Source organism: Phacochoerus africanus, chromosome 2 (assembly GCF_016906955.1).
Source record: "Phacochoerus africanus isolate WHEZ1 chromosome 2, ROS_Pafr_v1, whole genome shotgun sequence".
In the NCBI taxonomy this organism is placed as follows: domain Eukaryota; kingdom Metazoa; phylum Chordata; class Mammalia; order Artiodactyla; family Suidae; genus Phacochoerus; species Phacochoerus africanus.
The window spans coordinates 30,877,003-31,002,584 of record NC_062545.1 but is presented as its reverse complement, the minus strand read 5'-3'; the positions used below and the strand labels follow the sequence as shown (position 1 = coordinate 31,002,584).

General features: G+C 40.8%; 5 protein-coding genes and 1 pseudogene across 6 annotated transcripts; 1 reads left to right on the top strand and 5 right to left on the bottom strand.

The window, feature by feature from the left end:
• Positions 1-8,512: 8,512 nt before the first annotated feature.
• On the bottom strand, positions 8,513-15,426 carry LOC125120999 (trace amine-associated receptor 2). Its single transcript, XM_047769330.1, has 2 exons — positions 15,388-15,426; positions 8,513-9,508 (listed from the first exon to the last, which is right to left on the bottom strand). The coding sequence occupies exon 2, from the start codon at positions 9,431-9,433 to the stop codon at positions 8,513-8,515; it is 921 nt and encodes a 306-aa protein (XP_047625286.1). The 5' UTR covers positions 9,434-9,508; positions 15,388-15,426.
• A 12,669-nt stretch (positions 15,427-28,095) lies between these two features.
• LOC125120997 (cytochrome c-like) lies at positions 28,096-28,413 on the top strand (annotated as a pseudogene).
• Positions 28,414-32,252: 3,839 nt separating this feature from the next.
• TAAR1 (trace amine associated receptor 1) lies at positions 32,253-34,491 on the bottom strand. The gene is made up of 2 exons (XM_047769329.1): positions 34,274-34,491; positions 32,253-33,814 (listed from the first exon to the last, which is right to left on the bottom strand). Exon 2 carries the CDS (start codon positions 33,705-33,707, stop codon positions 32,688-32,690), a length of 1,020 nt encoding a protein of 339 aa, XP_047625285.1. The 5' UTR covers positions 33,708-33,814; positions 34,274-34,491; the 3' UTR covers positions 32,253-32,687.
• A 21,361-nt stretch (positions 34,492-55,852) lies between these two features.
• Positions 55,853-79,411, bottom strand: LOC125114878 (pantetheinase). Of its 2 annotated transcripts, none has more exons than XM_047758495.1 (8): positions 79,158-79,411; positions 75,364-75,594; positions 73,484-73,614; positions 65,032-65,224; positions 64,058-64,349; positions 62,570-62,928; positions 59,068-59,238; positions 55,853-57,209 (listed from the first exon to the last, which is right to left on the bottom strand). In XM_047758495.1, the coding sequence occupies exons 2-8, from the start codon at positions 75,574-75,576 to the stop codon at positions 57,027-57,029; spliced, it is 1,542 nt and encodes a 513-aa protein (XP_047614451.1). In that variant the 5' UTR covers positions 75,577-75,594; positions 79,158-79,411; the 3' UTR covers positions 55,853-57,026. The 2 variants fall into 2 exon arrangements, with proteins under 2 accessions (XP_047614451.1, XP_047614457.1); XM_047758501.1 differs by lacking the exon at positions 79,158-79,411 and adding an exon at positions 78,549-78,620.
• A 7,224-nt stretch (positions 79,412-86,635) lies between these two features.
• On the bottom strand, positions 86,636-98,055 carry LOC125120995 (vascular non-inflammatory molecule 3-like). The gene is made up of 7 exons (XM_047769328.1): positions 97,776-98,055; positions 97,547-97,677; positions 92,429-92,621; positions 91,407-91,698; positions 89,714-90,087; positions 88,505-88,678; positions 86,636-87,316 (listed from the first exon to the last, which is right to left on the bottom strand). Exons 1-7 carry the CDS (start codon positions 97,986-97,988, stop codon positions 87,188-87,190), a joined length of 1,506 nt encoding a protein of 501 aa, XP_047625284.1. The 5' UTR covers positions 97,989-98,055; the 3' UTR covers positions 86,636-87,187.
• Positions 98,056-108,849: 10,794 nt separating this feature from the next.
• Positions 108,850-119,085, bottom strand: VNN2 (vanin 2). Its single transcript, XM_047758481.1, has 8 exons — positions 118,915-119,085; positions 118,077-118,307; positions 117,826-117,956; positions 115,583-115,775; positions 113,902-114,190; positions 112,336-112,709; positions 110,655-110,825; positions 108,850-109,445 (listed from the first exon to the last, which is right to left on the bottom strand). The coding sequence occupies exons 2-8, from the start codon at positions 118,287-118,289 to the stop codon at positions 109,251-109,253; spliced, it is 1,566 nt and encodes a 521-aa protein (XP_047614437.1). The 5' UTR covers positions 118,290-118,307; positions 118,915-119,085; the 3' UTR covers positions 108,850-109,250.
• Positions 119,086-125,582: the final 6,497 nt, after the last annotated feature.

The following is a 125,582-nucleotide window of genomic DNA, read 5'->3' as shown; positions in this document are numbered from 1 at the left end:
GTGTTAATGTGGTGGATCGACAGGTCACTGATTCTTCCATTATGCACACTTACTGTTTGTAAAAAGGGAAATTCCTATACTTTGAGAACTGAGAGTTCCGTCTTGGCTCAGCAGTTAACCCACCGACTAGTACCCATGAGGACATGGGTTCCATCCCTGACCTCGCTCAGTGGGTTAAGGATCTGGTATTGCCGTGAACTGTGGTGTGTCGCAGACATGGCTGGGATCTGGCATTGCTGTGGCTGTGGTGTAGGCGGGCAGCTGCAGCTCCAATTTGACCCCTAGCCTAGGAACTTCCATATGCTGTGGGTATGGCCCTAAAAAGACAAAAAAAAAAAAAAAAAAAAAGAAGAAGAAGAAGAAGAAGAAGAAGAAGTGAAGTCCTCCAATAAAAAGTTTACAAAGATGAATTATGTGACGCAGTTTCCAGCCCTCTTGCTCCCTTAACGTGCCACAATGTGAGTGTGAAATCAGCCAGACCTGTATCCGATTATTGGTTGCACCACTTATTACCATGTTATTTTGGACAAGTTTCTCAGTGTCCTGAACCTCAGTTTCCTCCTTTCTAGAACAAGGATACGGCGCCTGGCTTTACCCTTTTGACTGAAACATCATGGAAACATCTATCTGGGAAGCACTCAGCGAAGTCCATGTTAACCAGCTTCAACAATAATCCTTTGGAAAACCATATTCTGACTTCCTAATGAGTTATTTTCAAGTAAACTTTTGTTTCAGAACTTGCTTATATGTTTAAAAGTTGTCTATGAAGATATTTAAGGCCACTAACATTATTCCTACCATCCTCCCTGCTTTTCCTCATAAGAATTATGGCATTTCCTTCAATTTTGTACTTTTTTTTTTTTTGCCTTTTTAGGGCCACGCCCACAACATATGGAAGTTCCCAGGCTAGGGGTTGAATCGGAACTGCAGCTGCCGGCCTACACTAGAGCCACAAAAATGCAGGATCCAAGCCTTGTCTGTGACCTACACCACAGCTCATGGCAATGTGGGATCCTTAACCCATTAAGTGGGGCCAGGAATTGAACCTGCATCCTCATGGACACTAGTCAGGTTTGTTACCACTGAGCCATAATGGGAACTCCCAATTTTATACTTTTTTTAAGTCTTCCAGGGAGCCGCACAACCTCTATGAAATTGCCATTTTTATATGTTAAAAATGTTCAAGTATGAATAATTTCCCGTAGGGACCTTTGCCTTCCCCCCGGCCCAGACACACTTAAGGTTCAAGCACTGATAGATAATGGGGCTGGCATATCTCCAGTCATGTACATTTACAAGGAATCAGATTTTCAATCTAGATCATGCCATGGATCTGAAGCTTATGGAAGAGAATCTTCAGTGGTCTAGACACAGCCATTTCGGTAGGACTAAAAGTTAAGTTCATAATTTTCATAGCCTTGAATGTTGTAGAAGACAGTAGAAAAAGGAAGCCTCTAATGCATGGTTCCAACAGAAAGAGGAAAGTATTAGCACATGCTATCTACAAGGTACCAGGTAACACAAGTGTCACCCTTGCTGTAAAACATGTTCCCCTCTTTTAGAAGTTAACTTTTCAGGTAAGTAATTTAAAATTGCCGTTACCATGTATGCACGTGTGTATACATGTACATATATACAGACATATGAACTTACCCCAACAGTGATTTTTCGCATTCTTCTTTGTTGAAAAAAAATACCAGAAGGATTAGTAAAGGAAAACACGAATTAGTGTTGCTATTCTTGAATACACTGACTCAAATTAAAGGTAATAAGAAAAAATTTTACATTTTTTTATTTGAACTAAATTTAGATAATAGTGGGAAATAATGTACTTTCTTTTTCTCCTATAAATTTTGATGGCCCCATGATTCCTGGAACTTAAGGCTGAAGTCTAAAGTATTTTGGCTATTCGATAATATTCAAGAGAGCCACATAAAATTTCAAACTACGTCTCATATCCCAGGCTCTTCTGAACATGTGCTCACGGTGGGTGTGCCAGTTAGGATAAAAAGACTCATCAAAACCAGCACAAATTTAAAGACCTGGAACTAACACCAACAATGACGTGTTTCATCATTTCTTTTGCCACAGGTCAGAAAATAATGTCAGTTTTTACATAATCCATTAAAAAATTGATCTTAAACTTCGAGGTCTCAAATATAAATTCTATTTTATATTTCTCCAAAATTATTCTTAACCTAAAAGCAAATACCATCCAAAGATATTTGTGTGATATTTTCTTTCCTTTATTTTTTAAAAATCCTTTTAGGGCCTCAACTGCAGCATATGGAAGTTCCCAGACTAGGAGTCTAATCGAAGCTGTGGCTGCCAGCCTACACCACAGCCACAGCAATACCAGATCCTAACCATGTCTGCAATCTACACCACAGCTCACAGCAACACTGGATCCTTAACCCAATGAGCGAGGCCAGGGATCAAACCCACATCCTCATGGATACTAGTTGGGTTCATAACCCACTAGGCCATAATGGGAACTCCCTAAATTTTCAATTTAGCTTGTTAATGATAACAGAACAATTTCATGAGTAGTTTCAAAATTTGATCTAGTATCATATTACTAGAGTATAAATGGTGTACGTAGTATAATAAGAAAGATAAGGAAATGCATGAAATTTATAAAAATTTAGATGTTAGATCTCTGGTTGATTGTCTGCTGTTTAATGTAGGCCACAGTGAATATTTAAAGACTGCAATGAAAAGCATACTTGGAAACCATTCCACAAAGGACGATAAAGAGACAGTATTCAAATGTGGCACTGAAAACTAAGAAAAACAGAAGAAAAAGATTTTTTCTATTTGAGGAGTTCCCATTGCAGCTCCATGTTTAAAGAACCTGACTAATATCCATGAGGATGTGGGTTTGATCCATGGACTTGCTCAGTGGGTTAAGGATCCAGCATTGCCATGAGCTGTGGTGTAGGTCACAGACTGGGCTTGGATCTGGCATGGCTGTGGCTGTGGCATAGGCTGGCAACCACAGCTCCCATTATCCTGGGAACTTCCATATGCCGTAGGTGCCATCCTAAAAAGCAAAAAAAAAAAAAAAATTTTTCCTATAAATCTGCTTTCCTTTTTTGTTAATTTGTTTGTTTTGTTTCTTTTTAATTTAGGGCCATACCCATAGTATATGGATGTTCCCAGGATAGGGGTCAAATTGGAACTGCAGCTGCTGGCCTAAGCCACAGCCACAGCAATGCCAGATTGAGCCTCGTCTGTGACCTATGCCACAGCTCACTGCCCAGCTGGATCCTTGACCCACTGAGTGAGGCCAGGTATCAAACCTGTGTTCTCACAGATACAAGTCAGATTTGTTTCTGCTGAGCCACAACAGGAACTCTTCTATGAATCTACAATTATCTACAGTAGTTTACATATCATGACATCTAAAAGTGAAAATAGTATCTGGCATGTAAATGACTAATTTATTACAAATAAATGGAATCACGGTTCACAAGTAAACTTCATAAAATCACATGGCAGCTGACAATGGGCAGAGACAGCATCTTGAAAACACTGTCTTCTTAAAAACAGCTGGGAGCAGGAAAAACATTTTAAGTGACAGTCAATACACACCCAGAACAGGCCGAGAAACTTCCATTTCAGAGAGCAAGAGCAGAAAGGAGAGCGAAAAAAAACATACCAAAGTACCTGTGTTATAATTAGCTATAAACTATAGCTTTCTCTGAAAACAAATGGAAGAGAAAAATCTTTATTAAAACTATCAGAGAAATAGAAGGCCCTAAAGGAATTGATCTAAAGAAATCTTGTATCAAGACTACATAGACTTTCGGCAGTTCCCCGTCGTGGCTCAGTGGTTAACAAATCGTGAGGTTTCGGGTTTGATCCCTGGCCTTGCTCAGTGGGTTAAGGATCCGGCATTGCTGTGAGCTGCGGTGTAGGTCGCAGATGCGGCTCAGATCTGGCATTGCAGTGGTTCTGGTGTATGCCGACAGCTACAGCTCCAATTAGACCCCTAGCCTGGGAACCTCCATATCCCTCAGCAGCGGCCCTAGAAAAGGCAAAAAGACAAAAAAAAAAAAAGACCGCATAGACTTTGTGTGTGTGTGTGTGTGTGTGTGTGTGTGTGTGTGTGTGTGGATACAAGGGAAAGGGTTTAGAAAAACATGTCTTGGCTAGAACATGGGAGCCCGGCTGGCCTCTGATAAATGTGTCTTTTCAGCATTTGTTGTCATGGAAACCCTGGTTGCAATCTTTCTTCCCTTCAGTCTATAATACTCCAGCCACCTTTGGCCAGGACACTTCCTATGTTAGCCTTCAAATGCCACTCTGTGGTTTGGCCAACTCCCTTTCCTCTACCTGACTGCCAGTCCCTTCATCTCTGACAACTTGAAGGCTCAGCTCAAATAGTGTTTCCCTTCAGAAACCTTTTTTTTTGTTTCTCCCAGTTGGAATTAATCTCATAAAATTATAGACTCTTGGGGTGGCCAGAGACCTTAGAGATAGGTTGTTTCACTTCCTCACTTTATAGCTGACTTTGATTTCAAATGCTTTTGATTCTTTTAAAAAATAACTTATCTTCTTTTACAGTTCTATTTCTTGAGAAATTTACAGTTAACGAGATAAAATGTCATTAGCCATCTAACCTTTGCAACACTTAATACAGATCTGTGTACTTGGCAGGTAAGCAGTAATGACTTATTGAATTAAATGGAAAGAAATTAATTCCACTACATCATGAAATGTATTTAATAGGCATCTTGCCTTATGGTAGTAAAGACATTTGGTTTGGAAAAGATGAAAATATTAGAGAAACAGTAAATCCTGTTTAGAAGGTAGTCAATTAACTCTTTCCCAAAACATACAATATTCCAAAAGAAAACGCAGTCAACAAAAATTCTGGGTGTTTTCAAGTTTCTAAATCACTTGAAAGGCACATTTCCATTGCATCTTCCCAACTCCTCCATGTGTATAAAATAACTAGTCTTGAGAGAGACTGCTCTAAATGCTCTCACTGACATTACGACATAGATCTTTTAGTTCCTGTTACAATAAACGTCCTGTCATCTCTTAGCATCTAATAACTGGCAATAATGATAATGATAATAATAATAATGGCAACAATTTATTTGTAATCTATTTAGGCACATGAAAATCTATGGCTTCACTTGTTCACAGTTTCTCTCATAAAATCCTTGCTAATTAAAGTAGGATCCATAGACCAGCCATATCATCAACTCCTGAGAACTTTTTCAGATCCGAAAAATGTCAGAGCCATCCCCAAATGCACATCTTAGCAAGATATCTGTGTTCTTTGCATGATCATTGAATTCCAGGAGAACAGTTCTAGACAACAGAGAAATTGCATTTTTAGTCTGGATATTCTTTGCATCTGAGATGAGTGAATAATTTTGAGAAACAAAGAGCAACAGAATATATTCAGTAAATGCTGCTTGCAAGAGATAAAATATCAAAAATGAAATATGTAGGCTCTGGCAGTGAATTAAGCAGTATGTAACAAAATTTGTATTTGGATATACTATCAAAAAGACAGTGCATTTTAGCATTATTAAAATACATAAGTACATTTATTAAGTTATGTCTTGCATGGTCCTTGTACTTTGCAAAAACATTTAAAAAATGCCACTGCATAAGGATTTACAAAGAACTTTTGATGGAAACCTAAGACACTTTTCCCACAGTAATTATTTTCCAGTTAGAAAAAGATCCTACCTTCTCTTTTGCATCCTATTTGTAACAATTTCTGGTTCTTTAAACAGTTTCATTACACTATTGAGTTATTTTGGAGAAGAGACTAGATCAGAATTTAAAAAAAAAAAAAGATAATATATTCCTGATTCTTTTTATTGACTTGGTACCTTCCCTCTCCTGAAAAGTTAATTGGGAATCATTCAGTCTTTCCTGGTGGCTCTGCAGGCATGAAGGCAGGATTATAGAAAGTGGAGAGTTAAGGATGGAGATATCTGACTCATATAAGTTTGCCTCTGGCTCTCAAGAGAACGGAGCAAAGAACTCGGATCCAGGAACATTAAGAGAGAAACTGCCTGCCCAGCCCCAGAGGAATTGCTCTCTTAACTCTCTTTCCTGGGGGATATTGAACTATTCTGTCTATTTTTGATATCCTGGTGAGACTTCAGTTCTTTTTTTCCCCCTAATGAAGGATGACAATTCCTTATCAATTTCATGGTCATTTGGTCTTCATTCTGGTAAGATAAGGTGGTGAAACTTCTGTATATTAAAATATAGAGAGACATGTATAGGCTAAATTAAATGTTGGCTGATGTCTAAAGGAAGAACAAGTGTCTGAATCATAAAATGTTTTGGTTTGCTCTGTGATTCTCAGATGTAATGAGAAGAAATTGGGGTGGGAGAAAAGTATTTACTTTTATTTCAGTGATTTATGCCAGTTTGACTAAAAGCCTTGGTTAAAAAAGAAGAAATTCCCATTAAAGTGTCACAAATCTTGATTAAGAACTAGTGCCGTAAACAAAACACTGAATAAGAAGTCCAGAAAGCTGGATTCTAACAATGCTCCTACAGTAAATGGTATAATCCAGGCCAAATCATTCAATTGCTCTGGGTTCAGTTTTCTCATTGGTTACTGTCTATAAAATGTGGAGTGGTGGTTCCTGCTGTGGCACAGGGAGTTAAGAATTGAACTGCAGCATCTTGGGTCACTGTGGAGACTTGGGTTCAATCCCTGGCCCAGCAAAGTGGGTTAAAAGGCTCCAGAGTTGTCAAAGCTGGGATGTAGGTCATAGCTACAGCTTGGTTTCAGTCCTTGGCCTGGGAACGTCCATATGCTGTGAGGGTGCCATAAAATAAAAAATAAATAAAAATAAAACTGTGTGTGAGGGGAGATGTTACTAACTGTGGAGTGAACATAGAGTGAGTGGTGGAAGGCAGAAAGTACAGGAGACTTGGTCCGTCTCTCTCTTTCTCTAGCACACAAGCCAGAATGACCACATTCTGAAACTAAAGAGTGCCATGAAAAGTACAACTATTAGAGAAAGGCACATCAAAACTACAGTCTTTCCTGGATTCGTTATGGTGGAAACAAATCTGACTAGTAACCATGAGGTTGTGGGTTTGATCCCTGGCCTCACTTAGTGCGTTAAGGATCCAGCGGTGTTGCTGTGAGCTGTGGTGTAGTCACAGACGCAGCTTGGATCTGGCGTTGCTGTGGCGGTGGCGTAGGCCAATTTGACCCCTAGCCTGGGAATCTCCATATGCTGTGGGTGTGGCCCTAAAAAGCCAAAAAAAAAAAAAAGTTTCTTGTAAACAGAGGCATCCCTATAAATATCACTTTTCTTCTTTGCTTCTTCCTGCCAGTACCCCATTATTTTAAAGTGTATATTTTTAAAAGTATATGGAGGAGTTCCCGTCGTGGCGCAGTGGTTAACGAATCCGACTAGGAACCATGAGGTTGCGGGTTCGGTCCCTGCCCTTGCTCAGTGGGTTAACGATCTGGCGTTGCCGTGAGCTCTGGTGTGGGTTGCAGACGCGGCTCGGATCCCGCGTTGCTGTGGCTCTGGCGTAGGCCGGTGGCTACAGCTCCGATTCAACCCCTAGCCTGGGAACCTCCATATGCCGCGGGAGCGGCCCAAGAAATAGCAACAACAACAACAACAAAAAAGACAAAAGACAAAAAAAAAAAAAAGGTATATGGAGACTTATTAAATTAAAAGGAGTGATTGATTCAAAATACATTTTTGGTATATACTTCACATTTATTAAAAATCCAGAACACCAATGAGCAAATTAAAGTGTGAAAAGAATTCTCCTGCTAGTAAAATAGAAAATTGTCAACTGTGGTATTTAAGATGATACAAGGATGAAAACATGAATGGAATCTATCTGCAAACTCAGTTACACAGTTTCCATTGCTTCTTTAATCTGAAAAATATTTCATCTCACACCAATAAAATCTAGCAAAGGCTTAACTTTCAGCTCACAAATGACTGACTCCTGAGAGAATATGCCTTTTTGAAATTGTTTTTTAATATTTACTTGTCTCTAATTTTTAGCGATTGATGTTTCAAAAGACATCTGATAAGACGCTGAGGAAGAAAAGTAAATGGAAATACCACACAAAGTGTGTGTGTGGCAGTGAAGGGGGGTGGGGACCAAGCCTCAAACTCAGCTTCTGTTTTGATTCCTTCCAAAGAGCATAGAGGTTTTCGTGTGTCTTCATCCCATTCCTGGCTGTTCTTACCTTCCTGTGCCCTTCTCATTTCCTTCTTTCTTTTCTACCTAGAAGTAGAGGATAGAAGAAGCGGGGAGGAAGTATTCTGAAAAGGAGGAGATTCTGATTCAAAGAAAAGGTTCCTTTTTTCCCTTAAGCCTTAGAAACTTAAAAGCTTTCCATGGTAGACAAAATCCCACATGTGAGTGTGTGTGTGATTGTACACACACACACACACACACACACACACACACACTCGCAAATTTTAAGCAACTTCATTCTTCTAAGTTCCAGGCTTTTGCTTCCATCCACTCACACAGAATAAGTCTATTCAGTTTCTTTTTCAATAAACAAATTAGTAGTGTGGAAATGTGAGCTGAAAACTTTACCGAGCAAAATGTACTTCAGCGCTCTGCGAAACCAGGGATAGAAGAAACCATATATTAAGGGATTACATGTGGAGTTAAAATAGCCAAACCATGTCAAAGCATCAAACAAAACTACGGGAGTAGAGAAATTCAAAAAGGGATCCAATAAAATTGTGACAAAACAGGGAAACCAACATACTAAAAAAATACCCATCACGATTCCTAATGTTTTGGCTGCTTTCTTGTCTTTCCTCATCTGATTATTTTGACTTTCTGGCAAGTTATTGATTGCACGAGCATGTTTTCTGGATACTGCAAAAATTTTGCCATAAATCCCAACCATCACAGCCCCAGGAGTGAAGAAACCTGCCATGAACAAGGTGGTGCCCCATAGCTTGTTGAACATCACCGGGCAAGAACTGGAGCAGGCCACCAAGATATCATAGCCTTCTATTCCATCAGCATAGGCCTCCGAGAAGACCACTCCAAATGCAAATGCTCCAGGGACCAACCAGCAGAGAACTAGCAACTGTCTAATGACTGGAATTGTCATCTTGGTGGAATACTGTAAGGGGTAACAGATAGCATAAAATCTGTCAATGGCCACCGAACAGAGATGGAAAATGGACGTTATGCTAAGCATCAGGTCAAAACTGTAATGAATCTTGCAAAATGTAAGCCCAAAATACCAGCAATTCTCTACCGATCTGATCATACTATATGGCATGATGGTGAATCCCAAGAGGAAATCAGTGACCGCCATGGAGAGGATGAGGAAGTTGGTTGGTGTGTGAAGCTGCTGGAAGTAGGAAATGGAAATTATCATGGCAAGATTGCCAAAGACCGTGATGAAGATGGCTCCAGCCATCAGTGAATACATGGCAGCTCGGACACTCAGTGGCCTTTCACTGTCTGGGCAAGATTCACTTCCATGTTCAGAGCAATTCAGTATTTTCTTTAGGAAAAGCAAGAACACATGGAATGTTGTCAGTTAACAGATAAAATATTCTGTGTTTCATATATACTTTCGTGGAAAATTCAAGAAAGTCACAGAAGACTTGAAGATAATTTGCTCTAAAATATTACTCATGGTCTTTCTGATTTATTTATCTTAACCGGTATTTGCAATTTCATAGACTTCTAACCTAATAAGTTTCAGTGATCATTATTTACTTTATTCTTGTCTTCATTCAAATGACACCACCAATACTTCATAAGCACTTAATTTATCTTATGCCAGAGCCTAAAATTAGAAGGAGGTGGGGGTGGGGAGAAGCAAGGGGAGAGGAAGGAAAGAGGAAGGGGATGAAGGAAAAGAAGAGGCATGTTAATCATTGAACTGAATATAATGGATCCTCCCCATGTACAGAGGAAGAATGGATCTGTATTAGACAATACATTCATTTCTTCCTCAAATAAGCTGGTAACATATAATCAGATTTTGTTTGATTGGGGTCTATCGCATTTGGGATCCAGGGGTTATTATCTGAAAATAGTTTCATTCATAAATTCTACTATTTTTTTTTTTACTGTACTTCTATTTTTTTTCATGATAAGGTTGTTGGAAAGAAGAAGCATCATTTCAGGATGTCTAATTATCTGAGAGAATCATCCTCTTCAGCCAGTCATGGAAGTTCGATAAGCATCTTACCAGCCAGAACAGCTAAATCAGAAGTGGCCAGCGGCCAACACTGGACCACCCTCACTTCTTTGTGAAGAGCAAGGCACTTCTCCAGGGACTCTCCTCAAGCCCCATGACAGACAATAATAACATCGTGGCAGGTTTCAGAGTGTGGATCCCATAGAGAGCTAGGAGCAGGGGGTTAGTGAGCTTTAGACAACCAAGTCACCTCCACGAAGCCCTCCTTGTGTTGGGCCAGGGAAAAGGCACCATCTAAATACCAAGCAGAACCATTAATATTGCAGAAAGCCTTGGCCATCAATGACTTCATACATACCAGACCTGACCTAACCAGTTACTAATAGATAAACCAATAATCCTCAGCCTCTGGGAGCCCTGTCACACTCTGAGCTACAACTGTTTATTGAATGCCTACGATACAGGAGACACAGGGAAAGGGACAAGAAAGCACAAATTGGTCCCTGGCTGCTGAGAGTCTACAAAACACCGGAGGAGACAAAACACATCAACACTTGAAACCCGAATGATTCTGCCCCACAGAATGACAACTGTGGCAATGAATTGACCAAAGCAAGGTATAGGCAAAATGTACATTCAAAGCTCAAAAATGGACTAGAGAATGCAGGCTGGGGTTGACCAGAAGCCCCAGTGAGGATGTGCCTTTTGACCTGGCTCTCAGTGGGTAAGACGTGAACAGAAAAGAAAAAAAACCTACTCTAAGAAGGGAGGGTGAAGAAAAGACAGGAGGATGTCTGGAGACCTTTGAAAGTCATTTTCAAGGCCTCTGAAACACAGCAGAAAACATGGAGGGTTGAGGAGAAGACAGAGTGGGAAAAGGCAGGGTTTCTATTTCCGTAATCCGCCCCCCCCCACCCCATCCCCCCAGCCAGTGTCCTTAGCCAGTATATAGTCAAAGGAGCTTTCCCACTTTTTTTTCTCAAATTTAAGCAGTGACATTTTTAAAAGAAAAAAATTAGGAGTTCCTGTAGTGGCTCAGTGGTTAACGAACCCGACTATTAACCATCAGGTTGCAGGTTCAATCTCTGGCCTCACTCAGTGGGTTAGGGATCCAGCATTACTGTGAGCTGTGGCGTAGGTCACAGATGTGGCTCAGATCCCATGTTGCTGTGGCTGTGGTGTAGGCCGGCAGCAACAGCTCCGATTGGACCCCTAGCCTGGGAACCTCCATATGCCGAGGATGCGGCCCTAAAAAGACAAAAAAAGAAAAAAGAAAAAAATTAAAGTAATAAATAAGCTATAGGAAACTGAGTGCAGATTTTAAATTAGCAGCTTTCTCCAACAGATTCTAAGTATTGAGGCCAGGGCAATTTTATGCTCCTTACACATTCTGCTCTGGGGCCCCTGTCCCATGTGTGAAAAAGTAAAGGCTTATCCTGTATCATGAGTCACGTTGTAACAATGGATTGGAGGATGAGGGGGGGGATGTGGCTGATCATAGCCACACAACAGGAAAACCAGGAAAGTGAATTGAGGGGCTATTTACAGAAATGACAGGCTTATTCCTGAAAGGTAGTTTTGCCAAAATATTTTTATACAAAAATTTCTAAGATATGTACAACTGATTCCCAAACTACATTTATTTGTTTTCAGCAGCTACCTTAGGGTCTCTCTCTCTCTCTCTCTCTCTATATATATATATATATCTATATATATATATATATAAAGCATTCACCTTCTATTCCTCCTAACTTCCTCACAGGAAAAAGGTAGGAGAAAAAAAAGAGAGGTAAGGAATTTTTCTCCCTGTGGGTACCAAAATTTTCAACTAATTACCATTCCTCGTTAGCCTCCTGCTGGCCAGTTAAGCACATCTGCACAGTTAAGAAAGTACTGGAGGGAGTTCCCGTCGTGGTGCAGTGGAAACAAATCTGACTAGGAACCATGAGATTTAGGGTTCGATCCCTGGCCTTGCTCAGTGGGTTAAGGATCTGGTGTTGCCGTGAGCTGTGGTGTAGGTCACAGACTCAGCTAGGATCTGGCATTGCTATGGCGGGAACCCCCATATGCCTCAGCTATGGCCCTAAAAAGCAAAAAAAAAAAAAAAAGTACTGGAAAAAAAATGCAATAGTAGGAAATGGAAAGGAAGGTTAATCACTTTCAGCATGAACATGAAAAAGCCTAGGAGAGTCAAATAAAATTTTTTGGTTTTTTTTGTCTGTTTGTTTCTTTGGCCACACCTGAGGCATGTAGAAGTTCCCAGGCAAGGGATCAAATCCTCGATAGAGCAGCGAGCCAAGCAGCTTCAGTGACAATCTGGATCCTTAACCGGTAGCACCACCTCTTGGTTTATCTTTAGTCACTTTCTTCTTCTTTTTTTTTTTTTTTGTTGTTGTTGTCTTTTTGTCATTTCTAGGGCCGCTCCCAAGCTAGGGGTCTAATTGGAGCTGGAGCCGCCAGCCTATACCAGAGCCACAGCAACACTGGATCCGAGCCACTTCTTCGACCTACATCACAGCTCACGGCAATGCCAGATCCATAACCCACTGAGAAAGGCCAGGGATTGAACCCACAACCTCATGGCTCCTAGTTGGATTTGTTAACCACTGAGCCATGACCGGAACTCCAGTATTACACTTCTTCTTAAAAAGGAAAGCTAAGAGAAATAATTTCATTGTAATGAAAATTATGTGCACATAGGTGCACGCACGCACACACACATAGACACACGCACACAATTCTTGTGCTAAAGACAACTCCATGACAACACATTTTAAGATTGAATTGCAAAATTCTTGGTGTTTGGGGTTTAGGTGACTTTGATATTATTAATCATCCTACTGTCCCACTTTTGGAAAAGCCATGCTCCAATCCTTCTAAGCTTCAAGTCATAGGGTGTGGAGTCTGACTCACTTCCCTTTTAGTATTCAGGAACTTTCATCTGCTAATCAACTCTAAGAACTGTAATAAAGTTCTTTGAAACACAGACTAGGATGCCTGAGTTTGATTTTGTGTTTCTGGTACACCTGCCACAGAGCATTAGATGACATTTGGTGAGCTTATCAAATAGCCCTTTTAAATACACTTAAGCATCATTGTTGCCCATAGTGTATTGGCATGTTTCTTGCATGGAACAACCATCATCAGTTGAAACCTTTCAATAGCCGCATTTTTCAGATCAACTATCTGTGGAAAGCTAGGTGCAAAAACTGATATTTTCAAGGTTATAGTCTTCAAGTGTCATTTTTCCTATTCCTTTAAACCTATCAATGTAAGCACAGATAGATATAAAGACTGCAACAGAATTAAAGAGGAAGCCTGGCTCTGTCTCCATGACTGTTATGTTTCCCCATGCTTGTTCCTCAGGCACAAAACTCAGAGATTTGTAGCACAATGAATTTCTTGCCCAGTTAGCTCATGTCTGAACTGTCTTTTACCAAACTGTTAAATAAAATTGATTTATACATTCTCCAAGAAAGTGATTAAACTGTAGGAGCAGACCATAATAATAAAGAATTTTCTGATTTTCTAATATGATTTCATTTATTTTTACTCTGTCAAATTCATTTAGGGCTTCCATATTAAATATTCCACTTTTAGCACTCATTTTTAAGGCTTCTTCCTGATAATCATTCTTTTTTTCCCCATTGAATTATTTTGCCCTTGCCCAAGTAACTGACTTCTTTCAGTACAACTTTTACCAAAAATTCAACATTAATGAATCTTAACATATTAAATAATACATGTAAACAGCCATAGCACATGCCTGATGTATAAAGATCACTATCAAAGGTGATTTTCCTCTTGTCAATCTGCCCTTCCTCCCTCCCTTCCTTCCTTTCTTCCTTCCTTCATGGTTGGAATGAATATCATATTGAACATTCAAGAATGCGTTTGACCAGAAAGCATTCCCCCTAAGAAAGTCAAGGAATGGGATTGTTTGTAAAAACCCAGGTAATTGCCTTAACCCTTTGCTTCACATAGGTGAACACTTGTGTTAAATAATTTACTCAGCTGCTTATGAAGAAATAACACTTTCCACGATTCTAAATCTTCTTCCCAAGAGACACGTTGCATGTTAAAAGGCCGCATGTTATCTGTTCACATACTTTATCACAAATGTGCCTTTTTCCTGTTATATAGCAAAGAGAACTATATCTAGTCCCTTTTGATGGAACATTATGGAGGATAACGTAAGAAAAAGAATGTGTGTGTGTGTGTGTGTGTGTGTGTGTGTGTGTGTGTGACTGGGCCACTTTGCTGTACAGTAGAAATTGATAGAACACTGTAAACCAACTATAATGGAAAGAGTAAAAATCATTTAAAAAAATAACGATGATTCCAGTAGAATTTTTTTAAGTGCCTTTTGTCACAAATTCATAAGTCCTGCACCTGCACTCTTCTGCCTTCCTACACGTCTCTTTGTACATGACTGACATGCAAGAAAAAGGATCAATCCACCAGCAATGCTACTGCATCATTCAGGTCACAATTTGTTTCTTAAGAAAAGCTTAAGGAAGAGAAAGCCCAGAGCTGTCCTTAACCTCCGCTCCACATACCTGTTGCACGCTAGAAGATGGCATTGTTAATTAAACTCCTTGCCGATGGAAATTTCTGTTTCTTTTCTAACTAGTGTGAATGCTTTTATGGACCTAGAAGACCTGAACTACATGCCTTGTGCTATTCTGTAACTTAACAATTAGTCTCAGGGGAATTGGGTCTGAAAAAAAAATTTTTTTTAAGAGAAAACAAAACCTTGCCTTTCTAAATTTAAGAGCTAAATAAGCCTAAACTACTCTTCCATCCTTTCAGGCATCTCTGCTTGCCTGTTTTCATCACCTACAGCACTAAAAGCTCTAAGTCCACAACTATGTAATGACTGTAAAAGCAAATCTAAACTGTTGAGTTACGGGTGATCCTAAGGAATCTGATCCAGTTACAATGGGTGAGGCCAGCAGTTCAAGCAGAAGAATGGGCGTGTGTCCCCACCTCCTGGAAAATCTGACTGTCACAGTCCATACATCACCTCCCACACCAGTCACTGAGAAGAGGCCTTATCACCCATCATTTTTTGGTTTTGCCTTTATTTAAATGTGACTAAAAGAGCGCATCTCATCAACCCTCTTAGAGCTGGAGGAATGGAGCATAATTATTACCTCTTTAAGGAGCTCACATAATGATGCCAAAATCTTCCCAGATGCTACTGGCTTAAGTCTACTCATATGCTGAAGGACCTACTTTTTTGTTTGTGTTCTTTTAAAATGTGAAAGTTTGTTTTGCACTGATGGGGCAGCTTTGGGAGGCAACCTACACCAGTATAGCGGATATAATACTGGCCACTAAGAACCACTGAGTTCTGCTTGAATTAAAACTGAAGCTACTCTGCGATTTTAGTCAGTGTGGCTTAGGGCTTAGGGCTGTCACTTGGGTCTGCGATTTGGGCAGTCACATAGAGCTACATGGGGCCCTGAGTGTCGAAGGACCCAGGCTTAGTTCAGCGGCTCTGCTGTTGCCCTCTTAAAGTGCTTGGTACTTTTGGGGAGTTCCCATTGTGACTCACTGGGTCAAGGACTTGATGTAGCGTCCTTGAGGATGCAGATTCCATCCCTGTCCTCACTCAGAGGGTTAAGGATCCAGGATTGCAGCAAGCCGTGGTGTAGGTCACAGGTGCAGCTCAGATACTGCATTGCTGTGGCTATGGTACAGGCTGGCAGCTGCAGCTCTGATTCTCCCTCTAGTCTGGGAACTTCCACATGCTGCAGCTATGGCCCTAAAAAGACCAAAAAAAAAAAATGCTTAATACTTTTAAAAGAAAGAATTCCGCATTTTCATTTTGCGGTGGGCCCCACAAATTTACACAGCTGGTCCTGCTCCATTCTGCAGAGTACTTCTTGAAAAGAGAATGAACGAAAAAATGTCTTTTAATTTCAGAGCATATTCATGTTTATATTATAATATGATGAGAAAATGTATACAAAAGTTTTTTTGGTCTTCTCCAGGGCTGCTCCTGTGGCATATGGAGGTTCCCAGGCCAGGGGTCAAATTGGAACTATAGCCACCAGCCTATGCCAGAGTCACAGCAATAAGGGATCCAAGCCGTGTCTGCAACCTACACCACAGCTCACGGCAACGCCGGATCCTTAACCCACTGAGCAAGGCCAGGGATCCAACCCGAAACCTCATGGTTCCTAGTCGGATTCGTTAACCACTGAGCCACGACGGGAACTCCTATGAAAGCATTTTTAAAGATAACTTTACAACTTTTTGCTGGGAAGGCAGAACTTAAATGTTTAAGAGCAGAAGGCATTACTACTCCAAGGTTTATAGTAACTTCTGTCTTCTTGGGTGACGGTAAGTCATTTCGTATAAACTTCCTTGTTTCTGTAAAGCATTATTTAAGCATTCTCTTTTAATTTTGTACATGGGAGACAAGTAGCAGAGAAAAGTTAGACCATCAATTATCTTTTGGTTTTGTTTTGTTATTTTCTTTTTAAAGCCATACCTGCAGCATGTGGATGTTCCTGGGCTAGGGGCTGCATTGGAGCTGCAGCTGCTGGCCTATACCACAGGCTTTGCAATGCCTGATCCCTGTCACATCTGCCACCTATGCCGTTTTCGGCCACACTGGATCCTCAACCCACTGAGTGAAGCCAAAGATGGAACCCGCATCCTCATGGACACTATGCCAGGTTCTTAACCCTCTGAGCTACAATGGAATCTCCTCCAAAAGGAGTTATTTTTAAAGAGCTAAGGAGCCTGTGTGGAACAAAAGGAATGAGACTTGTTCTCTTCCCTTCTGAGGTTCACTGAGATTAGAATATATTTAATGACTGTAGGGAGTTCCCGGCATGGTGCAGTGGAAACAAATCCAACGAGGAACCATGAGGTTGTGAGTTCGATCCCTGGCCTTGCTCAGTGGGTTAAGGATCCAGATTTGCCCTGAACTGTGGTGTAGGTCGCAGATGCGGCTAGGATCTGGCATTGCTGTGGCTGTGGTGTAGGCTGGCAGCTGTAGTTCCAATTAGACCCCTAGCCTGGGAACCTCTGTATGCCATGGGTGCAGCCCTAAAAAAAAAAAAAATACAATTAGTGACTGTAATATGCCATCTTAATATATGCCAGGTTAATAAACTAGCTTAATATACCAGCTAGCAAAAAAGGACATTAGGGCCTTCTCAGCAGGACTGACCATGAAAGAAGACAGGTGGGAACTGACCCTTGAAAACCTATTCTGAACCAGCCTCCTTAATCCCAAGGGAAAGATTTGAAACTAAGGACTCTTTGGTGAATGTAAGTGTAATGAGTCCCAGCTCACTTCTCTTCCTTCTAAGCCCTTGGAAACTGTAGCCTCCTTTGCTAGCTGCATTTTGCCTCATCATCCCAGATGGAATGGTGTCCTCGAACTGGGTTGGCACCTATTTTCAACAGTGACACCTTGTGGCAATTTGGGAGAACTGAATCTTCAGAGTCAGTCTCCAGAGTATATCAAAAGCTCTGAAGGGAAATGGGAAAGATGGCTGATTAATTTAAATAAAACAAAGTGATATGATCTTGTTTTGTACCTCAAGCTGGATAAAACAGATATATCACTAACATAACTGCTCACATTTTTTAATGAAATGCAGGCGAACAGAATTTGAATTAATCACAATTAATCATGCCGCACGTCTTATTTGCCTTATTTATTTGTTTGTAACTTAATGAATATCCACGACTGTTAACTAGCTTGACAATAGTTTACATACTCCTATATTTTTCTTTCTACCTATCACCTAACCTAGCTACTACACTGAATTTTGTGTTTATCAGTTTTTGTATTCTTTTATTAGCTTTATTGTGTATGTATAATTAAATCAAAATATTGTTGGCTTTAATTGTTTTTCAGATTGTTTATAAAAATGGATATCATGCAATTTATTGTATTTTAGAATATGTTTTGCTCTTATTTTTTATACTATATAGCTTTAGTTCATTCATTTTCACTGCTATAAAATAATTTTTCTCCTACTATCAATAGATATTTCTAGGTCTTCTGCTGTTATAAACAGTGCTTTTTGATTATTCTTGTCCAAGTGTCCTGATCCTTGTATTCAAGAGGTTTTTGGAGTTACCATCTTGGCGCAGCAGAAGCAAATCTGATTAGGAACCATGAGGTTGCAGATTCAATCCCTAGCCTTGCTCAGTGGGTTAAGAATCTGGCGTTGTCATGAGCTGTGGTGTAGGTTGCAGATGTGGCTCAGATCTGGCATTGCTCTGTTGTAGGCTGGCAGCAACAGCTCTGATTCGACCCCTAGCCTGGGACCGTCCATATGCTGTGGGTGCGGGCCTAAAAAGACAGAAGACCAAAAAAAAAAAGAGAGATTTTCTTATGCATATACATGAGAAAATGATTGAGGAATATGAATCCCTTAAAAGCAAGACAATTTTAAAAAAAGAATATGAGTATTCACATAACATAAAACAAATTTTATTTCAAAACAGCTGTACTAATTTGCATTCACACAATCAATATGTAGAAATTTTTTTGACGACATAAAACACATGGCATTAACAGGGTCAAACAATTTAATGAGTGAAAAGTAGTATTTTATTCTTGTCTTGATTTGTATTTTCCTGATTGCTAATGAGGCAGAACACTTAATCATGTATTTATTATTCTTCCTTGTTTTTCTTCTGTGAAGTCCTGTCATTTTTTTCCTTTTTGATTTGCATTTTCCTTTTCCTGTGGATTTAAAAGTTATTTTTATATCCTTAATAATAACCTTTTATTAGTTATTATATATGTAGCAAATATATTGTCCCAGGGGATAGCTTGCTTTTTCTTTCCCTATTAGGTCATTTTTTGATAAACACAACTTCTTTCATATAGCTAAACTTATCAATCCTTTATGTTTTACAACTTTATTTTAAAATTCTTCCCTACTTCAAAGTCAGAAAAGTTGCCATCTATATTTTCTACTAAAAATTTTGATTTTGATTTTAATATTTAATATTTCACTTCATCTGTAATTATATATGATGTAAGAATATCATTTCATTTTTTCATATAGACTATCTTTTTCCAGCTCCATTTATTGAGTAGAGCTTCCTTTCCCTAGGCAGATTCATACATCAAAGTCCACACGTATCTCTGAGCTGTGCGTGTAATCCATCCACTAACTCGTTTAATGCTGCACAAATACCTTATTGGCTTAGTTACCGTAGCTTCGTATGACACTTGATATTTAATAGAACAAGACTTTTCCCCCTCCTCTTCCCTCTCCTCCTCTTCCTTCTTCTTTTCTTGAGATGTTAATTATCTTTCCAAGTTCCATAAAAATTGTGTTGGATTTTGAGTGGATAGAGTTAATAACTCTTCAATATTAAGTCTAATTCATGAGCATGGGTCAGCTCCACATTTATATTGTCATTAGTGCTTTTCTACAAATTTTCTGTTTTGTTCCTTCTTTTTTTTTTATTGAGGTACAGTTTATTTACAAGTTAGTTTCAAGTGTACAGCAAAGTGATTCTGTTATACATATTCATATATTCTTTTTTTAGATTCTTTTCTATTATAGGTTAACTACAAAATATTGAGTATAGTTCCCTGTGGTTTAGAGCAAGTCCTTGTTGGTTATCTATTTCATATATAGCAGTGTGTATATGTTAATCTCATTCTCCTAATTTCTCTCCCCTTGCCCCCGCTATTCTCCTTTGGTAGCCATAAATGTGTTTTCTACGTTTGTGAGTCTGCTTTCTTTTTTGTAAATAAGTTCATTTTTACCTTATTTCTAGTTTTTACATATAAGTTGATATAATATGATATTTTTTTGTTTGACTTATTTCACTCAATATGATAATCTCTAGGTCCATCTTTCATCTATGTTGCTGCAAATGGATTATTCATTCTTTTTTTACTTTTTGGGGGGCCACACCTGTGGCATGTGGAAGTTCCCAGGCTAGGAGCTGAATCAGAGCTGCAGCTGCCAGCCTATGCCATAGCCGCAGCAACTCCAGACCCGAGCTGCATCTGTGACCTGTGATGCAACTTGAGGCAAATCTGGATCCTTAACCCACTGAGCAAGGGCAGGAATCAAATCTGCATCTTCATGAATAGTAGTCAGGTTCTTAACCCATTAAGTCACAATGGGAACTCTTCTTTTTTTAATGACAGCACCCAAGGCATGTGGAAGTTTCTGGGCCAGGGACTGAATTTGAGCCACAGCTGCAGCAATCCCAGATCTTTTACTCACTTCTCCAGGCCAGGTATTGAACCCACACCTCTACAGTGACAAAAACCACTGCAGTAGGATTCTTAACCCACCGTGCCATGGCAGGAACTCCTATTTCATTATTTTTTATGACTGAGTAATATTCCATTTGTGTGTGTGGTGTGTGTGTGTGTGTGTGTGTGTGAGTGTGTGTGTGTGTGTTACACCTTATTTATCCATTCATCTGTCCATGGACATTTTGCTTGCTTTCATGGCTTGGCTGCTGTAAATAGTGCTGCTATGAACATTGGGGTGCAGGCATCTTTTCAAATTAGGGTTTTCTTTGGATGTACACCAGCAGTGGTATTGCAGGATTTCTAGAGTCCAGCTCCAGCAACCAGGTCCAGCAGCCAGGGAGTGCATGTCCTGAAAGGAGAGGGGTGGTGTTGGCATATGCAATGGAGACAGTCTCTTTGTCCCTTCTTTCAGGGCACTGAACTGCTCAAATTTTATTGGCATAAGTGGTTAATTATATAGACAGTTTCTAACTACAGATTACATCATTGGTTAACTTTGAGATTTTGTTTTTTAATCATATGGTACAGCAGCAATACATCATGTTCTAAAATCTTCAACTTAACTAAATCTAGTGAGTACAATTCAAGGACAAACAGGCACAACATATCATGTGGGAAAGAGGAGACCCAGCACAAACCATCTCATGGCCAGCCAATCTTTACAAACTGAAGAGGCCACAGACATAACAATTCTTGCCTTCAGACTAGTGTCTATCTTTAAAGTGTCCTTGGCAGAGAGACAGTATGAGAAAATACAAATCAACTTAGCCAGCTATCACTAAAAGCTTCTAAAGTCAAGGACAAAACTCACAGCTAGGTTTCTTTTGATCATGAATAATATATGTCTAACTTCTATAAGCTTTATTAAAATCCTAACTCTAAAGTTTACTGTATAACTAGTTAGTAGATAAACACTATGTTTTTAATTAAGTTGGATTTGAATAGGGGAAAGTCCTTTAGAATGAAATTTTTATGGTATTATTATTGTAATTTTGTTAAATCACAAATCACCACAGGAAAAGAAGAATGGGAAATAAGAATAATAAGCAAATAATCAGGAAAGACTGAGGAAAACCGAATAGCAAGTGAATAACAGAAAAGACTAAGTCATCCATGGAACAGTTCCCACTCAGCAATGCAAAATGGAAATTGTTTCCTGGAAAATTCAGTTCCCCACCAATCTCAGTGGGCGAGCCTTATTGTCTTCCGGGGCCTGCCCTCGGAATTGTGCCGTTCAGACAGGCCCCTTTTCCTGATTAGAAGCTTGCCCTCAAAACTGCTCCGTTCAGGCAAGCTCCCTTCCTCGGCTCCTTGTATCTTCTCGGCTCCCTGCACAAGATAATATTTTAGCTTAGTTTAAACTCTATTTTTAGTTTTTTAAGGACCCTCCAAACTGTTCTCCATAGCAGTTGCACCAATTTACATTCCCAACAGTGTAGAGGGTACCCTTTTCTCCACACTTTCTCCAGCATTTATTATTTGTGGACTTTTTAATGATGGCCATTTTGGCTGGTGTGAGGTGTTACCTCCTTGTAGTTATGATTTGCATGTCTCTAATAATTAGCAATATTGAGTATATTTTCGTATGCCTGTTGGTCATCTGTATGTCTTCTTTGGAGAAACGTCTATTTAGGTCTTCTGCTTATTTTTTTATTGGGTTTTGTTTTTTCCATATGAAGCTGTATAAGCCATTTGTATATTTTGGAAATTAATTCCTTGAAGATAGCATCATTTACAAATATTTTCTCCCAGAGTTCCCATCGTGGCTCAGCAAATTAAGAACCCAACTATTATCCATGAGGAAGCAGGTTTGATCCCTGGCTTGGCTCAGTGGGTTAAGTATCCAGTGTTGCCATGAGCTGTGGTATAGTTTGCAGTTGTGGCTTGGAACTAATATTGCTGTCGCTGTAATGCAGGCCAGTAGCTGCAGCTCTAATTAACCCATAGCTGGGAACTTCAATATGTGGCCCTAAAAAGAAGAAAAAAAAATTTTCTCCCAATCCATAAGTTGTCTTTCCACATTGGGTTTTTTTTTTTTTTTTTCTGTATTTTTGCCTTTTCTACGGCTGCTCTCACGGCATATGGAAGTTCCCAGGCTAGGGGTCTAATCAGAGCTGTAGCCACAGGCCTACACCACAGCCGCAGCAACGCGGGATTCGAGCCGAGTCTGTGACCTACACCACAGCTCACGGCAACGCCAGATCCTCAACCCACCAAGCAAGGCCAGGGATTGAACCCGCAACCTCATGGTTCCTAGTCGGATTTGTTAACCACTGCTCCACAACGGGAACTCCTACTTTCCACATTGTTTATGGTTTGCTGTGCTGTGCAAAAGCTTTTAAGTTTAGTAAGATCCCATTTGTTTATTTTTATTTTTATTTCCATTACTCTAGGAGACCAATCCAAAAAAATATTGCTGCAGTTTATGTCAGAGTGTTCTGCCTGTGTTTTTCTCTAGGAGTTTTATAGCATATGGTCTTACATTTAGATCTTTAATCCTTATTGAATTTATTTTTGTATATAGTGTTAGCGAATGTTCTTATTTCCTTCCTTTTCACATGTAGCCATCCAGTTTTCCCAGCACCGCTTATTGCAGAGACAGTCTTTTCTCCATTGTACATTCTTGTCTCTTTTGTCCTAGATTAATTGACCATAAGTGCATGGGTTTATTTACAGACTTTCAGTAAACTTTCTTAATACTCTGCAAATGACTTTTGCACAATTTTTGATAGTTTTAATCTTAAGTAACTCAATTTTATATTTGTGTCCTTTTAATATAACATTTTCTTTGTTGCTTATTACTAGTACAAACATTCAATTGAATTTTTTCTCAAGCAACTTGCTTGAATTCTCCTACTATTTAAAAATTTTCCTTGTAGATTCTTTTGAGTTTTCAATGTGGTTCATAGTACTATCTGCAAATAATTATGGTTTTATTTCCTCCTTTCCAATCCTCAAGGCCTTCAATTTCTTGTTTTAATATGCTGCACCAAGCCCTCTACATTGAGACAAAATTCTAAAATGATGGAAGCTGCATTTAAAACCAAATTTATACCTCTTGTGACACTTAAAAATCTTTTTTTTTTTTTTTTTGCTGGATCAATTTATGGTTGTAACTTTAAATTCTTTAAATATGGATATAACTCAAAAACTTTTGGAGCTCCTTTCTGCCAGTTTTTAGTTCAGACACAAAAAATAATTTTTTTTAATTTTTTTGCTTTTTAGGGTCATACCTATAGCATATGGAAGTTCCCAGGCTAGGGGTCTAGGGGTAAATTTGGAGCTATAGCTGCAGCAACACCAGATCCCCAGTCCACTGAGTGAGGCCAGGGATCAAACCCACATCTTCATGAATACTAGTCAGATTTGTTTTTGCTGTGCCACAATGGTAACTCCAAAAATTTTAATTTTTTTATTGTAGCTTATGTATATTTCTAGAAAACAAAGACTACATTTTATCACCTAGTCAAAACGCTGAAACTTTGCTTGAAATTTTTCTTACTGTTTCTGAAAATCCAGTTCACATTCACAATAGACATTTCTCCAAAGAAGACATATGGATGGCTGGCAAGCATATGAAATAATGCTCAATATCAGTAGTTATTAGAGAAATGCAAATCAAAACTACAATGAGGTACCACCTCACACTAGTCAGGATAGCCATCATTAACAAGGCAACAAATAACAAATGCTTGAGAGGGTATGGAGAAAAAGATACCCTACTCCACTGTTGGTGGGAATGTAAATTGGTACATCCATTATGGAAAACAGTATGGACATACCTCAAGAAACTAAATACAGAGCTAGCGTATGATCCAGGAATTCTGATGCTGGGCATATATCCAGACAAAACTTTCTTTGAAAAAGATATCTGCACTGCTATGTTCATAGCAACACTATTCACAATAGCCAAGACAAGGAAGCAACCTGGATATCCATTGACAGATGAATGGATTAAGAAGATGTGGTACATATATACAATGGAATATTACTCAGCCATAAAAAGACAAAAGAATGCGATTTCTAGAGACTCAAACTAAGTGAAATAAGCCAGAAAGAAAAAGACAAATATCTTATGCTATCACTTATTTGTGGAACTTAAAATAGGGAACAGATGATCCTATCTGAAAGCAAAACAAAACAAAAAAACCAGAAACAGATTGTGACCAAGGAGCACAGACTTGGGGATCCCAAGGGGAAATGGGGAGAGAGTAGGATGGATAGGCATTTTGGGGGCTTGGGGGGATGCAAATTGTTATATTGGGAATGGATGGGCAGTGGGGCCCTGCTGTAGAGCTCAGGGAAGTGTGTGTGATTTGCTGTACAACAGAACTTGCTGAAACACTGTAAATTAACTATGCTTTAACATAGTATTAACTATACTAGAAAGAGAAAGAAAGAAAAAGAAAAAAAAAGAAATGTTTAAATGTGTATCGGCCGTTTTGATTCACAAAATAAAAAGTAGAATTAGTTTTACCTGAGTCTGATAATGACTGTTTACTCCTCTGAGTCACTAAAGTGCTCTCTTTGGCAGCTGTCATTGCCACTTACATGCCTCACACTGAGATTTTCAGTTTACACTGCACTGCTGTACCCTGTTTCTACTTTATATTCACCCTTGTTTTTCTCTGCCCTAAATACACATGAATAAAGACAATTTTAAACAAATAATTTTTATACTATAAAAGAGAAGAAGAAGAGTTCCTGTCATGGCGCGGTGGTTAACGAATCCAACTAGGAACCATGAGGTTGCAGGTTCAATTCCTGGCCTCGCTCAATGGGTTAAGGATCCAGCGTTGTAGTGAGCTGTGGTGTAGGTCGCAGATGTGGCTCGAATCCTGTGTTGCTGTGGCTCTGGTGTAGGCCAGTGGCTACAGCTCCGTTTCGACCCCTAGCCTGGGAACCTCCATATGCTGTGGGAGCGGCCCTAGAAAAGACAAAAAGACAAAAAAAAAAAGTTAAGGGGGTGTTACATATAACATAAATATATATATTTGACTATGCCTGTGGCATGCAGAAGTTCCCCAGCCAGGGCCTGAACCCAAGCCACAGCAATGCCAATGCCAAATCCTTAACCACTAGACCACCAGGGAACTCTGATAGGGCTATGTTATTAAATTTTGCAACTTGGTTCTGCAATTATGAACCAAGTTGACAATGGCAAAGTTAATTGTAAATTATAATAATAACAATAACTAGAACTTACTGGCTTATACTGTACTAGGAACTAAGTATCATACATTATGTGAACAGCTGACAAATACTGATCTCATCTTATTTCCAAAAAAGTTCCATGAAAATTTCAGAGGGATTGGGGGCATGTTGATATTACTCAGATCTGTATCCTTGGCATTTAAGCTAACACAATGACTAGCATAATAGGCGTTCAATAAATACTTGATATGTGAATGAGTAAATGATTTAATGAATCAGTAAATCTTCACAGCTCTGAAAGTTATGCATAAGCCATTTATAAGTGAGAAGACTGAAATTTAAAGTGGATTAGTGAATTGCTTTCTTTTGCGGAACATGGATAAACAGCTAATAATAACCTGTGTTTGAATATAAACTCAACCAGTATGTTTCCAGGGTATGTCAGCAGCCATGATTCTGGGTTCTTTTTTTGTAGTCTTACTTTATTGTGGTAAGAGTGATGAAGAAGAGAATGTAGATGATTCAATTACCCAGGTCATGGCCACCATTTTTCATTTTACTAGAACTAATCTTGATCTAGCTGTACATATTCAAATTTAGCATTGCGGTCATTGTACCTCTTGACCAGTAAGTGTAAAACAGGTCTCAGTATGGTGTTTTGTTGTGTTTTCTGTTATCGTTCTTTGTAACACGAACTACAGAATTAAAACCCATGGATTATCTAGGTGTTTTTCCTTATTCTCCCAACTTTTAATCATTTTCTGTGCTTAGGAAAAAATACAGACAAAATGAAAACCTTAGGCCATTTAAAAATAAAGTTATCGACACATTTCAAGCCTATGATATCACTGTTTGCAAACTCTTCTGCTTGCAAAAAAGTAAAGTCTTGTGAGACTTGCTAATAACAGTAATTAAACGTGTTGATTGGATGTTTACTGATGTCCATTGCACTTCATTTACAGTTTGACACTTTGAAGCTTCAAGTCAAGCCCATAGTCCAAAGAGACAAGTATAATCAGCACTTCTCTCACTTCTCATTTGACAAACTTTTGAGTAAATAGAGACCAGAGGGCATCATTAACACATCGGCGGCTCCACCTTGATCATGATGAGAAATAATTTCACACTGTAAGTCTTTGGGGAAGGAGCTGTACTTCATAGAGACAGGAAAACCTTTATCACCAAACTTTATTTGAGGAAACGAATGTTTGGGGAATTCTCAGACTATTAAGCAAAGGCAAAGTGTAAGTCTGAGAAAGAAAACTTCAGCTGATGCAAGAGAGGCAAACAGTGACTTCTGTCTTAGTCTTTTCTTATTTGATGTAAATATGCTTACAGAGCTGGCATCATGAGTCAAAAAACAAAGAATCGCTTATCTGGAAGATTTCAGAGATCTCGGAAAAACCATTCAACTAACATCACAACTCAACCTTTGTTTGCTGATACAAGAAATCTCTTAATTATACACTCCTTTTGTTTGTTCCTTAATGAGTAATTTCGAATATTAGAATGAGAAGTAAATTGCATATGTTGAATAAATGAAGATTCTATATCAAAAGGGGCTACAATAGAGGGCAAAACTAATTTTTTTCTTAGTAGCAAGAAGTCTTTCGCTTGTGTTCGCTTGTGGTCTTTGTCGTCTATTTTCACTGAATTGACTTTAATTTCCTCAGTGATTGGAGCTGAACTGATGCCTCCCTGGTATGTTGCAGGCTCACTTTAAAACCTTATTGCCAAAACACCTTTCTTGCTACAGGGGTCACTAGCAGTGTAGAATAATGGATTTAGGGATTTCATCAAAGAAAAATTTTTTAAACATGGGGGCAAACAAGTTTGTCACATAAGGTCATTGTTAAAATCTTCTAAGAATTATTATATTTTCATAAAAGACAAGAACATCTACCCTGAAAATTTAGCAAGGACATAATATGTATATGTATTTTTATATAAATTATTTTTTAATAAAAACTCCCACAGTCTTTCCAATGTACTATGTGCCAAACACTGATACATCATAAACTAACATAGAGGAAATGTGTCACCAGGTTAACTTCTTTCTGCATAGTCCTTTGATAAATCTGCTATTCTTTTGCACAATCGTGATTATGGAATTTATTAGGAAAGACGATAATGTAATTCTGCACTAGCTTTAAGAAAAAATGTAGAGGAGTTCCCGTCATGGCTCAGTGGTAACGAACCCAACTAGTGTCCATGAGGATGCAGGTTCAATCCCTGGACTTGCTTAGTAGGTTAAGGATCTGGCGTTGCCATGAGCTGTGGTGTGGGTCACAGACATAGCTCAGAATCTACGTTGCTGTGGCTGTGGCTCAGAACCCACATTGTTGTGGCTGTGGCGTAGGTTGGCAGCTGTAGCTCCAGTTTGACCCTTGACCTGGGAACTTCCATATGTCTTGGGTGCGGCCCTAAAAACCAAAAAAAAAAAAAAAAATTGTAGACAGCAGGATATCCAGCTCGCCAGTGGCCACTTCTCTGTTATGTGTGGCAAAAGAATGATTTAAACATGGATGATGTTGAGAGAGGCAAGAAGATTTTTGTTCAGAAGTGTGCTCAGTGCCATGCTGTGGAAAAGCGAGGCAAGGACTAGACTGGCCCAAACCTCCATGGTCTGTTTGGGTGGAAGACAGGTCAGGCTGCTGGATTCACTTACACAGATGCCGACAAGAACAAAGGCATCACCAGGGGAGAGGAGACACTGATGGAGTACTTGGAGAATCCCAAGAAGTACACCCCTGGAACAAAAATGATCTTCCTTGGCATTAAGAAGAAGGAAGAAAGGGAAGACTTGGTAGCTTATCTCAAAAAAGCTACTAACGAGTAATAGTTGGCCACTGCCTTACTTATTACAAGACCAAAATGTCTCATGACTTTTTTATGTGTACCATATTTAAATTGATCTCATATACTATAATTCAGATCATACATGGTTGATGGAATGCTTCTTTTGGACAGTCCTGATTTAAATAAGAAATGTGGGACAGAAGGTCAGGACCTGTCAAAGACAAATTTACTTTCTCTGAATACTCAATGACTTTTGTTGAAACACTGTGGAAAATGAATACATACTTCATCTTTGAAAAAAAAAAGTCTATGTCTGATTCTTACATCAGCTAGATTATTGAGTGCAGCACTCAAAAATACCTCCCTGAATAATTTTTTGGTATATTTTATAGTCTGATACATTTAAATATATAAATCATTCTTCATACAGCTTTAAGTGTTTGTTAATGTTCAAGCTCTTGTTGACAATGTACAGTTAAACAAACTGATTCACCAGAATCCATAATTTATCACCTTACTGTTTTGGCAAATATTTATGACTCTTACAAAGATTGGATTATCAGTTTCAGGAACCAAGTTGAAAATCAGGATGGAAGTCCCATTTCATTGATTTCTTAAGATGGTGATATTATTATTGCCAATAAATCAGTTCCAACCTACTTTCTGGCTAATACATGGTAATATATTTATTTTTATCTCTTCTTGAGTGGAAATTTGTATCAATACTTCTCTTTGAGGGGAGAGTGGAATAAGAGACTATTTTAAATGGATGTTGTTTAGACTATGAAACGAATGTCTTGTCACGTCGTTGCAAAGTCTTTCTTAGTATTTACCATAACAAGGTATATCAAGTTAACGTTCTTTTCATGCATGCAGTCAAAAACTCTTCCTGCAGAGAATTCATTAGAAGATTATCTGGGACTCATTGAATCCATGAGAGAATAGATAACTCAATTCAGAAACGAATAGTTAGGCATCTCTGGAATCCGGAAAAGCAAAAATCCCAACACCAAGAGCAGTCAAGTTACAATCTTATTACGTGGGTGGGATGGAAACCCCCCCTTTTTTTTTTTTTTTTGTCTGTTTCCTACTAATTATTCCACTAGAAACCACTGCCTTTTCCCTTTCACTTAAGATTCAGTTTCTAAAGACAGAATTTCTAAATATTTGTGTGTAGGTTATCCATTTATCTGTTTAATTAAAGAGAAAGGCAGAAGGCCAGTCTCTTCATTACAACTCCAACAGAGGCTATCTAGTTGGGAAGGGATATTTCACAAAAGCTAAGTGGACTCCAGTTGGGATATGGATTCTGGACAACCAAAAACAAAAATACCTTCTGCGTGAGGGAATGGAATCTATTCTGAAGCTGGGAGTAGGGAAAGACAATGAGCTTCTCTTCTTGTTTTGCTGAGAGGATGGGCTACAGTTATCTTTTATTATGAGTATTAAAAGGAGAGGCTACAAAGAAAAACAGGCTATAGGAGATTTAATACTACATTAAAAAAAGGTATAGTTGTCTGAGTCATGAACTTGTCCCAAGAAAAATATGGGCTCATTATTAAAACCTGAATAGTAGTTTAAAATAGATAATTAGAGTTCCTGTGGTGGCACAGCAGAAACAAATCCGACTAGGAACCATGAGGTTGTGGGTTCAATCCTTGACCTTGCTCAGTGGGTTAAGGATGCATGTGGCCATGAGGCTGGTTGCAGATGTGGCTTGGATCTGGTGTTGCTGTGTCTGTGGCACAGGCCAGCAGCTGTAGCTCTGATTCGACTCCTAGGCTGGGAACCTCCATATGCTGTGGGTGTGGCGCTAAAAAGCAAAATAAATAGTTAATTAATTAAATTAAATTAAATAGATGTTAAGACAAAGATGACTCCTATCAACATTATCAATATTGCTCTAGAAATTCTAACTAATGAAGCACATAAAAGAATGTAAATAAGAATAATTATTGGAGGAGTTCCTGCTGTGGCTCAGTGGGTTAGGAAAATGACGAGTATTCATGAGGATTCGAATCTGATCCCTGGTCTTGAATCTGATTCGAATCTGATCTGTGGCACCCGACTAGTATCCATGAGGATGCAGTTCGATCCCAGGCCTCCATGGGAGGGTAAGGATCTGGTGTTGCCACAGGCTACCATGTAGGTCACAGGCTAAGGATCTGGTACTGCTGCAACCTGCGGTGTAGGTGCAGATGTGGCTTTGCTGTGGCTGTGGTATAGGCCAGCAGCTGCAGATCCTATTTGACCCAAGAATTTCCATATGTTGCAAGTACGGCCCTAAAAAAGAAAAAAAACAAAAGTATAACTATTGGAAAGGAGGTAAAACTCAGCATTGTTTAAAAGTAATATGATTATGTATAACAAAAACCCAAACAGGTCAACTGAAAAACTAAAATAAATTTTACTGTATACCCACAATAATAGTTACATAGAAAATATAATGGTTTTTTAAAAAAATACTCATAACAGGCAAAATACACAAACACACAAAAGTACAAAATATCTAGGAGTGTGCAGGAACAAATGAAGAAAACTGTAGGAACTTGCCGTAAGGTACAGAAAACTGTCTACACACTTTTGTTCCCTTTTTAAAATTTGAAAATATGGTCTCCCAGGTAGAAAAAGTCAAGGTAATTGTTGTAACTAGAAGTGATTAGGGACAGCTTGTCTTACCATATACTAAATGAAAAGGTTTTTTTTTTTTAATGTTTTTAAAATTTACTATAACAAAAATCTAGTCAGATCATTGAAACTAAATATATAGTTCTGAAACAGACTGTAATAGATGGATGTGTTTGTAAGCAGAAATTTATATACAAAATATGTATTTTATTTTCATTTAAAATTAGCTGCCTCAGAGTTCCCATTATGTCTTAGCAGATTAAGCACCCGACTAGTATCCATGAGGATGCAGTTCAATGCCAGGCCTTGATGGGAGGGTTAAGGATCTGGTGTTGCCACAAGCTGCAGTGTAGGTCACAGATGCAGCTTGGATCCTGTATTGCTGTGGCTGTGGTGTAGGCCAGAAACTGCAACTCGAATTCAACCCCTGGCCTGAGAACTTCCATATGCCACAAGTGTGGCCTTAAAGATAAATAAGTAAATAAATAAAATTAGCTGCCTTATCCTAACTTACCATGAGCACAAGTCACTATTATTAAATAAATACATCCCAATCCCTGGTGCTACTCAAGATAACAGGGACTACATGAAGTCTGGGTGAGAAATAACGGGATTACAAATTGATCCTTGTGAGTGAGAATGGTGGCCCACTTCTTTTAGGTGGAGACTACTATTTGGTCCTCATTTTTCTTTTGTGTATGTGTCTTAATAGACATGGTGTGTCAACTCTTCTCAGCCCTCATGTTTAGCTGATTTGATGGAGAACTGCTTCTCTTTGGTGTAGCCTGGAGCCCAATAGGCGAATTTGTTTTACTTCACACAGGTTATATTTTGAGACCTAGTGCACCACTCATGGCCTCGAAATATGATGAAATCCTTCCAGACATTTTCATGAGCTTCAGCAACAAGTAACAGGCATTTAATTTCCACTATTTGAAAAAAAAATCAAAATTAACTTAGTGGTCAACAAGAGAAAAATGCTTTAAAAAATTTTTTGTGCATCCATCAATGTAATATTATATAGTCACCAAAAAGTGATGTTTTTAAGAATTTTGAATAATATAGTTCTTTCATGTAGTGAGCTATGCGTGATCGTTTAGTTTTCACTTTGTTTCTATACATTATTTTCTCCTTTACTTTCTAAATTTCCTCCAAGTATGAAAATCAGGAAAAATATATTTTAAAAATATAGAAATTAAGAGATTTAATAATTAAAATATATTAAAAAGAATTAGTGATAAATAGCAAATTATGTACAGTTATTTAATAATAGCATTTAAAGTATGATTTAAAAAAAATAAAGTATGATTTTAGTCAATTTTACAATAAGGCATATATATTCAATCAAATGAATGACAAAGTCATTCTAATTTGCATCTCCAAATGTAGCCCCTTAGTTTCTACCACTGAGCAACTGAGTAAGATACTGCTGTCAATTTCATGGCAGTTCCTGTAAGGGCAGGAAAAATTCTTTAAACTGTAATCCTTAAATCTGGCTTGCAAAGCTTCAATAAGTATAGTAAGAATGGCAAATAGGAAGTAAGATAGAAGCATCATATGTCACTATACAATCGTTGGCTCAAATAATTGCTCAAAGTCCCTATAGTTGGTACATGTGGTTGATATTATATTGCATTCATAAACATGACCACCAACTGTTTTGCAAAATAGTAAAGGATAATAATTCTATGGATTTGATTCTAAAAATAATTTACACCTAGATGAACCTTTTTGGAAAATTTTACCAAACAGAATCATCTTCAGTGCTCTTCTGAACCAGGGATAGAAAAATGCATAAACCATTGGATTAAAAGTGGAATTCAAGTAGCCAAACCAAATCAATGCATCATTCAAGGTGGGTGGAATAGCATAGTCCAAGAAAGGGTTCATAACTGTGCAGACAAAGAAAGGACACCAGCATGTTAGGAAAACTCCCATCACAATCCCTAAAGTCTTTGCAGCTTTCCTTTCTTTGCTTTGAGAAATTCCATTTTTCTCTTCCAACCCAATCTGAAGCTTCTGATTTGTATCATTAATTGATCTTGCCTGCCCTTTCGCTATGAAATATATCCTACAATAGATGCACAACATGATAGAGCCAGGTATATAGAAAGAAGTCATAAAGGCCAGAACTCCAGATGTTTTGCTGAAGAAGACAGAACAACCACCTATGCAGTGAGCGTGTTTGTAATACATCTCTTCCGCTCCTTTGAAGTTGAGTTCCAGAAAGATCATTCCAAATGCAAAAAGAGCAGGAATACTCCAACTAATGAAGATCATCACAGAAATAACTAAGATATTGATCTTGGCTTTGTATCTCAATGGGTCACACACAGCGTAGTATCGGTCAATGGAAATGAAGGACAAGTGGAAAATGGATGCTGAGCTCAGCATAATATCAGTGCTGGTATGAATTTTACAGAAGACTTCTCCAAAATACCAGCAGCGCTCAACAGATCTCATCATGCTATAAGGCATGACCAAGCACCCCAGCAGAAAGTCTGCAGTAGCCATGGAATGAAGGAGCCAGTTGGTTGGGGTATGAAGTTGCTTGAAGTGTGATATGGAAATAATAACTATCAGATTGCCAACCACCGTGGTGAAAATTATGAGCACCATTAAACTGTACAGGGAAGCATGGACGTCATTCGACCAGCTACTTTTCACACAGGAAATATTAATGATATTGTGGCAAAAGGACGTCATTCCTGAGGGCTAGCTGCTATTTATCTTTTCCTTTTGCATTCCTTTCTTCAAAATCCATAATCAGGTTAGAGTTCCTTCTTTTATTTCCATGTACGTATCCCACAAACCTGGAATTTAAAAAAAAGAAAGAAAATCATCAGCAATTTGACTCTTCTCATTTTCAGTATTTACCTCTTACTTCTTGCTGAAAAAAATGATTATTTTGGAAGGAGCTTTTATTTCAAGTTCAGTGCAGTAGTTCTGTTCTACAATTTTTTTAAACATCTACTTCATGCTGGCCACTGTGCTGGAAATGCAACGCTGAATTATTAGTTTGAAATATATAATTCTGTAATTCTGCAATTCTCAGATAAATTCTGGAATTTGTAATACATTTTCTATATATAAAATTTATATAACAAATAGCAATGTTATATAATAAAATACTATACATATATAAAGAGAGCAAGAGAATGTTTGGAGGAAGAATGTAAATTTCTGGCATTCAATGAACAATCTGTCACTATATTGTGAAATGCTAGAAAATAGCAACAAGTCTTAGAAGGTCAGGAATTCTTTCATCTTACCTTATCCTCCTTTTCATCTCTTCTCATTCCCTCTGGGCTGACAGTCTAGATCAAGACTACATGGAAATCTAAATATATCCAAAACTAGAATTGAAGGAATAAGGTATTTATCAACTAAAACACATATTTTAATAAATTTGAAACATCTCTCCCTCTAATCCCATTCTGCTTTCTATTACCAGGAAGAAGGAAACATATTCACATCAAATGCTTCTATAAGCATTATTTTAAGAGACACCCATGCCCATTTCATGACAGAACAAACGACAGCCTAAATCCATTTATATTGTTTGAACTATGTAATATTTGAATTAAAATTAAAATTTCACTATAGGAATGATGGATTTTTTACTATGATATTTGTGTTCACTCAACTCTATCATTTAAAGTTAAAAATCTTCTACTTGGACCTTTTTTTTCTATTTCCCTCTTTTTCTTCTTTCACTTTTGCTGTTGACATATTAAAGGAACCAAGCAATGCTTTTTTTTTTTTTTTTTTTGCTTTTTAGGTCTCACCCATGGCATATGGAAGTTCCCAGGCTAGGGGTTGAATCGGTCCTATAGCCACCGGCCTACACCACAGCCATAGCAACTTGGGATCTGAGCCGCATCTGTGACTTACACCAGAGCTCTCAGCAATCCCAGATCCTTAACCCACTGAGCGAGGCCAGGGATGAAACCTGCATCCTCATGGATACTAGTTGGATTCGTTTCTGCTGAGCCACAATGGGAACTCCAAGCAACACTCTTGTACTTAGTGTCTAGAAGTGTTTGCTAGGTAATTACTACCTATCAAGAAAACCTTCCTACCTGATATCATACTGAGTAGTTTTAGTCAGTGGGAACTAGGGTCCAGAAAGAAGTAAGGGAAAGTGTGGGGGGGACTGATTGTTCAGTTTTAGAAGACTGTTCATAAATGATGAAAAAGTCACCTGACAACTTTGTACACCTTATTTTTCATGCATCTAAAATATCCCATTCCCAGATAAAAAGCATGTGACTCACAGGCTTCCTTCTTATAATTATACATCCTGGTTTCAGAGAAATAGAGCCTAAAGCATAGTATCTTGGAAATTATTGATAACATCAATGACATTTCAGGAGAATAATTTGCCTGGCCAAATTACACATAATTTTTGTGTATCTTTTTAAATGTTATAATTTGCTTTTAAATAGTTAAAATATTGTTTAAATAAATGCCTTATGATGATATTATCAGTTGAATGCTTATCTAAGAACATGATATAATAGTGTTTTTATTTCTTTGCTTCCAGCTCTCAGAATTTAGCTAGCTAGAAATGATTACTATCTGTATATACAAATTACCAAGTTGAACATACACTAGTAATAGGGAAAGTTAATAAATCTTTCTTTGATTATCTAGCTAAGCAAACAGTTCTGTGCAAATGATCTAATCACCTAATGTTTGAAAATGACATATGATTTAAAAATATATCTGTAGGTGTTATAGTTTAAAATAGATCTGTCTAGCAGGACAGGAACTTACTGGGAGAGTGCTCCCAACTTCCCAATAAAGGGCCATGGAGGTTAATTTCTCTTTGTCCCTGGTTCCTTTAACCACCCATCTCTAACTGTTCAGACTCTCAAGTCCATATTGCTCTGTACAGCTCCTACTGTGTACCCATCTCCCAACTTTCTCACCCATTACCCCCCAAACTCTTCCAAGTGTGCCCTCTGAAGCTATGGTCATCACCCTAATTCTTCAAGCTCTTTTTTAAATGCTCCCCTCTCTTTAACTAAACCTGCCTTTCCCCTGAGGATATCTCATGTCCTATAGCCTTGTTAAGGTAGCTGTTTCTCTCCTGCATCCTTAGCTACCCTTTATATTATAGGACTTGGACTAAAAGGGTCCTCTTGGAGTTCCCATCATGGCTCAGAGGTTAACGAATCCGACTGGGAACCATGAGGTTGCGGGTTCAATCCCTGGCCTTGCTCAGTGGGTTAAGGCTCTGGCGTTGCCATGAGCTGTGGTGTAGGTTACAGATGCGGCTTGGATCCTGAGTTGCTGTGGCTATGGCGTAGGCCAGCAACTACAGCTCCAATTAGACCTCTAGCCTGAGAACCTTCATATGCTGCAGGTGCAGCCCTAGAAAAGACCAAAAAAAAAAAGTGGGGGTGTCCTCTTGCCCTCATTGCCATTGCAGATTATTGTCCATCTCTTTCCTTCCTAACCTGCACCCTCACAAACTTTGAAACTGTGTTCAAACTATTACTTCTCTTTCTGCAGAATTCTACAGACTTCCAAGGCATTTCTCTCTTGAAGATATGAGCACCTGGCCTACTGTTGCTTTTTCCAAGGCTACTCCTGCCAAAATTCTTTGTAATTTTATTGTTCACATAAATGATCCAATAATGGGCTTTCTTGGAAGTATATGATACAAGGATTGATATGAGGGAGGGAATTTAAAAGTAATATGGGCCTAAATTTGTAACTAAACTTTGTTTTAATCCACATACACTGGGTTTTTTGGGGGGATTTTTTAAAAACAGTTGTATTGGAGTATAGTTGATGTGCAATGTTGTGTTAGTTTCAGGTATACAGCAAAGTTATACACATATCCATTATTTTCAGATTCTTTCCCATATAGGTTATTTCAGAATATCTGAGTAGAGCCTGTGCCATACCCTGTTTTGTGATTTTTTTATTGCTCCTAGATATATGAAAATCATAAAGTCCTCCGGAAATTATTGCACTGGAACTTTTGGTAAACCTTTGAAGTTTCAGATGGTTCTTGACCATTAGAGCATCATAAAGAAAGCACTGTCAGCCAGTGCAACTAGCTGAGTTTATGGAAGCCTGTGATGCTCAAAGGATTTAAAGTATACTAAGAAAAAGTCATATCCACTATGTGAAGCTAGGAAATAGTCCTCAGGTTTGTTCAGAGAGCCTAATTTCTTTGTTCTTATAGATGGGACTGGGAACTTGTTGACTCTGTCTTTGGTTCCAGAACCAAGAAAGTCTGACATTTTTAACCATGCTTATATGGAAAAATAATTGTTAGGATAAACTCTTCTGAAGGGATGGAGTTCCCATCATGGCTCAGCGGTTAATGAATCTGACTAGCATCCATGAGGATGCAGATTTGATCCCTGGCCCTGCTAAATGGGTTAAGGATCCGGTGTTGCTGTGAGCTGTGGTATAGGTTGCAGACGTGGGTTCAGATCCTGCGTTACCATGGCATAGGCCACAGCTCAGCTCTGATTCAACCCCTAGCCTGGGAACCTCTATATGCTGAGGGTGTGGCCCAATAAAGAAAAAAAGAAAAAAGATCTTCTGAAGGCATGTTTCAAGGTCTAACTAAAGGAGCAAAGGGCTTAGCAAGACTAAACTTACTGATCTAATGAGACTGTACCCTGCGTGAGGGTTGCCAGCTGCCATGTGTCCCCATTAGTATTTCTTGGGAAATAGAAACTGCTGAAATTTGCATGGCTATCTCACTTTCTTATCTAAATAAAGACACCTGCTATACACTTGCACTCACAGTTAATACAGTCTAGAATTTAACTTTACAGTAGATGTAATTTGGTTACTTCCTACAAATCCAAAACCTCAAAACAACTTACCTTCACATGAACCAAGAATAAAGCTGATCTCCAACTTATCAGGAATACTGAACCCCTTAATTCAAATAGAGGTTATATAGAGCTATGAGGAGAAAAATGTGAAGCCAGAGTCTTTTATATGCAAGAAATATGTCATGTGACTGTGAAAGATGGTCTACCATATTCAAGTGTTCATAAAATATACTACCCATGTGTCCTTTTTGAAAACAAAAAAAAATCTTCGCAGAGAAGCATGGCTGTTGCAAAAGTTATGAGAATTAGGATCTTAAGAATTGGGAAGGAGTTCCTGTCATGGCTCAGTGGTTAACGAATCCGACTAGGAACCATGAAGTTGTGGGTTCGATCCCTGGCCTCGCTCAGTGGGTTACGGATCTGGCGTTGCCATGAGCTGTGGTGTAGGTCAAAGATGTGGCTCGGATCCCATGTTGCTGTGGCCCTGGTGTAGGCCGGTGGCTACAGCTCCGATTAGACCCCTAGCCTGGGAATCTCCATATGCCGATAGAAAAGACAAACACACACACACACACACACACACACACACACACACACACACACACAAAAACATTGGGAAACTAAGCCACAATGTGGCTGTGTTTAATTCGCTTCATGAAAATCAAACACAGAGTTGAATTTAAAAGAATGCTGGCAAATTTTGTTTTAAAATTGAAATGCAATAAAGAGATACACTTTTAAAAATCAAGCTTAAAAAATAAAAATAAATAAAAAAACAAGCTTAAACAAAGTCATAACATTTAAGAACTGGAAGTAAGCATTGTAAACAGAACTGCTATCAAAGAAAAGCTACTGTCCAAGAGCCTCTGGCAGCCTGGTCTTCATGGATGCCAAGAATTTTCACACCCCTGACATGAACCATCAAAAACTGTATGCAAGCCATTCAGGGAAATAGAGTGGCAGCAAAGAGAGAGGCCATGTCAATTAGAAAAGACGGCTATTCCAGAAGCTGAAAAAGAACAACTTTAAACAAAATTTAGTAAAACCATCCTCAAAGATCAAATTAGAAGCACAGGGAGTTCCTGTTGTGGTTCAGTGGAAACGAATCCATGAAGACACAGGTTTGATTCCTGGCCTTTTTCAGTGGGTTAAGGATCCAACGTTGCCATGAGCTGTATTGTAGGTCACAGACAGACGAGGCTTGGATCTGGCTTTGCTGTGGCTATGGTGTAGGCCAGCAGCAATGGCTAGGATTGACCCCCTAGTCTGGGGACCTCCATATGCCGTGGGTGTAGCCCTAAAAAGACCAAAAAAAAAAAAAAAAAAAGCTCAGGAGGAAAAAGTTCTGAAGTGAAAAGAAATATCAGATATTTTTAAATTTCAGTGGGGACCAAAGGTGGTGGCTGAGAAGAGATGGTCACAGATAAGAAATTTGATAAATGAATAAAAAGTTAGATTGCAACAGCTGCAAAGGAGAAAAAAATAAAATGGGAAAGTGTATAGAATGTTTGAAGAGAGGACAGAAATTCAGCATAAGATAGCCACAGAAAAAGGTGATTTGAATTGAATGTCTGAAAAAAATGAGGAGCTAGCTACATAGATATCTGGGGGAAGAGCAATCTGGGTAGAGAGGTCAGCAAATGCAAAGGCCCTGAGGTGGGAACATGCCTGGTATGTTTGCAAAATAGCAGATGTCAGTGTGGTTGGAGCAGACTAAGCAAAGCAGAGAAAAACAGATGGGGAGACCAGAGAAGCTGCACAAAATGACACTGAACAGGGCCTTAGAGGTCACAGCATGAATTTCAGCTTTGCCTTTTAGTGAGAAAGGAAAATATTGGAGGGTTTCAAACCTAGCAAAGTAGTCTGACAGATTCTAACAAATTCAGTCCAGCTGCTGTGTTGAAAACAGGGCCAGAGGGCAAGGACAACGTGAGTAATATTAAGTAACACTTAACATTAACCTGGAATTTAAAATTTCAACTATTTCACTAACCCCTGGCTGTTATCAGAGTTGATGAGTAACTAGCAAGTCAAACATCCTGACTGGATCATAAGATGCATAACTAAGAATTTAATTGTGGAAAGTTTCTCCAGCTGTACTTTTAAAGTTTAAAATGCTGAATTGTTTGTCCCAGCAAACTTTCAGTGCAATAGTTTCCATAACAGCGGCAAAAGCAGAAAGCAAAATTGTCCAAACTTGTATCAGACACATAAACCTCAGTAGATATATGACAATCAGTAAGATGTTAAATTGGAGGAACTGGTTAGTTTTACATAGAAACATAGCAAGGTGTCAATGATATCTTCTCAAGCAAAGAAAAAAAAAATGCAGTGTTTTAAAACGCCACGCAGAGGGCCACACACATGGACACAAACATATACATATATGTTTGTATAAGCATGAAAAATGGGAATGGAATAATGTACTCCAGTTACTCAAAGATGGTAAGATAGAAACTCAATAATTAAATAAATAAATAACAACCAAAAGAAGGAAAATAAGACCAAATTTTACCACTAACTCTTTTCAGGTGGTGAAATAATGGCCGAGTTTTACTTTCTTCTCTATAATTTTTATATAGTCCAAGTCTCCTACTCTGAGACTGTTTGACTTTTATATCCAGGAAAATAATTATTTAGTAAAATTAAATAGATGGTTTATGAATTGTTTCGAATGAAACTTTCAATAAAACTTTTAAAAAGCCATTGGCGCATAATTATCAATAAATTACATTATCTGTGCTTCATGTGCTTGTGTAACTTTTTACATAATTAAAGGATTTTACCTTTATTATGGAAATCACTCCTTTGCTAAATTTCTGAACTGAATCTATATCCTGTTTTTGTTCTATTGTAAGAATTTAGAAACAAAATTTGAAATCGACTTGATAGTAATTCTATTCCAAAAATATGTTCGCAGCTCTGTAATTTATCTAGTATTCCCTATTAAAATACTAAATATAGTTTTGAAAAATATTTATTTTAAAAGAAGGAAAAAGACAAAAGAGCAGGGTCTCCAAATATTTAAGTCATGAGTCATGGGTTGTCCAGTTGGGACATCCTTGGAATCAAATTGTGTCCATTTGAAGAAATAGGAAACATGGAAAAACCCATTTGTTTGCTTAGACATCAGCATAGACCCACAGATAAGAGAGACTGCAATCTCTAGCAATATTGCGATAAGGTAAACAGACTATACCTGAGAGTGTTTCTGATATGTAGATACTCAAAAGATAATATGCATCAGATTTACGTCAAAACTCAGAGATCCTTAAGTTAATTAATGTAATACGTGGCATGGATACACACACACACATACACACACTAAAACATGAAGTCATTTAGAAATGTGCCAGGATTTTCCCCACCAAATAATAGTTATGAAAATAAGATTTTAGTTCTGTAATTTAATAGATAGTAACGATAAGATATAATACAATTTTAAAACCTGTAAAAATCTCTATGAAGATTCTTTTTATTATTTTGTTGTGACTATTATTTTACAACTATAAAAGTAATAAAATTCATTGAGTAATTTAAAAAATAATAAAGTTTCAAAAAAAAGATTCCTTTTTAATAGTTATATTAAAACTAGCCAACAAGGGAGTTCCCTTCGTGGAATAGTGGAAACGAATCTGACTAGGAACCATGAGGTTGCAAGTTCGATCCCTGGCCTTGCTCAGTGGGCTAAGCATCTGGCGTTGCCGTGAGTTGTGGTGTAGGCCGACAGCTACAGCTCTGATTAGACCCCTAGCCTGGGAACCTACATATACTGCCGGTGCAGCCCTAAAAAGACAAAACAAAGACAAAAAAAAAAAAAGACCCCCCCCCCAACTAGCCAACAAACACAACATGAAAAAAACACTAGCCAACAAACACAACATGAAATTTCTTTCATTTACAAGGAAAGGAGATTTTTAAGAAGTCGTGTTTCCACTTTTTAAAAAATTTTCTGGCTTTCCACAGGTGAATTTTAAAAAAAAGCGAAATGTTTTTAGAAGTGCCTGTAAAGCAAGCTATTTAAAAATAAATAACTATGTTTAGGCTCTCTTACTAAAATGACAAAAGCCTTGTGAATCTTCCCATTAAAAAATCCTAAAAATGTAATGTATAGATACCAAACTATTGATAATTCTTATTCCCTTCGGTATTCTCCCTGTGAAAGGTTACCTAGGCTCCGCAGCTAGTCTCCTGATTTGGTGAGGCTGTTCACCTTGTCCAAGACCTACCTTTTCAGGAAAGGGTCACATAGCCAGTGGATGAGCAGAAACACTGCCTTTGGGAGGAGACCATCTGCACGTATCTCTCTGTACACCTGCTACTGGCTAGAGCCGCTGCTGCGCTAAGACAGACTGGACCGCAGTTAATAAAGACAGGACGACACAGATATCCAAACCTGAAAAAAAATAAAGCTGATGATAAATCTTTCTGACACAAGGTAACAGTATACTATCGAGACAAGTAAATGGGAGGTGCTTTTATTCTAAACCAGCATCAGGAAGCTAGCCGTGAGCAAACTAAGTAGAGAAGGTAAATATTACCAGTGCTTTAAAAATAATCTCAAGCATGAGCCACCAGGAACGACAGTCATGGGTGTTAACAGCATATAAAAGAAAACACATGTCCACTAAAACTGCTTTAATGGTTGATTGATTTGAAAGAAAAATACTCTTGTATTAAACATCTATACAAAGGAGATAACCAACACACATCAAAAAAAAAAAAAACCTCACTTTCAAAACAGATGACTTGTATCTGCCAAATAAATATTTTTTAAAAAATTAGACTGTAGTTAAACTTAAAAATATATTACAGTTAGAAAATAACTTAAGACAGTGGCTTTCAATTTTTTTTAACCACGATAGGGAAAAATGCACTTTACATCATGACTCAATACACATGTAAGTATGCATTCATTAACAGAAGCAAAGGCTTTCATTAAAAATACGCTTACCCCAGTTCCCATTGTGGCTCAGCGGTAACAAACCCTATGAGTATCCATGAGGATGCTAGTTCAATCCCTGGCCTTGCTTAGTGGGTTAAGGATCCAACGTTGCCATGAGCTATGGTGAGGGTCCACAGACATGGCTTGGATCTGGCATTGCTGTGGCTGTGGTATAGGCTGGCAGCTGTAGCTCTGATTTGACCCCTAGCCTGGGAACATCCATATGCCACAGGTGCATCCCTAAAAAAGACCAAAAAAAAAAAACTTCAATTTTTTTCATTTGTTTAAATGGGTAGGATTTAAATCCCAATAATGTTACCAATCACAATTAGAAAAACACTAATTTAGAGGTTAATGATCACACATATTTAGCCCATTAGTTTTTAAATTCCTACAGATAAAACTTCCAATGACCCTCTTTTTTTATATGAGGAGCCAGGGTCATCAATATACCAAAATGAATAGCTGAACAAGTGTGTTTTCTCATCTATTTCGATCTCCTTGTTATTCTGCCACAGGAAATCATAGGGTCATTATGACAGATTGATTATTGTTCCAATTCTCACTCTCCTAGCATCTACACCTTTGTCTTTGCTTCACTGGGAGTGGAAGGTACCTCCTTGTCCTTGAACTTGAGCTTTGCCATTTGGCTTATTTTGACTGAAAGAATATAGCCAGAAACCAAAGTGCGCCACTTCCAAGCCTTGTCATCAGGAGGACTCATGTGTTCATGAATGTCCTCTGTGCCAGCCCCATGAGGAGAACACACCCCAATGAGGCCCACTTGTCCAGGGAAGCCGAGAGGCATGCGAAGCCAACTGGGGCGTGAAGCCACGCAGCATATGGCAGAGCCACACCAGCTGACCCTACAGTTTCATGTGCATACGTGGTTATTATTTCCAGCTACCAAGTTTTGGGGTGGTTTATTTCACAGCATTTTCATGGCAATAACTGAGTTAATTGTATTTCTGAAAGAAGCCACCAAGTTCTCTTACCCATTCTCTTGCCTTGGAAAAACACTGACACCAGAGAAGTACTGACACCACATGATGGGTCGCCTATGATCAAAAGAGCCATTAACAAAAGCTGCAGCAGCACAAAGCATAAATTTCAAATTTCCCTTTACTAGGGGAAGTTGACTTTTTACTAGGTAAACATAACTCCATCTTCAGAAATTCCTAGATATTAAGGGTTGAATTGAAAAAAAAAAAAGTTGGTTCAAGAAATAACACCCAAGTTCACTTATTAACAGCACCTAGAAAATATTATTCATTGTTCCCAAAATTAAGTCAATGTGTGCCTGACTCATAGGTACCATCATTTTGCGAATGAGTGAGAAAACACAGTACCTCACCTATTGGAGTATATTAAGTTCCAGGAAATCAAAGACCTTATCTGCTTTGTTCAGTACTATTTCCCTATGCCTAAAATAGTGCCTGCAAACCACAAAGGCTCAGTACATATTTGCTCACTGAACGATGTTGAATCACTTATTAAATTAATTGTACTTTTTTTTTAAAGAAATCAAAGTATTAAATGGTGACACGGCGTTCTCAAAGATTCGCTTATGTTCATTACTGAATTTCGCTATCAGTCAATCTTCTTTTTATTTTAGGTCTAGTTATTTTCTTTCATCTGAAAATTTACTTAACCAACAATTACCGGGTGATAGGTTTATGAGATAAACGATAACTATGACTTTTTTCCTTCCAGGAATGGGTAACTAATGGTGAGACAGACATGCAAATATTTAGTCACAATATGATGGAGGGAGGGCTAAATGGAAATATAAAGGCTGTGTTATGGGAGCAGATTAACATGGATGTTGAAAGCACGTGTGGTACCCAGGAAAAGCTTTGTCCAGAAATTGGATCTAGAAGAACATCTCAGAGGATTTCACAAAAAGGCTAAGTTTAGAATGAGAAAATACACACAAAAACTTTTTATTTAGTCTTCCTTGTAGAAAATTACAATCTTTTAACCAGTAGAAATCATGTTTTAGATTTTTATTATCTTATTCCAGCATCTTTTTTTTATCAGTAGAATTGTATTGAATGTGTACTTCAAGCATTCAAAGTAAAGTTTCTTTCTCCATTTTGTTAAACACACACTTAAAACAAAACAGAAGCTAGCAAATATCTTTTTTGCTATTCTAAATGCATTTATTTTTAATGTTTTATTGAAATAGATATATAACATTATCTAAGAGTGTAGAACATGTTCATTTCATACATCTGTATATTGTAATATGAGGCCATGATAGCAACAGCTGTCTTAATTCTTACTCTCCAGGCACAAAGCAAATGATTTGCTCTATCCTTGTTGTTGCCTCTGTAAAGAACAAAATTGAGTATCTCAATTTGTATTTGGAATAGCTTACTGTCATTTTCACAAACAGCATGCTTCTTTGGGTGTGTTGATGAGATTTTCAAAATATATCTTCAATATTATTTCTATTATATGTAAATAATATAAATTGAACACATTATTGAAGAGAGTTATGCTAAATGCTTAAGGAATATTTTTACTTAATCCTCACAATAACCAAATGAAGTAGATATCATTATTCCCACTTTACAGGTTATGATAAATTTAGGAAAGATTAAGTGGCTTTTCCAATATCATATTACCAAGAAACGGCAAAACCAGAAATCAAGCCAAGGGCTTACTCTTAAAGAAGATTCTACACCTGCTTCCAGAGACAAGTTTTAGCTTATCTGTAGCAGCTCATTTTTGAAGAAGCTATCGCAACCTCACATACCCACTTACATAAGAGAAGAAAAAAACGTAATGAAATGGACTCAGTAAAGGGAAAAAGGAACAAGTAGAGAGAATCATTCTCAGTAATATTACTGCTTCCTCTCTAGCCACATTTTCTTAAGTAGGAAAAAAGATCTTTAACAGGAATGGGAGTCTCTCCACTGAGGCTAAAGCCATGGTTCCTGATGGGGGTGGAGGGAGGATCCGTCCTCAGGGTACATTAGGCTATATCCGGAGACACTTTTTTTTTTGTCTTTTTGCCTTTTCTAGGACTGCTTCCCGTGGCATATGGAGGTTCCCAGGCTAGGGGTGGAATCAGAGCTGTAGCCGCTGGTCTACACCAGAGACGCAGCAATGTCTGCAACCTACACCACAGCTCATGGCAAAGCCGGATCCTTCACCCACTGAGCAAGGCCAGGGATCGAACCCGCAACCTCATGTTTCCTAGTCGGATTCGTTAACCACTGCGCCACGACGGGAACTCCTCCTTTTTTTTTAATTGACGTATGGGTGATCTACAATGTTGTTCCAATTTCTGCTATATAGTAAAGTGACAGTCATACCTATGTATACATTCTTTTTTACATTATTTTCTAGTATGGTTTATCCTGGGAGATTGTATATAGTTCTCTGTGCTATACAGTAGGACCTTGTTATCCATTCTAAATATAATTGTTTGCATTTGGAGATGTTTTTGATGATCACAACTGGGGGAGGGGGCGGGAAGGGAGCTATGAGCATCTTGCGGGTAGAAGCCAGGGATTTTGCTAAACATGCTACAAAACGCGTAAGACAGTCCCTCGACCAGAAATGACAACATTGTAAATCAGCTATACTTCAATTAAAGAAGTACTCTTTCAGTTCTTTGGTTCTGTCCTCAACAGAGTGGGGGTAAGGGAAATTGGATGAAGGTAGTTAAAAGGTAAAAACTTATAGTTATAAGCTAAATAAGTACTTGGGATATCATGTGCAACAGGACAAATATAATGAACACTGCTGTATGTTATATGTGAAAATTAAGGGAGAAAATCATGAGTTCTCATCCTAAGAAAAAAAATTCTACTTCTTTAAATTTGTATCTCTATTAGGTGATGGAAGTTCACTGAACTTATTGTGATAATCATTTCGCAATGTCTGTAGTCAAATCATTATGTTGTACACCTTAAATTTGTACAGTGCTGCATGTCAATTATATCTCAATAAAACTGGAATTAAAAAATAAAGTCAGGCACAACATTGTAAATCAACTATACTTTAATATAACTTAAAAAATTCAACTTAAAAAAAAGTCAGCTCATCACACACAAAAAATAACATGGAGACTGAAAAGCCAAAGTAGTTCTTCAAAAATTGTGACCAATTGAGAGCCGAGGACAGACAAAATGTTAGCAGTTTTCATAAATCTCTTAAATTGCCATTCAGACCATAGATCGACGTGTAAATAAAATCATCCTGAAGCCACGAACTCTGAACATTTTCATGAACTTTTTAGGAAGAATCTTTTTAGGTAGGGGGGAGGGCCACACCCATGGCCTATGGAAGCTCCCAGTCTAGGCGTTGAATCGGAGCTGTAGCTACCTGCCTATACCACAGCCACAGCAACGTGGGATCTGAGCCATGTCTGTGACCTACACCACAGCTCACGGCAGTGCCGGATTCTCAACCCACTGAATGAGGCCGGGGATCGAACCCTCATCCTCAGGGATACTAGTTGGGTTTGTTACTGCTGAGTCACAACGGGAACTCCCAGGGAGAATTTTTGGAGGATGGCTTGTATATCTATCCTTTGGCTATCACAAATAGAAGAAAAACAATGTAAAAAGGCATTCAGCTTATACATTTCACGTAGGATATTTTCTCTTTCAACCAGACCTCAAGACACTACACCTTGAAGGTTAATTTCTTATTGAACTTGAATCTCTGACCCAGGTATTATATTCATATGGACCGACAGAGGGCAGCCTTCTGAAAGTATTTGTAGGACAATGGTTTTTATAGTGGATCCTTCCTTCCGCCTTCCAAGGACCCCAGAATGAAGTGACCCAATATGAAGTAACTTTACCCCTTCACTTTTTTTCCCCCAAAAGGAGAGGGGAAGAGGAATAAAGTAGTACAATGATTCATAATAGTGGCTTTTCCACAGTGTGTATTTGCTCCAGACCCAACCTTGTCTCTTAGGAAATCATGAAGACAAACCCTAAACATACAGCTTATGTGGGCACAGCCAAAGCCTGGTTATTGTCAATAATGAAAAAGAGAAATAATAAGGAAGAAGAAGAGTGGAAGGAGGAGAGGTGAAAAGGAAGAGAAGGGGAGTTCCCTGGTGGCTCAGTGGGTTAAGGGTCTCTGGCATCTTCACTGCTGTGGTTCTGGTTACTGCTATGGCACAGGTTTGATTTGTGACCTGGGCACTTCCTCATGCCACAGGCAGGGCCACAAAAAAAAAGGAGGAAGAAGAGGAAGCAGGGTGAGAAAAAGGAGGAGGAGAAAGAGAAGGAAGAAAGGGGATGGGAGGAACAAATTTACTGAACCTGTGTTAGTCACTGGGCTGAGGCCATTACATGAAATTTCTAGTTTTGTTCCATAATAACTCTAAAGTAATAGATACTATCTTTATCATTGCTTTACTCAGGATGGGACTGAGAATTAGATTTTTTTTTTTTTGTCTTTTGTCTTTTAAGGCCCACATCCATAGCATATAGAGGTTCCCAGGTGAGGGGTCAAATTGGAGCTGTAGCCACTGGCCTACACCACAGCCACAGCAACGCTGGATCCAAGCAGCATCTGCGACCTACACTACCACTCACGGCAACGCCGGATACTTAACCCACTGAGTGAGGCCAGGGATCAAACCCGCATGCTTATGGACACTAGCTGGGTTCGTGACCCACTGAGCCACGACGGGAACTCCGAGAATTAGATATTTTTTAAGTTAATACTGATTTGCAGCAGTGGAGTTTGATTCCATATTGGTATGACTCCAGAGTTCCAGCTCCTAACCACTGCCAAGAATATGGGAAGAACAGTTTGAGTGAAGAGTTTTCTTCTCTATAGCTTATCTCTTCCGCAGACCCTCCGAACATCTGGATAGGAAAGACCAAGATAACTATGCCATTGGGAACTTTGCTTAACGTCCACTTATGGATAGGTGGGCAGGGGAATCTAATTAATTACAAGTTAAGCATGTGGGATGAGACTAATAGTAATTTCAAAACATTTTCAAAATAGTATTTTGTAAATGTCTTAATCACCAAAATTATTATAGTATATTTTTATCATCAATCTCTAAAGATAACATTTTTTCAGTCAAAATGGAATTATGATTTTTTTCAGGCTAACACATTTTATTTTCCTGCTATAATTTTTTTTATAATTGATCTCTATAGCTAGCTTCCTAGGACTAGGTCCACACAATGTCAGGCTTTCCCATTATTTTTCACTCACATTGCTATAGCAAATAAATCCTCAGTTAATTGTCTTTGATAGAGCAGGATGAAATTTTATCATAGACAGCAAGAAAAGAAATCAACTGGTTCACAATTTCAGTTAAATCAACATCATAATCTGTTAAAACAGTATTTTGTGATACTAATATTTTCATAAATCAATTCAAAGTTTATCCAATCAACCTGTCTACAAAGCATATTGCCCAAACATTAGCTATTGATCAGATAATCTACCACTATGCTGACAGGTGGGCCTTACTTGCTTTGGCAGAAGTTCAAAGTTTCTAGAAGGCACTGGTGGCTAAATAGCTATTCACACTGATAAGAGCTCTTGCATTTCTGCAACTGGACCACCATACGGAACTGATTTCAAGATGGAATGATTAGAAGAGCTCCCTCTTAACACATATAAGGGAATGTAATTAACACATTGTCATTGATCATTCTAAACTCACCTTCCAAATCTGAAAAATTCCCACTCTTTATGTTGACAGGCTTCTTTCTCTCTCGATGTCTCAAGAAAAATTCATATTCTCCATTCCACATCAACAGATATGATCAACCAAGTTCAATCTTTCTCTAGGATGGGTATATATATATTTAATATTCATTGTGTATTTTCACCTTAGCCCTCAGCCTGAATTCTGTCAAAGTCTGTGGTTATCAAAGCTACAAGGTTGACTACGAGGAATGAGTTGTGTTTCTCTTATAAAGATACAGATTCAATTGAAATCTAGCTTAATAATCACTGAGCAAAACATCAGGGTCCAGCACTTTAATTAAACAAGACCAACGTTGAGTCCTTCAGGAAAAGACGGATAGAGCAGCCAAGTGCTCTTGCGATGTCTGGGGGCTGAAGGAGAATGAGATTATTGAGCAGGAGAATTCAGCCCTGCACAAGTGCAAGTCAGGGAAGTTTTTTTGAGTTGGCTCTTGAAGAGATGCAGAGTTTGTCTCTTGCCTGAGAGCACCAAACCCAAACAAATCCTTCTGTCATGAGTACTTTTCTAAAAGTACAAATGCACTGACTTACATTTTGATCTGCACCTGTGTCCGATGGTGTGCCCCCATATGTGGCCCATGGGCGTGGTCACCAGAGTGGGTCCGAGTGGGTGTGTGCATATATGTGAGTGAATATGTGTTCTTTTGCATTATTATCCATTTTAAGGGGCTTCATCTTCAGTTCAAAAAAAAAGGTATCATGGAGTTCCCATCCTGGCACAGCTGAAACCAGTTGGACTACTATCAATCCCTGGCCTCGCTCTGTGGGTTGGGGATCGGGAATTGCCGTGAGTTGTGGTATAGGTCGCAGACGCGGCTGGAATCCTGTGTTACTGTGGCATAGGTGGTCAGCTGTATTTCTGATTCAACCCCTAGCCTGGGAACCTCCTTATGACTCAGGTACGGCCCGAAAAAGCAAAAAAAAAAAAAAAAAGTACCATGTTTTTATAAGATTTGGAGAACTCCTCGGCTTTTCTCTCCATTCAGCGTTGCTGCATATTAGAACTTGTTAACTTTTCCGTGCTGCTGTCTTTGGATTCACTAAAAACAACTTTTTTGAGATAGCAGATCTCAATTTGCCTCTTTTTTTGTGTGTGTGTCTTTTTGCCATTTCTTGGGCTGCTCCCGCGGCACATGCAGGTTCCCAGGCTAGGGGTTGAATCGGAGCTGTAGCCACCGGCCTACGCCAGAGCCACAGCAACGCGGGATCCGAGCCGCGTCAGCGACCTACAACACAGCTCAGGGCAACGCCAGATCCTTAACCCACTGAGCAAGGCCAGGGATCAAACCTGCAACCTCATGGTTCCTAGTCGGGTTCGTTAACCACTGAGCCACGACAGGAACTCCCAGATCTCAATTTGCAAGAGTGCAAGCTCTTGTTTGTTTACTCTTTAAGTTACCATGATAAAAATGATATACAAAGTAATAGCATAACACTGCAACACTATTAACTTACAGGTGGTTTTCCTCATATTTTAGATTTTCCTAATAATTGTCTTCATATTTAAAGTTCTATTAGGATTTACGAGGTCCCACATTTACTTACTATTTTATCTACTATGTTTCACTTTCATTATACCAACACCAGCTAGGTAAGAATAGAATTATTAGAACACAGATTTGATTTTGCACTGTCTAAATCATTAATCCTATTTTATGTGAGAGCATGCTACCTGGAGGATATTATTACTGGAGGATATGAGGTATTTCCCCATCTAAAAATTATATGTACTTTTCACAAACAAAAATTAGAGTGATATATTTAAAATGTACCCAGAACATGTACAGGATAGTGAATCAAAGTAAATGTAAGGAATGATTAGTTATTTTCAGTGGAAGAGTCAAACGTTATGTTTCAGAACAGCTTTTGACATTAATAAGACCTCCAATTTGACCTTTTCCATGTCCCCCTTGAAAATCAAAATATTTCAATTATTTAAGTGGATTTTTCTATATTTAGTACCTATTTTAATAGGTTATTAGGGAAAAAACCTTGATGATTAAAAAGATCATCTAATTAAATAAATACATTGATTTTTTTTAAAGATTTTTTTCCTAGTGGTGTCAATTCCTAAAGTAATATTTATTCTCAGAAATTGCATAAGATAGCTTTTTTTTTTTTTTTTGTCTTTTTGCTATTTCTAGGGCCACTCCCGCGCAGCATATGGAGGTTTCCAGGCTAGGGGTCCAATTGGAGCTATAGCCGCCGGCCTACACCAGAGCCACAGCAACTCGGGATCCGAGCCGCGTCTGCAACCTACACCACAGCTCACGGCAACGCCGGATCCTTAACCCACTGAGCAAGGGCAGGGACCGAACCCGAAACCTCATGGTTCCTAGTCGGATTCGTTAACCACTGAGCCACGACGGGAACTGCAGCTTTTATTGTTTTAAGCTGTTAGATTTGGGTGTCACTTTTTATGTCACAGTGGATAAATTTGTTAAGATGGAACAGAAAAGAAGCATTACAGGTTTTTGAAGGCTTCAATAGTTTAAGCCTATTTATGGATATATCAGCATGTTTTCTGCTTTCAATTAAAATTACATGACAGTATTGAGATTTATCATGATTCCTATTTCTAAATACATAAGGAGTGCTAGACCAGCTCAGGGCTGAAGAACAGGTGCTGTGAAACCTAAGTTAACATAAAACAAGACACAGACACATTTATCTTAATTAAAGGTGGGAACCAGGGACTCAAGGTCTCAGGGACCAAGAACGCCGCCTCAAGAAACCACACCGCTTTTATTGTGCTCTTTAGGATGACATCAAGTGAGGAGGGGGTTGTAGGTACAGGATATAGTTCTTTCATTATTTTAAAATTTCTTTTATTATTTTAAAAGTCACATACCTGGTAACTGGTTAAGCTTTTATTCTGACCTTTAGGCATTTAACAAACATTAGCATTTGAGAAAGCCTGGCGTTAGCTGTCTATGCATAGCATCTAGAGAATCACCATTGTGCTTCCGAAGACCGCATGCCTATCTGCAGCAACCCAGCATGCCTAGGTTTGCACCTAGTTCTCCTTGCTGATGCATATTCTGCTAATGACTGGCTCATAAACCCTCTGGGGCCATGAGGTTCCTCTTTCTCTTATTTTAACAGGACCTATCAAGCTGTGCAAATGGCGTGCCAATCTGCACAGGTCCAGCATGCCTAGACCAACGCGTTATGTCCTCATTCAGCTAACCACATAGACAGCTTATGCCTTTAGGTCTTTGTTCTGAAGCTTAAGTTATTTACCAGCACTGTGATTGTTTTTCAAGCAGGAATATGGGGTAAAATAAAGCAGGACAAGATGGAGTTTTCAGCATTGAAAATAGAAGCAAAAAGGCTAAGAAAAGATTGCAGAAACATGTCTCCCGACAAAGGAGCTTCCTTTTTTTTTTTTTTTTTTTTAACTTTTATGACTGCACTGATGGCATATGGAAGTACCCAGGCCGGGGATTGAATCCAAGCCACAACTGCAGCAACACCAAATCTTTTAACCCACTGTGCCAGACCGGGGATTAAATCCTCACCTCAACATCAACCCTAGCCACTGCAGTTGTTTTTTTTTCTTTTCAGGGCTGCACCCACAACATGCGGATGTTCCCAGGCTAGGGGTCGAATTGGAGCTACAGCTGCTGGTCACAGCCACAGCCACAGCAACGCAGTACTCCAGCTGCATCTGCGACCTACACCACAGCTCATGGCAACCCCAGATCCTTAACCCACTGAGTAAGGCCAAGGATCGAACCTGCAACCTCATGGTTCCTGGTCAGATTCATTTCCGATGAGCTGCAACAGGAACTCCTGCAGTTGGATTCTTAACCCACTCTGACATGGTGGGAACGCCCAGGAGCTTCTTTAATTTTTCAGTATTTTTAAAGTCAGTTATTGTCACCCAAAAGCACAAGATGAGTTTTACTTATATATTTAATGGATGATATAGTTTATTTTAGGAAGAGCATGTGCCACAAAAACGTTTATTTGAAAATGATGTCTTGCTGGTGTGGATCACTGCTGCCAGTGCCCTGCTCTCCTGGGCAGAAGTTGGTATCAGGGCCATGTGGACATTCTATCGGCTGAGAGAGGATTTGACTTAAAAGCTATTCTTTGTTTCTTTAGGTTGTATGTCCAGAGATTTTGCTGTTACTGAAAAAGAACATTTAATGCTACATTGACCTCTTAATTTCATCAATGTGACTTTCTGGTTTCCTAACTCCAGAAGATCTCCCGTAACCTGATGGCTTCACTATCACTTCATCAGCATTGCTTTTCTAAGAATATCTTGTGGAGTCTTAGGGAGCCAGGCTAGCTGGATATTCTTACTTGGTAAACAAGCTTCATTAATGGTGGAATGTGAAGGAGTGGGAATTGGAGTCTAAATGAGTTTGCTGGGGATGTCATCATAAAGTCCCACAGACTGGCTTAAGCAACAGAAATGTATTTTCTCACAATTCTGGAGGCTAGAAGTGTCAGCTGGGCTGATTTCTTCTGAGGGCCTCTCCCCTTGGCTGTAGACGGCCATCTTCCTCTGGGTCGTCACATGGACTCCCTTCTGCGCGTGTCTATGTCCTAATCGGCTTTTCTTATGGGAACACCAGTCCTAGTGGATTAGGGTCTCACTTTACTTCTCAAAAGACCCTATCCCCAAATACAGTCACATTCAGGTATGGAGTTAGGGCTTCACCATATGAATTTTAGGGAGACAAAATTCAGCACAGAAGGGAACTGATGTATTGTTTAGGCAAATAACATAACAAATAAAGAAAATCACGGAAGTCTTAAGAAGAATAAAATAGGAGACGTGCTGTAATAAAACTAGTAATGAAATCAGACTTCTTGTGGGTGACAAGGCTCAGAAACTGTATAAGAAATAAACGCAGAAGAGTTAATCATAGAAAATCTCTCCATGGAGACTGGAGGTGAGGGGCATGGGGGGTCATCTTGGAATGAGCTGTCACAGTGAGAGAAAGTGTGTGTGTGCACACATGTGTTGGGGGGGTTATATCATCCTGAAGTTGATAATGTAAATTATATCATTAAATGAGGAAGTGGAGTTCCCGTCGTGGCGCAGTGGTTAACGAATCCGACTAGAAACCATGAGGTTGCGGGTTCGGTCCCTGCCCTTGCTCAGTGGGTTAACGATCCGGCGTTGTCGTGAGCTGTGGTGTAGGTTGCAGAAGCGGCTTGGATCCAGTGTTGCTGTGGCTCTGGTGTAGTCTGGTGGCTACAGCTCCGATTAGACCCCTAGCCTGGGAACCTCCATATGCCGCGGAAGCGGCCCAAGGGATAACAAATAGACAAAATAAATAAATAAATAAATAAATAAATGAGGAAGTGCCAAAAATTGCTCTCTGGACCATTTAAGTTCATCAAAGTACAAGTAGATTTCATTTTTTTGTTGTTGTTTTTTGTTTTGTTTTGTTTTGTTTTTGCCATGGCTGTGGCATGCAGAAGTTCCTGGGCCAGGGATTGAACACAAGGTATGGCAATGACAAAGTTAAAACACTAGTCCACCAGAACTTCTAGACAGATTTTTACCAAAATATATTTGAACACTGGTCTTTCTTGGAAATGGGTTGCTTTTATCAAATAAGCATCACAAATATTTTATGCAGAAGAAATAAAAATTACAGACCAAAAAGCACATCAAAACTATCATTAAAAAACAGATGCATCAAAGAAATCCAGAGTAAAAAATAATCAGAGCTAGATATGGATTTAGAAAATACCATATTCATTTATTTATTTAGTCTTTTTTTTTTTTTTTTTTTAAGGGCTGATCTGTGGCATATGGAAGTTCCCAGGCTAGGAGTCAAATCGGAGCTGCAGCGGCTGGTCTACACCACAGCCAGAGCAATGCCAGATCTGAGCTGCATCTGCAATCTACACCACAGCTCACTGCCACTCTGGATCCTTAATCCATGGAGCAGGGCCAGGGATCGAACCCATGCCTTCATGGATACTAGTTGAGCTTGTTACTGCTGAGCCACAATGGGAACTCTGAAAATACCATTTTAAAAAAGGTAAATTCACTGATGCCATGTTTAATTTTAAGAAAAAACATTCTAAGACAAGCTAATAAATTTTAAAATATCAGATAGTATATTAAGATAAGCAGTTCTTACTTGATCTCCAGGAAAAATTTGAAAATAAAAACTTATAAAGTTTCTTTCAGAAATTTTAGAACATATTAAATGCAACAAAAGCCCATATGATGTGGTATCTTAAAATGATTAGATACTAATCATGTTTATAAAAGTTATATTTGGATATTAGCCTATGAGGCATATTTGGTCATAAGTTAATTAAAGTAACCTTCTGTGATATTAATATAATATAAAGCAATTAAAATATTTTATTTCTCCTTGGGTGGGAGAATTAAAACAAAGCCACTCAAAGAAAATTCGCCCATTGATTTGTATTAAAGGTTTTCAATACTATAACTGATTGTTATGTAATACTTTGGAGCAAGAGTCAGCAACCTTTCCTGGGAAGGCAGTGAATATTTTCAGGTTCTTTGGCCATGAAGTCACAATCAGAACTAGTCAATTCCATAACTGTAGTGTGAAAACAACCATCAACAATACCAAACAAATGAACGTGGCTGTGTTCAATAAAACATAAGGTATGGAGACTGAATTTTGAATTTCAAATAATTTTCATGTGTCACAGAGCATTAATCTTTATTTTCTTTTTCTTTCCTTGTTTTGTTGGGGGAGGGGTGGGTCACAGCGTATAGTGGCTTGATGTGGGATCTCAGTTCCAGACCAAGGATTGAACCCAGGCTACAGTGGTAAAAGCTGAGTCCTAAGCACTAGACCACAAGGGAACTCCTTGACTTTCTTTTTCAAAACATTTATAAATATAAAAACCTTTCTTAGTTCACAAGCGATATGAAACTGGTGAACAGACCAGATTTGATAAATGTCTATTTTAGAGTCACCCTATTAATTTGCTTACAGGCTAAGAGAGGCAAAGCCCTGAATAGTCAGTAAATCATCCCCAAAAAGCACATGAAAAATGTTACGGCCCTGGAGCAGATTCCCAGATGTAAGCCAGCTGCCTTCTGGGATACGTTAGTGCTAGACTACACGCCACACCAACTGGCTGAGGGTGACTTCATTGATTTTTCTAATTGAGATATACAGCGTGGTCGAACCATTGCAAAATGAAGGCACTCTGAACAATCAGAGATGTTACAATTTTAGCAACAAATACATCACAATCGTATTATTTTAGTCATATAGCATTGTAATAGCTAACACACAGGGCTTCCCATGAGCCTGGAACTTGTTTAAGCACTTGAAATGTATTCATTTAATTCTCACCCAAAAATCCTCCCAGTGGATATAACTGTTGTTCTCATTTTACAGATTTTATCTTTCAAAATTTTGTCACGATGTATTTGGCTTATATGGTCGTGTGTGTGTCTAAACAAGAGAAGAATGTATTAGTAATTCGTTGAAATGATAGACCACAACCACTTATGATCAAGATCCCAGACCCCTTCTTCTTTTCATATCCATCATTTTTTAAAGGATCGAAAGTGAAAGAGAGAAAAGTATAAATATTCTACCAACTTAATGAGTACATAATAGTTATTATAACTCCGAGCATGACTCTCAGTACTTGTGCCACGAGGTCTGCTGAAGCACCTGATGCACTATCCCTCTCATATAACCTCCCAAACAGAGTGACAGTCAAGACAGGTCCAGACAGTGGCTTCAGGCTGAACAAGCGTCCATCACTTGACACCTAATTAAAACACAGGGAAGAGGACTGGGAATGACTTTCAGTTATACAACCCCACACCACATGCTTAAAATTCAGTACGATTGGATGAAGACACAATTTAAAATAATAGCTAGATTCTGTTCTGTCTGAAATATTTGAAATGGCACAGAGTACAAGAAAATAAATGGAGGCACTCATTCATTCCCGTTATGACTCAGCGGAAACGAACCTGACAAGCATCCATGAGGACACAGATTCGACCCCTGACCTCACTCAGTGGTTAAGGATCCAGTGTTGCCATGAGCTGTGGTGTGGGTTGCCGAGGCGGCTCGGATCCCAAGTTGCTGTGGATGTGTTGTAGGCCAGCGGCTACAGCTCTGATTAGACCCCTAGCCTGAGAACCTCCATATGCCACTGGTGCGGCCCTAAAAAGATAAAAAAAAAAAAAGAAATAGAAAAAGAAAAGAAAAAAAATGGACCTATGGAATTGGCACTGACTCATTTATTGAAATTCTTGTAATCAATTTCCTATCATTTACTTACCTGAGAAAATATCCCATGAGTTAATGAACATAAAACTGGGAATTTGAGAATATATAAGAGCGAAATCTTGTTCTCTCAGACAAGACAAAGACCCCTCCAAGTGGTCAGGAGGGGACTAAGTGGGGTGAGGTTTGAGCTGAGGCTCTATCATCCCTGACACTCATTCACTACAGCGCCTCAACCTGTGCATTGTTCCCAACTCCCACAGCAACGATTTCCACCAGCAAAGGGGAGCGAGAAGGGATCCTGCAGGAAAAGTCAGCAGGAGAAAGTGACCAGGCAGAGCATTGTGCAGTAACAAATGATTTCTTGCATATTTAAAAAAAAAAAAAAGTGTTTTGGAGTTCCTGCTGTCATGCAGGGGTATAAAAATCCAATTGGAGCAGCTCAGGTCACTGCAGAGGTGTAGGTTCAATCCCATCCCACCCGGTGCAGTGGGTTAAAGGATCAGGGCCTGCTGCAGCTCCCGTGTAGGTCGCAGCTGTGGCCCAGATTCAATCCTTGGCGCAGAGAACTTCCATATGCTGTGAGTATGGCCATAAAATTTTTTTAAAAAGAGAAGAAAGAAAGAAAAGAAAAAGTTTTGCTTTCTTTTTTCTTTTCTCTTCTTTCTTTCTTTTTTTTTTTTTTAGGGCCACACCTGCAGTATCATGGAGGATCCCAGGCTAGGGGTCGAATCGGAGCTACAGCTGCCAGCTTATGCCATAGCCACAGCAATGCCAGATTCAAGCTGTGTCTGCAACCTACACCACAGCTCATGGCAATGCCGGATCCTCAACCTACTGAGCAAGACCAGGGATCGAGCCTGAGTCTTCACGGATCCTAGTCACATTTGTTAACCACTGAGCCATGACAGGAACTCGTAGTTTTGCTGTCTTGCCAATTCAGCCACTGTCAGAGTCTCCTTCAGATATTCCTTCTTTCCTTTTCTCCTGTGGCCACGCTGGGCCTTTATTCACACCATAAAGAATTCCGTTTACCTTCCCTGGACACTCCCTCCCCAGTAAAACAAAAAAACTTTGGTGACCCTGGTTCTGAAACTCCTCTTGGGTCATCTTTCCACGTGACAGACCTCAAAGGGCCCAGCCCCCTCCCTGTAATCTCCACAATAAGATATATTTCTTTATTCTCAACGACACACTTATTATTACCAAAGGGATCTCCAGACAAGAGAGTCTGCTTGCTCAGGGTCTTTGTTGATCCCTCAGGACAATTTTACTCTTTCCACACGAAGATTTTTCACGATATTTGTAAGCACTTGGGCAGATTTTCTGCTCAAAAGTTGCTTCCTCTTACATAAAATGAGTCGGCAATATTAAGCAAAGAATAATCGTACCTGAAATTCTCCAGGTGCAAGCTGTATGTCACTCAGCAACACCTCAGGGAACACATACTGGGTTCCAAAAGTGCCACTGAGGGAGAACATTTCAAACCTGGTGGAAGCAGTTTCCACCGAGTCACCACAAGAGTGTAAGTCCATTGTTTTACACTTCAACAAAGTACAAATCTAGGAACATGAAAGGAAAACAGTGAGTCTTAGGAAAGCGAGTTGAAACACTCTCTTGACCTAGAAAAAAAGGCTTATACCCCTTTGTTTATAATATTTTTTATACTATTACTTCCTCATGAGATTAGTCTGGTTCTTTGCTGAATACTATTGCAACCAGTGATAAAAATAAAGGACTTCAGACCCTAGTGCCTCCCACAGTTCCCTGTAAACTGATTAAACCACGTAAAGAAACAATCAGATCCTTGGTCCATAGCCAGGAACAATTATACCCTCATTATTCTCAAGTTAGCAATGCTTTTAATAATCAAGAGTGTGCAATTATTTTCAAAAAGGTTTAACTTAGATACCTGTTTGATTTCCACTTCCTTACTGTCCATGAGTATTCTTTTTAAGTTCCCCTTTATTTCTCAATTGTATTTGCAAGTTCCTATTCTTCTGTTTATTTCCTGCCTACACAGGAGCTTCAAAAGCTTCCATCTTTAGCCCACTGTTCACTGTTTATTAGTCAGCTTTTGCAATTCATACTTTATTCTGCTGATTCTCAAAAAAATATTTCTAAATCTAGTATTTCCCTTAAGTGTCAGACCCATATATGCAACAGCCTATTGGATGGCTCCAGCCAAATATCCCCAAAGTACTTGAAAACCAGCACATTCAGGAGTTCCTGTCATGGCTCAGGGGTTAATGAATCCAACTAGGAACCATGAGGTTGTAGGTTCGATCCCTGGCCTTGCTCAGTGGGTTAAGGATCCTGCATTGCCATGAGCTGTGGTGTAGGTTGCAGACGCGGCTCGGATCCCGCGTTGCTGTGGCTCTGGCGTAGGCTGGTGGCTACAGCTCCAATTCGACCCCTAGCCTGGGAACCTCCATATGCTGCGGGAGTGGCCCAAGAAATGGCAAAAAAAAAAACAAAAAACCCCCAGCACATTCAAAGCTTAACTGAGCATTTCCCTTACTGCCCCTCAGTTTGCTCCTCTTCTTGAATCCTGATCTGTCAAATCATCACATTCACCCAGACACTCTTGCCTAACCACTCTGCCTTCCTATTTCATGTCAAATTAGTTACTAAGTTTAGTTTTCTAAATATTTCTTGACTCCATACCCTGCTTTCCTTCCTACTAACATAATCTTGATCCGGATCCTAATAGGACCGTTTTAATAATCTATAGTCATGTTTGCCTCTGGTTCCATTACCCACAGTGCAACCAAAATATCTACTCAGAAATGGATGTGATCACGCCATTCCCTCACTGAACACCTTCCAACAGAAAACCACCCCTGATGGAATAAAGTCTGAATGTTAGGAATGACAGGTAAGATAGAGTTCTGCCTCTATGTGTATCTTCTGTGCATCCTTGTTTCTTACACTAAGCATTAGTGACGTGCAACTGCCTGCTTTTCCCTGCATACCCTGTTTTTTGACATATCCACACCCTTGCTCACGCTCTTCACTCCACCCAGAATTCCCTCCTACTTTTTCACCCGAATAAAATGGTATAAGCTCATCTATCACCTCCTCGGAAACTTCCCTAGATCCCCAAATTAGGCTAAGTGCAGTTCTCTAGTATTCCTACAGTGAAAGGTGCCTTCTTTGTTCTATCCCATGCCAACCTGTAAGGAAGTTATGTTCCTATGTCTTTCTCCCTTTCTAAATTCCTCAAGAGGAGGGTCCATACTTATTCATCTTCCTCTCATTAGCATCGAACATACACCTGGTATATATTCGGCCGTCAATGTTTGCCAACAGGAGCAAAGCACTGATGGAGAGTGCTTATCATATAGCAAACAAAATGTTACACAGTGGGTCTAGTTCCAGCACTCAGAAGGCTTTCAGTCTCAAACAAGCACGTACATAATTGGACATGATATGTCTGTGGTAAAGTTAAGCATAGGCTGTCTGGGTGTATATAAAAGAGGTACCTAAGCCAGCTGGGGAGTGGGAGCATCAGGGAAGCCTTCTTGGTGAAGTAATATCTACTGGGCACTATCAGTGATGAGTAGCTGGGGGCCATCAGAGATTTTAAAAGCAAAAACTTGTGTAAACATCCAAAGGTTCTACTGATGCTGACACATGGGAGATGGGAAATGTCTCAGTATGACAGGGGGCCCAGGGCACATATGGGTAGAAATGAGACAAGATGATAGAGAGTAGGAAAGGGCACATATTAAGACTTCATATTGGAGTTCCCATTGTGGCGCAACAGAAACAAATCCAACTAGGAACCATGAGGTTGCTGGTTTGATCCCTGACCTCGCTCAGTGGTTAAGGATCTGGCTGTGAGCTGTGGCGTAGGTCACAGATGCGGCTCGGATCCCGAGTTGCTGTGGCATAGGCTGGCAGCTGTAGCTCTGATTTGAACCCTAGCCTGGGAACCTCCATATGTCTCGGGCGTGGCCCTAAAAAGCAAACAAAAACAAAAACAAAAACAAAAAACAGACTTCATAAAATGAGTTTAAACCTGAAACTAACACAATGTCCTAAATCAACTCTACTTCAATATTTTTACATGAATTTAAAACAAAATTCCAAATAATTTGAAATAAGAAAAAATAAAAGACTTCACGGGTCTTTTATGTTAAGGAATCTGATTTGCCAATGAGAAAACAGTGAAGAATTTTAAGCAAGAGAGAGAAATAATCAGAAATGGCTTTCCTTGATTTTTGTAATCATAGCGTAGGGAATAGATTGGGTGGAGCTGCAACAGGAAGCCCTATTGGGAGGGTACAGCAATCACCCAGGTGAAATAGGATGGAAACCAGATCAAGGAAAAGAAGAACAGAAAGAGAGGAACATGGAAGCTTCTTGTTTTTAGTGGCCATCTCAACAGGCTAGAATAGCTCCTTTATGTCAAGTGTTGTCAGATATATAAATTTTTGCAGTTATCCTACTGTACATCTCAGAGGTCCACTGTATATGTCTCCAGGACATACTTAGTGGGAAATTGTCTATAAAACAAAGTAGGCATTAGTGACCATGAAAGGGAAATGGCTTAATATGTTCAGGCAGGAAGTATTAGAGATTAAATGCTAATTAAACTTATCTGTAATTTGATTAATATACCATTTTAAGCAATGATACTACAAATAAATGGTCTATCTTTTTCCCAACAGTTTTAAATGGGACTGACATCTAAGACTGTAATTTTAGCAAATAAAATTCAGAATCCCCAACTAAATTTGAAATTCAAATAAACCACAAAAATTTTAGTATACGCATATCCCCCAAAGTGGGACAGACTTATAATAAAAACAGTTCATTGTTTATCTCAATGAAATTCAAATTTAACTGGGTGTTCTGTAATTCCGCTGCCACCAAAACAATCATTACCTGTAAATAATAGCTCCCTTCCACAGTATGTAGTCCATCGAACGCCCCTAGTGCATAAACTTCGTCTTCTCTCTTCTCAAGCATCCTGTAACTTAGTTGACAGCAGAGATCTTTCTGACAAACTGTGTAATTTCCTGCAACTCCTTTGAGCTCCAAGAAGGTGAACTCATCAAAAAAGACAATGCTTTTAAATTCCTGGTTTCCCACTAAGGGGGCTGGTAAACCACTGGCATAAGAAGTCCAATTCACTGCTGGGCGGTGTGGGTGGGAGTCCAGTTGTGAGAGGAGGAGTTTTCCCTCCTTTGTCTTCATATCGTAATGAAATGCTCTTGGAGAATCAGGTGCATAGATGCCACTTCCTGGAAGTGAAAAGTTGGAGATGACATTTAAAATAGCAAAGTAACCAAGGATTGCATTGTTGTCATTCTAAGATCATATTAACATTTACTTCCTCTAAGCTCTATATTTCATTAGTTTCAGTAACATGTTGAACCTCTTCAGTAATACAAAGACAGACAGGTGAGATAAAATCCAATAGAGGATGACACGAAGAAGCCAAGAAGAGAGCGTTTCACACTAGAAGTGGTGAATTTTTTTGTTCTCTTTTTGCTTTTTAGGGCTGCACTCGCGGCACGTGGAGGTTGCCAGGCTAGGTGTCTAATTGGAGCTGCAGCTGCCAGCCTACGCCATAGCCACAGCCACGGCAGGATCCGAGCCACATCTGTGACCTACATCACAGCTCATGGCAACTCCAGACCCAAGAAGTGGTGAATTTGGAGAAAAAGAAAAGTGTGCATTCAAGCTGAATAAAACTAAGTACATTTATGAAACAATTTAGGTTGAGATTTATTCTCTAGCATGTCACCAGCTAGATATGCAAGCATTAAGAGCTGGAAAACATTGTATTAAGGAGTAAATGTTAGGGAGTTCCTGTCGTGGCACAGTGGTTAATGAATCCGACTAGAAACCATGAGGTTGCGGGTTCGGTCCCTGCCCTTGCTCAGTGGGTTAACGATCCGGCGTTGCCGTGAGCTGTGGTGTAGGTTGCAGACGCGGCTCGGACCCTGTGTTGCTGTGGCTCTGGCGTAGGCCGGGGGCTACAGCTCTGATTTGACCCCTAGCCTGGGAACCTCCATATGCTGTGGGAGCGGCCCAAAGAAATAGCAAAAAAAAAAAAAAAAAAGAGTAAATGTTAGCTAGAAATGATTTTTCTTCCCCTTTTTGATCCCATCAAGACTGTAAATCTTTTTTTTTTTTTCTTAATGGCCACATCCGAAACATCTGGAAGTTCCCAGGCCAGAAATAAACCTGAGCTGCAGCTGCAAACTACATTCTAGCTGCAGCAATGCCTGATCCTTTAGCCCACTGCATAGGGCCAGGGATCGAACCCATACCTCCTCAGCAACCCAAGCCACTGCACTCAGATTCTTAACCCACTGCACTGTAGCGGGCACTCCAAGCCTGTAAATCCTAAAAATTACACATTACCTGTCATTTTTCTTAAGGGGAAATGTATATTGGCTGCAAGGAAGTTGACTCTCATGCCCATAGCCCAAGCTGAGTGGAATTCAATAGCTGTCAAATGTGGCAAAACATTCATCCAAGCTGTCGGGAAGAGTATGGTGTCCACCTGGAAATCTTTCACCAGAGTCACAGCGGGATCATGGAAGAGAATATCAAAGCACGTGAAAATGCCAAATCTTCCAAAGGTGGTGTCAAAAGTCACGATCTCGGGTTCCTTGGGTGCGTCGAATTGATCTTCACCCAAGAAAAGGTTTTGCTGCAAGAAATAGAAGATGATGGGGGAAAATGTCTTTTAAGACATTGACCTGGATGTCATTGCATCTTAAAAAGCACAAACTCACATTACACAGTGCCAGTTTCTTCTAGAACCACTGTCTCCGCAGGGGAAGCGTGTTAGAGAATCAGAGACTATTACGCTGATAGGAAATTTTGGTTCAATATCCATATTTGATGAATACGTACAGGGGAATCCTTATTTATTAAAACGTTCTGGAATATTAAACACATAAGAGTGAAAAAGATAACTTCTATTGGTCAGGAACGCTCTATTTTCTGCAACCAAAGAACTTTCTTTGCTCCTTTCCCTTTACATACAAGGCTCTCTGGTAGAGGCTTTCATTCCAGACTTGACGTTTTGCCAGAGCATGGAATTAAGTCCAAAAGGCAACATTTTATTTTAATGCAAGTAGCTCCTACGGATTCTTACAGACTCTTAAAAGACACACTTTGTATTCTCAAATGTAAAGGAAACTTCCTTTTTTAGGACATATTTTTAGGACCTCACCATACCGAAGAATCACTACGTTCTATGTTCTATGCTTCCTTTCTATTCTGCATTTAAAATATGCTTATAGATACCAACACAGGGGATTTTCCCTTTTTGTCCATTTTATTTTGTTAGGCATTCAGTAACTGAATTATTTGCAAATGGATTTTACCTTATGATAGCGTGCCACCAGTCTGCCCTCAGAATCAAACACCACATCAGTGTTGTACTGGTAACGGCCGTCATGGGGACAATCAGGGTCACTGGCATTGCATGGCTTCTTGTCCCCAATATTTGCCACAATGTAGATGGAGTTGTCCCTGGCCAGGCAGCTGAGTCTTTTTTGTACTGGAGTGTGGCCAAATCTGGTATGTGTTCATTTGGAAGAGGTTAAAAAAAAAAAAAAAAACCCAAGCTTAGCTTTTAATAAAATTCAGAAACATACTTCCTAAACTTAGGTGATATACCCAAAAATAAATTCTAAATAGCATAGATAGGGGATTCCCATTGTGGCTCAGCAGGTTACAAACCCGACTAGTATCCATGAGCCATGATCCCTGGCCTCGCTCAGTGGGCCAAGGATCCGGCGTTGCTGTGAGCTGTAGTATAGTCGCAGGTGTGGCTTGGATCTGGCATTGCTGTGGATGTGGTGTAGGTCGGCGGCTGCAGCTCTGATTGGACGCCTAGCCTGGGAGTTTCCATATGCTGTGGGTGCAGTTCTAAAAAGCAATAAATAAACAAAAACAAATAAATAAATGGCATAGATAGAAGGGAAGGATTTAAACAAGAAGAGACTTTAAAGGAAGTACATGCTTGTGGGAATTTGGTTGTAGAGAAATATTCAAGGATAAGAGTCCAGGTCATGTATTTTTTTTCATAGCATTTATCATCATCTATAATCATTTATTGATTTATGCGTTCGTTTATAATATATGTCACATCTCATAGATAGATGGGGCAAAGATACATATGTCCTGTTCACTGAACCTGTGCCTGAAAGAGAAGAGGCATTAAAAATATTTTGTAGGAGTTCCTGTCATGGCTCAGTGGTTAACAAATCCGACCAGTAACTGTGAGGTTGTAGGTTCAATCCCTGGCCTCGCTCAGTGGGTTACAGATCCGGCATTGCCATGAGCTATGGTGTAGGTCGCAGATGCAGCTCAGATCTGGCATTGCTATGGCTGTGGTGTAGGCTGGTGGCTACAGCTCTGATTAGACCCCTAGCCTGGGAAACTCCACATGCCACGGGTGCAGCCCTTAAAAAAAAAAGTATAATAGCTGAATCATATAGTAGTTATACATATTTTTCATTTTTTAAGGAAACTCCAAACTATTTTCCATAGTGACTGCACCAATTTATGTTCCAGAAATAGTGTGAAAATGTCCCATGTTCTTTTCCCCATATTCTCTTCAGCATTTGTTACCTCTCATCATTTTGATATTCACCATTCTAAAGGTATGAGGTGATATCTCAATGCGGTTTTGATTTGCATTTCCCCGATAATTAGCAATGTTGAGCACCTTCTCATGTACTTGTTAGTCATTTACATGTCTTCTTTGGAAAAATATCTATTCAGATGCTTTACCCATAGCTTAAGGATTTTTTCCTTTTTCCTTTTTTTTTTTTTGCTATCAATTGAATATGAGCTCCTTTATATGTTGATTAATATCTCCTTACCAAACATATGATTTGCAAATATTTTCTCCCACTGCCTTTTCATTTTGTTGATAAACCATTATGCAGGAGCCTTGTTAGCTTGTGTAGTTTTACTCATTTGGTGCTTATGCTTTTGGTGCCATAGCCAAAAAATCTTTGCCAAGACCAATGTTGAGGAGCTTTTTCCCCATATTTTCTTCTGGGAGTTTTTGGGTCTTATGTTTAAGTCTTTGATCTATTTCGAGTTAATTTTTGTGATGGTGTGAGATAAAGGTCAAATTTTATTTCTTTTGCATGTGAATGTCTAGTTTTTTCAGCACCACTTCTTGAAGAGACTTCCTCTTTTCATTGAGTATTCTTGGCTCACTTGTCAAATATTAGGTGCCCATGTGTGCATGGTTTATTTATGGACTCTTATTTCTGTTGCACTGGTTTTCAATCCATTTTTATGCCAATACCACACCATTTCAATTCCTATAGCTTTGTAATATAATTTGAAATCAGAAAGTGGGCTATCTCCAGATTGGTTCTTTCTTGAGGCTGCTGTTAGGATCTTTAGTGGTTCCACAGAAATTTTAGGATTGTTTTTCCATTTCTGTGAAAAACATAATTGAAATTTTGATAGGGATTGCATTGAGTCTACAGATGACTTTGGGAGTGCCCACTCTGGCACAATGGGATTGGTGGTGTCTTTGCAGTGCTGGGATACAGGTTCGATCCCTAGCCTGAAACAGGGGGTTCAGGATCCCATGTTGCCACAGCTGTGGCATAGATCTCAACTGTGGCTCAGTGGTTAACGAACCTAACTGGCATACATGAGGACGCAGGTTTGATCTCTGGCCTCGCTTAGTGGGTTAAGGCTCCAGCGTTGCCGTGAGCTGTTGTGTAGGTCACAGACATGGCCCGGATCTGATGTTGCTATGGCTCTGGTGTAGGCTGGTGGCTACAGCTCCGATTGGACCCCTAGCCTGGGAACCTGCATATGTCACCGATGCGGCCCTAAAAAGACAAAAAATACACACATATATATATCGATTAGTAGAGGGTTATTGAAGAATATCTGGAATGACTTTAATAACTGTTGAAAGAATGAAAATTTGGTGCCATCTGCTGGCAATATAAGCAAAACCATAGCAATCCACCACACAACATATCCTTGAAAAGAACAAGGATGCAAAACCACCTCTAAAAAAATATATTTTATAAAGCATTTACATAAAAAAGTGACCATTTGGAGTTCCCGTCGTGGCGCAGTGGTTAACGAATCCGACTAGGAACCATGAGGTTGCGGGTTCGGTCCCTGCCCTTGCTCAGTGGGTTAACGCTCCGGCGTTGCCGTGAGCTGTGGTGTAGGTTGCAGACACGGCTCGGATCCAGCGTTGCTGTGGCTCTGGTGTAGGCCGGTGGCTGCAGCTCCGATTGGACCCCTAGCCTGGGAACCTCCATATGCCGCGGGAGCGGCCCAAGAAATAGCAAAAAGACAAAAAAAAAAAAAGTGACCATTTGATAGTCCTCCCTTGTTTACTTCAATTAATATCTAAAAGTCACAAGTATAAACACAACTCAATGAACCACTCGAAAAGTATTTTACCCCATGTCTTTTTAAGTCCCCCGAAGTCATAGAAAATAGGTACATGTAATCTAGCGTTTTGGATTTCTAAAACAGTCCCAACTACATATATTCCTCCTGCCTGTATTAATCTTAAAAGTGCAGCATATATTCTGACATACTTCCATTGAAACTACATTTCTCAGACTGGTTGTAATACCCAGAAAAGTTCCAAAATTCTTTGTTAGACCACGTGTTCTGACTTGGAGTTTAAAAATGCATTTTGCTTCTGTGAGCCTGAAATCTGCTTCTCACTTACTCCATAATATTTGCCAAGCCCTTAATGTATGCAAATCTCTGTCCTAGGGCTACTGGGAACAGAAAATGGAGATGAAATGCAAGAATTAAAATGTATTTCCTAAGACTGCTTTCAGAGTGTTCAATCCCCAGATATAATAAGCACTGTCGATTATTGAAGACATTTACTCACTTTAAAAAAGTACACATTGGAGTTCCTGTTGTGGCACAGTGGTTAACAAATCCGACTGGAAACCATGAGGTTGCAGGTTCAATCCTTGGCCTTGCTCAGTGGGTTAAGGATCCAGCTTTGCTGTGAGCTGTGGTGTAGTTCGCAGAAGCGGCTCGGATCCCACGTTGCTGTGGCTCTGGTGTAGGCTGGTGGCTACAGCTCCGATTGGACCCCTAGCCTGGGAACCTCCATATGCTGCAGGAGTGGCCCAAGAAATGGCAAAAAAAAAAAAAAAAAAAGACAAAAATAAAATAAAAATAAAAAAGTGTACATGAAATACTCAACAAATATTTGTTGGGTTCTTACACTACACAAAGCACTATGCTAGATAAGTGGGCATCTAGAGAAAGGGCATTCTAGGCAGACCTGTCCAAGTGAACAGTGTGGGAGATTCAGTATAAAACATGGCTGGTGCACTTTGAAATCTTCTAATCTTACTGGAGAAAACGTGTATGCGTACAAAACCCTGAAACAACAGTATGACTAGTATGCAGTAAAATATCAACATGCTTTTTCATCCAAACTAGATAGTTAGGCAAGTTTTTTGTTGTTGTTTTTTATTTTTGTGGGTTTTTTGTCTTTTGTCTTTTTAGGGCCGCATCCGTGGCACATGGAAGTTCCTAGGCTGGGAATCCAATCGGAGCCATTGCCACCGGCCCACCCACTGCCACAGCAATGCCAGATCCGAGCTGTGTCTGCAACCTACACCACAGCTCATGGCAACGCCGGATGCTTAACCCACTGAGCGAGGCCAGGGATTGAACCTGCAACCTCATGGTTCCTAGTCGGATTCTTTTCCGCTGCACCACGATGGGAGCTCCAGCAAGTTTTTTTTTTTTTTTTTTTTTTTTTTGACTGTTGACTAATGATTGACTCTTTAATCAGGCCACATCACCTTGATCATAGGTGCAACTGTATTAAAGCTTGTACAAGGACTCCCATATACACACATAATGGAGTACCCAGTATGTAGGAAACAGTCAATGAAAAGAAAAGTCTCTCAGGAAATCTACAAGGTTTCTTCTGGGAGGCAATGAAACTTTCTAAGCCAAACTGTTCCTCTCAGCCTCTGGGATCTCTCAGAACTGTCCCGTATGCCCAGTGGTAATTATCAGCCCACTGCCACGATGCCTTGTAACAGCTATTTCCTCTACTTTATTCAGGTAGCTTCTACTTTGTTTTTGTATGTAAACAGTCTTGTTTTTTAATTATATAAGATATTAACAAGAAACCTCAAATCTTCCCAGAAGCATGTGAAGTATAAGTGCTAAATAAATATGATTAAAAAGAGAAATAATAAGGGTCTGTTCCCATAACACCCAGGCTCAGTGGTGTTGGCAGGCTCCCCAAAAGAGTGGTGACTTTGAGAAAAGAAAGGAATCAGCTTTGGACCTTTCAAGCAAACTCATCAAGATGTGATATCTGATTGTATGTGAGAGATAAAGGAGCAGGACTTTTCTTTTTTGTTGTTGTTGTTTTGTTTTTTTTAAAGCCACCCCCGGGGCACATGGACATTCCCAGGCTAGGGGGTCTAGTCGGAGCCGCTGGCCTACGCCAAAGCCACAGTAACTCAGGATCCAAGCCTCGTCTTTGACCTACACCATAGCTCATGGCAATGCTGGATCCTTAACCCAATGATGGAGGCCAGGGATCAAACCCGCAACCTCATGGTTCCTAGTTGGATTCATTAACCACTGGGCCATGAGGGGAACTCCAGGAGCAGGACTTTTCTCTTTCATACATATGTGTGTGTATATATATATACATATATATAAATATATATATTTTGCTTTTTTAGGGCTGCAGGTGTGGCATGTTAGTTCCCAGGCTACGTACATGTACAATCGGAGGTACAGCTGCCAGCCTATGCCACAGTCACAGCAATGTGGGATCCGAGCTGTATCTGTGACTATACCACAGCTCATGGCAACACCAGATCCTTAACCCACTGACTGAGGCCAGGGATGGAACCTGTGTCCTCATGGATACTAGTTGGGTTCATTACCACTCGGCCACGACAGGAACTCCTATATATTTTTAATGGCCACCCCCGTGGCATATGGAAGTTCCTAGACCAGGGACTGAATCTGAGCCACAGCTGTGACCACACCTCCACAGCAGCCTAAGCTGCTGCAGTTGGATTTTTTTTTTTTTTTTTTTAAGGGCTGCACCTGTAGCATACAGAAGTTCCTAGGCTAGGGGTTGAATCAGAGCTGCAGCTGCCAGCCACAGCCACATCAATGAGGGATCTGAGCCTCATCTGTGACCTTCACCACAGCTCAAGGCAACACCAGATCCTTACCCCACTGAGCGGGGCCAGGGATCTAACCCATACATCCTCGTGGATATTTGTCGACTTTGTAACCTGCTGAGCCACAATGGGAACTCCTGCTGGCGGTTCTTAACCAACTGTGCCATTGTGAGAACACCTCTATCTCTTACATTCAGTCTTTTATATCTTAGATTCCATCTTTCAGCAAAGCCTGTCAGAGCTACCTTCAGACTTTATTTGGAATCTGGGCATCTCTCAATACCCAGACTACTACCATCTTCATCCAAACACTATTATCTCTCTGCCTAGATTACTGCAATAGCTTTTTAACTCACCCTGCTTCTTTACTACCTACTTTCAGGAATCGATTCTCTGTGAGGCTGCTGGAGTGATCCTTACAAAACTGAAGTCAGAGCACGTCACTTCTTTGCTCAAAACTCTCCAAAGGCTACTTTCTCACTCAAGTACCAAAGTCCTTGTCACGGCCCCTTATGCAATCCTTGTATGGCCCACTTATGCAAGTCTTACGCAATCAGCGTCCTCCTGCCTGTTTGCCTTCCTGCTTCTGTCTCCTACCTTTCTACCTCCTCCCCGCCCCACCCCACATCATTTCCACACTAACCTTATTGCTGTTCCTAATATGCCAGACTTGTGCTCTGGCTATAGGGTCTTGGGATTTAGAATTCCTTTGGCCTGGAATATTCTTTCCTCAGATATCTGTATGACCTACTCCCTCACTTTCTTTGTCTCAAAGCCCTTGAATGACCTAAAGGTTTAAGTCCAATGCTTTACATTATATTCACCTTTCCTGCTTTTTCTCCATAACATTTATCTCTATCACATACCACATAGGCAGGTGAGTGAATGATAACTAAATAGAGAGATACCATTTTTTTTTTTTAATTTGGCTATCTTCACTAGAATATAAGCTCCAGGAGGACAGAGGTGTTTAGTTTTGTGTCTACCCCATAGCCCAGAACTGTGCCTGGGCAGAAGAGGTATTAAAAATTGGTCAGGAGTTCCCGTCGTGGCGCAGTGGTTAACGAATCCGACTAGGAACCATGAGGTTGCGGGTTCGGTCCCTGGCCTCGCTCAGTGGGTTAAGCATCCGGCGTTGCCGTGAGCTGTGGTGTAAGTTGCAGACGCGGCTTGGATCCAGCGTTGCTGTGGCTCTGGCGTAGGCCGGCGGCTACAGCTCTGATTCGACCCCTAGCCTGGGAATCTCCATATGCCGAGGGAGTGGCCCTAGAAATAGCAAAAAGACAAAAAAAAAAAATTGGTCAACTAAGTGCATACAAGGTATGGAGATACCATTAGTTGATGGAAGAATTGAAGAAAGGCTACCAGACTTCTTGAAATGGAACAGATGAATCACCCTGATGGGGACTTTCAGAAGGCCCTGGGAAGTTGGTTCTAGAGGAAGGTCATTCAGAAACAAAGCCACTTCATCATGGAAGTGATAATAGGGTGCATGCCCTTTAGACTGAAGCTCTGGCTTGGGATGTGGTTAAATGAGAAATAATGACAATGTCATGAAATATAAAGTAGATGATAAAGATGCAATATATTGAACTTTGTTAAAACCAAGGTGTCTCTACAAGCAAATATAGTTGTTAGTTTACATGGTTTTGAGAGCAGTTCCAAATGAGGAATTCCAACAATTTTAGCAATAGAGCATTTGGCAAGTGAGTTAACTGACATGGTTCTCTTGAATGTATAAGGTGTGTATTATTTTGCTTATATTGAAAGCAATAGTGCTACTTCTTTTTTTTTTTTTTTTGTCTTTTTCTAGGGCCTCACCTGCAGCATATGGAGGTTCCCAGACTAGGGGTCTCATTGGAGCTGTAGCTGCTGGCCTATGCCAGCAGCCACAGCAACACGAGATCCGAGCCTCGTCTGCGACCCACACCACAGCTCATGGCAACGCTGGATCCTTAACCCACTGAGCAAGGCCAGGGACCGAATCCACAACCTCATTGTTCCTATCGGATTCGTTAACCACTGAGCCACAGCAGGAACTCCGGATTCCATAAAAGTAATAGTGCTACTTTTTATCAGACTTCATATTTCTTATCCCAGGTTTGATTTAAACCACTTGACGTCGTTCTGCTATCTCGCCTCAATTATCACATTAAGCTTTGAGAATTTCATACACATGAATCTCACCCATATCTTATTGATGTGAAAGAAAAACTTCAGTCCTCAACTGACACTTGACTGTTTTACTATTCCCTTGCACAGTTTTAAAAGTACAGACCACCTAGGGAAACAATTTTGTTCACTGGTAAGGAGTCAGAAGAGTAGAGTTTGGGTAAGGTCCTTCTTCCAACCAACCACCGTGACCCTGACCAGGCCATGCTATCATCTCTCCAGATTCACTCCCTCAATGGAAATTCACATTGAATTTGATGAATTCTTTGTTACCTTACAGCATTGATGGCTATGATTTCATAATTCATATTCACTTTCCTAATAAACATTATCTGTAGGAGATAAAAATAATAAAACTATCTTGAAACTTAGAGGTGAGAGTGGATCTTATTCAGTGATCATCTACCAAGTTTTCCCAGAAAAAGTAAGTTCATGTTCATGAGCAAATTTTCACATGTTTCTTTACCTGTTGGGATTGGTACAAGGGATCCAGTTCACGTGAGGGTCTGGGATGTCCTCTAAGTATGAGTAAATAGATTCCCTGCTGAAGAAAAAGCCGTAAACACCATCTTCTGGAGTCACAATAATATGTGCACCCTGTTAAAAATAAAGCTAAATCAAAAGACTTTTCAAAGACGCCAACAATCAAAGAGAAAGCTGGTGAAAGGATGTGAATGGTTGAGACATAAACATGCAGGAGTGTTTTTTTTTTTTCCTTTTGCTTTCTATTTTTGTAATTTATTTTCTTTCCCCAACCACTTTCATTTTCAAATTCCACAGGCATCCTTTCTATGCAATGTTTTCATTCTTTGGTAGGCATTAATATTTTTTCAGGCTACACACAGGCTTGCCTCCCACCTCAGCTGTTAACTATAAACCTAGCTCTTCACAAATAAAGCCCCTCCCTGACCTTTGGTCAAACTGTTGTGCCCGAGTATGTCAGGACTGATTTATAACTCACACCTTCACTCCAGCCTTCCCTGCCTCATATCTGGAAAGTGTGATTCCTGCTTCTCAGAAGGGGGCTCGGACATGGTTACCTGAAGGGCGCCAGGCCCAGAGGTACGACCCGAGCTCACCTGGGCGCCTTTGGTGGGAGAATCACCCTGAAAGCTGCTGTGTGGCCTTCGAGAAAATACTTGGACTAAAGATGAAAAAGAATCTCAGAATTCTTTTTTTATTCTTTCCTTTTCTTTTTTGGCCTCCCAGGGCATATGAAGTTCCCATGCCTGGGATTAGATCCGAGCTGCAGTTGCAACCTATGCTTCAGCTGCCTAAACAGGGGATCCCTAACCCACTGTGCCTGTGTCCCAGTGCTGCAGAGATGCCATTGATACCACGGAGCCACAGCAGGAACTCCAGCATCTCAGAATTCTATTTTTTTTCCTGCTTTTTGCTTTTTTAGGGCCACACCAGAGGCCTACAGAAGTTCCCAGATTAGGGATCGAATTGGAGTTGCAGCTGCCAGTCTGCACCACAACCACAGCAATACAGGATCCAAGCTGCATCTGCAGCCTACACCACAGCTCACAGCAATGCCAGATCCTGAACCTACTGGGTGAGGCCAGGGATCAAACCCATGTCCTCATGGATACTAGTCAGATTCATTTCCACTGCACCACAACGGGAACTCCAGAATCTCAGAATTCTCAACAGCCTTTTATTTCTTTGTATGTAGAAGAATGTATGTTGATAGGTGTATGTTCTGTGCACATATCCACGACTCTCATCAGACTTCCTATTATCCTCATCTTTACCTGATCTACAAATAGCTTATTTAAACCGTATTCATTCAAATCACACACTTAATGCCTCTTTCAACTCAAGGACTTACCACATATTAACGGATATACTTCTGTCTCGTAATTAGAATAAAGTGTGAAGTATATAGTACATACTGTTCATCTGAGACAAGTTTCATTGCTTTGGTGTTACATATTAGGTAACCTAAACCTACAAACTCTCAAGATTAAAAAAAAAAAAATACACTGAGGCTACTAATACTTGAAGAATATAACTGGTCCCTGACCCATTTATCCTCCACCCGCCACCTGTAGCAGAAAAGAGCAACAAAACTGTTGAATTCACAGCCAGTTCCTCAAAGATCTGTTGCCACTTAATCATCACCATGCCGTCCTTTTCTAAACGTTTTGCTCTCACTATTAGGGATGCATGATAATGTTCTGGCTCTAAGAACTGGGAAGGGAGGACTCTGATTGTAAAGTAAGGTCTCAGCTCCCCTGACACATATGTCATTCAAAAGTTGAACCGACCCCGACGGTGATTCGGTCTCATCAGACCCCACCCTCTCTCTACCTAGAAGCCAGCACACTCAAGAAATTGTACCTGCTTTGCTGCTGACGTGATTGCGTCCTCCAAAAGATCCAGATTGCGGTTCATTAACATCAAAGCTTCTTCATGGGATACTGGTGTGAGGGGGGCATCAGGCAATATCACTGCATGTTCATAAACAGCGGCGATAAAGGTATCCAGGGAGCTGGCTTTTAAGACACAGAAAAACAGAATCGCCACATAAGCCAGCAACGGAGATGTGATCATGCTGAAGTCCAACAGTTGCTGAAAAACAAAGAGAACAAGCCCTGATATTTATAGAGTGAAAACGCAATAAATCACGTGGTTCCTAGAACTTAGTACTTTAAAAATAAAGGACAAAAGCTCACTTGAAGAAAGCTGGATGAAAACTAACAAGGAGCTACTGCACAGCACAAGGACCTATACTCAATATCTTGTAAAAATCTATAAGGGAAAAGGAGTTCCTGCTGTGGCTCAGGGGAAACAAATCTGACTGGTGTCCATGAGGATGCAGGTTCAATCCCTGGCCTCGCTTAATGGGTTAAGGATCTGGCATTGCCGTGAGCTGTGGTGTAGGTGGCAGATGCAGCTTGAATCTAGCATCGCCGTGCCTGTGGCATAGGCCAGCAGCTGTAGCTCCGATTGGACCCCTAGCCTGGGAACTTCCATATGCTGTGGTTGCAGTCCTAAAAAGATAAAAAAAAAAAAAACTATAAGGGAAAAGACTTTGAAAAAGAATATGTGTGTGTGTGTGTGTGTGTGTGTGTATCTGAGTCACTTTGCTGTACACCTGAAACAAACACAGCATTGCAAATCAACTACACTTCAATTTTTTTTAAAAAAAGAAAGTCTCATGGTTTTACACCATAGACATGTGTATGTAAACAGATATTATGTAACAAATGAACTTCCCTTTTTTGCAGGGGTTCGTAAGGATCAAATATGAAAATGCATGTATGACCATTTGCTAGGGTTGTCCTAAAAAAGTACAACACACTGGGTGGCTTAAACAACAGAAATGTACTGTCTTGCAATTCTGGAAGCTAGAAATTCAGAAGAGGAGTCAGTAGTGTTTCTTCTTCCTAAGGGCTGTTTGGGAAAGACCTGTTCATGCCTCTGCATTTGGCTGTCTTCTCCCTGTGTGCACATCTGGGTCCAAACTTCCTTTATTTTTAAGGACACCAGACAATGGGTTTAGTTCCCACCTTACTCTGTTCTGACCTCATCTGAACTAATTATATCTGAAATGATCTTATCTCCAAATAAGTTCTGAGGTACAGGTGGTTAGGACTTGAAAACATACAACTTTCTAGAATTTATACATTTTAGAACTTCAACCCATGGCAATGTATGTAATTTGAAGAATAAATAACTTTTCAATTTTTAAATGATTATTACTATCCTCAGGTGACTCTTTGAGCTTCATACTTTGTTCACTTTAGTTTCCTCAAAATGTGGAAGCCAGGACAAGGGGGAATATAAAAGGGTTACTAGTTGTCTATTCCTATGTAAAAAAATCACCCTCCAAAAGTAGAGGCTTCCAACAGCCGGTATATATTATCTAACATTTTCTGTGGGTCAGGAATCCAGGGGAAGCTTAGCTGGGTGCCTCCAGCCCAGGGTCCCTTGCTCAAAACAGGACTGGGGCTGGAGTTCCACTTGTGGCTCAGTGGTAACGAACCCAAATAGTATCCATGAGGACTTGGTTTTGATCTCTGGCCAGAATGTGTGGCCAGAATCTCTGGCCATGAGTGTGACTGTTTAAAAAAAAATAATGAGAGGGAGAACAAGAGGGAAAAAGAAGAGAGGGAAAAAATAAAAAATACAGGAAGAGGTCACAGATGAGGGCCTGGAATAAAGAAATAAATTTCATTTTATTTGTGAGTTAAGTACTACATATTTTCAGATTTAGAGAATTGGTGTTTATGATCATTCGTTTGGAGAGTTCGCTTAGGGTGGTATCTTTATAGCTCCATTTGTAAATGAGTATGTATGATTTTTTTTTGCTTTTTGCTTTTTTGGGTCACACTCTCAGCATATGAAAGTTCCCAGGCTAGGGGTCGAATTGGAGCTGCAGCTGCTGGCCTACACCACAGCCACAGCAATGCCAGATCTGAGCAGCATCTGCAACCTCCACCATAGCTCACAGTGAGAGGCCAGTAGAAAGAAAATCCCCCTCTTGGAAAAGGCGACACCCCAAATCACTCACGAGAAGCGGTCTTGATGCTAACAGCAAGAGGATTTTTATTCCAAGCGCGCTGGGGCCCACAGTCTTACGCCACGCAGGGGTAGACGACTGCGGCCCCGAGTGCGGAGTCAGGATAGTTTTTATGGGATTCACAACAAAGCCCGGGGTTCACAGCAAAGCTCGCGCTTCACAAACCAATCATTTCAAAATATCACAAACCAATCATTTTAAAACTTCGCGAACCCGTGCTTCGTGGACCAATTAGTTTTAATTTGTTCTGGAGTTACGTGTTTGGGCTTGTACCTGGGAGGGGGAGACATATTGTCGCCAAGATATATTTACCAGGATTTTCAATATTTTATGGCACAGCCGATCTTACTGGGGTCGGTTTAGCGATTAACTTCCCCTCCTTTCATCTTATGCAAGCAGCTTTACAGAAGCCAAACAAGCAGTTAGGGATCCTTCTCCCTGTTATCTCAAGCAGTTTCAAGAAGTTTCATACCTAGAGGCACGTACTCAGGGGCCTGTTTTCTCTTCTTTTTTTCCTCCACATAGTTTTGTACAGAACAGAAAGCAAGCCCTAAAACAGCAAGAAGTATGGTCTTTTACCTATAGGGAACAGGGTCTGGAATTCGAGGGCACTTAGAGCTTTTTATTAACTTTCTGGGTTCTGGGAGGGTTAGGTCGCATTTTCATCCTTTCAACAGCAACACTGGATGGTTAACCCACTGAGCGAGGCCAGGGATCGAACCCGAATCCTCATGGACCCTAGTGGGGTTTGTTAACCACTGAGCCATGAAGGGAGATCCAAAATATATTTTTTTTTTACTTCAGTACTATAGCAAATTTATTCTGTGGCTGCCAAAGTAACCAAGAGACCATGTTTGTCCAGTCTTCCTACATCCAGCCCCCTCTGCTTACTGACCCCCTTCAGGCTTTCCAGTCCCAGGCAAATGGGGATACACACACCTCGCAAGGATGCTGACCTGAAACACGCTACCAGCTATTTTTCCAGCAAAAGTGGGCTTACTTGGCATCAGCAGAGAATTGCCATTCAGGAGATGCAACCACGGTGAGCCTCGGCAAGGCAAGGGAAGGAGAATGCTTTTATAGAGAGGAAAAGGCAGGGTGGGGGTGGGGGTGGGGCAGCTAAACAAAAAGCCCAAGGCTTTTCACTGGCTGAGTCCTTGGCAGGAAGAAGGAAGGTGGTCTCCCCCCTTGTTTGGCTCTGTTATTGTCATGGGGCCTGAGATCTCCCCCTTCTGGTCTCCCACGACTCTGTTTAATTAAGGTTTCTATTTACTAATCTTGTACAAGGAGATGCCATCGTGACATAAGAACAAAGTATGTTCTGAAATAAAAGTTAAAACTGGAATGGGTCACTAAGAGACAAAGAGAATTACTTCTTTGATTTTAGTAGAATAAAAAGATTAAATAAGAAGCTCCTATGGTGTTCCCATTCTGATGTAACATGAGGCTCTAGTCATTGCTCAGACTTCTTTTCAGCCAAGAAGTCATTGCTCCTATCTCAACAAGAAAGAAACTGAACAAATGAAAAGCAGTAACTTTTTAGATATATCAGACAGAGAACTGAAGTCACAGGATGAGTCACTGTGGCCAGTTAGAGAGACAGGCTTACCTGCAGTAGAAGTCTCCTGTTGGAGCAAGTCTCCTGGTACGATCACGCCAACTTGTCTTGGACAAATCGCTGGAGGTTCAGTGTGGAAGGCTTGAGAGGTAAAAACTGGACAGGCTTGAGAGATAAAAACAGTATTGCAGGGTGCCAGCGGGGGTGGGGGGTGCGGTATTTCAGGAGCCCAGCCAAGATCTCTGAAAAATCAATAAAGGAATAAAACACCTTTTGCTTTGTACAGAAGAGGAAAAATACATCTACTTTGAAATAAGTTCAGGGCATTCTTTTCTCTCTCTCTTTTTTTTTCAGGGCCACACCCACGGCATGGGGAAATTCCCAGGTTAGTGGTCCAATCAGAGCTGCAGTCTACACCACAGCCACAGCAATGCCAAATCCAAGCTGCAAATGCAATCTACACCACAGCTCAGGGCAAAGCCAGACGCTTAAACCACTGAGAGGGGCCAGGGATTGAACCCACGTCCTCATGGATACTAGTCGGGTTTATTACCACTGAGCCACAATGGGAATTCCTGAATTCTTTTCTCTTAACCAAAGCCTGCCTTCAGTGGAAACAATTTACTAGAGCCTAACCTTCCTAGGAGACAGGAAAAAAAAAAAAAAAAAATCCCATCTTTAACCTTTTAACCCCATGCAGCCTGCCAGAACCAGCTACGGGGAAAGAGAAGATCGAGGTCACAGCCCAGGGGCACAAGCCCATTACAAGGTGGAGATTTAATCACTAGGCTATATAACCCTTTCCCTCCTCCCAGATTTACTACTACATCAACCTGGCATTTCTTTTCTTTTTTTTCTTTTTTTTTTTTAGGGCTGCAGCTGCGACCTACGCCACAGCTTGTATCAACACCAGATCCTCACTCACCCATTGAGTGAGGCGAGGGATCAAATCTGTTAGAGTGGGCAGATAGGCATCAGCAGAGAAGGGGGTCCTGGGGCCAGATAGCAGGAAACCACGCATCACACAAATGTGTTCATGGGTAGACAAAGAAAAGCCGGAACTACCAGACTGATAGGAAACCACACATTTTTGGGGTGATAAGTGCCCAAGCTGCAGACAAAGGAAGGTAGAAGAGGGCACGAATCTCCAGTGTCTGAATGGAACCCTGTTGCTCATTATGCCCTCCTTATAATAAAATTCTAATACAATTAGCTATGCAGATAAGAAGTACCCATTATACGTGGATGCCATGACACTTCCAATTAACCAACTAAGGACAAAAATCCCTCCTCCCTTCGGGAAGGTGGAGCTGGAATGAAAATTAAGGAATATGACCCCTAAACCCCACTTTATCAGTGAATATCCCACCTATACAATTGGGCACCCAAAAAACACAGGGCAGCTTCTCACCTCTCTGCCCACCTCTCCTTAAGAGGTGTACTTCTCACTTAAATAAACCCTCACTTTTCTTTCTCAATTTCCATCTCATTTCTGAATTCCTTCTGCAACTAGACAAGAACCTAATCTTCGGGAACAAACCTGCATCCTCACAGACACTGAGTAGGGTTCTTAATCTGCTGAGCTACCACAGGAACTCCCAATCTGGCATTTCTGGCCTACTTGGCCCACAGAAGCTGAGAGAATATCTTTAGGTGGACAATTGCAATTCTTGCTGGAGAATGCCATCCAGGAGCTTAAACTGGAACTGGTGGAACACCAGTAGCTTTTCCTACGATGCCTGAGTTGATCCACCTGATCCCTAATGTCACCCCAAAACTGGGTTCACCTCTCATTGGGTTTTGAGCCAAAAGACACAGTCAAGCCAAAGAGCAGGAGTAGGAAGGATTTGTTTTACTTAACAGTAAGAAGAGTATCAGGGATAGTTCCCAAAACAATGTCTCTCAAACTGTAAAACTGGGGAAGTTTTAAGCTAAGGGTACATTCATACTCATGAAAGGGCTTGAGCAAAGAAGAATTCAGCATAGAACTGGGGCAAAGGTCCAGCTGATTAGAGTTACAAGGGTCAGCCAAGGCTGGCATCATCCTTTCTTAGGTTCTACTTGGCCTGGTGGTTGAGTACTTGATGGGCTGGTTGCAAAACAATTTAAGAATGTGCCTAAGGCTAACTTTTATCTTTAAAACAGAACCAGGATTCTTCACAACTGATATATTGTCTCTGATAAAGTTTTTATCTTCCCAGCCTGGTAATAGCTATTTCTTTCTTAATTCTTTTGTAGCTTTAAAGTTATTAACTACTGAGACAAATTCCTCTGCAAAGGCAAGCATTGTGGCCAGGCTTAGATCACAAAATGATGTAGGCCTAAAAAGTCTTCTTTTATGTAAAGAAACCTATGTTTGGTTCTTTTCCTCCACTAGTTGATCTTGTTGATCCAGCTGATCTGGCTGAATCAAGGGAGATCAACAATGCTGATCTCCCAGGGTGGCTTTGAGGATAAGATGAAATGAGCATTTGAGGACATCTGGTAAAGTCTGAAGAGCCATTTGAATATGTGTATATATCTGTATACACACACACACACACACACACACACACACACACACGTGTGTGTGTGTGTGTGCAATATTGTGATTTATAATAAGAAATGCATATTTAGTTTTTACCCTCAATAGAGCTTTTAAAATCCTTGGAATTTTGTGGTGAGAGCAATAAAGACATCTTCTGTTCTCTTAATGAGGTGATTTTTGGAAAACACCTAAGGATGGGAGCTGGTTGCTGGAAGAAATAACCATGTGATTAGAAGCTTGGACCTTTCAATCCCATCCCCTGACCTCCAGAGAGGGAGAGGAGCTAGGGATTGAGTTCAGTCACCCATGGTCAATGATTGAATCAATCATGCCTATGTCATGATGCAGTTTGGAGAGCGTTTGTGTTCTTGACCACACAAACTTGTGGGCAGAATGATGTGCTCCAAGAAGGCATGGAAGCTCAGAGCCCTTTCCTCAACTTCAACCCTATATATCTCTTCCATCTGGCAGTTCCTGAGTTATATCCTTTTGTCATAAACTGGTAACTGAGTAAGGAAAATGTTTCTCTGAGTTCTGTGAGCAGCTCTAGGAAATTCATCAAACCCAAGAAGAAGGTCCAAGAAACCTCTAATGTATAGCCAGTCAATCAGAAACTCAGGAGACAATCTGGGCTTGCAACTGGAGTCTGACATGGAGAGAGGGAAGTCTTGCGGAATCTGACACTAACCTTGTAGGGGTGTGGAAAAGGGAATAGGAAGCTTGACAAGAGCGAAGCCATATTGCTGCCACCGTCCATCTCAGTGAACTTAAGGTGACCCATATGAGGGCTCTGAAAAAAAAAGTCATCAGTACTCGAGAAACTCCAGGCCCCAGTTGTTCTTGAGATATTCAAAAATAGCTAGATTGTACTTGAGGTTAATCATTAAAGGAACGATATAAGACATTCAGTAGAGCTATACATCTTTTCTATATCCTGCATGTAACCAAAGGTTAATGTAGCATGTTAGACACCTAAGCAAGCACTATAAATGTATCTCCCCCTTTCTGTTTGGGGTCGATGATTGGGAAGTGATTCCCCGTGAACCCGCTGGCATAATTAAGCTGTTCTCCATCTTCCTTGCGTGTCCTCTGAGGTGACTTCTGGGAATTCTACAGCATCCTCAGGTAGATAATATCAGAATTGATTTGAATTATTGGATCCTCAACTGCTGTCAGGGAACTGGTGGTGTGTGTGGTGGGGGTAACTCATTCAGCAAAATCAGGCGTCAGAACAATAATTGGTAATCAGGGGTGGAATCAGAATCAGAATTCTGGTGTGTATGATAAAAGATTAGAAATCTGCCCCTGCATTGCTTCTAAACATATGCACCTAGATATTAATACTTATATTTAATGGCTAGCATACTGTCTCAATTTTTTATTGAGAAATCTGATCAATAAAGTTGCTTACGTTGTCAGGATATATATGTTTGCCATAGGACGTCATTAAACTTTTTTTTCATAAAGCCTGTCATCATTATTATGTGTCCTGATGGGCGGTCATGAAAAAAAAATTTTTTTTGCCTACCAGTGAATTTTATTCTGCTGCCTGAGAGAGGCTAGTTGAAGCCAGAAGAGTGGCATTGATAGGAATGGAGTAGGATAGTTCCAAAGGTAGTTGTAGAAGACCCAGTAAGGGACTAAGAGAGAGAAACCTAAGACATTTGGGGAGACCACTGTAAGCTAATAATAGCTCAAGAAAGCTATCAGAACATCAGAATGAAGCAGGCTTTCTTAACTACAAAACCATAAATAAAAGCACGAGATAGGCCTCAGGTCATTAAGTGAACAATAAAATGAGGCCTGCCTTCAAGTTCAGCAAGATAATGATTCTTGTGACCAAGGAAAGGAATTTAAGGGAAAGATGACATTCCAAAGGAGGACACCCTCAATATGCAGAACTCTGAGATTTTAGCATCTGCTACCGCACTTCTCCTGATTTGAATAAGCATCATGACCGTCCTAATTAACCTTCATGGGTCAAATACTCTCTTACCCAATACAAAGGAGGAGCTAGTGATGTAAGCCTCCTTCTACTTGGGGAAGGAGAAAGAAGGCAGTCTTTTCCCACTCCCCACTCTCCTTGGATTATAAGAATGTAGCCCACCTAATCCTTGGGGTAGAACCTCCTGACCTGCCCACATGTATTCCTCACAAGTGTTGACTGGAAAAAAAAAAAAAAGACCTGAAAGTTGAGTCAAGTTTTATTTGGGGTGAAATTATGACTTAAGCCCGGGAGACAGCAACTTGGGTTGTCCTGAGAAACAGCTCAGAGGAGGCGAGGCAGAGAAGCTAGGATACATGAGCTTTTGCAACAAAGGGAAGGTGGTAGGAAAAAAGATTTTCAGAGAATCAGATTTGCAGAAGAAGATTTATAGAAAACCAGTTTCTGTGGGAAGATGGAAAGGTCTGGGCTTACTGGAATCACTCCTTTGGTATGCACCTCAGCTATGGGCTACTCTTTGTTACTTTCCTGAGTTCCCTCAGGGCACACTCACTGGCCACCCTTGGGAATGGCTGTTCTCACAGATGACTGTTTTATCCACTAACTACAGAGCCCAGGAGGCAGTATTTCAGCTCAGCCTCAAAGAGCAAAGAGGGGGAGTTCCCAACGTGGCTCAGTGGTTAAAGAATCTGATTAGGAACCATGAGGTTGAGGGTTGGATCTCTGGCTTTGCTCAGTGGGCTCAGGAGCCGGCATTGCCATGAGCTGTGGTGTAGGCTGCAGACGTGGCTCGGACCCCACATTGCTATGGCTCTGGCGTAGGCTGGTGGCTACAGCTCCGATTTGACCCCCTAGCCTGGGACCCTCCATATGCCATGGGAGTGGCCCTAGAAAAGGCAAAAAGACAAAAAATAAAAATAAAAATAAAAAAAGAGCAAAGGGGGAATATCAAGTTATAAGTCATAAAGGTGAAGGGGGAGGTCCATGCAGCCAGGCACCCATTTTGCAGAAGTTTGCTGCTGATCTTGTGAAGGTTACTACTAGTCCCAGACATCAGCCATCATTGAAGGATTTTAGTGGTTTTTTAGCTATGAGGAGATGCAGGAATTAGGCTCATAAAATCTTCACCCAAAAATAGCTATCTGAAGAGTGGTTCACCAGTTTTCCCGGAGCACAGAGTGACTCACTCCTGGTCTCCACCCTGAGATTTTCTCAAGGGGTGCTGTGGGTCAGCAGCTACAGTGGCTCATGTTTTACTCCATGTAGAGGCTGATGGCAAGGGCCAAACTTCAGTTCACAAAAGCATCCTATCTTAATAAATCGATGTCTTGCCTATCACTTTGCCTCTCATGAATTCCTTCTGTGCTGAGACACAAAGAACCTGAGCCTTAGTAGGTCCAGACACAGCTGAGTGATTCTAATGAAAAAAAAAAAAGTGGGTTCAAGTCCCAACTTAGATTTAGGCTGGGTTTGTGGGAGTTCCCTTCATGGCTCAGCATTTAACAAACCCAATTAGCATCCATGAGGATGCAGGTTCGATCCCTGGCCTCCCTCACTGGGTTAAGGATCTGGCATTGCTGTGGCTCTGGTGTAGGCCAGTGGCTACAGCTCCAATTGGACCCCAAGCCTGGAACCTCCATATACCAGGGGTGCAGCCCTAAAAAGACAAAAAGACCAAAAAAAAAAAAAAGAATTTAGATGAGGAAGACTCAGCTATGAGGACTGAGCCTAGCAGAATAAATAAAATGAGATGGGGGAGGTAAGACCAAAGAAAGTCAAGAAAATAAAAGACATGGGTTATTAAAAGATATCGGGCAGGGTAATGGGGTCCCACTGTACAGCACAGGAAACTGTGTACTGTTTCTTGGGTTAGAACATGATGAAAGATAGTATTAAAAAAAAAGAAGAATATGGAGTTCCCGTCGTGGCGCAGTGGTTGACGAATCCGACTAGGAACCACGAAGTTGCGGGTTCGGTCCCTGCCCTTGCTCAGTGGGTTAACGATCCGGTGTTGCTGTGAGCTGTGGTGTAGGTTGCAGACCCGGCTCGGATCCCGCATTGCTGTGGCCCTGGCGTAGGCCAGTGGCTACAGCTCCGATTGGACCCCTAGCCTGGGAACCTCCATATGCCACAGGAGAGGCCCAAGAAATAGCAAAAAGACAAAAAAAAAAAAAAAGAAGAATGTGTTTGTATGTATGGCTGGGTCATTTTGTTGTACAGCAAAAAATTGAAGAAGCGTACATCAACTGTATTTTAATAAAACATTTTTTTAAAAAAAAAGAAAAACAGACAAGGAACAAAGCGACTTTCAGAGGGTCACTGGGTTGTCTAGTTATGGTGAGCAAGGGCTGAGAACACCCTGGGATGCAGTGACTCTGCAGTTCCTGGTATAAGAGAAGGGGCAGAGGTTGGCTTACAAAAGATGCACAGGGTACTGGGGGAGTGAGGAAGCTGGGGCTACCAGGTCCTAAGGCAACCTCCAGACGACTGCCTAAGAGAGAGGAAAGAAACCTAGGCGGAGCCAACTTGAGGCCATCACGGGGGGAGAAGCCCACATCCTGCACAAAGAGAATAGTTTGGGGCACAGGAGCAATCCTAGAATTCAAGCATCATAGCCCCTAGAGAGGGACTCCAGGAATGAGAGAAGCAGAGACCAAGGACATTTTCTGCTGCCCAGATGTCTTCAGCCTCCTAGAACTAGACTGAATTAAACTAAGTGGAAATAAACACCTGAGAAAAGTCTAGGAAGACAATTGTTATATCTTTAGGTGGAGGTGGGGAAGGTGTCCCCAAACTCAGAATGATCCTCAACCTCTCCCACACATCCTGGAGCGCCCCCTGTCTCACATGCATCTCTTCACAGAGTTAATAAGTGACCAACCAGGAAAAGGACTCAGGGTGCCAAGGTCAAGGGACCAAAGGTAACTGGGAGAAAGATGACAGAAGGGTTCCCATTGCAGCACAGGCTGCAACAAATCCTGGAGTATGAAGGGGCTTCACCGGGGGGCTGGATAGATTTTGGGATAGAATAATTTCAAAAGAAAACACCCACTGTGTGGTCTGAAAGAGATCATTTATTCATTTCTTTTTTTCATTGTCATTCTAAATACCTGATTTCTATAGTAAAGGACCATAAGAGAAGAGAGAATGGAACAGTTTTAATTAGTTTAAAAGTTATTTAAAATTACTTTACAAGATACTCTTGTTTTTTAACTTCCTGTATCCTAGTTGATCAAATACCTTCTGCAATTTCAATGCTTATCCTATGCATTTACAAATGATAGAAACTATTCACCTATGTTAGAGCAGATACCACAAAAGGATTCTTCTGGGTCCCTCCTCCCATTTAAATTCTTGTCCTATACATAGACGTACTGACACATCCTTAAGAGCATCTACACAGAAGATGAACCCGGCTTCTAAAAATGCATTTGTGCTTTACGGGATGTGTGAAATGTAGACTGTGCACACACATCCGTTCTTCTTTAAATCTTCTTAAGTCTGTTGTTTCAGCAAAGTGAAGACATCTCTTCTAGACAAAGCTTAAGGGCTCTCTCTTTCTCCTCTCTCTTTGCCAGGCTAACGCTGAAAGGCTGGCAGGGAAGGGGATCATTGAACTTGCCCAGGTCCCTGCCCTAAGCGTGGAGGATCCCTTTCAAACACTCGTCCATATAGGGCCAGAACCAGAATGGGCAAAGGGGCTCTGCCTCGGCTCCGAAGACGTCCATCTCTTGAAACCTGATCAAAGAGAGCAAAGGGTTAACTCCAAACCAGAGCTGGTTTCCAGCCCAGAGATCTTCTCTGACAACATCACTCTAAAGCAGCATGGAGGAGTTCCTGCTGTGGCTCAGTGGTTAACGAATCCGACTAGGAACCATGAGGTTGTGGGTTCGATCCCTGGCCTTGCTCAGTGGGTTGAGGATCCGGCGTTGCCGTGAGCTGTGGTGTAGGTCGCAGACGTGGCTCGGATCCCGCGTTGCTGTGGCTCTGGCGTAGGCCGGTGGCTACAGCTCCGATTCGACCCCTAGCCTGGGAACCTCCATATGCCGCGGGAGCAGCCCTAGGAAAGGCAAAAAGACAAAAAAATAAATAAATAAAAGCAGCATGGAATAGTCAAAAGTACACAAAATTTGGAGTCAGAGACCCCTGTTTCAGATCTACAGGTCGAATGTTAGAGAGACTTTGGGTGAACATGAAATCTACGGTACCGAGGGTTAAGATAATAGGTTAAAAAGAGTTCTTTTAGCTCACGAAACACTATACAAGGTATCAATTATTACTGTCATTATTACAACTTCACAGAATAATGCACCCATGAAATAAGTTGTAGATGCATTACTTAATGTAGTCAACTGGCACCTTCTCCAACATGCAAATAAACATTAGCTGCTCGTCATCATCAGCAATTAATTTTTTTTTTTTTTGGTCTTTTTAGGGCCACACCCTCGGCATATGGGATTTCCAAGGCTAGAGGTCAAATCAGAGCGGTAGCTGCAGGCCTGCACCACAGCCACAGCAACGTCAGATCTAAGCCAAATCTGCAGCTTACACCACAGCTCACGGCAATGCCAGATCCTTAACCCACTGAGCGAGGTCAGGGATGGAACCTGGGTCTTCATGGATACTCGTCAGATTCGTTTCCACTGAGCCACGACAGGAACTCCGCAATCAATATTTTTATCTTATTTTCTCCATAACCTTCTTGTTGCCTTGTATCTCATAATCATATTAAGGTAGAAAAATAAACTCCCAATTCTCCATCACAGTCTAAAGAGAGTCTAGAACCACTTGTCTTCCACATCATAGTTTCTTTCGAAGGTGTTGCTTGTAGAACGTGAACCACAATAGTGCAATCCCGTCTCGTTATTACTCAGATTGTCATGACCCTATCTGTTCATAGATACATATCCTTCTAAAACCTCCTACCTCATAATGAGTTTCAGGGGCAAGCTGACTCCCACTAAGGACGAGCTGTGGGAAAACATAACTCGTTCCAAATGTGCCACTGAGGGAGAATTCTTCAAACTTGGTAAAAGCTGACCCCACGGGCTCCCCACAAGTGCTCAGGTCCGTGGTTTGACACTTCAGTAACGTGCATATCTATGTAGGAAAAGAAAAGAGCAGGGGTTGGAAATCTTGGAAATCGTTTCTCAGCTAAAAACAAAATTTCAAGGAACAGAGGAATTGTTAGGCTACCTCCTAAGCAGTTTTATAAAAATTGCAACTCATAGTGTTGCTGAAATTCGGCCTCTGTCTGCTCGTGCTGAATTGAAACGCAGAGACAGAGGTTTGGGTAAAGGAGAAAAAAATAGCTTTATTGCTTTGCCAGGCAAAGGAGGCCACAGCAGGCTTATGTGCTGCAGACTGTGCCTCCCTGCCCCCAGTGGAAAGAATTGCAAGGAGCTTTATAGTAAAAAAAGGAGAAAAACAGGTTTTGAGATAGGTTTTCAGGGTGGGGTCAAACATGCAATCTTCTTTCTCTGGAGGAGTCTTAGTCATCAAAGCTGGAGTCAGGAGATCTCGGCATGATCATGGTGGTGGTCTTCTGGGTTATTGCCTAGAATAACAGTACTCGCAGAAAGGGCATCTCGATGAGACATTAGAACAAACTAGGAAAGTTCCTAAAAAACATCTTGAACCCACAGGCAATTGTGCTCAGGGTGCCTAATCTTTAGCTTACAGGAGATTGTGTTTAGAGTACAATTAAGTCAGGGCAAAGAATAAGGAAGGACTTTAAGCTGTTCAATTTTAAAATATTCATTTCTTTTTTTTTTGTCTTTTTGTCCTTTTTTAGGGCCGAACCCGCAACATATGGAAATTCCCAGGCTAGAGGTCGAATCAGAGCTGAAGCTGCCAGCCTATACCACAGCCACAGCAACATGGGATCTGAGCTGAATCTGCCACCTACACCACAGCTCATGGCAATGCAGGATCCTTAATCCACTGAGCAAGGCCAGGGATCAAACCCACATCCTCATGGATACTAGTTGGGTTCATAACCCACTGAGCCACAGTGAGAACTCCCCTAGCACAATTTTTAAATATAATGATGACCTAGAAGAAAAAACAGTTAAAAACAAACAAACAAACAAAAACAAACAAAAAAAGCATTCTAACATATTGGAGAGTTTCTACCTGTAAGTAATATTGGCCTTGTACTGTATGCAGTCCGTCAAAGGCCCCTACTGCGTACACCTCATCTGTTCGTTTCTCAGACATCTTGTAAGTTAAATGACAGCACAGGTCTTTCTGACAAACTGTATAATTTCCTGTGTTTCTCTTAAGCTCTGTGAAAGTAAACTCATCAAAATAAATCATCCCTGGAAAATTCAGATGTTCGGACTCGAATGGCTTGACACCTCTGGCATAAGCACTCCAGTCAATAGCTGCAGGGTAGGTGGGTTCTCTTCGAGGTCGGGACTTCAATTCTGAGAGCATCAGCTGGCCACTCTCTGTTTCCATGTCATAGTGATACACCTTGACGGCCTCTGGTGCATAGATTCCACTCCCTACGGGTGACACAAAGAAACACCAATACTGGTTTCAAATTTGGCATGATGACAAACTAATAGAATCACTTCCATAAGAAATGAAATATAGGAGTTCCTATTGTGGCTCAATGGTTAAGAACCCAACTAGTAACCATCAGGATACAGGTTCAATCCCTGGCCTTGCTCAATGGGTTAAGGATCCAGTGTTGCCGAAAGATGCGGTGTAGGTTGCAGATGTGGCTTGGATCTGGTGTTGCTGTGGCTGCGGCATAGGCTGGCAGCTGCAGCTCCAATTTGACTCCTACCTGGGAACTTCCGTATGCTGCAAGTGCAGCTGAAGAAAGCAAGCAAGAAAGAAAAAAAGGAAAGAAGGAAGGAAGAAATGAAATGAAATATCCTTATGAAAGCATAAGGAAAAGGAAAAAAGGGGGGGAGTTCCCCGGTGGCACAGTAGGTTAAGGATCCAGCATTGTCATTGCTGTGGCGTGAGTTCAGTCCCTGGCCTGGGAACTTCTGCATGTGGCAAAAAAAAAAAAAAAAAAAAAGATACAGCTGTTACCTTGGCCTAAATTCTAATTTGACTCTGCATCCTCCGTAAATGACTACTTACACTAAAACTATCATTTGACTTGGATAACTTATTTTTTTTCACTTAAGCTCCCCTTCCTTTAGCCAACTTAACAACAAACTAACAAATTTCCCAAAAATAAAAGAATAATTTTAACACTCCACTGACCTATCTAATGTGCTTGTGTCTGAGATTCTTTATTTGAATCAACAAACAGCAAAGCAGTCTAGGGGAGCCTGTTTTACCTTGAACAGGGATAAGCTCTAAAAATCTGATTAAGTCTAAAGGGATTTTATCACCTCAACAGCAAGATTTCTTTCAACATTACTAATGCATGCTGGCTGCAACATCATTTAGATCTGGCTTTGCTTTCTTCACATGACCTAACTTCTTTCTAACTCCAGTTTCCCCTCATATGAAGTTGAGAGTCTCGTGTTTGCTTCATTTTCACTCACACTATTACTAATTTTGTGACATTAGAGTTAATAAAAGAATAATTAGAGGAATTCCTGCTGTGGCACAATGGGATTGGCAGCATCTTGGGGACGCTGGGACACAGGTTCCATCCCCAGTCTGGCCCAGGGGGTTAAGGATCCCAGTGTTGCCACAGCCAAGGCTTAGGTCACAACTGTGGCTTGGATCTGATCCCGGCCTGGCAGCTCCGTATGCCACATCCCCCCTACTCCCAACCAAAGGAATCATTAGAGCAAAGTGTGGCTTGAAAACGAATGAAGCCTTCCCAAGACTGTGGCCGCCCCTTGTGAGGTACCTGTCATGTGCATGCCAGTGTGGTGGGTATTTGCAGCAAGCAGGTTGACTCTCATGGCTCGGGCCCACGCCGAGTGGAAGGGGACAGCCGAGAGGAGGGGCAGCGTGTTGTACCAGGCTGCAGGGTAGAGAAGGCTGTCAACGTGAAATTCTTCCACCAGCACCACAGCCGGGTCACGAGAAAAAATGTCAAAGCAAGTGAAAATGCCAAACTTCCCAAAAGGAGTGTCAAAAGTCACAAATTCTGAATCCTTGGGGAAATCAAATTGAATTTCAGGTGCAAAAAGATTGTACTGTTAACAAAAAGCAAAGAAGAGGAAAATTAGTAAGAAAAGTACCAAATAGAGGTGATCAATATGCATAAAATTTTTTCTCCAGTGCATGTATTAAAAACTGTTACACATAGGGGAGTTCCAGTCGTGGCGCAGTCAAAATGAATCCGACTAGGAACCATGAGGTTGTGGGTTCCATCTCTGGCCTTGGCTCAGTGGGTTAAGGATCTGGCTTGCCACGAGCTGGGGTGTAGGTCACAGATTGGGCTTAGATCTGGCATGGCTGTGGCTGTGGCGTAGGCAGCATCTGCAGCTCCGATTTGACCCCTTGCCTGGGAAATTCCATATGCCGTGGGCGTGGCCATAAAAAAAATAAAAAGCAAAAAATATAAAAATAAAATACAAAGTCCTAATGGAATGAATGAGTAAAGTTTTAACAAATTGGGTGAAAAACTAACTCTGATATTAAACCAAGTGATAAGAAGGAGCTTTTCTCCTTCTTTCTGCTAGAATATTAAAATCCTTGTGAGACGATTAGCACATTTGTTTGAATATTCTACCACATTCTATTTTATGCAAATTCAGAGCCCTGATATGAAACCAAAGTAAATTAAATACCTATTATTGACTCAATGTAATAATTAAGAAATGCACTGATAGCCATTCCCTCACCAACATTCAACAGACAAGATACAAGGACATCATAAATAAGAAGTCAATCAAGCTTAGCTAAGGTACTAGTGATTCTCACCTTATGATAGCGGGCCACCAGCCTGCCCTCAGAATCAAACACCACGTCAGTGTTGAATTGGTAACGGCCGTCAGGGGGACACTGAGGGTCACTGGCATTGCATGGTTTCTTGTCCCCAATATTTGCCACAACATAGATAGAGTTGTGCTTGGCCAGGCAGCTGAGCCTTTCTTGCACTGGGGTGTAGCCAAACCTAATTCAACAGATATGGCCTTAAACTTACCATGTAATTGTTGAACTTCCAAAGTGATACAAGTTTATTTACTTGTTACCTATAACACAACAGCTCTATGCTAAGAATCAGGAGAAAACATTTAAAAACTCACATGTACTACCATCTTCATCTTTATGAAAGCTGGTTACTTTTTTTTTTTTTTTTTTAAGGGCAGCAGGCACAGCATATGGAAGTTCCCAGGCTAGGGGTTGAATCAGAGCTGCAACTGCCTGCCTATACCACAGCTCACAGCAATGCCAGATCCTTAACCCACTGAGTGAGGCCAGGGATCAAACCCACATCCTCATGAATACTAGTTGGGTTCGTAACCTGCTGAGCCACAACGGGAACTCCAAAAGCTGGTTACTTTAATGTGCCAGACTTGAGATGGCAGTATAAGACTGAAGTACAGGAAAAATGGAGGAGGAAGAGGAGAAAGAAGAGAAGCAACACTTCCTCATATGCAGTTCTCCCAGGAGGGTAAGTGAAGAGCTTAAAATTTAACAGACTCTCTAGCAGGGAGAACCTTTTCCATAGTCCAAGCCACAGTTCTACTAGGAGGCAGTAAATAGTCGGTCCCAGACTGGGGAGTTCCTGTCGTGGCTCAGGGGAAATGAATCTGACTAGTATCCGTGAGGATGCAGGTTCGATCCCTAGCCTCGCTCAGTGGGTTAAGGATGCAGCATTGCCATGAGCTGTGGTGTAGGTCCCAGATGCAGCTTGGATCTGGTGTTGCTGTGGCCATGGTGTAGGCCAACAGGTGTAGCTCCAATTCAACCCCTAGCCTGGGAAACTTCATATGCCACGGGTGCAGCCCTTAAAAAAAAAAAAAAAAAAAAAAAAGGATGGTCCCAGGCAGGTCATCTTCTACAGAGAACAAATGCAGCATTATTACTAGGAAATATTTTTAAAGAGGAAAGAAAAGGAAGAAAGCATTTCACTGTGCTGACTCAGTGTTCTCATCTGTCAGTACAACATAATAGCTTCCCTTCTACCTTAGACGACCCTCGTGTGAGACCCCATGATAAATACAGACTATGAAATTACTTTTCAGAAGTTCCCATTGTGGCTCAGAGGAAACGAATCTGTCTAGCACCCATGAGGATGCAGGTTCGATCCCTGGCCTCACTCAGTGGGTTAAGGATCTAGCGTTGCTGTGGCTGTGATGTAGGCTGGCAGCTACAGCTCTGATTAGACCCCTAACCTGGGAACCTCCATATGCCTCAGGTGCAGCTCTATAAAGACAGAAGAAAAAAAAAAGAAGAAGAAAGAAAGAAATTACTTTGAAAAGTAATGCCCAAACCATCCAGATTGGGGATATTTATCTTAGAAATAGGAAGAGGTTGAGGTGAGGGAAGAAGCAAGATCATGGCTGGCCTCAAATACTTGAAAGAATCTAATTAGAGGAAGAAAAGTCAAGTATCTGAACACAATATAGAGGCGGTACGAATACCAAAGGAAGTCATAGAGAGATTTCAGTCGGAAAGCAAGATTAAAATTTCTAGCATCCAGAACACACTAAGAAATGGATTCACTAGTCACTGAAATTTTCAAGTATAGTGTGGGGCTTCCAGTCACTCAGAGTCTGCTCTGTTAGCACGATTCAATGGAAATGGCTGTGTTTGAATTCCAGCCAGGCTAATTATCAATTATGAGCCCCACTGAGCAAGGCCAAGGATCAAACCTGCATCCTCACGGGTGCTAGCCAGATTCGTTTCCGCTCAGCCACAATGGGAACTCCCCCCTTGCCCCTCATATTTCAAATGAGAATAATTCCACCTGCTACATACATTTAATGACATAATGTGCACAGGATACAGCCCAGGACACTAATGACTTGATTCCTTCTAGAGACCATTCAGGTTCGTCATGGTCTGTCAGTCACTCTGCAATTGATGTCAAGCTAATCTTTTAACCTGGAGCACAGATGTATGCTATTGTTTCAGACTATTTGTTTTATTTTGCCTTCGGGAAAAACAAGGGAATATTGTCAACATTCACATTCATTAGAGCCTTTCATAAAACTATTATACATTTTATTTTGTTTTCCTCTTTTTGGCTGAATAATTAGTGGTATTTTAATATTTCTTATTTGTTCCTTGTGGGGAAAACCCAAGGAAGCATGAGATGTGTCATTATTCTACTCACAGTGTTTAAATACTGGAATGTTTTTTGTTGTTGTTGTTGTTTTTGTTTGTTTGTTTTTTGTCTTTTCTAGGGCTGCACCTGCAGCATATGGAGGTTCCCAGGCTAGGGGTCTAATCAGAGCTGTAGCCGCCAGCCTACGCCAGAGACACAGCAACCCTAGATCCGAGCCACGTCTGCAACGTACGCCACAGCTCACAGCAACTGCCAGATCCTTAACCCACCAAGCGAGGCCAGGGATCGAAACTGCAACCTCCTGGTTCCTAGTTGGATGTGTTTCTGCTGCAGCCATGGTAGGAACTCCAATACTGGAAATGTTTTTAAAGAGGAAAGAAAGAGAGCCATGTGAACTTTTAGGATCCTTTTAGGGATAAATGTTACCAGGGAACAAACAGTGGCTTTCTTAACGAATATTACCTTTATATTAAATATTGGATTTCTCCTTTCCACAACACAGAGCTGAAAGCTTGCCATTTGAGTAAATGTCTGCAAGTCTCCATAATATTAAAGTTTCATTAGTCACCTACCTTTCCTACTGAAATTTTTTTTTTTTTGTCTTTTCTAGGGCTGCACCTGCGGCATTTGGAGGTTCCCAGGCTAGGGGTCCAATCAGAGCTGTAGCTGCCAGCCTACACCAGAGCCACAGCAATGTGGGATCCGAGCTGAATCTGCAATCTACACCACAGCTCACGGCAACGCCGGATCCTTAACCCACTGATCGAGGCCAGGGATCGAACCTGCAACCTCATGGTTCCTAGTTGTGGATTCGTTAACCACTAAACCACAATAGGAACTCCTGAAAATAATTTTTTGAAGACTAATTATCAGGCTTCAGGACATCTTTCCCCCAGGAAAGTCAGTTTTATCAACCTAGGCAAATTGAGTGTGTTTTAGTTTATGCCTCTTGAGTTACTGTAAATCACGAGTCCTTCCTGCTCAGGGAAGAGCCCCATGATCAAGTAGACATTGCATCATTGTTACATGATTACTATAAACACAGATCGCAACATTCAGAGAATACTTTTCCAAAATTGAAAAATCCCTGCTTATGTTGGACTTGACCTTTCCAATCAATTTCAAACATGTCAAAATTATTAAAGTTTCTCTTCTTGTGGGCTAAGATAATAGTTCTGAACAAAAGCATGTAGGTTTAAAATTAGCAAATTAAATTACTTCTTAATGCATTGATTTTGCCATTTAAAAGGATTATAGGAGTTCCCACTGTGGCTCAGAGGGCTAAGAAACTGACTAGTATCCATGAGGATGTGGGTTTGATCACTGGCCTCGTTCAGTGGGTTAGAGGATCTGGCGTTGTGAGCTGCAGTGTAGGTCACAGGGTTGCTGTGGCTGTGGTGTAGGCTGGCAGCTGCAGCTCCATTTTAACGCTTAGCCTAGGAACTTCCATAAGCTGCGGGTACGGCCCTATAAAGAAAAAGAAAAAAAAAATGCATTGCATATAACCTATTTTTAAAGTAAATTCACCTAAAATAATTTATTTTCAAAAATCTTTCTTCTATTTTATACAGATATTCTTTAAGAACGTTATGCTTAAGTTATAGCTACCAACAATTGCTAAAATTTCTTTGTGGACAAGAAAACAAAATTTCAGATCTAGCTCCTTCTGTTAAAAAAAATGTAATGGTGACAGCTAACACTGGCGAGAGCGCCACAGTGTACAGTACAGATTCTAGAGGTCTTACTTCACTGGACACTCATTCCTACACTGTAAAGGGATGTAGGAGCGGAAATTTTATTATCCCTGTTTTACAAATAAAGAAATAGAGATCTCAGAGTTCCCCAGTGGCTCATCAGGTTAAGGATCTGGCATTGTCACTGCTGTGGCTTAGGTCACGGCTGTAGCATGGGTTTGATCCCTGGCCCAGGAACTTCCACATGCCATGGGTGCAGCCAAAAAAAAAAAAGAAAGAAAGAAAAAGAAAAAAAAGAAATAGAGAAGTCAAACTGTTTTGGTTGTCTGCCCCCCATCACTCAGCCAGGAATGGTAGAATGAGATCTCAAGAGTTCCTTTTTTAAGTGCTATGCAATTTCCACTCACCATACTGATTATATTCCATGCCAATATAAAAGCCCCCTTTTAAAATTATTATTACTATTTTGCTTTTTAGGACTACACCTGTGGCATATGGAAGTTCCCAGGCTAGGGGTCGAATTGGAGCTATAACTACCGGCCTACACCACGGCCACAGTCACTCAGGTACCGTGCTATGTCTGTGAGTTACACCACAGCTCACAGCAACACCAGATACCCAACCTACTGAGTGGGACCATGGCTACTAGTAGGATTTGTTTCCACTGCACCACAACAGGAAATCCCTTGAAGCCCCTTTGAAACATAAACCTACTCCTCCTTTTACCATTTCTACAAAGGAGGCAGGTGTTCATGGATGAACCACACACTCATATTTGGGAATCTAAGTCCTAGATATCACAACTTTCTCACTTTGTTGAAATCCAGTTAAGCACATCTATTGTAGAAACTGTGTCCACATACTGTTCATTAGAGATAAGTACAATAAATAATCAACCAGACATCATCATCTCAAGTCCTTGACCAAACAGAAGACATGCCAGATGGTATATACTATGAAGAATGACAAGGGTGAGTCCAATGCCACAGGCTGATAATTGGTCAGCAAGAATACTAGTCAAGCTTCCTGAATTTGCAATAAATTAGTATTCTACAATACTGCAAGCTTAAACAACAAACAAACAAAAAACCCCACGGTTGATGACATTACCTCTGGGGATATTTACATGGAATCCAGTTCACTCCAGGGTCTGGGATATCCTCCAGATAGGGATAAATGGTCTCCCTGGTGAAGACCCAGCCATAAATTCCATCTTCTGGGGTCACAATGATATGTGCACCCTGCTCAAAACAAGTAGGAGCAGAAGAGTTTCTCCTAAGTTCCAAACACTCCCATTCTTACCATGTTTCAAATTGCCTTTCCAATATCCCAGCCATACCTGTCTGGCTGCCAGTTTAACTGCTGTCTCCAAAACATCTATGTTCTTGTGCATCAGGAACAAAGCTTCTTTTTCCAGCACAGGTGTTTCCGTTCTGTTTGGTAATGTGACAGCATGCTCATACACTGCAGCAATGAAAGTGTCCAGTGCACCAACACCCAGGACCAAGAGGGCCAGAATGGCTGTATATTTTGGGACACGTGATACAATCATAGCTGAAATTCTGTGCGCTTTGATAAACAAACTCAGAGTCTTCTGTTTTGTATCCCTGGAAAAACTTTTATAATAAAGACCTGCCTGCCTGCTACCAGCTATTTATACTTTCTCAGGAATATATTACACAACCCAGGGTTGGGAGAGGGTGTTGCGCAAAAAGTACATAATTGGATTGACTCTAGTCTCAGTGTTGTTGTATCATTTAGAGGTTCACCCAACTCTAAGTGGAATTAACATGCCAAGAAGAGGAGTCCACCGCTTTCCAAAACACACTGGATATTGAACTCTTCTCTTTTAATAAAATATATTTTCCTGGGTAGTTCAATATTTCCATTTAAAAGACCAATATTGGATCACTGTATTAGGACCTATTACAACAACAATTTGTGCAAATAAACTTATTTTGCTGTGACAGACACAGAACAGAGGGTAAGGCAAACCTGGTTTAACAGAGTTCACAAAATGGGAGGAAAGAACAGTTACACAAATGCTAATGACTGAACTCACTGTTCATGACTAGTGGCTCTATTATAAGGAGCGTGTTGCCATTATAAGGAGCGATCAGCAGAAACCACCGTTGCCAGTTTCTCTTGGAAAGACTATGGCATAGTCTGAAATATTGTAACTTTACCTGACACTGTGTAAAACATAGGTAGATGATGACATGGTCAATGATGACAGGTGTCTACCAGGCTGAGTCTCTGGTCCTCTGTGGAATCCAGCTATTCCTATGGGGTTTTTATGCAGAAAATCAAGGAGCTAGGCTTTAGAGTCATGCAATTTCTTCATCTTTATAGAATCTGCTTATTTTTCCAGTTAAGCCTTCTTCCTTAGATACTTATAATAGTACATCACTCAACATCAAGTTTTTTTCATTATCTGAATATGCCTTCTTTCTCCTAGGCCTCCTGGTGAGTTTCCATATGTCCTTATGCCCTGAAATGATATCCATCAGATATGAATTCACTTCTGGAGTTTCTGTGGTGGCTCAGCAGTTAATGAACCCACCTAGTATCCATGAGGACACAGGTTTGATCCCTGACCTTGCTCAGTGGGTTAAGGATCTGGCATCGCTGTGAGCTGTGGTGTAGGTTGCACACACAGCTTAGATCCGGCCTTGCTGTGGCTGTAGCATAGGCCCGCAGCTACAGCTCCAATTCGACTCCTAAACTGGGAACCTCCATATGCCATGGGTACAGCCCTAAAAAGACAACAAAAAAAAACAAACACACACACACACAAATCAAAAAACAACCAAATTCATTTCAGGAAAAAAAACCAAAAACAAAAAACCCTGAGGACAAGATGAGAACATACGACAGAGGAATTGCTTTGTTATAAATAAGGGACTTATTTTCAAATGTCAATGTGAAATTCTACCCGTTGTCTTGGTTGACTTGACTTTCTGAATAGAATCAAAAAGAAACAAGGGAGTTTCCCTTCATTCTCCCTGATTTCAGGAAGTATATCAACTTTTTATTATGTTGAAATCAGAAAGAACATACATTAACTATTTCATTACCAAGTGTGGTTAGTAATGCTTTTGCCTCTTATGTGTGTATCACGAATAGGGATTGTGGACACAAATTATTCAAACAAGGTTTTCTTTTTTTTTTGTCTTTTTGCCATTTTTTGGGCTGCTCCCGCAGCATATGGAGGTTCCCAGGCTAGGGGTCAAATAGGAGATGTAGCTGCCAGCCTACGCCAGAGCCACAGCAACGCGGGATCCGAGCCGCATCTGCGACCTACACCACAGCTCACGGCAATGCCGGATCCTTAACCCACTGAGCAAGGGCAGGGATCGAACCTGCAACCTCATGGTTCCTAGTCGGATTCGTTAACCACTGCACCACGACAGGAGCTCCTCAAACAAGGTTTTAAATTAAACATTCAAGTACATAATTTGAATTACAGTCTGAAATTATTGTGGGATTAGGAAATTTAGATTCTAAAGTTTTGTATTATAATAAACATAATTCTGCTTTTCAATACATAAGGCAGAATTCTTTTGTCTTTTTGTTGTTGTTGTTGTTGTTGCTATTTCTTGGGCCGCTCCCGCGGCATATGGAGGTTCCCAGGCTAGGGGTTGAATCGGAGCTGTAGCCACCGGCCTACGCCAGAGCCACAGCAGCGCGGGATCTGAGCCGCGTCTGCAACCTACACCACAGCTCAGGGCAACGCCGGATCGTCAACCCGCTGAGCAAGAGCAGGGACCGAACCCGCAACCTCATGGTTCCTAGTCGGATTCGTTAACCACTGCGCCACGACGGGAACTCCCCCATAAGGCAGAATTTTTAAGGGGGAGAGAGCCCCTAGAATAAAATCTCTAAGAATGTATCAGCCCTCCCCAGGTCTTTATTTCCAATATCCATTATAAAGCCTGCTCTCCATTCCCATTTTTAGAGTCCTGACTCTGTAACAAATAATTACTCTTAAGGGCTCTCCATCAGCCTCTCTGATTTCATTCCTACCAATCTAACCTTCAATCAGTATTATAAACCATGGGTTCCATCCCTGGCCTCACTCAGTGGGTTAAGAATCTGGCCTTACTGTGGTTGTGGCGTAGGCTGGCAGCCGCAGCTCTGATTTTAAACCCCTAGCCTGGAAACTTCCATAAGCTATAGATGCAGCCCTAAAAAGAAAAGAAAAAAAAATACTGGAAACTGTTAAATTCTCTTAACCTTCGCTCTTATTAACTGAAGTGGTTCCCATGTATATATCAAACCAAAGGAGATAATCAGAGCCTTCTCCCACTTGCTCTCGTTTTATCCTCCTGCTCTTAGCTAAGACCACCCTCCTTACTATATTTCAATACACTTGCTACTGCTCTGATCCTTGGTTGATTCCTCACTAAATCCTGCCCCTCCAACCCAAGTTTCTCATCTCTCCAGGGCTTGTTGCTGTTCACTTCTCTGAATTCTGAAGGCAGTTAAGGTGAGAAGTCACATTGTCCATTAGTGCTGTACAGTGATAATGAATAAAGCAAAAATTTGTTCTGAGAATTTCACAGCAGCAGTTTTGACCATGCTCACCATATTCATTGGTAGGAAAAAAAGAGAAATAAACATATTTTTATCCATTGTATCAGTCAAATTACCACCACGAAAACAGAATCCACACGAGTTATTTAAAGATAATTTAATACAGGAGTTCCCATTGTGACTCAGTGGTTAACGAATCCGACTAGGAACCATGAGGTTGTGGGTTCGATCCCTGGCCTTGCTCAGCGGGTTAAGGATCCAGCGTTGCCGTGAGCTGTGGTGTAGGTCACAGAAGCGGCTCAGATCCCATGTTGCTGTGGCTCTGGTGTAGGCTGGTGGCTACAGCTCCGATTGGACCCCTAGCCTGGAAACCTCCCTATGCCATGGGTGTGGCCCTAGAAAAGGCAAAAAGACCAAAAAATAATAATAATAACAATAATAATTAATACAGAGATTTTTTTTTTTTCTTTTTATGGCTGTACCTGTGACATATGGAAGTTCCCATGCTAGGGATCAAATTGGAGCTGCAGCTGCCAGCCTATACCACAGCCATGGCGACACTGGATCCATCTGCAACATATGCCACAGCTTGCAGTGACATGGGATCCTTAACCCACTGAGCAAGGCCAGGAATTGAACCTGCATCCTCATGAATGCTAATCAGGTTCTTAACTTGCTGAGCCACAGCAAGAACTCCAACTTAGAGATTTTGTTAAACAGGTATCTGAGGAATGAAGGACAAAAATGGAACACTGGAGTAACACAGACTGAGCCCTGAAATTTTGGTAAGTTTGATGATGTAGCAAAGAAAACGTGGAAGCATTCCACAGTGGTGCAGTGGAGGCCCCAAGCATGTGGTCAGGGCCTCTTATCCAGCTATTAGCAAAAAAGAAGCGGGCCCCTTGTCTGGCTTCCTCTAATCTATGGTATTCCTCACTCCACAAGGACTGCTGAAACCATAAACTCTGGATGCAGCTCTGTGAAAACATGGACCGCTTATGTCCTTGATCTTGACCCTATGCTCTGCAGAAAGTGGCTACCACTCCTAGGATTCTTGAGCAAAGGGAAGAAAAGAGGGGCAGGAGCCAGAAGACTTCCAAGGAGCCCCTGCGGCACAGAGGCTCAGAACTCTGGGGAGGGGGTGCTCTCCACATGGTGCTGATTCACCAGATCCTTAGAAGAGAGCCCCACAGAGCTGAGACTCCTGTCTTGAGGAGATACTAGTTGGTCCTGGTATTACTGAAGGAAGGTAATGACACCGGTTCTGAGAGTATGAAGAAAACTGAGAACTCCAAACAACTGCTACTGGAATCAGCTACGGCTGTCAGGCACAATACTGTTGATGGAACCTGGCCGACAGGTGAGCAAACAGGAAGTGCCTCCACTCCTCGTCCAACCTTCTGAGGCCCTCTACCGCTTTCTATGGGCAGAATGTAATAGGGAGCCGTGGCAAAGGAGAAATGTGTTTGCCTACTCCAGGCCTCACCATCACAAAGAAAAATACAAAAACGTGTGCTCGGAACTGAGAGACAATAGCTGAAAAACTGGTACATTGATGCGAGTGTACAACACACAGTGAAAATGCATGAAATAGAGTGGTGGTTATTTGTGTAGGTTGGGCTTACAATTTCTGGGGTTTTTTTTTTCTTTTTTCTTTTTTTTTTTTTTTTTTTTTTTTTGTGTGTGTTTTTAGGGCCGCACCCAGGGAATATGGAGATTCCCAGGCTAAGGGTCAAATTGGAGCTGTAGCCACTGGCCTACACCACAGCCACAGCAATGCCAGATCTTAGCTGTGTCTGCAACTTACACCACAGCTCACGGCAACGCCAGATCCTTAACCCACTGAGCGAGGCCAGGGATCAAACCCGCAATCTCATGGTTCCTAGTTGGATTTGTTTCTGCTGTGCCACAATGGGAACTCCTAGGCTCACAATTTTTTGTATAAAGTAAGAAATATGTAGAATTATATGTATAATTTGATGCCATATATACAAAGTTTTAAAGGATGCAAGATATACCAAGATATTTAAGTGCATATGTGATAAACTATCAAGAAGTCATGAGAATGATCTAGAAAGAAATCTTAGGGTAATGACTTTCTGTAATAAAAGCAAATAGGGAAGGGACAAGAATGCCAGTGGAAGGGAATAAAAAAATGTGTCCACTCTATTCACAACATCTTACTCCATAAACTGGGCAGAGGGTCTATATTATTTCATTGAATTTCATGTACTAGCACTTGATCTTTCCTAATATGTTTGGATTCCTTTCAAATCAGAGAGATGTTTAATGGATGAATAGATTCCTAGCCATGAAGCATGAGTTGGGACTCAATAGGAAGGCACACATCTGCCCTTCAGATACACACTTCCTACTTCTGTTTTCATGTAGTCAAGAGCATGTTTATACTAGATAGCTCCCAGCAGGAGTAAATTTTAAGCAATTGCTTTTACATTATGTTCAAATGACAGTGCTCTCACTAATGCACTGATGTGTTCTATACGTTGCTGAGAAACAAATTTGAATACATATATGATCATGTTGGAGGTGTGGTCTGGTCAATGAAAGATTGACATCTCATATGGTGGAATCCACAGAACTATCCTGTCCCAGATACAAACAGACACCCGTTCTGGGCACCCATTCTCCCTTTCTCAGTAGATTTTTCTTCCTTTTCATTCAGCACCTTTGTTTCAGGCACTGCACTATACATTATAAATACATTGAGGGAAGTAAGCATGACTTCAGTCCCTGAGAAGCTCATTTCGGTGGTAAATGTATCAAATGGGATGATTTTTATAATACAAAGTGTACAATGCTCCACAGGAGCACAAAGGTCATTGTTTTCCATTTGTCAGTGGGTAATACTGTGTTTGGCATAAGTGCCAGGTTATCGAGTGAGTTGGACTTAGATCAAATAATTAGTTAATAAATAGGTCTCTGCTCATGAATTGCATCAACTTTGGGGAACTTACCTTGCTCTCTGAACTTTAGGGTCCTCAGCTGTAGAATGAGGTTACTAGTACTTATCAGTGCCATGTGCTTTGTAAGAATTTATAAAGGATGTAAAGTCTTGCAGAAATCATTTACTTCAGGTCTGACGTTCTTTGCTTTAAAAAATACTGATTCTTATATTTGTAATTAAGACTCAGGTTTTTTGTTTTTGTTTTTTTTTTTGCTTTTTAGGGCCTCACCCACAGCATATGGATGTTCCCAGGCTAGGAGTCCAATCGGAGCTACAGCTGCAGGCCTACACCACAGCTCATGGCAATGCTAGATCCTTAACCTGCTGAGCAAGGCCAGGGATCAAACCCACAACCTCATGGTTCCTAGTCGGATCTGTTTCTGCTGCACCACGAGGGGAACTCCAGTTCTTGGATTTCTTTCATTCTGGCTTTTTAATTCTAGCAAATGGAACTTTAGCTATAATCTTGAAGTTGCTACAGTGGACCTTCCAATTATAGATGAGAGAAGGTCAGGCTAAATGCAGTGTGTGGGTGAGGAAAATCAAACAAAAAAGCCACCTGAAGAGTATTTTATATAAGACCTGATGCCAAAAACATTACATCCTGTCTATAATTGATAACTATCTGAGTGTCATTATAAAGTTGTCTATGGTAGTTCCCGTCGTGGCTCTGTGGTAATGAACTACTAGTATCCATGAGGACACAGGTTCAATCCCTGGCCTCGCTCAGTGGGTTAAGGAACTGGCATTGCCATGAGTTGTGGTGTAGGTTGCAAACATGACTCGGATCTGGCTTTGCTGTGGCTGTGGTGTAGGTTGGCAGCTACAGCTCTGATTTGACCCCCTAGCCTGGAAACTTCCATATGCCTCAGGTACAGCCCTAAAAAGACAAAAAATTTAAAAAAACTAAACTAAAAAAAAAAAAAATTGTCTATGAAAACCCCCATTTTAACCTTTTGAAATTCAAATATTTTATCTGTCTGTTAAATCTGCTCTTAATTTAAAAAGCCTTTTGGCCATTAATCATCATGGGTAGCTGTATTCAAATTCATAATTCTAATTCTAGAATTATGTAAACTATCAGTTCTCTTCATCCTAAAAGAGTATTGACCTCCTTTTTTGCCTCTGTTCTTTTTGTTCATAAAGGATATTAAAAAAAAGAAGAAAGAAAAAAAAAACAATGACTCTGCTAGAATCTTCAAACAGTTTGGATGAGAAACTTAAAATTAGAAATCTCCTAAAATGTTTTCATTATTTATTATTTATTTATTAAAAAGATTTAGGAGTTCCTGTTGTGGCGCAGTGGAAACAAATCTGACTAGGCACCATGAGGTTGTGGGTTTGATCCCTGGCCTTGCTCAGTGGGTTAAGGATCTGGCATTGCCATGAGCTGTGGTGTAGTCTGGCAGCAAGAGCTCCGATTTCACCCCTAGCCTGGGAACCTCCAAATGCCTCTGGTGCAGCCCTAAACAGACAAAAAGAAAAAAAAAATTTAAAGAGTTCCCATATGGCTCAGTGGTTTAAGGATCCGGTGTTGTCACTGCAGTGGCTCAGGTTCAGTCCTGGCTTGGGAACTTCTGCATGTTGTTGGCACAGCGGAAAAAAAAAAAGATTTAAATCATAATGTAAAATGACCTTAGCATAAGAATTCCTGAGACTCCAGGTAATGGGACTGAATTTCAAGAGTTCAACAGAAATAAATGAAGGGAAGGATAGTTTTCTAAATTAACATTGGAGATAAAACATGGAAAGTACATAAAAGGAGAAGGGAAGCAAAGACTTACAACTCATAACTGATCAGAGGTCTCACCAGGGTTGTTTGATCCATGTTTGTATGAGACAGCACAAGAGTCTTGAGGACAGGTAAGTTAATACCGCTCAGTTCATCCCTATTATTTTTCTCCTGAAATTTAAAAGAGGTCAAAATAAGGAGGAAAAAATGCTGCTGGAAATCACGTTTGTATACAAATGAGCTGGCATCTTGAGGGTGGGTCAAAATGCAAAGAAGGAATAAAAAAATAGAAAGTAGAGGCATTGATCATTGCAGAGTAGGCTGTGATTACATCACAGAAATTACTGGATTAGATTATATCATGGGGGAATGTCAGAGAGTGACAAAGAGAGCAAAGAGAACGCACAGACCATGTCCCAGTACCCAGTGCCTGGAATATAGTGTGACATCAACAAATGCTACCTGATCGAAGGATCAAAGGACAGAGAGTGAGTGCAGAGGGAAAGCTAAGCGGAAGGAACAGCTCTGTAGCACAGGACCCAGAAGTGAGAAGCTGTCATCGACCATTTCAGGAAAAAGCCTGGTGAGATCCAGGGAAGGTGGAAGTGCAATGGGGCAGGACCCTCTGGTGCCTTCCCGGGGCAGACACCTCTCCCACATCCTCTGCTGTAGCCCCTCTGTACAGTACCCAGATAACAGGATCTGATGCACATTTCCTGAGTTGTTTAACACATGTGAAAACCTGCCCCCCCACACACCAAATGGAAGGTGTTAACTGCTTGATGACCGTGAGTGCATGGCCTCCGGGCATCCTGGTGCCTAAGGATTGACACTGTGATTCTCTGTGACACTGTCCTGTTACCTTACCATCAACCAATCAGAGAATTGTACACAAATTGATCACTTATCCTGAGACCAGCCCCCTCCTTCAACTTGGCTTAAAAATGCTTTACAGTTTTGGTTCAGAGTTTTGGGCTTTTGGGAATGGGCACAAACCACCCACGTCCTTGCATGGCCTGCAGTACACCTTTCTCTGCTCCAGACACCAACATTTCCATTTGTTTGGCCTCCCTGTGCACTGAGCACACGAACTTGTACTAACAGACACCAGCACTTGTCTACTCCCTCCAGAGAACCATGGGAGACTCAAGAACCAGTGTGAAATTTTACAGTGAGACAGAAAGATGCTTATCAAAGAAACTGGACCCTGATAGTGGATTCCTTACAAACTCAAGACCTACTCCCTCCCTCAGGTGCATTTCCCTAAAACAGGCCAAATCAAATGAGGCTTGAGTTGTTTCGTCAAATAACATGTGTGCGTGAAAACCACTGATGAGATATGGATTAAAACATGGTCATGCCAGCAATTTTATAATTAAGTACTCTTTAGTTCTCTTGAGACTTGGTGGGTTTTGTTTTTCACTTTTATTTTTCATGAATTGAAGTACAGCTGACAGCGCTAAGGTGTGAATCGGGGGTAGAACTGTCCCTGAGAACCTGTGAGGAAATCTGTGCTAGTATATTACTCAAACCAGTGGGTTTAGGGTCAGGGGTTGACTGCCTGTCAACAATGAAACTTCTGGAAGTGAAATAGTGTGGCCCAAGGGTTACAATACACACCTTAAAACCATTGCATAATGTCTAACTTCCTCAAGAAAACATGACAAATCTGAAATGTTCCATATGTTATGAAGAGATAAAAGTGTAAGGGAACCAGTGATGAAACCGCCCATCTTGGCCAGGCTCGGTCATAATTGCTGGCATGAGTTGTCTCATACTCAGAGGCCCAGATAAGGAACATGGTGCTGCCCTGAAAAAACAGGGACCAATGGGAAAGAGAAGAGGACCAACCTCCCAGAATCCTTGGCAATGGAATCCATCTTGGCTGAGAGATGCGAACACCTCCAGAAGGACCCTGAGCCAGAACAAATATGGGCCAAGCAAGACAACTGGCCAGAGACAACCCAGAAACTAACCCCAGTCCCATAAAACCAGAGACTGTGAGCCACGTGGTAGAGCTGTTCTCCTGGGCTTCCTTACCCTGCTGCTCTCCACCCAGGAGCCCCTTCCCAATAAAATCTTTTGCTTTGTCAGCACATGTGTCTCCTTGGACAGTTCACTTCCAAGTACTAGATAAGAGCCCTCAGCCCTGGAAGGTATCCCCCTCTCTTTCTGCAACAAAAGAACACATGATTTTGATGGTTATGTGATTTGGACTATTTCCATTCATGTACATTCACCACCAAAGAAAAAGCAGGCTACTCAATGTTGAAAAAAGTGCTACCATTAACAGTCATGTCTTGTGTTAAGGGATTTGTGTCTGTTAAATTACACCTTAGCCTTCCAATAGGACTATTTGGAGCTATGAATACCCATGAAGCTGGACTAGCTGTCATTTCTTCTAGAACATCTCAAAACGACTTTCTTTCTTTCTTTCTTTCTTTCTTTCTTTCTTTCTTTCTTTCTTTCTTTCTTTCTTTCTTTCTTTCTTTCTTTCTTTCTCTTTCTGTCTGTCTGTCTGTCTTTTTAGGGCTGCACCCATGCCATACAGAGGTTCCCACGCTAGGGGTCCAATGGAAGCTGAAGCCACCAGACCATGGCTCAGCAACATGGGATTCAAGCCGTGTCTTCTACCTACACCACAGTTCACAGCAACGCCAGATCCTTAACCCACTGAGCAAGGCCAGGGATCGAACCCCCCCCCCACCCCATACTCATGGACGTTAGTCAGGTTCACTAACTGCTCAGCCACAATGGGAACTTCAAAACAACTTTCATTCTTAAGAAACTTCAACACTGGGGGAGTTCCCGTCACTGCTCAGTGGTTAACGAATCTGACTAGGAACCATGAGGTTTCGAGTTCAATCCCTGGTCTTGCTCAGTGGGTTAAGGATCCGGCATTGCCGTGAGCTGTGGTGTAGGTCGCAGATGTGGCTCGAATCCCATGTTGCTATGGCTCTGGTGTAGGCTGGTGGCTAAGGCTCTGATTCGACCCTAGCCTGGGGACCTCCATATGCTGTGGGAGCAGCCCCAGAAAAGGCAAAAAGACAAAAAAAAAAGAAAGAAAAAGAAACTTCGACATTGGAGTTTATGTTTCCAATAAAACTCCAATAAGTTTATGCTTCCATATGATTGGAAAGCAAATCTTACCCCACCCCAATGTGAACACAGAAAACTAGATGAATTCAGGTTTTCTTTAATGTCAAAGGGAATTCAGTCATAAGCCTCTCAGTTCCCATTATTACTATTCTCTTCCAAGGCCATGGCTATATTTACAATAGCTCTTTACTCTGCTCCCTTTCACACACACAAGCACACACAAAGTTACACAGCACATAAGGCCAGAGCCAAGATTTGATCCTCATTTACCTGACCCAAATATCAAGTATAGCATTATGTAGTACTGTGATATTTCAAAGCAGCCCAAAAAGGGGTAAAAGGATCATAACACGTACAAATCATCCTTGATGAGAAAAAATATATATATTTGGAAATCACTGGTCTGTAGAATTGATCTAGCCATACAAAGTTTCTTAGTAAACTTGGGAGCAACAATGAATATGACAAAGCAGGGACCCTACCTATACCATGGCAATATTTTGCAAAGCTATGATCATTAATAATGCGGAAATTATCAGGTACATTTTTTGCTGAGGTGCTGGTCCTCCCGAGATGGAAAGTGGTACATCCCTAATGTACCATCTCCCAAACAGTGACACTCCTAGGATAGGCTCAGATGTTCCGTTCTTGTTTACCAAACGCCCATCTTTTAGTACCTAAAGAAAAAGTGGGAAAAGTTTAAGTCAACTTGATTAAGATATACATTCCAAGCTGGCTCATGATGTGGAAACCATCCTAGATATCATAGCTGATCAAGTAGGCTAATGGGTAAAGGGGTTGGGGGTCTGGGGTGGGAACAGATGGGAAAGATAGGGAAGAGCTATTTTATATGTAATGAAGACTAGGGCCCTTCTAGAAGGTTCAATAATTGAGTTTCAACCATCAACCTTAACTCTTAATGAAAAGTCAGAAATCTCAGAGTTCCTATTGTGGCTCAACCATAATGAACCTGAATGGTATGCATGAGGACATAGGTTCAATCCCCAGCCTCAATCAGTGGGTTAAGGATCTGGTGTTGCTGTGGCTGTGGTATATAGGCTGGCAGCTGCAGCTCTGTTTCAACCTCTAGCCTGGGAATTTCCATATGCCACAGATGTGGCCCTAATAAGCAGGAAAAAAAGAAAAGAAAAGAAAAAAGTAGCAAAGATTTATTGAGTCCAATTATATGCATGATAACCAGGAGCCAGAAAGTACAAATAACATGTTTGCCTCAAGACACTTAGAAGTTATTGGTGAAACTGAGAAGATCCTAAACATAAAAAGGGAATTCAGTATGTTAGAGAGAGAAGCAGTTATGTGCTTAGCTGGTCTGAGAAGGAATAGCTGAACCTGTCTGCTTCCCAGAGAGGGATGCAAACTGCCACACCTGCCACACCTGCCACACTTGCCACGCCCACCACAAGGAGGAGGTATATTTCAAGTCAGTTATAGAACTTGCCTATTGTGTCTGTCTCCATTCATGCTCTTGGACTTCTTCAACTAACATGTGAACAAGCCCAGGTTTGCTGGGAGATGGGGAACCACAGAAAGAGAGTGGCTCCCAGTCATTCTAGCTGTTCAAGAATAGAATGAACAGGCCACCACAAGGCAACCAGCCCCAACTAACCCACCTGCTAGTGACAGATGCACGAATGAGCCCCAGCAAGATCAACCGAGCCCCTTCTAGTCCAAAAGAATACTCTAGCTACACCCCGTTCACATGCCCAACCATACAACAGGCTAAAGAAATGGGTATTGTGTAAGGCTGTGAAATTTTGAGGAACTTTGTCACCCAGCAAAAGTTAACAGATGCCATTGTCATAGCCTGTTTGATCTGACTTCAGAAGACGGATAAAATGAAGAAGACACTCTTAAAATTCTCCTACCTCAAATTTTCCAGGTGCCAGATTGATTTTAGTAAGGAGCACTTCGGGAAAAACATACTCTGTTCCAAATGTACCACTTAGAGAGAACAACTCAAATCTCGTCAGAGCAGTTTCTACAGGCTGTCCGCAAGTTGTCAGATTAGTAGATTTGCATTTCAACATTGTGCATACCTGTGTGGAACAGATGCAGAGAAAATACAATGCCTTGTATCTAGTTACTTGTACTAGAATTTTTGACTCATAGCAAAGCAAATATTTTCTCCATTTTATAAAGGACTTTGGATCATGTTTCTTATAATACTTGCTGTTAGAAATAGCACATGATTAAGAACCAACCCCCATTTCTTGGCTAACTAGTGGACTGAAAGAAAGAAGTCAGTTGAAAACTAGGTTTGTAATAGGGAAGAACAAGTCTGGGTCCAGATGGATCTATCTCTTTTACTTTAAGCTTTGTATTCTTTTGCTTCTGCTACCAGGAATGTTACCTGTAAGCTTAACTTATACAATCTGGCCCATCTCTGGTAACCCCACCTCCCAGGTAATGCGCCTTCAGCTAATATACCTTTGTTTAGCTCACAGGAAACAGCCTGACCAGGGCCATCCGTGAAGGGCTGTAGGAAGGAAGAAATTAACACATCCCCTCTGCAGCCTGACCGGAACCAGGACTTTACCTCCCTCCCCCTTTAGTGTCAAAGGAGCCTCAGTTTTCCTGAGGGGGGGAGTTCCCTTCATGACTCAGCCATTGATGAACCTGACTAAGATCCATGAGGATGTGAGTTCAATCCCTGGCCTCCATATGCCAAAAGTGTGGCCGTAAAAAGCAAAAAAAAAAAAAAAAAATTCCTTAGGGAAGATGATTCATTAGGACACTAGTCCACCATCTTTTCAGTCTGCAGGCTTTCTGAATAAAGTTACTATTCCTTACCCCAGCAACTCATCTCTCAATTTAGCCTGTCATATGGCAAGCAGAACGAGCTTGGACTCAGTAACACATTTAAACCACTAGTCTGGCATGTCAGATGATGGCATCTGGCCCAAGAGAGTGGAGGTCTTTGGGCAACAGCAGTACTAAAGCCAAAAGGATAATTAAAATTTTGACTATACCCTCCCCCCTTTTTTTAATGGCTGCAGCTGCACCTGGGGTATATGGAAGTTCCCGGACTAGGGGTCAAATCAGAGCTGCAGCTACTGACCTACACCACAGCCACAGCAATGCCAGATCCAAGCAGCATCTGTGACCTATGATGCAGCTTGTGGCAGCGCCAGATCCTTACTTAACCCATTGATCGAGGCCAGGGATAGAACCTGCATCCTCACAGAGATAAATTCGGGTTCTTAACCCCTTGAGACACAATGGGGTTCAGTCCCTGGCCTCACTCAGTGGGTTAAGGATCTGGCGTTGCCGTGAGCTATGGTGTAGGTTGCAGATGCAGCTCGGATCTGGCATTGCTATGGCTCTGGTGTAGGCCAGCAGCAACAGCTCCAATTAGACCCCTAGCCTGGGAACCTTCATAGGCCGTGGGTGCAGCCCTAAAAGGACAAAAAGACAAACAAAAAAAAAAAAAGAAGAAGAAGAAGAAAGAGAGAGAAAAAGAAAGAAAAAAGTTAACACTGGAAAAAAAAAAGAAAGAAAAGTTCACACTGGAATTCACTGATACTCAAACATTCCCTTTGAAAGTACCTGCCAATACTCTCTTCTCCTTCGGCCATGAAGTCCCGTAAAAGCTCCTAGAACATACACTTCATTCTCCTCCTTCGCTAGCATTCTGTAGCTTAAATGACAGCAGAGCTCTTTATGACAGACCGTAAGGTTTCCCGAACTTTCAGAGAGTTCTGTGAAGTGGAACTCGTCCCGGGAAATGAATCCCCTGAAGGAGTTTTGCAGTATTGGGAACGGCTGGATGCTTAGGGTGTAGGCACTCCAGTTCACGGCTGTTGGGTAGGTCGGGGAGGTGCGGGGATGCGCATCCACCTCCGCAAGGAGGATTTTTCCCAAGTCCGTTTCCATGTCATAATGGTATACTTTGGGAGAATGTGGAGCATAGATACCACTGCCTGTGAAGGGAAGACAAGTCTTAAAAACAAAAAGCTGCCGGTTTCCCATCAAAACTGGCCATGTGGTCCTGTAGCATGATTAGTCACAATGAGAAGGCGCAGAGGCACTGAACACCTGAGTACTTCTCCCGTTTGTACCAGAGGAGATTGGAATACATGACCTATGGTCCCCTTTCAAATAAACTCGGAATATAATTTATTAGCATTACATACAATTAAGCCAAATATTAAAATCTTGGTACTCAGGACTTCCTAAGAGGTAAGGAAGGTAATATAAAATTTTCTCCTTTTCTCCACTGTGGTGATTTTCAAATACGTCCAAAATTTCTTTAGCACTCCCTTTTCCAATGGGAGGATTTAATTCCCTTCAATCTTGAGTGTGGGACTTAGTGACATACTCCTAATCAATAGAATATGGTAGAAATAATGGCTTGTGACTAGTCATAAATGGCAATGGAGGTTTCCTTCTTCTCTCCCTCCTTCCCTCCCTCACTCCCTCTCTCTCTCATCACTTGCTGTGGAGGAAGCCAGCTGCCGTGTGATGAGAACACATCAAACAGCCCAATGGAGAGGCCCATGGAAATGAAGGTCTCCTGTCAACAGCCACTAAGAAAGGGAGAGACCCTACCAATAACCACATGAGTAAGCCATCCTGGAAGGAGACCTGCCAGCCCCAATCAAGTCTTCAGATGACTGTGAGCCCAGTTAATGCCTGACCAACAAAAACTGTGAGATAATAAATGTGTGTTGTTTTAAGCCATTTTCACTTTTAGAGTAATTTGTTATACCACAGCATGTCAATAATACACTCCTCTGCCTTTGCCAGCATTAGAGCACATCTTCTTTAGTTCCTTCCTTTGCACCTTACTAGCTGGTGGCCTTTGACAAGTTACTTGCATCTTTTGTGTCCCAGTTTTCTAATCTGCAAAATTAGAATGATAACACTCAGCCTAAGTATAAAGTTGTTGCGAGGATAAATGAAATAATACCTGTAAAAGTCTTAATCCAGCCACAGCTGTTTATAATCAAGAACTAGCTTCCCTTTCTCCCTTCCTTTCTTCCTTCCTTCCTTTATTTTTTGTGAAAGGATACAAACATGATATGTCACAACAAGGAATCTCAAACTTACAACAGGTCACATATCTCTGCATTTAGAAGTATAATCTGCAAACTTCACCTGGTCAGGAATTACCTGTCATATTTAGGCGGACATGATGTATGTTGGCTGCAAGAAGATTAACTCTCATGCCCATTGCCCAAGCCGAATGGAATTCAATAGCTGTCAAAAGGGGCAAAACATTCATCCAAGCTGCCGGAAACAATATGGTGTCCACGTGGAAATCTTGCACTAGCGTCACAGCAGGATCACGGAAGAGAATATCGAAGCACGTGAAAATGCCGAACTTTCCAAAAGGGGTGTTGAAAGTCACCACCTCTGGCTTTTCAGGGACATCAAACTGAAGCTCATGGTAGAGGTGGTACTATAACAATTGCACAGGATGAAACCAAGAAAGCCTTGTTTATTGAAAGGATGGCACATGAAAACCTTCCAAGTTAGTAACAGACTTGACAAAGTTCCACAGCAGGAAATCAATGGAAAGTGAATGAATATGGTGATTGGAAGTTAATTTCCAAGGAAACTGTGAAAAAAATATTGTCTCTCTCTCTTTTTCTCTCTAGGCTTCCCTCCTTCCTTCTCTCTCTCCCTCTTTAATTAGGAACCAAAATCCTCCCCATAAATCCTGAACACTAACTATATGCTTCTTGAAAGCCGAAGACATACAGCGTTTTCCTTTGAATCCCTGATACTCAAACTTGGTGATTTTTTTCACATCCTGTCTACTGCTCCAGCAATTCATTATTCATTATTAGATGAAGGGTGCCAGCTCCCTCTCTCTCTCTCTCTCTCTTTTTTTTTTTTTTTTGGTCTTTTTAGGGCCGCACCTGTGGCATACGGAGGTTCCCAGGCTAAGGGTCTAATCGGAGCTACAGCTGCGGGCCTACGCCAGAGCCACAGCAATGCGGGATCCTTAACCCACGGAGCAAGGCCAGGGATCGAACACGAATCCTCATGGATACTAGTCGGATCCGTTTCCCCTGAGCCATATCTGGAACTCCCTCTATGTACTTTTATATATGTATGTACATATATTATATATATATATAAAACTGAATCACTTTGCTGTACACTTGAAACATTGTACATCAACTATACTTTAATTTTTTAAAAAAGAGTTAAAAAAAAGCAGGCAGGGAAATTAACTTCCGTGTTTACAATGTAAAAATATCTTTCGGCATTTCAATATTAAACGGTATCCAGTCTACATTCACCTTAGTATCTTTTATATCAATGTTAAAATCACTTGTTTTATATATAAATGTTTGTCTCAATCCTGGACTATTAAAACCTCTTTCTTACAGATATCTGCCTACATTTTTACTCACATTAGTTTTTTTTCTAAAATGTCATTTTCTTTATTGCTCACTTTAAAAAAATCTCAGTAACAGGAGTTCCTGTCGTGGCTCAGTTGTTAACGAATCCGACTAGGAATCATGAGGTTGTGGGGTGGATCCCTGGCCTTGCTCAGTGGGTTAAGGATCTGGCGTTGCCGTGAGCTGTGGTATAGGTCGCAGACGCGGCTAGGATCCCACGTTGCTGTGGCTCTGGTGTAGGCCGGCGGCTACAGCTCCAATTCGACCCCTAGCCTGGGAACCTCCATATGCCGCGGGAGCGGCCCAAGAAAAGGCAAAAAGACAAAAAACAAAAACAAAAACTCAGTAACATCATATTATAAAGGAATGAAGCTCTAACCCCTACACAGCATCCCCCTCTCTCCTGGCAGGCTCCATCTTCCACACCCACCACCTCTTACCTTATGGTAACGTGCCACCAGCTTTCCCTCTGAATCATATACCACGTTGGTGTTGTATTGATAATAGCCATTAGAAGGACATTTGGAATCATGGGAATTACAGGGCATTTTGTCTCCAATATTCGCCAAGACATAGATGGAGTTATTCTTGGCCAGGCAGCTGAGTCTTACTTGCACTGGTGTGTGACCAAATCTAAACCAAATTTTCATTAAGACATGTCAATAAATCAGAGAAAGATAAATACTCTGTAATATCACTTATATGTGGAATCAAAACAAAACAAAACAAAACCCAAACTTGTAGAACAGAGACAGAAAGGTGATGACCAAGGGCTGGGTTGTGGGGTGTTGAGGAGATGTGGTTTAAGAATACAAACCTGCAATTAATATGTAAATAAGTCCGGAAGGCTGAATGTATAACATAGGGATTATAGTCAACAATACGGTGCTATAAACTTCAAAGTTGCTATGAAATTAGATCTTAACTATTCACACACACACACACACACGATAATTACATGACATGAGAGAGATCAGATTTAGTGGTGAATTTTTTCACCTCCTATCTACTGCTCCAGCAATTCATTATTCACTCTCCTGCATCAACAGTGGTCATCTCTCTCCTGGATCACTCCCTCAGCATGCAAATGTGCTCTAGTATCTCTCATCTAAAATAAAATAAGATAAAGCAAAACAAAACAAAAACCTCTCTTGACCACACATGTTCTGCTAAGTTATGTGCCATTTTCCAGGTCCCTCTTATGGTAGAGCTCCCTGAAAGAGCTGGCCATCTTGCTGTCCTCAACCCCTCCTCTCCCTCTTCTTTTGGAGCCCTCGCATCAGCTTTTATCTCTAACAACCCACCCAACAACTCTTACTAATGCTGCTGATGACTTCCACATCTTATCTGGTCTCATCCCATTTACCTGCAGCAGTTGATACAGTTAATCACATCCTCCTCCCGCAAACAGTTCTCCTGGCTTTTTGGACCCCACTCTTTCATTCTCCTACTCCCTGGGTGGTTTTCTCCATCTCCTTTTCTGGTTCCTCCTCATCTCCCCTCAATTGAAACACTGGAATTTCTGATAGCTAAGTCTTGGATCTCCTCTCTTCTCTAACTCTCTGGGTGAACCCATCATGATGTTCAAAACCACCCATAAGCAGACTCCTGATTTTCCACCTCCAGCCTTGACCTTGACTTTGGTGCCAGGTTTGAATATGCAGCTGCCAAGGTGATAGCTCCACCTGGATAGCTAAAAAGAGCAGCTCCAACTTCAGAAGTATGACATTGACGTCCTGAGTTCCCGTCCCAGACCAGCTATTCCTTTGTTGCTCCTGAAACTGAGCAGGACCCTATGGGGCCTTCCTGTGTCAGATGCCCCCCGTGTCCTCGACCTGCCTCTTGTTTATGGAAGAGCTTTGGTCTTTCGGGCCTTCCCTAAAGTCACAAAAGACTGGCTCAAGAATCAATGACTGGAAGAATTGTAAACATGCAGTTACACACACCACAGAGCGCATCGGCTCACAGAACAAAGATGGGAAGCTGAAATGGTTCACTGTCTACCTCCTCTTTTCGTAGGGAGTCTCTCTAGAGCTAAGAAAAGCTGTTTTGTTAATACCCTCATATAAACGTGAGACTAAACAAGAGGCCCTTTTGTGATATCCATAATCCTCCAGCAAGGACACGGCAGAAGAAAGTTTAATAAACTTAATTTGAGGTAAAAGAGAAGATGTAAGAGGGTAACGGATGGTGAGAGGATGTGAGAAAGAATGAGTATGAAATAGAGACGTTTTGCATCTGTACCTCAATAATTCAAGGCTTAGTAGATAGTGGGGGTTATTCATTGAATATATACCTATATATCTGTGATTTTCTAAAATTTGCATGTTCACCAAGCAAAATGATCATTCCTGAATGTCATGTATATATATATATATATATATATATATATATATATATATATGTATACGTATACATATATGATGTGTGTGTGTGTGTGTGTGTGTGTGTGTGTGTATCTTGGCATTCATTAGGTTTAAAAATTGTTCTTAGATACTATGACAATTATTTATAATCAAATATCTTTATTTAACTTAAAGAAATATATAAATAAGATATTTATTACTGGGATTAGAAACTAAGTGGAAGAGGACCTCATGGATACCAGTAATTAAATCCTGAAGTGGACAGTGGGGTGATAATCGCAGCACTTTTGCAAGAACAAATGGGAGAAGTAAAATACCTGTGGGGGTCTTGACATGGAATCCAGTTCTTCTGAGGATCTGGGACATCCTCCAGATAGGGAAAAATGGTTTCCCTGGTAAATTTCCATCCATAAAGTGCATCTTCTGCAGTCACAATGATTTGAGCACCCTGTTCAAACAAGTTAAATCAAACTTATTTCTCTACATAGGTAGACAATTAACCATGCCTATCTTCCACCAGCTCTCATGTCTGCCTTATAAATTATGCTTTGCAGAAATAAAAGATTACCTGCTCAGCTGCCTGCTTAATTGCTCTCTCCAGAATATCCATATTCTTGTTCATGAGGAGCAAAGCATCATCCCAAGAAACAGGTGTTTTTGTGTCATTTGGCAGGATGACAGCATGTTCATATACAGCAGCCTTAAAAGTATCCAGTGCACGGATATGCAGGATAATTAGGGCAAAAACTGCCAACGTGGTTTGAAAAGAGGAAGCGATCATGGCCAAGTCTAGTGAGTTCTGCAAGTGAAGTGAAATTCATGTAGTATTTGGAGAGGAAGAAACATTTATGTAACATGTGACTGCTGGCTCTTTTCTTTTTTTCTTTTTCTTTTTTTTTCCCAGCTGCCGGATATTTTAACCCACAGTGCTGGCTAGGGATCAAACCTGTGGAGACACCACCTATCACGATGGGCCACAGCAGGAACTCCTGACTGCAAGCTCTTTTTTTATAATCTCATGAATATTATTCCTGACTACTTTGGAGGAAAAAAAAAAAGTTGAGTTTCATGAATGTAATCAAAAAATATCACAAGGATTGTACATGTGCTATTGATAAGATTTAACGTCAAATTTCCAAAAAAATTCAAATAGAGTACAACCGCACCATTTCATTAATAGAAAGAAATAGTAACTAAATGAACTCTCATGTGAAAAATGGTAACATAACAAATTTCATTTATTAAATAACAAAAACTAGATAATAATTTCTTTCTGTTCTGATGAATGATCTACATTGTGTTTGTTTTTAGAAGAGGAGAGAACATTTTAAATGTTTATTACTAGGTGAATGCAATACAGGAAAATATTGGGGATAAAATTCACCCAAATCAACACTTCGACTTACCTATGAAAGATGATGAACATGCACTTCGTTAAAAAGAAGAGATGTTGTGTCTGGTTTTGCTCATTGCTGCATCCTTAGTGCCCAAAACACGTATCCTTCAGCAGCTGTTCCTGGTGTTTGGCCAGAGAAGACATCGAGAACCTCTGCCTAGGGGATCCCAGGCCTCGGGGAACTAAGCTTCCTTCTTCCCTACTCCTCCCTTTCCTGTCCCTCCCCTCCTCCTTCCCTCCCTTTCTTCACTTGGAAATAGACACAAGGGAAGAAGTATCTTCCTGGGGCTGGTGATCATAAAGACCTCTCTGTTACAACCCAGATGAGACATAATTTTCCTTTCTTTTAGAGTCAAATAACCACAAAAATGAATTTTTTTTAAAATGTGTTTAAAAAAACCCGCAGAGACATCATGCCATTATGCTACTACTGATAACCTCCTAAGACATCAAAATTCTCCTTTTCCCAGTCCCAATCACGCAAGGAACCCAATTCAAAATGCCCACCTTAGAAAGACCTCTGAGGAATCTAAATACTGAATGAATACTTGATGTGGTTGAGAGAGCTACTTCCTTGTGATGTAATCTCACTGGTTAGTCATACTTCATAATCTCTTTTGCTTGGAAGTAGTTCAGTAAACTGGTGAATGTGAGCCAACAGTCTTAACTTTAGGAGGGTAGGAACAGAAACAATCATATCTGTCTTTCACATCTTAGTGTCCCCAGATTTCCTGGATGTTCTTCTCCCTTTGTAGCTACAAACAGGAGAAATAGTGTCTTATTTATGAGGGGTTTTCGGCTGGAGAGGGAAAGGGGAAATGGTTTCTGATGCAAAGTCAAGGTGATGAAGTTTCCTTCTTTCTCTGCAATATTTCCAAATTATCTCACAAAAACTGAGACTCTGAGTAACAAAGATAATTGCATAGAAGACTCAGAAGATGGTAAATGAAACTTCTGTTTAAATATGGAAAGATCCATAAGATGTAGGGAAAAAGGGAGGGTGGTCCTGGCATAGCGGAAACAAATCCGACTGATATCCATGAGGATCTGAGTTCAATTCCTGGCCTCGCTCAGTGGGTTAAGAATCCAGCCTTGTCATGAGCTGTGGTGTAGGTCGAACACGTGGCTCAGATCCTGAGCTGCTGTGGCTGTGGCATAGGCTGACAGCTAAAGCTCCGATTTCTACTCCTAGCTTGGGAACTTCCATGTGCCACATGTGTGGTTCCCCCCGGCCCCCCGCCCACCAAAAAAAAAGAAAAGAAAAAAAAAGTGACCAAGAGTTTACATTTTTAAGCTCATAAGGGTGATTGATTAAGGAAGCCTTAATTAACTTATTTAGTTTAACTCAGTTATAAAATAATATTACCTGGGAGTTCCCTCAGTGAGTTAAGAACCCCACTAGTATCCATGAAGGATTTGGGTTTAATCCCTGGCCTGGCTCAGTGGGTTAAGGATCCAGCACTGCCACGAGATGTGGCGTAGCTTGAAAATGTGGCTCAGGTCCTGATTGCTGTGGCTGTGGCTGGCAGCTTCAGCTCCTATTCGACCCCTAGCCTGGGAACCTCCATATGCCAAGCATGTGGACCTAAAAAGACAAAAAAAAAAGAAAAAAAAGTTACAATCAATGCAAAATTATTTGGTCAAAGAGCCACTATTAAAAAGCAAACAAACAAACATAGCTCAGATATTTGTTTCTCATTATGAATCTGATCATCTCTTAAAATAGTATTCCGAGATTCTCAGCTCCCTGGTGGCTCAGTGGGTTATAGATCCAGCATCACCACTGTTGTGGCATAGGTTCAGTCCTTGGCCTGGGAACTTCCGCATGCCATGGGCACAGCCCAAAAAAAAAAAAAAAAACAACAAAAGTCTTCCACTGGGCTTGGTCTTCCAGCTATAATAAGTACAAAGAGTAGAAATGCAGTTTCTGCTTTACACTCTTCTCTGAACCGCTACTTCTCACCTAAAAGCTCAGATAATCATACCTGCTCTTTCCTTTTTGCAAAGTTATTCTGAGAGTAAAAGACACATGAAAGTCCTCTGCAAGATTATGATGGGATGACAGTAATTATTAGCAAGAGGAGATGACTTCGTAATATATTGGTCCTGACTGCTTACTATCTCTTCATTGTTAGGTCCACAGAACTGGGCTTGTTCAGGTAAACAAATCTAGTCTGTTTGGGGTGGAGAACACGGACTCCTGGGTTATGCCCAGCTCTGGGCATGGCAGACGCACATCCGTGGGGCAGGGAAGAAGGCACAGTGAGAACATCAAGGCCCCAGAAAAGCAAGGATTGGATCCAAGCTCAGATGCAAGCCACAGGACTTTCTGCTCTGGCCTCTTAACTGGATGTGAGATGATAATAAGCAGATGAGAAACAAAGAGCTGGAAATAATCACTGACTGCATTTCCTCATAGGCAGCGAGGAGGATGCATCAACATAAGGAAGCAAAACAGAAAAACCCCAAGCCCTTCTTTTAAAACAATGTGTTTTTTTTTTTTTTTTGAAACCGTCAACCAGAAAAAGGATGACACTGGACCTGCTCAAAAAGGACTTAGCAGTAAAGAACGCTGTTTCTGTCCCTGCCCCACTGGAATCTTGCCTTGTCTCTGGCAAGCCCGTTCGAATCAGCCTCTGAGAAAAGAAATGGCTGCCCGAGCAGAACCAGCCTGAACTTGAACCATTTTTGGTGCCATATCCCACCCAGGTGAGGTGCTTCTCCAGCTCTGAACCTGAATGGGTGTTGAACTCTTGAGACGGGTCATGCGATTCAAGCCAAGAGAGAATCTGAGAGTAACGATTCGTCACAGCCTGGTGCTCCTGGAATGGATGGAAAGGGCCATGTCATAGAAAGATGGCAATAGCCATCTGGTTTTGACGTATAACCACAGCAATTTCACGTGACTCCAACTACCCTTCTGTTTTCTGCTCTCAGAAGTGCAGACTGTGGTTATGCTGAGCTGCAGAAGCCCCTTTGAACAGTATGTTCCCCTACTGATTGATGGCCCCCCCCTTGCTCAAAAGAAAAACAGTAACAAGCTCTCCTTTTGATGATTTCACTTGCAAATCCTTAATTTTGTTCTGATGCAACTTTGCCAAAAGTATATTGACTTCACCGACAGGAAGTTTTGAAATGTCTCTGGGCTGGTGCAATGGACGGAATGGTTGGGTACCTGACCCTCTCTCCATGTGTTGAAACCTGATCCTCAGTGTGTTGGCATTAGGAGGCAGAACCTTTAAGGAGTGATTAGATCATGAAGATGAAGCACTCATGAATGAGATTCCTGCCCTTATAAAGAGACCCCAACAAGTCACGTTGTCCCCTTTTCTATTTTCTCATTGTTCTGTCGATTTCCACAAAGCCTTTCATGTTTCCTCTCTTCTATGTCAATCTGACCTGAATGGCTTCTTCTGGAATTATTAAAGTCTGTTTCTATGAGCCCATCTTGATGGCTTTGTCCCCAGCAGACCCACAGATTAGCCCTCTGATCAATAGCTCTCCCTGTTTCATGCATCATTCTACTTTTTTAAACCACACACACACACACACACACACACACACACACACACACACACACAAGTTACCAAGGAGTTCCCTTGTGACGCAGTGGGTTAAGGATCCCTCCTTGTCCCTGCAGCAGCTCTGGTTGCTGCCAGGGCACAGGTTCAATCCCTGGACAGGCAAATTTCACATGATGTAGCCAAAAAAACAGACAAACTTTCTAAGAAACTGGGTCACTTATATGTTGCTGTTGGGAATGTTGTGAAATGGAACACAGCTGGAAAACATCCTGGGAGTTTCTTTAAAACCTAAACACAACCCCGCCCTTCTTGAGTGGGAGGGCTGGGTCACAGGACCTCCTGCATCCTCTTGTTTCCTGTTCTGGAAGAGGACAGGTAAATGTTTGTGGAGAATTTAGAGGTTCCAGTGTAGGAAGAATTTCTTTGAGTTGCTTCCTCAGTTTCTTGCGGGCCGGGTCATTAACCAAAATGATTCTATGCAAGGACAGAAAAGAAAACTGAAGCCTGTATTTCTCTTCTTTGTCCACCCAGAATCCGAGTCTTATGCTTTCGTAAGTGGAATTTGTTTATATGGAAGATCAATTAACGTAAAGTATCTGGGAGTTCTTGCTCTTCTGAGTCAACTAATCAAAAACCAAAGTCCTAAGAGCTGTTAAGACAAATTCACCAGCTGCAGGAATGAAGTGTGGGCAGGTCTTCCTTTTTTTTTTTTGGCCGTGCCTGCAGCATAGGGAAATTCCCGGGCCAGGATCAAACCCACACCATAGTAATAACAACGCTGGATCCTTAACAGCCAAGCCACCAGGGAACTCCAAGGAAACACCATTCATGTTCCAGATCTAGAAGCTGGACACGGCTCTTAGGAATGAACTCAGCAATAACCAGGTAACTCTGATCTTTATCAGAAAAGTAAATAAAAAAGGCAAAAGCAAACCATTTACAGTGAGAATAGAACAGAAAATAACAGAGGAAATGAATAAAACCATTCATTTCACTTACGTTCTTTTTTGTTTTGTTTTGTTTTGTTTTTTTAGGGACGCACCTGAGGCATAAGGAGGTTCCCAGACCAGGGGTCTAATCAGAGCTGTAGTCGCTGGCCTATGCCACAGCCACAGCAATGAGGGATCCAAGCGTGTCTGCCACCTACACCACAGCTCACGGCAACGCCAGATCCTTAACCCACTGAGCGAGGCCAGGGATTGAACCTGCCACTAACTTTAAAAATTTTTTTTAAAGTTAGAGAATTAGGATTTTTTTTTTGTCTTTTTGCTATTTCTTTGGGCCGCTCCCGCGGCATATGGAGGTTCCCAGGCTAGGGGTCTAATCGGAGCTGTAGCCACTGGCCTACGCCAGAGCCACAGCAATGTGGGATCCGAGCCGCGTCTGCAACCTACACCACAGCTCACGGCAACGCCCGATCGTTAACCCACTGAGCAAGGGCAGGGACCGAACCCGCAACCTCATGGTTCCTAGTCGGATTCGTTAACCACTGCGCCACGACGGGAACTCCTAGTTAGAGAATTTGGGAGTTTATTTGCCCTTTTTATTTTTCCTTTGGATTAGTCTATATGTCATGTATGTACAGGTTGCAATATGATTGTAACATAAAAGATACCGCTTATTTATTATATTCTACATTCAGGCTCATTTAAAAAAAGAAAAAGAGTTTAAACTGGGCATCTTTGTTACATTTAAAACACAAATATATAGGAGTTCCCGTCGTGGTTCCTAGTCGGATTCGTTAACCACTGATCCACGACAGGAACTCCTCACTTAAGTTCTAAAAGTGTAAGAAGGAAAAATATCAGTATTATGTTTGCAAAAAATTAATAAACAGAAACTTTAAATTTTGCTGTGATTGTATATAAATAAAATATATCTGCTTTTTCACTTCTCATTTATTAATTGTACTTAATGAAAATTAGTTGGCTATGTCAATATTAATTACCCACCTCTTCAGCCAGCTAGATATGAGAGGGTATGTTTAACATAAATCTTGACAACTTAAAAGACAGGAAAAAAAAAAGACAAGTAGGAGTTCCTCCTTTGGCACAATGGGATCGGCAGCATCTCTGGAGCTCTGGGATGCAGGTTTGATCCCTAGCCCAGCACAGTGGGTTAAGGATCCAGTGTTGTCCCAGCTGTAGTGCAGGTTGAAACCAAGGCTTGGTCTGATCCCTGGCCCAGGAACTCCATATGCTAAGGGGTGGCCAAAAAACAAAAACAAAACAAAACAAAAAAATGCAAACAGGTAAATAGAATATTTCATTAATGTATGATATTTAATATTCATTGTCCAAATCAAACTTCCTATGTAAAATACATGGGTTATTTGGTGAAAAAAATAATCTTGCAATTACAACTCAGCAGTTGTATTCCTGAGCATTTATCTCAGAGAAATGAAGACACATTCACACAAAATCCTGTACTTGAATGTTCACAGCAGCTTTATTTATTTTACACCCCAAAACTGAAAACAATCCAGATGTCCTTCGGTGGAAAAATAAACAAGCTGTATGTCCACAGCATGGAATACTACTCAACAAGGAATAAACCACTGACACACACAGGATGGGTGGATTTCAAGAGCATTATTCTGAATGAAAAAAAGCCAATCCCCAAAGATGACATACCAAATGATTCCATTTATGCGGCATTCTTGAAACGATACAATTACAGAAATGGAGAACAGATTAGTGGTTGTCAAAAATTAATGAGCAAGTGAGGGTGACAGAGACAAATTATTGGGGCAAGGAATAATGACTTTTATTGGAAAGCTAGCCGGTCAAGAAGATGGCAGACGAGTGTCTCAAAAAACCATATTCTCTCAATCCAAATTCGGTCTTCTTTTATACACAGGAAGGGGAGGAGGAGGGGCCAATGGTCAGTCACTTACAGCCACTCGCTATTGGTAAGGGCTCACTGCATTGCCAACCAATGCCTGGGAACCTCCATATGCCGCGGGAGCCGCCCTAGAAAAGGCAAAAAGACAAACATAATAATAATAAATAAAATACAAATATATAAAAATATGAATACAAACAGATTTCCTTTGATAGTTCTGACCTATCTTTTGGTTTTATTGTTCATAGTTCTACTATCGTTTCTTACATTTTTACTTTTTTTGTCAACATTCATACTTCAGAATCATAAG

Bases quoted from the DNA above. Each gene is read 5' to 3' on its own strand.
- LOC125120999 (XM_047769330.1), bottom strand. From the start codon at position 9,433: ATGTATTCACTGATGGCTGGAGCCATCTTCATCACGGTCTTTGGCAAT.
- TAAR1 (XM_047769329.1), bottom strand. From the start codon at position 33,707: ATGACGTCCTTTTGCCACAATATCATTAATATTTCCTGTGTGAAAAGT.
- LOC125114878 (XM_047758495.1), bottom strand. From the start codon at position 75,576: ATGATCACATCTCCGTTGCTGGCTTATGTGGCGATTCTGTTTTTCTGT. The intron at 65,225-73,483 runs GTAAAGAAACAT...AACACATACCAG, and splicing joins CCTTGTACCAATCCCAACAG to ATTTGGCCACACTCCAGTAC. The intron at 62,929-64,057 runs GTAATGTGTAAT...TTTCACTTCCAG, and splicing joins CCCCTTAAGAAAAATGACAG to GAAGTGGCATCTATGCACCT.
- LOC125120995 (XM_047769328.1), bottom strand. From the start codon at position 97,988: ATGATTGTATCACGTGTCCCAAAATATACAGCCATTCTGGCCCTCTTG. The intron at 91,699-92,428 runs GTGAGAATCACT...TTTTGTTAACAG, and splicing joins TGGTGGCCCGCTATCATAAG to TACAATCTTTTTGCACCTGA. The intron at 88,679-89,713 runs GTAGAAACTCTC...TTTCCTACATAG, and splicing joins AAGGCCAATATTACTTACAG to ATATGCACGTTACTGAAGTG.
- VNN2 (XM_047758481.1), bottom strand. From the start codon at position 118,289: ATGATCGCTTCCTCTTTTCAAACCACGTTGGCAGTTTTTGCCCTAATT. The intron at 117,957-118,076 runs GTAATCTTTTAT...TTGTTTGAACAG, and splicing joins TTAAGCAGGCAGCTGAGCAG to GGTGCTCAAATCATTGTGAC. The intron at 110,826-112,335 runs GTACTTTCAAAG...TGTTCCACACAG, and splicing joins GGAGAAGAGAGTATTGGCAG to GTATGCACAATGTTGAAATG.